Source organism: Hevea brasiliensis, chromosome 3 (assembly GCF_030052815.1).
Source record: "Hevea brasiliensis isolate MT/VB/25A 57/8 chromosome 3, ASM3005281v1, whole genome shotgun sequence".
NCBI lineage: Eukaryota > Viridiplantae > Streptophyta > Magnoliopsida > Malpighiales > Euphorbiaceae > Hevea > Hevea brasiliensis.
This window is the reverse complement of record NC_079495.1, coordinates 2589528-2733706: the sequence shown is the minus strand read 5'-3', so window position 1 is coordinate 2733706 and position 144179 is coordinate 2589528. Positions and strand designations below refer to the sequence as shown.

Below are 144179 nucleotides of genomic sequence, written 5' to 3'. Positions count from 1 at the left end.
TCAAAATAGTGAATTAAAGATGCCAAACAAAAGGGAATGACTCAATGAGCCAATGGCATACCCACACACATTCGCCTCCCTGATCCAAATGGAATGAGCTCAAAATTTTGTCCCTTGTAGTCAATATTTGAATTCAAAAATCTCTCAGTCTTAAAAGCCATGGGATCTTAGGGTCTCTTCCTATGGCCCATGCATTTACAAAAATTTGAGTATTTTTGGGGATGTGGTAACCCATGAAATTTGTATCTTGTACCGTGTTTCTTGAAAGGAGCAGAGGAACTGCAGGATGTAACCTAAATGTTTCTTTCAAGACAGCTTGTAGATACGGCAAATTATCTATGTCACTCTCTTCAACCTTTCTGTTTTGTCCAATAACTATATTGAGTTCTTCTTTGACCTTTTTCATGGTTTCAGGTTTACGGAGTAGCTCTGCCATGGCCCATTCAATTGTTGTGCTTGTAGTCTCTAACCCACCAAAAAACATCTCCTAAAACATTAAAAGTAATCAACAACTAATTAATTTCAATCCAAAATATAGTTATAATATAGATAATTTTAATATCATTAAGTCAAAACTTATAGATTAAGCCTTTCTAAAGAAATTATATAAACATACTCTCACTTACCATTATGATTATAATGATTTTCTCATGTGGGATCTTCCATGCCATTCTTTCCCATCATCTTCAAATTCCAACAGCACGTCTAGAAAATCCATGGCCTTTTCCTTTCCCACTTTATGTTCCTCAATCCTCTCATTCACCAACCTTGCCACAATCTCTATCGTCCGTCCCATATCTCGCAACATGTTCCTTTTCAATCCTTGAGGATCTAACCATTTCAAGAATGGTAGAAAGTCTGCAATATTTGGCTTCCCACCCCACCGGATGAACTTGTCCATAGCTTGAAAGAACTCGGGCCCTTCTCTGCTTTGTGAATCGAAAAGGTCTCGAGATAGCATAAGATTACCAACCAAGTTAAATGACATTAGGAATAAATAATGAGGCAAATTCAGCTTGCCAGATTCTCCCCTTGCCTTTGCAGCTTCCACATGATCTTCAATATTCCTATTAGACATTCACATATAATAATAATAATTATTATTATTATAATAATAAAAACATTTGATTACCTTAACATTTGATGGATGCATTTCCGACGAATGGGAGCACTCTCATTGACTCGCTTGTTGCTGAGGAATTCCATGGAGCAAAGACGCCTGAGCATGCGCCAGTAGGGACCTAGGGGCCGAAGGCAAGTGAAGCCTCTTTATAGTTATGAGACGTGAAAACATCAAGAGAAGAAGGAGATGAAAACTCATAAATCCATATATATATATATATATATATATATATATATATATATTTTGGAAGTGAGGGTAATCTCAAATTAAATTTAGAGTTTAAAAAACTCATATAAAAGAAGGAGATGCAGAGAGAATGACAACGTGCTTCAATTGTTATTCACCCTTAATTAATTCTTTACAAAAAAATATTCAAATTATGGTAAGAAGTTAACTGGATTATCGCAGATGTCCTTTTCACTTGGATAATATATATTGAATTGAGACCTTATTCAAAATTATTGGTAGCAAGTTGAAATACACAATTTAAATAATTATGTTTTATTTGCGGAATTATTTTTTAAATTAATTGTATTAGATGATCTTAAATTGTTTTGTTGAAAAGTCTACGTCCATTAGATTTTATCTGATATTTTCTTATACTTTTTTTGGTTGAAACCATTGTTATGCAACTTGAAATATTTTAATTAGATAAATAATTGCAGGTAAATTATAAATATTTAATATTCTTTCAATTTATTTTTATTTTTTGCATTTTATTTTTATATAATAACTAAAAACATAATTGGATATTTTCATTTTTATAAAAGTATATTAATAATTTATTAATTATTCTCAATATGATAAGTAAAAATAGATAGAGAGAGTAGTTTTTATTTTTTTATTTTTTATATGATAAATTAAAGATAATGATTAATTAATATTTTATAATTAATGCTTGTAAAATTATAAAACGTAATTAAAATTAAACTAAACTGATAAGAAATTATTTAATACATCGGATATATATATATATACACCGTTTTACTAAATATATGAATTTCATCTCTTTAAAATTAAAAGACAACTTATATTTTTTTATCTTTAAAAAATATTATTTTTTAATGCTCTGACGTTTTAGTTAGTGTTTTCAACTTCTCATGCCACATCATTTTCCAATTCCCAGTCTCCCCTCAGTTCAGTTCCTTCACACTGCGAAGACAGATCTACCCCCTCATTCTTCTTCTTCTTCTTCTTCTTCTATTGTGTTCTCAAATCTCATCTGGCAAGTCCATAGCACAAGCAAAAGACGAACTCTAGGTTCCTTTAGCAGCGACTAATCTGAGGATACAAGGTCTTAAACAACACGACTCCAAATTAAAGAGAATATCTGATTTTTCAGTTAGTTGTTGCATTATTTTATTTGTATATAAAATAATTAAATATTAATTTAATTACTTAATTACAATATTAAAATTTTTACACTAATTAATATTATAATTTAATTAGTACAATATAATATATAAATATTTGAAATGTTTTAATATTCATTATTTTATTGTTGTTAGTAAATTTTGTTCACATCTACAATAAAATTGTAAATAAATTTTTTGAAATATAATAATTTATTTTCTTTGACAACTATATGTTGTTTTAGCACTAATTTAAATGTTTATGGCTATTAATAATTTATTTAGTTTAAATACTTAATCATTTATTTAATTAGTGTTCAATTGTTTTAGAATTACTTATCAAATCAAAATAAAAATTATAAATATTTTTTTAAATATTAAAATTCTAATTATAAATAAATTTTATTTTTTAAGTAATTTACTTTGTTTTATTATAAAAGTCGATTTTTTTTAAAACATGAAACATGGGTTTTTTTTTTAATATGAATTTATGATTTTAATTATTTTTTTTTTATAAAATTTTATTTAAATTGCAATAACAAATTTAGTTAATAAATGAAAGTTAAGTACAAGCAGAATTAAAATATTTAAATTTATATAAACTCTAAAATTAATTTAAATAATAAGAGATAATATATTTCTAAATAACATAAAACAATTAAGGATATTTTTATCTTTCAAAAGTTCACCCTTTATATATGTATATATAAATGAATTCAGATAGTCAAAACTAAGCTTCACCACAGTGCCAATGTGAGCATTAACGCTAATTGCAACTATATACCATAGGTGAGTCTCTTCAACGATGAATGGAGATGTAACAACCTTATTCCCTACTGTAGATTTCCTTCTCTTGCTTCCCCAAAATTGAGGAGTCTAGCCAATCGGAGCTCTAAAAACCATCAACCTAATTCTCCTTTCAATTAATATCTGCAAAACTGGTGAGTTAGGTGGGGTGAGTATAGACTACTCAGTGAGTTGGCATTTATAATATACATCATGCATACATCATGCAACAAAGAGAATATACAAAGGAAATAAATTAAATAATGAGAATTTAGGACAAGCTGAATAAATTGAATAATCAAATTCAACATGCTATGCAATTCTAGAATCTCCAAATCACTCAAATTATATTCTTCCTAGTCTCCAATTATTCCTCACATGTGTAAAATTATCGATAATTGGTATTTGACATCCAAAGATGTGCCAGAGTATCAAAATAGATATCTAAATCATATCCATATTGAGTCAAACCTTGCAGTGGCGGCTCCACCCTCTCTATGGGCAGCCTTTTCCTAGTGCAATAAACTAAAATGCTAACATCCTTTTGATGGGAGCAAATATACTAAATATAATTCAATATCTCATAATGATGCAAAGGCAAATCATGGTTGTCAACACCATAGTCCATCAAACTTACAAACTCCAATAACATAGTCTTGCTAAATAAATCATTGCTACCCAAGGTAACCAAACAATTCTATCATAAATGCCCACAATCTCATATTTCTTCTTATAATTCTAAAATATTAAATCACCTCTGTTGAACTTTGCTACTATCATCTATCTCTGTGTACAAGCTATTAATCTAATCATCATTTACCATTTGTAGAAACAGATGATTCTCCTTGATTTCAATTAATCTGTACATGGGTATATATATACAATTGATTCCTATAATTGTATTCTACTAATTAGGAAGAAATTCTAAATAAGAAATCCTAAATAGGAATACAGAATACAGAATACAGAATATACAAAGAAATAATATAGTGATTGACTTTCCATAGCACTCCCCCTCAAGTTGGAGCATAGATGTTAATCATGCCCAACTTGTTACAAATGTAGTCAATCCTAGCTCCATTCAGAGCTTTTATAAAAATATCTCCTAACTGCTCTGCAGTTTTGATGTGTCCTGTTGAGATGATCTGTTGTTGAATCTTTTCACGAACAAAGTGACAATCAATCTCAATATGTTTTGTCCGCTCATGAAACACCGGATTAGAAGCAATATGAAGAGCAGCTTGATTATCAAACCACAATTTCGTAGGCAGGGAGGTCTTAAAACCTGTCTCATCTAATAATTGAAGTATCCACATCACCTCACATACTGATTGTGCCATGGCTCTATATTCGGATTCAGCACTAGATAGAGAAACTACACTCTGCTTCTTGCTTCTCCAAGAAACTAAATTTCCTCCAACAAAAATGCAATATCTAGTTGTTGACCTCCTGTCAACCTTAGATCCAGCCCAGTTGGCATCTGAAAAACATTCAACATTCAAATGCCCATGATTACCATGTAATAAACCTCCTCCTGGAGCGCCCTTCAGATAACACAAGATTTGTCCCAAGGCTTCCCAATGAGCAACAGTTGGGGAAGACATAAATTGACTTACCACACTAATGGCATAAGCAATGTCAGGACGAGTGACTGTAAGGTAGTTCAATTTTCCTACCAATCTCCTGCATCTCTCTGGATCTTCAAACAACTCACTATCCCCTGCTAACAGTAGTAAATTTAGAGTCATTGGTGCACAACAAGGCTTAGCACCTAATTTTCCTGTCTCTGTCAATAAATCGAGGACATATTTTCTTTGAGACAAGAAAATACCCTTCTTATTTCTTATAACTTCAATACCCAAGAAATACTTTAACAATCCCAAGTCTTTGGTATGAAACTGGGTTTGGAGGAAGGTTTTAAGAGATGAAATACCTACAGAGTCACTCCCAGTGATTACAATGTCATCCACATAGACTACCAGGAGAATTAGACCAGCTTTAGATTGCCTATAAAATACTGAGCGATCACACTTACTCTTTTGCATACCAAATTCCTGTACTGCTTCACTGAATCTCCCAAACTAAGCCCTAGGACTTTGTTTCAAGCCGTAAAGAGACTTTCGAAGCCTACAAACTTTACCCAACTCCCCCTGAGCAACAAACCCAGGAGGTTGCTCCATATACACCTCCTCTTGAAGATCACCATGAAGGAAAGTATTCTTGATATCCAATTGGTGCAGGGGCCAATCATATGTAGCTGCTAAAGAGATAAACAAGCGAACAGAAGTAAGTTTAGCTACAGGAGAAAAAGTGTCAGAGTAGTCAACCCCATATGTCTGAGCATATCCTTTTGCTACAAGGCGTGCTTTTAACCTAGCCACAGAACCATCAAGATTTACCTTTACTGTAAATACCCATTTGCAACCAATAGCTTTCTTACCAGTGGGCAAAGGCAACAGTTCCCATGTACCATTAGCATCTAAAGCCTCCATTTCCTCTTTCATAGCAGCACACTAACTAGGATGAGACAGTGCCTCACCAATAGTATTAGGGATAGGAACAGATTCTAAAGAAGTAACAAAACACCGAGAAAAAGAAGACAATTGATTATAAGAAACAAAAGAAGAGATAGGGTAAGTACATGAATGTTTACCTTTGCGAAGAGCAATGGGTAAGTCTAGATCAGAATCATGATCAATATGAGGTACAGGATCTCCCAACGAAGTAGCTGGTGGAGGATCTGAGTCAGGAATCTCCAATCTTCTGGAATAAACATGAACAACGGGAGGTCGAGTAGGTCTAGAGACAGAAGGATCAGGCTGTGGGAGAGGACTAGACATTGGTTGGACAGTATATATTAAGAGATCATCCTCCTCCCCTTGACTCTCATACACAGATGATGGAGGAAAAAATGGAGTGGACTCAAAAAATGTGACATCTGCAGAAACAAGATAATGATTAAGAGTATGAAAGAAACAGCGGTACCCTTTTTGGAGCCAAGAGTACCCAAAGAAGATACATTTGAGAGACTTTGGATCCAATTTAGTAATCTGTGGACGAACATCATGCACAAAACAGGTACAACCAAAAATACGGGGTTCAACAGGGAACAAAGATTTTGTAGGAAACAAAGCAGTATAAGGAACATCCCCATTAAGGACAGAAGACGACATACGATTGATCAAAAAACATTCCATAGAAACTGCATCCGCCCAAAAGTGTTTAGGAACTTTCATCTGAAAAAGAAGAGCACGAGTTACCTCAAAAAGATGCCCATTTTTTCTTTCGGCCACGCCATTTTGGGATGGGGTATCCACACAGGAAGACTAATAAAGAATGCCATTTTGTGTCATATAAGACTGAAATTGTGCTGAAAAGTATTCTTTGGCATTGTCACTTCTTAATATGCGCACAGAAATATTAAATTGAGTTTTGATTTCATTACAAAATGTATAAAAGATAGAAAATAACTCAGAATGATTCTTCATTAAATATAACCAGTTAACAAGAGAGTAATCATCAACAAAAGTAACAAAATAACGAAATCCAGTTTTAGAAGTAATAGAACAAAGACCCCAAACATCAAAATGAACTAACTCAAAAGGGGATGAACCCCGTTTATTGACTCTAGACACAAAAGGCGAATGATGATGTTTTGCAAACTGACACGACTCACATTCTAGTACTGATAAAGACTGAAACTGAGGACACAGCTTCTTCATGGTAGACAAAGAAGGATGGCCCAATCTACAATGAGCTTCAAGAGGTGTTAAGGTACTGGAGCAAACAAGCGACCGCGGTACATGATTTTCCAGAATGTAGAGACCACCTGACTCACGTCCTCTACCAATAATCTGCTTCGTCGTAAGATCCTGAAACAAACACTGATCAGGAAAAAAGGAAACAGAACAATTTAAGGTACGAGTAAGTTTACTAACAGAAAGTAAATTAAAAGAGAATTTTGGTAGACACAAAACAGATGACAAAGAAATTGACGAAGTCGGGTTCGCAGTTCCAGAACCCATGACACAAGAAGTAGAACCATCAGCTAAAGTAACCGTAGAGGAAGTGAGATTAGACTGAAAAGCAGATAAAAGACTAGAATTACCTGTCATGTGATCTGTCGCACCAGAATCAATAACCCATTTGGATGAGGAAGACACAAGGCATGTAGTGGATTTACCTGACTCAGCGATCGCAGTGACAGGGGAACTGGTAGGCTTTAGAGATGCCTGATACTGGGAAAACTGTGCAAAATCCTCTGCAGATACCAAAATAGTTTTCTCAGAGGAAGATACTGTAGAATCCTCTGCTGTCATATTTGCCATCTGTGATCACTGATTTTTCCTCTGAAGTTGCGGACAATTATATTTTGTATGGCCAGGCTCATGGCAATAATAACAAATGACTCCTCTTGAGTCCTGATTAGAACTAGCCTCTCCATTACGCTGATTACTTCTGTTGCCTGTAATTCCTCCTCTACTTCCTCTTCTATTACCCTGTTGTCCATTTGGATTACGGCTAATAAGAGCACTACTGGCAGGTTGTGAAGATTGGGTACTTTCTGTACGAAGGACCCGTGTGAACGTTTCATGCAAAGAGGAAATCTCGAAACTGAAGAGAATATGAGATTTAGCAGTCTCATACTGTGAAGGAAGGCCTGCAAGAAAACTCATAACAGCCAATTGCTCCCGTTGGGCCTGCTGAACTTTCACATCAGGACTAAAAGGCAACAATACATTAAGTTCCTCATATACCCGTTTAAAATTCATAAAATAAGCCGTGAGAGACTTATCCTCTTTCTCAGCACAGTAGAATGCCTTACAAACATCATAAATACGTGAGATATTCCCTTTACCAGAATACAAAAAATCTAAGTAATCCATCAATTCCTTAACAAATTCACAGTGATTAATTAAACTAATTACCTCACTGTGAATCGAGTTCCGAAGCTGCAAAAACAACCGAGCATCCTCTCTTAGCCAAGTTTGTCATGTATCATCAGTAGGTGAATCTTTAGTAAGGTGATCATCCTTATCAATGCTACACAAATAGACCCTAACAGTCTTACTCCACTCCAGATAATTCGAACCATTAAGTTTGTGTTATGTGATCTTAGTCATCAACGGAATCACATCAGAAATAATATTTTTATTGTCTGCCATTTGTTAAGACAAAGAAAACTAACCGAAACGCTAATCCAAAGTGTTTACAGCAGCAAAATAACCCAAAATCACAAATCAAGCAAATACCGAAATAGGATTTGAGAGCCAAACCTAAGAAGTCCTTTAATGGTGTACTGGATCAGGCAACAGCATACAGTGGTGGAATGAGGGGGTTGAGGCGACGCTGGCGATGTTGATCGAAGTCGAAACAGCCGGTCGGCAGCCAAGGTCTCTCCTGAGCTGGTGGTGAGAACAAATAGTTACCCTAGATAGATAACCTGCTCTGATACCATGTAGAAAGAGATGATTCTCCTTGATTTCAATTAATCTGTACTTGGGTATATATATACAATTGATTCATATAATTGTGTTCTACTAATTAGGAAGAAATCCTAAATAAGAAATCCTAAATAGGAATACAGAATACAGAATATACAAAGAAATAATATAGTGATTGACTTTCCATAACACCATTTATCTCAATTTCATAAACTCTAACTCTCTTTCTAGACTTGCTAGTATACATGAAATATTGGAATGGCAATGAGCAACAATAAAATGGAATTAGATTGAACAATAAAGATGAATCAAATAATCAACAATAATGTCGGAAGCAAATCACCATTTTCAATTTTCAAAGGATCAATAATCAATTGAAAAGCAAATTCATGCCATATATTGTAAATACCACTCACTTGGCTGCAAAATACCAACTCCCAGATACCACTTTTCCATTCATTTAATCCATAATCACAAGCTCCTCCTAGAATCATAATCAATCATAACTTCACTTTCCCAAATTAAATATCCAATAAAAATTCATCAGCATTTCCCCTTAAATTGGACTGAGCTCCCCGTCATAAATCTCAAATCCACAAGCCATTAATCATATCAATATTTGCAATTATCCAACTTATAGCTCTATAAAAATTATAATATCAAAAATAATACTCAATTTCATAATTTCCTTAGTCATTAAAATATACTCATACACCAAAAATCCAATTGAAATCCACATATATATTTCTCAAAAATATTTCACAATCACATAATAATTCAACAACTTCATATCCTATCTCAAAATAATATTAGTTCCATCAAAATCACTCATTCAACTTAACTTAACCATTGATACCCAATCTAGCAGCTTGTACATTCAAATTTATATATAATAATCCAACTGTCAGATAAATCCCAAATTTTAACCATATATTCAAGGCATCCCTATACAACATCAGAAAAACTTTTTAGCCTAAAATTATCACTACATCATGAGATATCAACATATTTATCCAACCCTTCAAATTTTGAATTTTTTAGAAATCATTCTTAATCAGACAATTTATACAAAATAATTTATATCTCATAAACCACAGGTCTGAAATTCACCAAATTTTAACACAATAGCCTTAACATCCTAAAGATCATCTTTACCAAATTTCATAATTTTCTAAGTATCCTAACTATTTATTTTTCTCAAATTTCAGTAGCCAAAATTTAGAATTCAACTTTCAGACAGCCTGTGTTCAACAATTTATTTCTCCAAATTCAACTGTTGAAAAATCACCAAATTTTATCCATAACATTTACACATATAGGCCTTCAACATATCCAAAAATTAATGGAAAAAGATACACAAAACTCACCTGGACAGAAATGAAACATGCTGCCCCTGCTGAACCCCTGTTTCTGCTACTGTTCACCTTCTTCTCCATTTCTCTCTTTTTAATTCTAGTATCCTAGACTAAAATCATTCTTTTCCCCTTGTTAGTGTTCTTTCTTACTAGAGAAACTCAGAAAAAATCCAGCACCAACTCCCTGTTCCCTTCTCTTCTTCTCCTTCTTCCTTTCTTTCTTTCTTTTTTTTCCTTTCTCCTCCCTTTCTTCCTCTTTTCCCAATTCTGCTTTCCTCTTCTTTTCTTTTACATATTTATTTATTTATAGAAACTGCAGGAGAAACTAGCTCACGTGTATTGCAACCTTTTGTCCAAATTTTTTTTACCAAATTTCATTTTGGTCCTTCATCTTTCCAAAAATCATATTTTTCACCTCAAAACTTCTATAACTTTTCCTTTAAGTCCAAGTTCAAATTAAATTTTTCTCCCCAAAACTTTATAAATTTTATTTCTATTCAAATAATAACCATATGTAATATTTTTTTTCAAAAATTGGGGTGTTACAGGAGAAGAGGTGCAAACTTCAACTCTTGGCAATCCTGAATGATGTGTCTCCATCTCAAATGCACGAATCGTTTAAGTAGTATAAAAAAAGATATCGTTCTCTCAAAAACTTATGTAATAAATTGAATCTTTGATATAAAATGAACTAAATTAAAATTATAATCCAATCAAACAGTTAAAGGAAATTTGGGAATCTAAAGTTTAAGTATAAAAATGCAAAACTCAATTAAAGCAAAGATTAATTCAATAATTGGCTAAATGAAGAAATTAAGAGATTAAGGACGAAAACTAATGAAAATGGATTAGGCTAAGCTTTCAAAGTAAAATATCAAGCAACAATTGTAAAAATGTGATTCTGAAGTTAAGGGTCCATATTTAAGCTAATTTGGTATTTTGATTAGTTCGCCAAACATATGGAAATTATGTGTTTCAAGGAAATCAATTCTCAAATCCTTTAAAATCTCTTTCAAATGAGACAAAGAGTGTCTTGGTTAATTAAATCCTACTTTTACGGAGTTTAAAATTAACCAAAACCCATTAAACTCTTTAATCAATCTATCAAACCTCTTAACCCTTAGTCTATTTCTAAATCCAAGCTAATTAAGTCCAGTTTCTTGATTATTTATCACTTGGTTTTCTCCTTCCGATGCTTCAAACAAGGATTAAGAGCATAACTTAATGGGATCCTATCCTAAGCATATTATTAAGTACACAAGAAATGGATAAAACCTCATAATAACTATAAAATCTGGGTTAACCAGTTCAAATTCTCAAAATATCTTAAATATTACATACCCAACTCTAGAATCTTAAAGTACTACACACTATCCATGCTTAATATAAGACATTCTAAGTAAAAGAAGAAATAAAACATGAAAATAAACTAAAACTGAAGAAATTCGGTAAAAGAAGTGCAAAAAATAGTGAAGAATGAAGAAGAATCCAAATTTTGGTGAAGAAATGGAATGTGTCGACTCCCTTCCTTCTTTTCCTTTCTTTTTAATTCTTTCTTCTTGATGTAAAAAGTGAGGTAAGAATAATTTTATACCCCCTGACAAAAACCCTAGGATGGCCTAAAAATGGTGTCAGGTGAGGTCACTACATGTGTGAAGATTTTCTTATTCACCCAATTAATGAGGAAGTGCATAGCTAGAACAACGCCTGTGCAACATCTTGTGCAGAGTCAAGTCTAGAGAGAATAAGTGAAAATGGGTTTTTTACATAGCCATGAAGGTCCCTATGCACATTTTAGCAAGCTTCATTGGTTTTTCATGATACTGCACAGGCAAATGCATAGGCTGCATAAGAGACTATGCAGGTTTCAGTGAGTTTTTGCATTTTTCCAGTCAATTGCATTGGAGAGTGCATAGCCTGTGCATGAAGCTGTGCATCTTTCGGTAGGTTCAGGTTGTCTTCCATGAAGGTGCATAAGCTGGTGCATAAGTTGTACGACATCCTATGCAACTCGATAAGATTAGGTTATGTTTCATGAAAGTGCACAGGCTATGCGACATCCTATGCAACTTTCAACAACTCTTAGGTGTTTTCCAGGCTCTCACATAGGCAGGTGCATAGGCTGTGCACCATCCTGTGCAACTTTCGGCGAGTTCAAAATTGCTTTTAATTTCTGTAGACAAGCTACACAGATTGTGCACCATCTTATGCAGATTTTGATAGCCTTTAAAATCTTTAATTTTCAAGCTTCATTTTTAGCACTTTTGGACTTGGAATTTACTCTTCACTTACACAGTTACTTTTTAGTCCCTCAAAAATACCATTTTATCTATAAAACAAAAATAAAATTACAAATTAACCCAAAATTAACAAGTATGAAGGACTAATTAAATAACTAATAAAATTAACTAATAAAAAGAATAAAATTACTATAAAATCAAACCTACATGACTATATGAAATGCACATATCAAATACATTCAAACTCAAATCTTTACTTGTTCTCAAGCAAACTATGAAATTCAATGCAACTTTGGGGTGTCTTATTTAAAGAATAATGAAAATCACCTATTAGAGTAATCTAACTCACCTCTAGCCATACCAAAAATCCATATACCCATCATTCAAGATGCAAAGTTATAATGCTTACCCAAGCTTTCACTGCTTAGCCTCAAGTCCATTAATCATCCAAAAATCCCAAACCAATCAATCAAAAGAGAAAGTCATACTCAAAAAGAACTCTAAAATAATCAATAGCCAAAGTGCCTCTATATAGAATGATATAATTTGACAAATGGATGAATAAATTCTCAATCCCATAAGCAAACTTTTTATCCCTATCTTCACTAATGTAGCAAGTACAATCAAGAAATCAAATCACTTTTAGGGATGTAATGGGGTTATAGGGTTCAAAATGAGGCTAACAAGTAAAGGGGTAAAAAGGATTCAAAGCACGAGATTATTTTCAATCTTGAAAACATAATGTACACTTCTTCTTTTTTTTTTTTCTTTTCTTTCTTCTTTTTTTCATCTTTTAACTTTTTTTTAAAGATGAGAGAAATACACTGTGAGAATTTTCAAGTGCTAGCATATTTTATAAAGTGAAGAGAATCAAGGGACTACTTTGATACTTTAATATTTGCATCTTGTATCTTCCTTTTATGACTGTCCCTAAAAATATCACCCCCAAACTTATTTCTTTTAATACTTGGGTGGATCTCTTTCAATTTGAATAACAACAATGAAGTGCACATGTATCTAGCACTTTTACATAAGATAGACATTTCTTCTCTCTTTTATTTGTCTTTTTATTTTTTTTTTTTAAAGAGTGTACCAAATTCCATGAATAATTATTCTCATGAAAAGGGTGCAAGTGTTTGGTTCATTGGTTAGGTAATAATAAGGGTTTCAATAAAAGTTAGGAATAATATAGGCTCAAAGATGTTTGTAAGGGTAAATTCTTGTGAAAGGAGGGCTAAAAGTTTTAAAATGATAAGGTTTTTAATCAAAGAATGCCTAATAATCTTTCTTTTCAAGCACAAGCTATTATTTCACCTTGAAAGGTTTAGAGAGTTTATTCTAGGATTGGTGAGACATCACTTAACTACTTTTTTGTCCTAAAGCTCTTTCTAAACACTCCAATATCTAATAACTGATTGGGTGGCTCTTTGGCTAAAAAGATATAGGCAAAGGTAAACACTTCAAAACTTTACACCTCTTAGAAAACTTTCGATCCTCAAACTCAACTAGAGGTAGGCTAAATCACTCTACTAAGCAACTCTCATTACTCAAAGGACTTGGCAAAAATTTTATTTTATGAATGCATGATTCCTAAAAATGAGCCATGAATTAACTATATATAAGAAATCTATATGCAAATTTTCTGTATGGCTGTTATATGAAGTATGTATGTATGTATGTGTGTGTGTGTGTAAATATTTACAATATGAATATATGATGTATATATTGTATGCAATGAAATGAAATGCACTTAGATTAAATGAGAAAATAAATTTTGTAAAATTTATATATACACTTCCCAAACTCAGTTTGGACATTGTTCCTTATGTCAATAATGTGCAAAGTAGGGAAAAAATGTATAAAGTATTCAAATTCCAAACAGATGTTGACAATGCAAAGGGCAACTAATTCCAGTCACAAAGAATGAAGTTTAACTAAAGACAAGAAAAATAAAGTGACAAAAAGGTACCTGAAGACTTAGTGGAAGAAGTTAAAGAGCAAAAGAACTTTGCCTTGGCAATACAATTAAAGAAAAAGAATGACTGAGAGAATCTAAATTAATGTTGCATAAGTTGGTGCATAAGTTGTGCAGTAAGGTGTGCAACAGTTCAGATAAAACGATGGAAGTGCACAGCTTATGCAAAACTTAATGCTTCTATAAAAAACCTAAAGGATTTCTCAAAGCAGTAGAAAATGAACAAAATGGACAAGAGAAGTAATTGGCATTCAAAATAAGTTAAGCTAAAAAATTGTATAGACACCAAACTGTTCATCATCTAAAATTTAAATTTAAGCCAAATTGTTCTTAACAATGTAGAATAAGCACCAAAATTAGAAAAATGGAGCTACTGAAAAGAAATCTAAACAATCAATCTAGCTCTATTACTTTTCCTTTGCCGAATAGATTAGTGAGGATAAAAACCTTGGCTGCCACTGAGCTGCTTGCTACTGTGGAGCTGGTGGCTACTGTGGAACTGGTGGAGGCATTCCTAAGAAGTTCAAAATTTGTTTCAAGATAACTTTTAATTTATCCTATTTCTCCCTAGCCTCCAGGATAACATTAAAAAGATGGTCATTGCGATCTTTCAAATTATGAATTCCTTCTTCTAATTTCCCATCCACAGTATAGATATCATCACTCAACCTATCCAAATAGGTGAATAAAGTTATAGCATTGAAAGATTAAGGACCAGCAGAAGAAGGTCTAGTTGCAGACTCTAGCTATATAGCTATTAGTGAAACTAGCTGTGCAAAAAAAGTTTCAAGCTGTACAGATGGTAGTGCAGATTCAGATGTTGTTAAACTAATCCCAATCTTAGGGAGCTAATGAGCATCAGAAACAAGATTATCTTTAATGACTGGAAGTGTATGCTCAGCTAGATCAAAGCCAAAATGTTTGGCTATAATAGTAATGAGAGCACCGATAACATTATTGCCTATAGGTTTGCTAATAGTGTGCAATACATGCTTGCAAAAGAAGTAGCTAAGGGCTACAGTGACATTATAAAATACACACCATAGGATGAAAAGGTCTAATTTACCTATAGTACCAACACTAGTTCCTCTGCCTAGGATAGTGCAATAATTAACCTATGAACAAATGTAAGTGCTGGGTCTATCATTTATGAAGCTTTTAATCTACCAGCATGAAAAGATTGGTATGGGTTAGTGATAGTTTTCCAGTTTTGAAAATCATTCCAAATTCCTTTATCTTGTACTATTGTGCCTTTATAAGGGACCCAAAACAAACCTTCAACATCAAAGCCAAGGAGTTAATGAAATTGATCAAATGTTAACTCCTCATCCTATCCCAAACACGTAAATCTCATTGTGGGTTTGCAATCTCTCTCATGCAATTTCAGGGTAGTACAAAAAGAAGAAATAAATTCTAAAACTAAGGCTAGGTAAACTAATTCTTATTCTTGACAAATTTAGTCCAACCCATTCCCTCAAGAAAAGTAAAAACACTATCAAATAACCCAATAGATTTAAGCATTTTCTCAAAAATATATCTTGTAGCAGCAATTTCTCTATCATGCAAGCATTTAAATTTTGCTTTATGTATCTCATCAACAAGAGGCCAAGGTAGTTTAAGTGTTACCTTTCTAGGTACAAGAGGGGTCAAAGATGATTTCTTCTTACTTGAGGAGGGAGATTTCACATGGAGTGGCAGTGGAAGTGCTGAAGGCTATTGATTTTGAAGTAGCAGTCTTAGGGTTCTTTGGTGGAGGTTCAGAGGGTTGGGTTACAGTTGGTGGGTCCTTTTATTTTTGGGATGGGGGAGAAGAAGAAGTTAAGCTAGTACTTTTTGAGCATCTTTTCCGTTGATAAGTGGATGAGGTAGAGTTTGGTTATGGAAGAGGGGATTCAGGGTCAGGTAGTTGTATAGCAAGAGGGATAATCCATAGCGGAGAACCGTAAGGAGAAGGAGGTGATGGAGATTCCATAGGGTTTGCCAAAAGTATGTAGGTAATGAGAAAGAATAAAAGAAATGAAAAAAAGGAATGGTTTAGGCAAAAAAATAGAAGGAGTAGAAGAAGTTATGAAAAAAAAATATAGGAGATGGGTGTCACGGGTGAGTGGTAGTGTGAAAGAGGGGAAAGAGTGGGTTAAGGTTATTAAAATAAATTGGCATGAAAGTGCACATGATAGGCATGAAAGTGTACAAACTGTGCATTACCTTGTGCATGTTTTGGCAAGAATATACAATGAAGCAAAATAAAGCAGCATGAAGCCGCATAAGGTATGTGCTAAGCTATGTAGATTTCAGCAAGAAAGAAATAAAAAGCTTAAATTGCAGCGTAAAACTGCACAGGTTATGCAACAAACTGTGCACATTTCAGCATGAAACAAAATTCATGTAAAAACAATGCTAACAATATTAAAATGCATGGAAAAGTGATTTTGGGTGCTTAAAACCTAGTTAAAATGAAAACTTTCAACTAAGAAACTTTTGGGTGCTTAAAACCTAGTTAAAATGAAAACTTTTAACTAAGAAACCCATGAATCATTAAGATTAACACTAAAATTACACAAATACAATGCAAATTCATATTAAATGCATAAATAGGCATCATGATCAATAATTTCTGCATAAATAGTCCTATAAACAGTAACATCTTAACCAAAACCTGCAAAATTCAATTTTAACACATCAAATGCTCTCAAGAACCTATACCAATACACTGTAATTGGAAAAATATACCAACCAAGAATAATAGAAATCCACTCAAGCACTATCAAAGAACAATGAACACTCATTCTCAATTTTCAATCAGCTTCAACATAACAAAAATGAGTTGCACACATGATACACTTGTATTATATAAATATTTTTAAGCACATTTGTGCAACATTTCATAGCATTTAGATTGGTAATTTCATGCATAATCATCAAATTCATTAACTTTTATAAATTTCATCACTCTCCACTGAATTCTATGTTTTTTGCATATTTTCAGGTGTTTTGAAGAAGTTCCAAGGTATAGGAGTAAATAAGGAGGCTTGGAAAAACTCAAGAAGCAAAGCATTATTGCTGAAACATAGTACACGAGTCATGTAAACATTCAACAGACTCGTGTAACTTGCTGCCAGGAGAAAACCAAAAAAGTCAAAGAAGAAACACAGTACAAGGGCCATGTAACACGACCTGTGTAACCTACAGAGACCCATGTAAGATTCTGCCGAGCAAAGCTCGAAGAGTTCCCGGAAAAACAACAGAACACGGGCTATATAATTGGACCCATGTAACCAGCCGAGGCCCATGCAACCTTCTTCTCTGGCACAAGATGTAACTTTCTAGCTCCAGTAAATTACATGGCCCTGGGCCGTGTAGTGACACACGAGCCGTGTATCAGCCGACAACCAGTTTCCTTATTAGGTTCCAGCTCCAGTTTCTACAGAGAAAATAGACTCCTAATGCTTTTGGGACTCTAAAAACCTAACCCTAAACATTGAATATAAAAGGGAAGCAGCAGAAAAAAGAGAGGGGAGATCAGCATTAGCATTTCCTCATACATCTTCGTTATTTTCTCTAAGCCATCTCAAAGAATAGCGCATCAGCATCAAGGAGGAGTCTTCAGCCAAAGTTCCACAAGTTTAAAGCTGCAAATTCTCTTCCGTTCTTTTGTTCTATTTCTCTAGGCTGCTTTTATGTTCTTTTGTTTTATTTTTTCTATGTTTACTAAACTCACCATGAGTGAGTAATTTCTTTATTCTGGAATTAGGAGAGTAACGCTTGTAATCATTATTATGGATAAATATTGAGTTTCATTTATTGGATTTCAGTTTTGTTCTTTGATTTAATATTCTGTGTTCTTAATGCATGCTATGTGTCGATACCCACTTAGTTATGATCTAAGATACTGATTGAAGAACTGAAAGGTGAAGATTAGTATTAGAAAATCAGAGCATTGAACCTAAGAAATTTGACCTAGAGATAGGCTGATGACCTTTGTAGAGTTCTATAATTAATTATAGATCTTAAAGGATTTTTATTAGGACTAATCACCAATGAAAGTAGGGTTTAGCTCTAATTGAAATATATCTTAGGTGCCTTGAGAGAGGATCTAAGATATTTTGAGATTAATTTCCATCAAGGCGACAATCTTCAATCTAATGAATGAACAATATTAAATCTATAATAAGGTTAAAGTGTGAAATCTTAATTCTGGAATTGTTTCAAATAGATTGTTTCATTTTAAGTTTGTTATCCTTTTAGTCCTTAACATTCAAAAATAAATCAGATTCACTCCCCATTTTATTCGGTAGCCTAGACAGTCAAAATTATTGTGTAGTTTGGTACTTCCTAATTAAATTTCTCATTGGACGATACTCTACTCACTACTTTATTATTTGTTAGCGATCTGTGCACTTGCGGGGTTGTAAAACCAGCAAACAAATTTTTGGCGCCGTTGCCAGGGAATTTAACTTTAGTAATATTATGCGATAAGCGATTTAACTAATTTAGGCATTTGTAATTACTGTTTAATTTTACTTGATTCGTTTTTATTCTTTCAGGTATTTGGTTTGGTGCATGACCAGAACAAAGTCAGAGGAAGAAGTTTTGGACTTGGATCCTGAAATAGATAGGAGTCTAAGAACCATCAGGAGAGAAAGGAAACGCCAAGAACAAGATCAAGGAAATCTAGAAACTCCAATCATGCCGACAACAACAGCAAGCCAAAACTCTTGAGGGATTACGAAGCTCCATCTATACAAGGATTTCAGCCCAGTGTTACAAGACCCACAGGGGAGGCCAACAATTTTGAACTAAAATCAGCATGGCTCCAGATGATTCAACAGACCTAGTTTGGAGGTTCACCTACAGAAGATTCACATTACCACCTCCAATGCTTTCTTGCCCTATGTGACACATTCAAGATGAATGGAGTCTCTGGTTAAGCTATAAGACTCATAGCATTCCCATTTTTTCTTTGAGATAGAGAAAGGAAGCGGTTACTTTCTCAACCAGCTAGAACATTCACCACTTGGGAAGACCTCTCGCAAGCTTTTCTAGCAAGGTATTTCCCACCTGCAAAGACTGCAAAGTTGAGGGCTGAACTCAACACCTTTAGGCAAAAGGAAGGTGAATCACTCTATGACGCATGAGAGAGATATAAAGACCTACAAAGGGAATGTCCACACCATGGCATAGAAAATTGGCGCCTAGTTCAGAATTTCTACAATGGGTTATTGCCCTCTGCAAGGTGTACAGTAGATTCAGCTGTAGAAGGTGATCTTATAGAGAAAACAATAGAACAAGCACTTAAACTTCCAGAGAGGATCACTTATCATAACTACGAGTGGTCAAATGAAAGGGGAAATACAAGAAGAACAGCAGGGATCTTGGAAATGGATGCCCTAAGCATGATAAATGCTCAATTTGACCAGCTCACCAAAAGGCTTGATAGAATGCAAGCAAATGCTATAGGGATGAACAACTAACACTGCAACAACTGCGAAGGACAGTGTATGACTTCAGAATGCTTCAACTTCAATGACCCCTCTATGGAACAACTGCACTATATTAAAAACGGAGGAAACTTTAACCAGAAGCAGCTTAGCAATCCATACTCAAACACTTTTAACCGTGGATGGAGAAACCACTCTAACTTCTCATGGTCCAACTCGCATAATCAACCCATGAACAAGCAGCAAGGGTACAGACCACCAACACCCCCAGGTTTTCAGAATAAAGGATAAAACCTTGCACAGCCACTGCCACCTCCTCAACCTCAACTACCTGAATCAAAGTTGACTATGGAATCCATGATGGAGGGCTTCCTAGCAGCCCAACAACAGCAAAATGAAATGATAAAGCAGTTAGCTTTTAGAATGGACCAACTAGCCACCCACAACAAGATGCTTGAAAAACAAATTGCTCAGCAGGCAAGTTCTTCAAGCAAGGCTACTGGTAAATTGCCAAGTCAACCAAAGATGAATCCTAAAAAACACTGTAAGGTAGTTACCTTGAGGATTGGCAGGACATTAGAGAAGCAATAATTAAAGGGAAAATCAACTGAATAACCCTCTGATGAATCTGACAGCCAAACAGAGGAAAAAGAAGAAGAAGCTAAAAAGAAGCAGGAAGAGGAAGCAAAGAAGAAAAAGAAACTACCAGAGCCATATCAACCTCCTCTACCTTTTCCCCAGAGATTTCATAAGGCTAAATTGGACAAGTAATTTGGAAAGTTTTTAAAAGTTTTGAAGAAACTCTAAATTAACATTCCCTTCACAGAAGCACTTTCTCAGATGCCATCCTACACTAAGTTCCTTAAAGAGATTCTTTCAAAGAAAAGAAAGTTAAAAGACTATGAGATTGTTGCTCTTATAGAGGAATGCAGTGCCATATTGCAAAATAAGCTGCCACCAAAGCTGAAGGATCCAGGAAGCTTCTCCATACCTTGTGTCGACACCATATTTTGGCCGATCCCCATAATCAATAAATTTCGAAGCCGATCCCCAACACTAAGTCTCTCCTTGCCAAACAACCACATTTCCGATCCCTCTTCAAAAGAACAGAATCCATACTAAGTCCCCATCAGTTAAAGCCTCACGGGTCTCTCAAACCAATTACCGAGTTCTTTGGCCAAGTCAATCACATTTTCGATCTCTTGTTTGACGAAACCAAACCAACGTCAGGTTTTTATGTCACCAGTCTTATTGCCAATCTCCCTTTTAAAAAAGTTTAGGAAATAATTGTTTGATAAAGTTAAAGTTCCAATCCGGTTTAATGATGATCTCGACCTTAAGTGTTCAAGCCAAATTTCCAATTTAAATCAAGTCTCATTTAGCGTTGGTTCCCTACCGATCTCATGCTTATTGTGTTTTCCGATCTCTTACACTTAGTCTAATAATCACTTTTAGTTGTTTTAATATGCTCAGACAATCAAGTACTTAAGCAATTTAGAGATTTTTCGATCACATCCATTCGCTGAACAAAAGGGGAATTTCATTTCATATTAAAATTTGTACAAGTCATTCGGCTGGGGGATCACCCCTAGCCTGATCTATATTTTGCTCACTTCCTCTCTCACCCTCAGCCTCCTCCTCACTTTCTTCTTCGTCTTGGGGACCCAGGTCTACCATCTAAGTGAAGTCCTCCTCGGGATATTGCTTCCTGAGCTCGGCCAAGAGATCCCTATGAGCGGTCACATAAGCACCGGCCTCCCTTGTTACCGCCTCTTCCTCTTTTGCTTTGAGCTCTTCAGTGAGGTGAGCAACTTCGCTAGCCCAGAGCGCCTGAACTTCCTCAAGAACACGATCTCGCTCGGCCAGAACATGAGCTTGCTCGGCCAGCTTGTCCTCATAGAACTTCATTCGCCCCTCAATTTGAGATATGTAGTCCTGAGCAGACGAAATTTAGGATCGGAGAGAAGCCACCTCATGACCCATCTTCTCGACATCCTTACCCAGACTGTGAGCCTTCTCCCGGACAATGTGCTGGTTCACCAAACACTCCACGTTCAGGCTCATAGACCGGGTCAGGATGTCATCAAGATTGTCCGGGGACAGCCTATCCCGATCCTCCCGAAGGCAGATGGAGGACCCTAGAACCTTAGCGAAACCCGAGTTCTCTCGAACCGTGCGGTTCTTCTCCAGCGAATGGATCAAGACTTGGGCACCGCGGGAAAGGGACCTCATAGGAGGTTGGGAAGGACCCCTTTCCGCACTCGAAGCGACTGGAGGAGGTGGAGGCGGCTCTTCTCGGCGAGGAGGAGATCAGACCACTTCTATGACCAGAGGTCCAGAAGGTTGAGACGAGCCTTCTTGTATTTCCCTGGGCTCATGACCGGGCGTTTGAAGCAGCTCGGAACGCTTCATCTCCCGTACCTTCCGGGAGATCTCTCTCTTCCGCTTCCGGCTCTCCTTGGAGGCTTCGCCGCTTGCCATACCTGCACAAAGAAGAGATCAGTGAGATCACTAAGGTCCAAAGATCTGAGATATAGAAAATACCGATGCCGACGTTAGAGAGGTGAAGCCCGCGATCTTGGCCGGTGACTAGGCCAAGATCGGAAAATAACCAATGCAATAATAAATACTTCAGAGATTGGAAAATAACCAATGCAATAATAATAAAATAATAATTGACAAAATAAAATTTTATTTCCAAAAGGTCAGATTACATCATTTGGGCGATCTCTAGAGATCGGATTACATTAAAGGCCTGATTACATCATTTGGGCGATCTCTAGAGATCGGATTACATTAAAGGTCTGATTACATCATTTGGGCGATCTCTAGAGATCGGATTACATCCTAAGGGCGATCTTTAGAGATCGGTGGAACATCCTATCTAAAAGGCCTATGTCAAAGCCTAGTCTCGTGGTTGAGTCAAAAGATGTGTTTGACCAGGAGACCGGCTGTTGACATAGGATAGATATACAGCTTAGATGGGGGGACTATGACTCTCATGAGTTTGAGAGAGGTCGTCATCAAAGTTACCGCTCGAAACCGAGCCGCTGTCGGAACACCCAGTGTGGTGAAGAGCCAGATGAACACCAAGGAGCAATCACCGGTGTTAAGGGGAATATTAACAGTCTTCTCGCCCGAAATCAGTTCGCTATTTGCATCGGTCAAACGATTCAAGATCAATGAGATCGAGGTCTTCGATCCAGGTCGGTAAATTAGTCCGGTTCTCTCACGGTCATCAAATGAAGTTATCATTTCCCTTTCATCAGGATCGTAAATTTTCAGGCAAGGAACAAAGCGGGCAACCGGAAAAAGATCAAAAGCGGTTACCATGTCCGGGAATGTTGCTGGAGCAATTAAAACAGAGAATGTGAGAGGAAAAGAGAAGAAGTTCAAATGCAGGGGCTTCCCGGTTGAAGGTATATATATATAGGAAAAATCCGAGCATTTATTGCGAGCGGAAAACGAAGCGAACGCCTTGGAAATCGAGGGAATAAATGCTTTGACTAAACCAGACCGGATGAAAGAGGAGACAGGAGTAGGAGAGATCGAAAAAGAGGAGCCCGACATGAGAAGATCGGAAAAGAGAAGAGATCGGAAAGCGAAGGGGATAAGACGCCTACCACGATCGTCATGATCAAAGCCAAGGTAGTTAAAGCGTTGCAGATGAAATCTCAACCGCACGCCCCAGAATCGCCCGCATTACTGACATATGCCAGGACATGTCATGACAGTACTGTACATCCTAATCCCCACCATTGATCCGACTTGTAAGGACGAGCCCGGAACCCTTTGATTGAAGAAGAAGACGACAAGACCAGCGCCTTTCACTCCTAGCCCTCGGATCGCCCCGGACAAGACAATTTGGGACCGTCAGATTAGAAGAGGAAAAGGACAAATATTCTGAAGGAAATCTCGGTCGTCCGTTCTGATTCTCTTTAATTCCTGAGCCTCAGATCATGTCCTTTGAAATCCTGACCCTCCATCTCCCTCAAAATAGATCTTGACCCTTCAGGTGAAGCACTCGGATCCTATAAATACCTGCATGAAAACTGTTCAAGGGGACGAAAAAAAAAAAAAAAGGGTGGGAATTATAGTGGAAGAACTCTGAAACTCAATTCAGTTTGTTACTCTGCTATTCTCTTTAGTTTGGATAGATAGAAAAACTTCAGAAACCTGTTTTCTAAAGTATTTTCTTGAAAGTAGTCTTGAATACTGAAACTCTTTATTTTCAGTTTGTTCATTGCTCCGAGACATTCTCACCATCAGGTCAGCCTTTGTTATCTTCATTTTCGACCAGGTTACTGCTTCGGCTTGATTGCATCATAACGAGATATTCATCATCTCAAGGCAAACCTCGGTCCTTAGGATATCAGCCTGTAACTTCACCACGCTTTTGTGACTCCATAGTTAATCCCATAGTTCCGATTCCCTACAGGTGAGTGTGCTTTACCGATGCTTTATTTAGTGCTCGTTTTTATTTTACGTATTTCTTTTGCTTCATGCTAGTAATGTTTGTCAGTTGCATATTGTGTTAAAAGGCCCCCGAAGAAAGCTTTTCTCAAATTTCCTTTTTGTTCATCAGTTCATTCTTTTTGAACTCTCAAACGTAAATGTTTTAGTCCCGAGTAGCGTATGAGTAGTTGGACAAAAATGTAGGTAATCGTATCTTAAGAGTCTCTTTAAAATATTGAAAGGTTTGAATAATAAGTCAGGAAATAGTAAAGTCGAATCACTGGAATAACATAGAAAACGATTGGGAAAGATGTCACAAGGCGGAATAAAACTAAATCTTAGATAAATAAATAGAACAGATCGGGTATCAAAAGGGTACTGGCTAGGCGACCACTCAGGAGGTCGGTAAAATTCAGTTCGGTATCCCCTGTCCAGTCACGAGGTACCAAGGAGTTAAAAGAAGTCTTATTCCGATCCCCGGCACCTGTGAATATCAGAACCCTTAGTCTTAGGCTCTTATAATGTGTAGCTGTAATCAAATTTCAATCGGTCGGAAAAGTCCTTATCCGACCCCCATTAAAATATAAGAGATCGGAGGAGAGTTCTTATCCGATTCTCACCTAAAATTTTAACAAATAATTTAAAAGAGGTCAGAGGAGAGTTCTTATCCGATCCTCAAGCCCAAAATTTTAATTAAAAGAGATCGGAGGAGAGTTCTTATCCGATTCTCACTTAAAAATTTTAATAAATATTAAAAGAGATCGGAGGAGAGTTCTTATCCAATTCTCAATTCAAAATATTTAAAAAGAGATCGGAGGAGAGTTCTTATCCGATTTTCAACCCAAAATTTTAATTAAAAAGAGATCGGATGAGAGTCCTTATCCGATTCTCAATCCAAAATTTTAACGAATATTTAAAAAGTGATCGGAGGAGAGTTCTTATTCGATCCAAAATTCTAATTTTAATCTAAAAGAGATCGGAGGAGAGTTCTTATCCGATTCTCAAATTGAATTCTAATAAATATATAAAATGGCCCCTCAAACAAAACTAATATACAACCGTAACTCACTAAGGTTGTCTCATTTACTTATGTATCTGGGTAATCCGAATTAGTGAAAAATCAAATATTCTTTTTTGTCAAAAGGATTAACATTTCCATTCAAACCATCCTAACTATCAATTCTAATTTATAAAGAACGCGAAGTTAAATCTGCTTACCCTTATTGAGGGACGAGGTGGGGTGCCTAACACCTTCCCTACCCGTTTACGGACCCCGAACCTAGAATCTCTGTTTTTAAAGTGGTTTCATTTTAATTTATTTTCGCAAATGGTTTTCTTTAATTTCCCTCAAAATTAAAGTGGCGACTCCTCACTCTTTCCCACTTCGGTGAGTGTTCGTCCAGGCGACCGCAAAACACCTTGCGACAGCTTGGCGACTCCACTGGGGACTTATCCCCAGTCTAGAGGTCCAAAAGTAGATTTAATTCTGCGATCAAATCATAGTTAGGTGGACTCACTCCGCAAAATTTTATTGTTGTTATTCATGCTAACCGTTTTGCTTGTCTTGCTTGTTTTACTTCCTACAGCGCTCTTCGTTTAAAAGAAAAAAAAAAGGAAAAATAAAAATCCCCCTGAATTGGGAAGAGGTAAAGGTGTCCCTACACACACTGAGCACTCACATAATGTCCTCACACACTTCAGCCCTATACCCGGGCTTTCTTACCCTTTTAGGAAAGTAGGAGGGGGTCATGTAGCGGTACCCGTGGGTTTTTACCCCGTTAGTATCCGTGAAGGCTTCTGCTCAAATTGAAACTCGTTCTATTCACTGTGATACCCGTGGAACTCTCCCGATAGTGTCATAGGGAATAGAATGGGGCTCTACTGTTTACAGTAGGGGCAATTTGGGAACCTGTGGCTTTTAGAAAATTAGACCTTGAGCTAAACTATCACGATAGCTGGAAGCCGTAGCAAGCTATCCTATAAGATAGAACTACCCAATTAGATAGCGCCCAGCCGGTTCTAGGACTCTCCTTACTTTAGGACAAAAGGGGCATACTTACTCTTACCCTATTCTTCTTGTGTTCTATTTAGTTCTTATTTTTGAGGGTAATCTTGGATCATACTGTTAAGTAAACCTACACACTTTCCTACTTGGATAAATGTGTAGGTGTCACTCTGCCAATAGTATAATCCAAGATTACCTGAATCTATCCTGCTAACAAGTTTTTCCCACAGGTATCACCAAATTAAGGTCTGTAAAAGGATAAGCATCATTTTTTTTAATATGGCATCCTCGAGTCAGTCGGCAGAAGAAGTTCTTGAATTAGAACAAAATACTAAACCATGGCCCAAAAATAGTTCAGTACCCCTACAAAATGACACTGGCTCATTACCTCCACTAGACCTGAGAAAGATTGAAGTCAAGATGAACAGTCTCGGGGGTCTGGCCAATGGTTGGAAGTCATTTCCCGATCAGGTCAAAGCACAATTTGAGAAGAAATATGGGAGGATTGCAACCTTGATGCAGGTTAAAGTTCAGGTCCCGGCACTAAAGGCCATGTTGCCAGTTTGGAACCCTAAGTTTGGGGTGTTCTCTTTCAACGACATTGATACTACTCCCACTATGGAAGAATATCAAGCGTTGCTAGAAATCCCTTATGCGGCGCAGAATTGGATTTACCTACACCTCGAACATAGGCAGACCTGGAAACGGTTCACATATATGCTGGGGATTGCACCAGAAGAAGCAAAGGCGAGGGAAACTATCAAAGGAAACACGCATGGATGGTATTGGACTTATCTCAAGAAGGGGTTAGATCAATGCATCCAAAATGAGCAGTGGGACCAAGCTTCATTGATACTCGCCTTAGTAGTCTACGGCCTGATCTTGTTCCCTGGACCTTCCGGAATCATAACCTGCAGTGTTGTAGAAATGTTCTGGGCAGTGGAGAAACAGAAGGTCAATCCAGTATCGGCAATTCTTGCCGAGACTTTCTTAACCCTTACTTACTGCAGACAACAAGGCAAGGGGTCCATTAAGTGTTGTGCTCAATTGTTGCATCTCTGGATTATCAGTCATATGTGTCCTGTGGAGACGAAGGGATTAACTTGGTACCTTGACCAGCCCCTCATCGAGAAAATGACCCGATTAGTAATCAGCCCGAAGGATGAACCGCAGTGGCAAGAACGGATTTTGAGCTTCAATAGCCACGACTACTGTTGGAGGAAATTGTGGACGTCAAGTCAATCCATTTTGATCAGCACGGGAGGTAATCAATCGGTATCCCTAATCGGAGTGACTGGATACACGAGTTACACTCCGGTGTTAGTAATGAGACAGTTTGGCTCAACACAGTTCAGAATCAACATTGAAGAATACCACCAAGGTCATTTCTACCATGAGCTCAAGGAAGAGGAAGGGTTGAAAATAGCTCGCAAATCTTGGGAAAACATCACTCTGATGGAGAGGTTGCCTAAGGGTCCGAGTGCCACGGGCGATTATCTTAAATGGAGGGCTGACAGGAACCAAGAACACTTAATTGCAGATTCAACAAAATTCGAAGACAGCGACCCTCGCCGAAACGTCCTATCAGAAGAAGCTAATAATCATCTGGCTGACTCACTACGGAAGGCAAACACCGAGAACTCGCAACTGCAAGAACAAATAAAACAGTTGGAGGATCAACAGCAGAACCTTAAAAGAAAAGTAAGAAGACTCAGGGAAGAGGCAAAAACCGAAAAGATGGGGTTCGAAGAGCAAGAGGCACGGTGGGAAAAGGAAAAAAGCTCTCTCCAAGCTCTGGTAAAAGAAGTAGAAGTACGGGATAGTAAGCTCCAGGAAAAAATGAAATACCAAGAGATACTCGTAGAAAAGTATAAACAAGAAAACAAAAAGAAGAAGCTCGAATTGAAGGAACAGGCACTACTCATCAACGATATTCTGAAAGAATGTGCTAAGGAAAGAAAGGAAAAGGAAAGACAAGCTGCTCTCTATCAGAAGCTGAAAGAGAATGTTGACCAGCTAGAGAGAATGATAGCACAAGGAAAACAAGAACTCTGACCTGAATCCGAATATGCTCTGAAAGTGTTCAACCCCGCCAGACAGGAAGAAAGGTTATATGAGTATCTCAAAAAATGTAATCTCATTATAAAGAACCTCCCTGAGCCTAGGCTGATGTAAAAAATGCTGAATTATTCAGTTAATAGGATAATTTTTGGGCCATTATTTAGCAAAATTATGAATGAATAGTATGACTCCCGTAGGAACCCCCTCGCCAGGGTCATGCGAAAAATTGGATGTGTCATATGGACAGGTATCATAAATGCGTATTCAATCCAGTCATTCACAGTCAGACTATCGAACGATGCCATGATGAAATTGATGCAATTATCCTTCTGCAGACTTCATTTTAGCTCCCAAATGCCACTGTATCCTTTGTCCGAACCAGGACCTTTAGTTTTTTTTAAAATTCAAAATTTATTAAAAGTTTTTTACTTCCCTACAGAAAATCAACATTGCTTCAAAAAAAGCAAGTCTGACCAAGCACACGGCTCAACCCAAACGAGTGTACTTAACAAGATCACGAACGAGAAGAATAATGGAAGACCAGGAACAAGTGCAGAACCTACAAGGGCAAGTGTCTGAGCTAAAAGATCAGGTCTCAGAACTTATGAGACTAATGAGGGAGATGTCCCAGAATAAACTTGCTTTAGAACCTAACTTACCACTACCTCCTCCACCACCTACAACAAATGATCCGCACCAAGCTTCAACTTCTTTTACCTTTCAATCACCTATCCCGAACCCGACAATCACTGTCAATCTGGCTACCATAAATAATGACCCACCTTTCTCCTACTATCCAGCTGTTTCTAATCCCAGACCATACCCTTCAGTCCTAGTTCCTCCAGTCCACTCCACCCCTCATCTCCCAACTGGGGGAGTATTTCATGCAATGGGAGAAAGTAAGACTAGGGAAAATGAGAAGCTGTCTGCTCTAGAGGAGAGATTGAGAGCAATAGAGGGGCTAAACATGTATGGTTCAGTCGATGTGGCGTCACTGAGATTGGTGCCAGACGTGGTGGTGCCGCCCAAGTTCAAAATCCCGGACTTCGACAAGTATACCGGGAACTCAGACTCCCGTATTCACCTGGCAACCTACATTGCCAAAATATCTGCCTTGACAGAAGATGACAGACTTCTCGTCCATTTCTTTCACGAGAGTCTCTCCGGGGAAGCCCTAAGATGGTGCATACAGTTGGACAAGAGCAAACTGCGCTCCTGGAAGGATTTGGCTGATGCATTCTTAAAGCAGTACAAATTTAACTATGATGTGGCCCCCACAAGGAGGGACCTACAAAACCTGGTGCAGAAAGACAGGGAAAGCTTCAAGGAATATGCCCAGATATGGAGAGAAAAAGCTGCAGAAGTATATCCTCCAGTGATCGATAATGAGTTATGCTCCTTGTTCATCGAGACGTTGAAGGCTCCTTACTTCAATTTGATGATTGGGAATACTTCCAATAGCTTCTCGGATATTATCCAAGCTGGCGAGAGAATAGAAGCTAATTTACGGATGGGACGACTGCAGGAGTTGACTGAGAACCCTGCGAAGAAGACTGCCAGTTTTGGCAAGAAAAAGGAGGGTGATGTGCATTTCATCACCCGGCAGAATAATTACTCCCCACTTCCCCAAAATAACTACCGGCCATACCCTCCCACTCATGGCCAAACCGTTGCAAACATTCCACCTCCTTTCCCAAATTATCCACACCCGCGCCCCCAGTATCCCCCACCTACAAATTACCAACCCAGACCACCTCCTCCTCCTACCCAACCCAGACCACCTCAAAATAACCCGAGACCACCAAGAAATCCTGATCCACCCCTTCCCCTCCCACTCAGCGAAATATACCGATACTTCGTCAGTATAAACCAGATAGTATCGGTTCCCCTAGACCCAATTCAGCCACCATACCCCAGGTGGTATGATGCCACTGCCCGTTGTGAGTATCATGGAGGGGCACAAGGGCATTCAACCGATAACTGCGGGGCACTCAGAGGGAGAGTGCACGCTTTAATCAGAAATGGGTGGTTAAAGATTGAGGGAAATGGTTCCCTCCCCAATGTTACCTCAAACTTGTTGCCCGATCATAATACGGGCAATGGTGTAAATATGATAGAGTCAAACGGAGAGAGGTCGGCACCAGAAGTAGACAAGCTAATTCCTCACTTTGAGGAAATTTTTAAGATGGCAGTAAGGGAAGGTTACCTCCACCCTCAAGCCTCAGAACATGAGGTTGAAACAGGATGCCCTTATCATGGAGGAGCGGCTGGCCATGAGCTGTAGAATTGTGAAGAATTTAAGCAAGAGGTCCAGAACTTATTGTCCCTCAAAGTTCTGAGCTGCCAGGCAAAACCAAAGATGGAGGGTGGAGTAAATACAACCCGACTCGGCCAAAACACCTCCACCCGTAATCACAGAATTACTTTCTCACCCCCAGTATCCTCACCTCCAGTGACAATCATACGAACCCCGCCTCAGCTCCCTGTCACAAATACCCATGCCATACCTTGGAATTATAACTTCCAAGTCTTCACTCAAGGAGCGTCGAGTAGTACATCGGCTCCTAATCTTGCTTCACCTTTGGCACCACCAAAACCGTGCTTCACTCCTCATGAGCATTTTAAGATGACTTATGCCGGACCTACCAGCAGTACTACTCCCCAAACTAATCCTCAGCCCGTCACTGCCACAAGATCCTCCCCACCTGAGCAAGAAGTTGAGTTTATAACTCGAAGTGGGAGATGTTATAGGAACGAAGAGAAAGAAAAGAAGCAAGGGAAAGTAAAAATGGGAGAGTCACAAAAGAGTACAGAGGAGGAGGTTGAGAAAACGAAAGAAGTAGAACCTACCGGACCAAGAGAGGAAGAGGAGCTACTGCTTCAAATAATGAAGCAAAGTGAGTATGATGTGGTGGAACAGTTAAGGAAGACACCTGCCCGAATTTCACTATTGTCACTAATTTTGAGCTCAGAGGTACACCATCAAGCCCTGCAGAAAATTCTAGATCAGGCCTTTGTGAACCCCGACATCACATCGGGGCAGTTCGAGAAGATAGTGGGACAAATCCGGGCATCCAGTTTTGTCACTTTTTTCGAGGAAGAGATAGATCCTGCAGGCTTGGCACACACTAAAGCCCTCCATGTGACAGTGAAATGTAAAGGTTGTATAGTGGCCAAGGTCTTTATTGATAATGGATCGGCACTCAATGTACTGCCTAGTGCCACCTTGGCCAGGCTACCGGTTGACCGATCGGATATACATCAGAGTGCTATGGTGGTAAGAGCCTTTGACGGTACAAGAAGAGAAGTCCTGGGAGACATTGATTTGCCCCTCCAAATTGGCGCATGCACCTTCAACGTCACATTCCAAGTGATGAATATTGAACCAGCCTACACTATGTTGCTGGGGAGGCCTTGGATCCATTCAGCGAATGCTGTTCCTTCAACTTTGCACCAGAAGATAAAGTACATTATGGACGGCAAAATCATCACTGTGAAGGGAGAAGAAGCCATATTGGTCACCAAGCCACAATCACTTCCTTATGTGGAAGCGGCTGACGAGTCGTTGGAAAGCTCCTTCCAGGCCCTCGAACTACAAGAAAACGTCTCAAGAAATGAAGGGGCTATGGCTATGGTAGCCAAGATAATGTCAAAGAATGGGTATGAAGAGGGTAAAGGCCTAGGTGCCGCATTGCAAGAGATTATTGAACCTATACCGGCTATCCAGAAGGTAGGCCGCTGCGGTTTGGGTTATAAGGAAGATGCCCTCATGGATGGGTGATTCTGGATGAGGAACAGACTTCGGGATCAGAGATTCGATCAGAAAATCGGGAGAATGAAGGTAGTCCCGAGAATCACGGAAGTCTTCACTAAACCGGTCATTGAAAATCCGGCAGAGGTAAAAGAATCACCCGATGAACCATCCATCGATGTCATCCACTTGGATTCCTTGTATGGGGCTCTAGTCTCGCCAATGGCTGAGGGGCAAGAACTGGACAACTGGACAGCAGAGGACATCCCTGTACTTAATTTCGAGTAAAGTACTTTTGGTTATCTACACTTGATCATTTTGTCCATGGTGGCAAGTGTAATATTGTAAATGGACCCTTTTTTTTATGTCATAAATGTTAACAGATTAATAGCGCATTTTATATCCAATTCTCTTTTTCTTTTCCTTTTGAATTCCATCCTTATAATATATTTTATTTTCGTTCATTCAGGACCATTCATCAAATAGCACCTAATAATTCAATAGACTCAGAAATTCCTCTGGTTAATTTTGAAATCCCCATAACTGCCATAACTTCAAGTGATCCTGAGGTGGAGCTCGCAGAAGAAAGACATGAAAGAGATGAGCCTTCCCTAGTGCCTTGTGGAGACAAAACGTGCACCATAAACTTAGGCACGGAAGAAGAGAAAAGGGAACTTAAGGTTGTGGAGAGTGAAGAATTAGAAGTTATGATCAGTCTGCTTAGGGAATTCCTAGACGTATTTTCATGGAGTTATGATGATATGATTGGTTTGGACCCTCATATAGTGAAGCACAAAATTCCCCTAATTCTAGGGACCATCCCGGTAAAGCAGAAATTAAGAAGAATGAACCTTGACACACTGCTTAAAGTTAGGGATGAAGTCAAAAAACAATATGATGCTAGGTTCCTGGAAGTGGTCAAATATCCCCAATGGGTAGCTAACGTTGTCCCGGTAATGAAGAAGGACGGGAGAGTCAGGGTGTGCGTTGATTACAGGGATCTTAATAAAGCAAGCTTGAAAGATGATTTCCCTCTCCCTCACATTGATGTGTTAGTAGACAATGCTGCGGGATTGGGTAGGTGTTCGTGTATCGATGGGGCATCAGGGTACAATCAAATCCCAATGGATGAGGAAGACAAGGAGAAAACTGCTTTTATCACTCAGTGGGGGGTATTTTGCTATCGGGTCATGCCTTTCGGGTTAAGGAATGCTGGAGCCACTTACCAACGTGCTATGGTCACATTATTCCATGATATGATGCATAAAGAAGTGGAGGTGTACGTGGATGATATGACCATCAAATCCAGGGGAGAAGAGAGCCATGTGCAGGTAATGAGGAAAGTATTCGAAAGACTCAGGAAATATCAGCTGAAACTGAACCCTGCCAAATGCATATTCGAAGCTAGATCAGGGAAATTGTTGGGATTCATAGTGAGCGAGAAGGGAATAGAAGTTGATCCGGACAAAGTTCGAGCTATTCAAGAGATGCCATCCCCAAGAACAGAAAGAGAGGTGCGCAGTTTCCTGGGGAAGTTGAACTATATATCAAGATTTATTTCCAATCTCACTGCTAAAGCTGAGCCAATTTTTAAACTACTCTGAAAGAACAACACTACTCAATGGGATTCGGTCTGTCAAGAGGCTTTTGAGAAAATCAAGCAGTACCTGTCTAATCCACCAGTATTGGTTCCACCAGTGGCGGGAAGGCCTCTGATTCTGTATATGGCGGTCCAACAAAGATCAATGGGATGTGTTTTGGGGCAACATGATGATACCGGCCGAAAGGAGAGGGCTATCTATTACCTGAGCAAAAAGTTCAATGATTGTGAGTCAAGGTACTCTTTCCTAGAGAAAACTTGCTGCGCGTTAGCCTGGACAGCAAATCGCCTCAAACACTACATGTTGAATCACAAGACATGGCTCATCTCCAGGATGGATCCTATCAAATATGTATTCGAAAGCCCATTCGTGCCAAGAAGGATAGCTAAATGGCAGGTCATACTCTCCTAATATAACATTGTCTATATGACCCGGAAAGCGGTGAAAGGTAGCGTAATCGCTGATCTCCTAGCAAAAAACCCTATCCAGGATTATCAAGCTCAGGATTTTGAGTTCCCCGATGAGCATATTAACGAAGTAGACTGCGGAGAAGAAGACCCAGCTGATGTATGGGAAATGTATTTCGATGGAGCTGTCAATTTGTCCGGTAATGGAATCGGAGCTGTATTGGTATCCCCGGATGGACAACACTTTCCGATAGCTATCAAGTTGAGGTTTGATTGCACCAATAATGTCACGGAATATGAAGCTTGTGTAATGGGTCTACAAGCTGCTATCGAAATGAAAATCAGAAAGTTGGAGGTATATGGAGACTCAGCCCTGATCATTTATCAAGTCAAAGGAGAATGGCAAACCAAGGATCCGAAGCTAATCCCATATCAGAAGTACTTACTGGAGCTGATTAAGAAATTCAAAGAAATCTCTTTCACTCACCTTAGTCGAGACAAGAATCAATTTGCAGATGCCTTAGCCACTCTGGCTGTTATGGCTCAAATGGAAGAAGGGCAGACGACTCAGGTATTGAGGATTAAGGTAAGAAGTGAACCAGCTTACTGCTTCATGATCAAAGAAGAACCTGATGGTAAACCTTGGTACCATAACATCTTGCTTTATAGCAGAACTAGAGAATTCCCCTCAGGGGCGAGTAAAAACGAAAAAAAGATGATTCGGAGATTAGCATTGGGATACTTCCCCAGCGGAGAGACCCTATACAAGAGAAGCTCCAATGGCGAATTGTTGAGATGTGTGGATGCAAAAGAGGCGAAGAGAATCCTCTCCGAGACTCATGAGGGAAACTGTGCAACCCATGCCAATGGGCATATGATGGCTAAGCAAATCATGCGACGGGGATATTTTTGGACTACAATGGAAAAGGATTGCATCGAGCATTTTCGAAAGTGCCATAAGTGTCAGATCTATGCGGATCCGATAAATGTGCCGCCTCACAAATTGTTCAACCTCGTCTCACCATGGCCTTTTGCAATGTGGGGCATCGATGTGATTAGTCCCATCAACCCTAAGGCGTCCAATGGGCACAGATTTATCCTAGTAGCTATCGACTATTTCTCTAAATGGGTCGAAGCGACATCCTATGCTCACATTATACAGAACACATTTCTCAAATTCGTCAGAAATAATATCATTTGCCGGCACGGTCTCCCAATGAAATCGTCACTGACAACGCCAAGAATTTGAATGGTCCGAAGATTCAGAAATTATGTGATCAATACAAGATCCGACATCTCAATTCTTCCCCATACCGTCCCCAGATGAATGGAGCGGTGGAAGTCGCAAACAAAAATCTCAAGAGGATAATCTGGAAAATGACAGTCACATATAGGGATTGGCATAATATGCTTCCCTACGCTTTTCACGCATATCGAACTTCTGTAAGGACCTCAACTGGTGCAACTCCTTACTCGCTGGTTTATGGGATGGAGGCTGTATTAACTATTGAAGTTGAAATTCCTTCCCTGAGGATTCTGAAGGAATCAGGGATTGATGAGTCAGAGTGGATCCAGTCGAGGTTGGATCAATTAAACTTGCTAGACGAGAAAAGGCTAGCAGCAGCATGTCATGGGAAGTTATACCAGAGGAGAATGGCCAGGGCATTTGACAAAAGCGTTCGTCCACGCGAGTTCCAACTCGGGGACCTAGTTCTGAAGAAAGTGCTGCTAAATCAAAACGATCCCCGGGGTAAATGGTCACCAACCTACGAGGGACCCTATGTGATTAAAAAGGCATTTTCTGGTGGGGCCTTGACCTTGACCCACATGGACGGTGAAGAATTTCCAAGACCTGTGAATGCTGACACCGTCAAGAGATAATATGCCTGAAAAAAAAAAAAAAAAAAAGAAAAAAGAAAAAGAGTAGGGGTGAAAACCCGAAAGGGCGCTCCTAGCAAAATGTGTGAAAGAAGGCAAAAACCCTTGAAGGGCGCTTTCTGTAAAATGAGTGAGGAATGAAAACTCGAAAGGGCGTCCTGAAAGAGCGAGCAAAAAAAAAAAAAATCTAGGGGTGAAAACCTGAAAGGGCATCCCAAGAACCAAAAGGGAGAAATAAGGAAAGGAGCATGAAACCGAGAAGGGAAATAAACCGTCATGGCATGAGACTTCAGAGTACTAGAAATAATAGCAGTTAAGGGACTTCAAATCTAATCACAAGGAATATGTGAGATCTATCCTTGTACCCTTTTTCTTTGAAACTCTATCTTTGTTTTTATTAAAACCGTAATAAAGTCATACTTCATTCCCTATGCTTTTATCTTTCCCTTATACTCATTCTTTAACTTTATCCTTCTGCAATCTCGTTATTTAATGCGCTATTAATCAGTTAAAATTTTTGCCATAAGATTAGGATTTGACAATTGATAACCTCACGTACTTTACTATGAGATTTGCAAGGAACGGCCTGAAAAAAAAAAAAAATAGAGGTGAAAACCTGGAAGGGCGCTTCTAGTCAAATGGACAAAAGGAAAGTGAAAACCCGCAAGGGCGCTTTTCGCAAAGTAAGAAGAAAGTCAAGAACTGAAAAGGGGCATCCGAAGAAAAGAGGTCGTAGGTCAAGTCTTGTAACTCGTCCTCCATTAATCATTGGCCTTCGGGATCCTGTTAAGTACACTTCATCGGGGAAGAACTTCTCGTGTCGAGACTAGACCTACTCTGTAAGTTGATTTTAATTTCTTGCATTTTAAATTTCCTGTTATCAACCTCTGGTTCCTTGATCTAAGTTGATTTTAATTTCCTGCACTTTAAATTTCCTGTTATCAACCTCTGGTTCCTTGATCTAAGTTGATTTTAATTTCCTGCACTTTAAATTTCCTGTTATCAACCTCTGGTTCCTTGATCTAAGTTGATTTTAATTTTCAGCATTTAAATTTTCTGTTATCAACCTCTGGTTCCTTGATCTAAGTTGATTTTAATTTCCTGCATTTTAAATTTCTTGTTATCAACCTCTGGTTCCTTGATCTAAGTTGATTTTAATTTCCTGCATTTTAAATTTCCTGTTATCAACCTTTGGTTCCTTGATCTAAGTTGATTTTAATTTTCAGCACTTTAAATTTCCTGTTATCAACCTCTGGCTCCTTGATCTAAGTTGATTTTAATTTCCAGCACTTTAAATTTCCTGTTATCAACCTCTGGTTCCTTGATCTAAGTTGATTTTAATTTCCTGCATTTTAAATTTCCTGTTATCAACCTCTGGTTCCTTGATCTAAGTTGATTTTAATTTTCTGCATTTTAAATTTCCTGTTATCAATCTCTGGTTCCTTGATCTAAGTTGATTTTAATTTCCTGCATTTTAAATTTCCTGTTATCAACCTCTGGTTCCTTGATCTAAGTTGATTTTAATTTTCAGCATTTAAATTTCCTGTTATCAACCTCTGGTTCCTTGATCTAAGTTGATTTTAATTTCCTGCATTTTAAATTTCCTGTTATCAACCTCTGGTTCCTTGATCTAAGTTGATTTTAATTTCCTGCATTTTAAATTTCCTGTTATCAACCTCTGGTTCCTTGATCTAAGTTGATTTTAATTTCCTGCATTTTAAATTTCCTATTACCAACCTCTGGTTCCTTGATCTAAGTTGATTTTAATTTTCTGGCATTTTAACTCCTGTTACCAATCTCTAGGTCACTAACTTAGGTAGGCTTTAGTTCCCTAACTTCGAACACCTAATCGTCCAAAATATGGGTCTGAATCTTTACATAATTCCTACACGGGAAAATTTTTCCCTTTAAAAGAAATTATGTAAAGAGGGGCAGCTGTCGACACCATATTTTGGCCGATCCCCAGAATCAATAAATTTTGAAGCCGATCCCCAACACTAAGTCTCTCCTTGCCAAACAACCACATTTCCAATCCCTCTTCAAAAGAACAGAATCCATACTAAGTCCCCATCAGTTAAAGCCTCACGGGTCTCTCAAACCAATTACCGAGTTCTTTGGCCAAGTCAATCACATTTTCGATCTCTTGTTTGACGAAACCAAACCAACGTCAGGTTTTTATGTCGCCAGTCTTATTGCCGATCTCCCTTTTAAAAAAGTTTGGGAAATAATTGTTTGATAAAGTTAAAGTTCCAATCCGGTTTAATGATGATCTCGACCTTAAGTGTTCAAGCCAAATTTCCAATTTAAATCAAGTCCCGTTTAGCGTTGGTTCCCTACCGATCTCATGCTTATTGTGTTTTCCGATCTCTTACACTTAGACTAATAATCACTTTTAGTTGTTTTAATACGCTCAGACAATCAAGTACTTAAGCAATTTAGAGATTTTCCGATCACATCCATTCGCTGAACAAAAGGGGAATTTCATTTCATATTAAAATTTGTACAAGTCATTCGGCTGGGGGATCACCCCCAGCCTGATCTACATTTTGCTCACTTCCTCTCTCACCCTCAGCCTCCTCCTCGCTTTCTTCTTCGTCTTGAGGAGCCAGGTCTACCATCCAAGTGAAGTCCTCCTCGAGATATCGCTTCCTGAGCTCGGCCAAGAGATCCCTATGAGCAGTCACATAAGCACTGGCCTCCCTTGTTCCCGCCTCTTCCTCTTTTGCTTTGAGCTCTTCAGTGAGGTGAGCAACTTCGCCGGCCCGAAGCGCCTGAACTTCCTCAAAAACACGATCTCGCTCGGCCAGAACATGAGCTTGCTCGGCCAGCTTGTCCTCATAGAACTTCATTCGCCCCTCAATTTGAGATATGTAATCCTGAGCAGACGAAAGTTGGGATCGAAGAGAAGCCACCTCATGACCCATCTTCTCGACCTCCTTACCCAGACGGTGAGCCTTCTCCCGGACAATGTGCTGGTTCACCAAACACTCCACGTTTAGGCTCATAGACCGGGTCAGGATGTCATCAAGATTGTCCGGGGACAGCCTATCCCAATCCTCCCGAAGGCAGATGGAGGACCCTAGAACCTTAGCGAAACCCGGGTTCTCTCGAACCGTGTGGTTCTTCTCCAGCGAGTGGATCAAGACTTGGGCACCGCGGGAAAGGGACCTCACAGGAGGTTGGGAAGGACCCCCTTCCGCACTCGAAGAGACTGGAGGAGGTGGAGGCGGCTCTTCTCGGCGAGGAGGAGATTGGACCACTTCTATGACCGGAGGTCCAGAAGGTTAAGACGAGCCTTCTTGTATTTCCCCGGGCTCATGACCGGGCGTTTGAAGCAACTCGGAACGCTTCATCTCCCATACCTTCCGGGAGATCTCTCTCTTCCGCTTCCGGCTCTCCTTGGAGGCTTCGCCACTTGCCATACCTGCACAAAGAAGAGGTCAGTGAGATCGCTAAGGTCCAAAGATCTGATATATAGAAAATACCGATGCCGAGGTCAGAGAGCTGAAGCCCGCGATCTTGACCGGTGACCAGCTGCATAGTCCAATGATGCAGCTCGGCCGTCATTGCATCCAAACAAGAGAACTTCTCTCTAGATGCCTGCTCCTTCAACTCCATCACCATTGCACCCTCCTCCCTATTTAGGGCGATGTGCTTCGTAAGCAAGGGACCCTAATGCAGCCAGCTACGAGGGAAGCCCTCAAAACCGTTCGGAATTTTGCTCCTCAGAATGAAGAAGCGATTCTTCCAATTCTTCAGGGAGGAGGGCAGATCGGTAAAAAGCCCGCAATGTGGCTTCGCCTGGAAGAACCAATACTCGTCGTCCTTTCGACGAGTTAATCTATTTAGTTCAGCCAATACCTTGGCTGTAGGACGGAGTCCCTTAGCTCGGCAAAGGCCCCTGAAGGCCATTAGGATCCGCCACGAGTTCGGGTGAATTTGGGCGATGCACACTTAGTGATATTTTAAAACTTCTTTGAAAAAGTCGTCAAGAGGAAACCGCAACCCGGCTTTCAACTGTTCTTCGTATACCATGATCATATCATTCTCTTCGAAGAAGTAATCGGCTCGGTGATCACCGTGACACCGGATAAGTTCGTACGAATCGGGCCGGATGTTGTACTCCTGGCTGAATGACTGCAGGTCGGTTTCTTGCAAGATTGATGGCAGCTCGTCCATGGGAAGACTTTCCCTCCCCGAAGAAGGCACATGCCTTGATGGTGCTGCTTGCCCCCGTGCTGGAACGGAGACCCTAGGAGGTTCAGGTCGCACGCTTGGTCCGACCACCTCCAATTCATCAGACGACCACGAGATCTGAATGGGAGGGTTCGTCGCTCCCTGACCCTCGGCGTCGCTCATTTTCAAAGGAAATAAAGAATTTAAACTAAAAGAAGGATCAAAACCCTTACCGGAGCTTGATCGGTGTCGGAAGAACTTGAGAGAACGAGAGAATTTTGAAATTGTCCGCGAGAAGCCAAAAATAACATAAGGGAGCAAATGGCTGGCCCATCCCCTATTTATACCCGTCCGAGCATTTAATGCTCACGGTGTCCCAAGCGGCGCATCCGTTAACGAGATTTGCCAGCCTTTTCTGACACGCCTCGCATATGTCCCAAAGATTCTCTAGGGAGATCGGCTAGTTAGAGATCGGTAGATTGAGATAAATATCTTGAATTACAGATCGAATAAGGGTCATTCAAATTAAGAGTCGGATCGGGTAAATACTTCAGAGATCGGAAAATAACCAATGCAATAATAATAAAATAATAATTGACAAAATAAAATTTTATTTCCAAAAGGTCGGATTACATCATTTGGGCGATCTCTAGAGATCGGATTACATTAAAAGTCTGATTACATCATTTGGGCGATCTCTAAAGATCGGATTACATTAAAGGTCTGATTACATCATTTGGGCGATCTCTAGAGATCGGATTACATTAAAGGTCTGATTACATCCTAAGGGCGATCTTTAGAGATCGGTGGAACATCCTATCTAAAAGGCCTATGTCAAAGCCTAGTCTCGTGGCTGAGTCAAAAGATGTGTTTGACCAGGAGACCGGCTGTTGACATCGGATAGATGTACAGCTTAGATGGGGGGACTATGACTCTCATGAGAATGAGAGAGGTCGTCATCAAAGTTACCTCTTGAAACCGAGCCGCAGTCGAAACACCCAATGTGGTGAGGAGCCAAATGAACGCCAAGGAGCAGTCACCGGTGTTAAGGGGAATATTAACAGTCTTCTAGCCCGAAATCAGTTCACCATTTACATCGGTCGAACGATTCAAGATCAATGAGATCGAGGTCTTCGATCCAAGTCGGTAAATTAGTCCGGTTCTCTCACGGTCATCAAATGAAGTTATCATTTCCCGTTCACCAGGATCGTAAATTTTCAGGCAAGGAACAAAGCGGGCAACCGGAAAAAGATCAAAAGCGGTTACCATGTCCGGGAATGTTGTAGGAGCAATTAAAACAGAGAATGTGAGAGGAAAAGAGAAGAAGTTCAAATGCAGGGGGCTTCCCGGTTGAAGGTATATATATAGGAAAAATTCGAGCATTTATTGCGAGCGGAAAATGAAGCCAACGCCTCGAAAATCGAGGGAATAAATGCTTTGACTAAACCAGACAGGATGAAGGAGGAGACCGGAGTAGGAGAGATCGGAAAAGAGGAGCCCGGCATGAGAAGATCGAAAAAGAGAAGAGATTGGAAAGCGAAGGGGATAAGACGCCTACCACGATCGTCATGATCAAAGCCAAGGTAGTTAAAGCATTGCAGATGAAATCTCAACCGCACGCCCCAAAATTGCCCGCATTACTGACATATGCCAGGACATGTCATGACAGTAATGTACATCCTAATCCCCACAGTTGATCCGACTTGTAAGGACTAGCCCGGAACCCTTTGATCGAAGAAGAAGACGACAAGACCAGCGCCTTTCACTCCTAGCCCTCGGATCGCCCCGGACAAGAGAATTTGGACCGTCAGATTAGAAGAGGAAAAGGACAAATATTCTGAAGGAAATCTCGATCGTCCGTTCTGATTCTCTTTAATTCCTGAGCCTCAGATCATGTCCTTTGAAATCCTGACCCTCCATCTCCCTCAAAATAGATCTTGACCCTTCAGGTGAAGCACCCGGTTCCTATAAATACCTGCATGAAAACTGTTCAAGGGGACGGAAAAAAAAAAAAAAAGGGTGGGAATTATAGTGGAAGAACTCTGAAACTCGATTCAGTTTGTTACTCTGCTATTCTCTTTAGTTTGGATAGATAGAAAAACTTCAGAAACCAGTTTTCTAAAGTATTTTCTTGAACGTGGTCTTGAATACTGAAACTCTTTATTTTCAGTTTGTTCATTGCTCCGTGACATTCTCACCATCAGGTCAGCCTTTGTTATCTGCATTTCCGACCATGTTACTGCTTCGGCTTGATTGCATCATAACGAGATATTCATCATCTCAAGACAAACCTCGATCCTTAGGATATCAGCCTGTAACTTCACCACGCTTTTGTGACTCCATAGTTAATCCCATAGTTCTAATTCCCTACAGGTGAGTGTGCTTTACCGATGCTTTATTTAGTGCTCATTTTTATTTTACGTATTTCTTTTGCTTCATGCTAGTAATGTTCGTCAGTTGCATATTGTGTTAAAAGGCCCCCAAACGAAGCTTTTCTCAAATTTCCTTTTTGTTCATCAGTTCATTCTTTTTGAACTCTCAAACGTAAATGTTCTAGTCGCGAGTAGCGTATGAGTAGTTGGACAAAAATGTAGGTAATCGTATCTTAAGAGTCTCTTTAAAATATTGAAAGGTTTGAATAATAAGTCAGGAAATAGTAAAGTCGAATCACTGGAACAACATAGAAAACGATTGGGAAAGACGTCACAAGGCGGAATAAAACTAAATCTTAGATAAATAAATAAAACAGATCGAGTATCAAAAGGGTACTGGCTAGGCGACCACTCAGGAGGTTGGTAAAATTCAGTTCGGTATCCCCTGTCCAGTCACGAGGTACCAAGGAGTTAAAAGAAGTCTTATTCCGATCCCCGGCACCTGTGAATATCAGAACCCTTAGTCTTAGGCTCTTATAATGTGTAGCTGTAATCAAATTTCAATCGGTCGGAAAAGTCCTTATCCGACCCCCATTAAAATATAAGAGATCGGAGGAGAGTTCTTATCCGATTCTCACCTAAAATTTTAACAAATAATTTAAAAGAGGTCGGATGAGAGTTCTTATCCGATCCTCAAGTCCAAAATTTTAATTAAAAGAGATCGGAGGAGAGTTCTTATCCGATTCTCAATTCAAAATATTTAAAAAGAGATCGGAGGAGAGTTCTTATCCGATTTTCAACCCAAAATTTTAATTAAAAAGAGATCGGAGGAGAGTCCTTATCCGATTCTCAATCTAAAATTTTAACGAATATTTAAAAAGTGATCGGAGGAGAGTTCTTATTCGATCAAAAATTCTAATTTTAATCTAAAAGATATCGGAGGAGAGTTCTTATCCAATTCTCAAATTGAATTCTAATAAATATATAAAATGGCCCCTCAAACAAAACTAATATACAACAGTAACTCACTAAAGTTGTCTCATTTACTTATGTATCTGGGTAATCTGAATTAGTGAAAAATCAAATATTCCTTTTTGTCAAAAGGATTAACATTTCCATTCAAACCATCCTAACTATCAATTCTAATTTATAAAGAAAGCGAAGTTAAATCTGCTTACACTTATTGAGGGACGAGGTGAGGTGCCTAACACCTTCCCCACCCGTTTACGGACCCCAAACCTAGAATCTCTGTTTTTGAAGTGGTTTCGTTTTAATTTATTTTCGCAAATGGTTTTCTTTAATTTCTCTCAAAATTAAAGTGGCGACTCCTCACTATTTTCCACTTCGATGAGTGTTCGTCCAGGCGACCGCAAAACACCTTGCGACACCTTGTCTTATTGGCAATATGAAGATAGACAAGGCACTCTATGATCTAGGGGCAAGTGTAAGCCTGATGCCTTTATCAATATGTCAAAAGCTGGATGTAGGAGAGCTAAAACACACAACAATTTCACTACAACTAGCTGATCGATCTATTAAATACCTGGTGGAGATCCTAGAAAACATCCCCATCAAGGTGGGGAAATTCTTCATCCCAGTTGATTTTGTTGTCTTGGAAATGGAGGAAGATGTTCAAATTCCTATCATCCTGGGAAGGCCTTTCTTGGCAACCACCAGTGCTATCATAGATGTTAAGAATGGGCAGTTAACTCTCAAGGTAGGAGATGAAGAAGTGGAATTCAACCTATTTAAAGCAATGAAGCACAAGCTTGAACCTGATGAATGCTTGAAGGTTGACATAATGGACAAGTTAGTTGAAGAGGAATTTTATAAAGTACATCCCAAAGATCCTCTTGAAGCATGCATTGTGTACAGCCAAACAGCAGATAATGAGAACACAGAAATTGCAGCTTGTGCACAATTTTTAATAGCTAATCCATCCCTACCCTTAGCTCAATCTTTTAAGGTGGAAGAGCTAAAAGAAGAACAGCCTAAGAGCCGGTAGCAGGAAGACACTAAACAGGTAGAAGTATAGAGCGAAACCTCAGGTGCCTTCAAGGTTAATGGGTAGAGATTGAAGCCATATTTGCTAGGGGATAAAATTGAAGATGGATTTACCCAATCCTACAACACCCCTCCACCTCAAAAATGAAGCTGAAAAATAATCCAGCTAATGACTATAAATAAGTGCTCCTTGGGAGGCAACCCAAACACTTTTGTAACCCTTCTTTTGATTTCCATTACTTTACTTTATGTTCTTTAATTTTTGAAGGTACCCCAAAACACAATTCTACAAAGGTAAGAAACTAAAAGCAAGGGAGGAATGGAGACGTCAAGTCAAAACCATGCAAGAGAAGATTGAACAAAACTAGGGAAGTAACTCTATCGCTAATCTTTGCATTCATTTCATTCGTAATGGTAGGAAACCTTTAGCATTAAATTTTCATATAGAGGGAAAAGGAGAGCCAGAAGTTTATACGGGTCGTGTATAAGTTTTACACACCCCGTGTAACATCCTAGAACCTCGGAACTACACTTGCATAAGCACCAGAAACTTACAGGGGTTGACCATGTGTTATGTTACACGCACTCTGTTTCATAAATGGTGAGAAAATTTTTGAGTTTAAGGGAGACAGAAAGTTACACGGGTCCCCAAATAATTTTACACGGGCCATGTAACTTCACTAGTGAAACTACTTTTAGACAGGAAGTTACACGGGTCCCAAACAAATTTACATGGGCCATGTAACCTAGCAAAGAAGGAAACTTTCAGACAGAAAGTTACACGGGTCTGCGAACCGCGACCCGTGTATCATGTCACAGATGAAATTCCCTGGGGTGCAAAAATGCGCGAAACGAAGGGACTTTTTGTCTCTTTAAATACTCCAATCCCCTCTACATTCCCATTCACTTTAAAACTCTGTCTCTCCTAAACTTTCACTCTTCCATACCTCTCCAATCTCCATTCCTTTTCTAAAAACCCTAGCTTTTCTCCCTCTCCAATGGCACCTGCTAAGCACCCTGTAAGGAGAATCAGGTCTTCTCAAGGCAAAGAGGAGATTCCTCACCATCACCTCCCCAGCCATCATCCCAGCGCTCGAGAACGAGACAAGCCACACCTCCACCACCTCAACCATAACCACAACCCGCACCACAATGTCAATAGTAACCTCCACAGCCTGCACAACCTGAGTTCCCTATTGCCTGGCCATTCCTCAATTCCACCCACTGAAATTTATGTGCATGACTTAACAATAGGAGGATTATCTCCACTAAGTACATGGACTTTGGGTTGCTGGAATAACTCAGCCTGCGAGAGGAGATTGATGGGCTACTGGACAGTATTGGATGGATGAGATTCGCCCAACTCCAATTCCTAGCCTATCAAGACCCCACACTTGAGTTCCTTAGGAGTTTCAAGGCCACCTTATGGCCCACAGACAGAGAGGACAGGGGGAGGATCAAATTTTGTCTGCATGGCATTGATCGGGTAATGAACATGGATGAGTTTAAAGCAGTGTTCAGCTTTGACAGCATCGGGTTCTAGGAGATCCCACAAAACAAGATAATCTACAACAGCGTGGACTTCTAGCTCTCCATTACCCCGAACACTGACGTCTATAACTCCAGTAAGTCCAAATCCTCCAGTATTACCAGCCTCGCTCTATGGTATATGCACAGGCTAGCTGTTCATACCATTATGGGTGGTGGCAACAGCTTGGGGGTGGTGAATGCCAATGAGCTATTCTTTTTGTAGTGTATGGTCACAGGCCAACATTGCAGCACCAGATTCTTCCTATGCAACCACCTACACCACAGATGCCACCAGCCTACAGGACACATCATGCTTGGTAGCCTCATCACTGCCATAGCACTCCATTTCGATTTCATCCTTAGGCATCACAAACTGCGCTTCATCGCTGGCACCACCAGGATTGACCAAACCATCTGCATATCCATGGGGATATGTAAGAAGGTTGGGAACACATGCTTCCTTATCGATGCAGAAGGGAATGTCATCCTTAGATAGGAAGAGGCAAGGGAAGAGCTGGGTGAACCCTCACAAGCCTAAGAGGAAGCCCAAGAATCATTCCACCATGAGTCACTAGCTAGAGTTCCTCCCTACACGCCACCACCGACAGACCCCGTTCTCGCATACCTTCAGCGCATGGAGACTACATTCAACAACAGGATGAAAGCGCTTGAAGACAGCCTCCAAGAAGCCCACAACAAGCTCGATACAATAATTAAGAGGCTTGATGAAGAGGGACCATTATCACCATCAGAGACTTTTTAGAATTAGGACTTTAGGATAGGACCATTATCACCATCAGAGACTTTTTAGAATTAGGACTTTAGGATAGATTCTTTCATGTAAAAACTTATATGCCTTAGTCCTAAACTGTGCTTATAGGTCTCTATTACTTGTTTTTTATCCAAACTTTCAATTCTTAATACATAATATGCACTTTCATAACTTTTTGTGCTATATCTTAATTTTGCATATTGTGTTGCCATTGAGGAAAATGTCATATTTGAGTTTGAGGGTACAGATGCATTTCATGCACTGCATTCATTACATTGTATTACATTGCTTAACTATATCCATATTATACTTGTGTATCAAAAATCCAGAAAATTTTGCAAATTTTGAACTTTTTGAAATGTTTTTTTTAACTTAGAATTATAACCACAAATATTAATAAGCTAATAATTGGACTCCATGGAATTGAGGAATGAATGTATCTGAATAGGCAAAAAAAGGGCTTTAATATGTTGTTTGTGAAAAACTTAATCACCTTAGTGGAGCTAGACTAGTTAAATCTCTTCATAGTTATTAATTTTTCACATTGAACTTGCAAAATTAGGAAAAAAATTTTGAAATACAAACAAACCTAAAAATGCCTTACCAGCTCTAGAACATATCTCTTGGACTTATGGAGGCAAAATCCTAGCATATGCTTAATGAAGAGATGATTAAGCCATTCTTAGATATAGCCTCATTAAGCCTTAACTACCCCTGGTTACAATATATCCCTTGTATCCAACTTGAGCCTATATTTTTACCTATATAATTTTCCTTGTTTACCCATAAATATTTACCTAACCCCTGGCCTAAACACTCACCTCACCCTTTTGAGGAAGCCTAGTGTATAAAGGATAGGTATATCAAGTGTAAAAGAAAACATGGGGAGAAGGTGTGAAAAAAAAAACCAAAAAGAGTGCAAGTGTGCAATTAAAATCAAGGAAAAATTTGACTTTCCAACCCAATAAAAGCAATGAGTTTGGGGGAGAGGACAAAAGGGATATATATACATAAAAAAAAGGGTCCCACAAGTATCATGAAAGTACACTTAGCACTATAAAGAACCCTTCTTCCCCACACAAAATCAACAGAATAAACTTGATATACTTAGAACTTTGTGCATAAAAGCTATCATCATATTTGCATTCCCTTAAAACCCTTCATTGGTAACCAAATCATTACCCCTTAACCCCGTTACAACCTCTCTAAAGACCTTTTGATCTTTTAAAAGTGTGTGCTATATTAGTGGAGATAGGGAATTGAGATGTGCCTATGGAGTTGGAATTGAGTACTTCATCACAATTACCCATAATAGAGGCAAATTTGGGAGAGTATGTGTTTCTTAAGTCTATCCTGATAAAACAAGCTATTTGTGACTTATTAATAGTAACTAGTTAAAACACCATGAAAGGGGGTGAGGCTTTAAGCAGGCAGCTATTGAAACCTTTATGCCTTGAAAGAGGATAGTTGGTATGAAGGTTGAAAGAGTTCAATTATATGCATATTGAATTTATAGTTATGTTTCTGAGTTATCCCTCGCAATGTGCTCTAAAAAGGTTTTGATTTGCTTGAAGACAAGCAAAAGTTTGAGTTTGGGGATATTTGATGCATTTTATATAAATGTTTTTAAGCACATTTGTACAACATTTCATAGCATTTAGATAGGTAATTTCATACATAATCATCAAATTCATTAACTTTTATAAATTTCATCACTCTGCACTGAATTCTATATTTTCTGCGTATTTTTAGGTGTTTTGCAGAGGTTTCAAGGCATAGGAGTAAAGAAGGAGGCTTGAAAAAACTCAAGAAGCAAAGTATTTTTGCTGAAACATAGTACACAAGTCGTGTAAACATTCAACAAACCCGTGTAACTTGCTGCCAAGAGAAACCAAAGAAATCAAAGAAGAAACACAGTACACTGGTCGTGTTACCTGCGGAGACCCGTGTAAGATTCTGCCTGGCAAAGCTCGAAGAGTTCCTAGAAAAACAACAAAACACGGGTCGTGTAATTGGACCTGTGTAACCAGTCGAGGCCCGTGTAACCTTCTGCTCTGGCATAAGATGCAACCTTTTAGCTTTAGTAAATTACAAGACCCTAGGCCGTGTTGTGACACACGAGCCGTGTATTAGCCGACAGCCAGTTTCTTGATTAGGTTCTAGCTCTATTTTCTACAGAGAAAATAGACTCCTTATGCTTTTGGGACTCTAAAAACCTAACCCTAGACATTGAATATAAAAGGGAAGCAGTAGAAAACAGAGTCATTTCCACATACATCTTCGTTATTTTCCCCAAGCCGTCTCAAAGAATAGTGCATCAGCATCAAGGAGTAGTCTTCAGCCAAAGTTCCACAAGTTCACAGCTGTAGATTCTCTTCTGTTCTTTTGTTCTATTTCTCTAGGCTGCTTTTATGTTCTTTTGTTTTATTTTTACTATGTTTGCTAAACTCACCATGAGTGAGTAATTTCATTATTCTGGAATTAGGAGAGTAACGCTTGTAATCGTTATTATGGATAAATATTGAGTTTCATTTATTGGATTTGAGTTTTGTTCTTTGATTTAATATCATGTGTTCTTAATGCATGCTATGTGTCGGTGCCCACCTAGCTATGATCTAAGATACATATTAAAGAATTGAAAGGTGAAGATTGGTATTAGAAAATCAGAGTATTGAACCTAGAAAATCTGCCCTAGAGATAGACTGATGACCTTTGTGGAGTTCTATAATTAATCACAGATCTTAAAGGGTTTTTATTAAGACTAATCACCAACGAAAGTAAGGTTTGGCTTTAATTAAAATACACCTTAGGTGCCTTGAGAGATGATCTAAGATATTTTGGGATTAATTTCCATCAAGGCAACGATCTTCAATCCAATGAAAGAACAAGATTAAATCCATAATAAGGTTAAAGTGTGAAATCTTAATTCTGGAATTATTTTAAATAGATTGTTTCATTTTAAGTTCGTTATCCTTCTAGTCCTTAGCATTTAAAAATAGAGCAGATTCACTCCCCATTTTATTCGGTAACCTAGACAGTTAAAATTGTTGTGTAGTTTGGTACTTGCTAATTAAATTTCTCGTGGGACGATACTCTACTCACTACTCTATTACTTGTTAGCGATCTATGCACTTGTGAGTTCGAAAACTAGCAAACAACACTCCAATTGATTTCCAAACCACAAAAATTGACCAATCATCATAAAATCAACATCAAAGACATGAATATGTAAACTTAAAGTACCAAACCTCAATCAGTTAGTAGGAAATAAACAATTGACAGCAAATACCCCAGAATTGTTGCACACAGGTTGAAAAATCTACTGCACAAGATATCAAAAAAAAATCTACATAGAAATAAATTAAGACAAATCAGCCTTGGGAGATTGAATAGTAAAAATAACAAGTAAGAAATACTTCCCAATAGAGCAACATCTTCTTTCCTTTTTCAAAATGCATCTATAAAAGATTTTTAAAAAATGAACAATATCAACAATTTGAGCTAGAGATAAATAAAAACAAAAACAAAATAAAACTAATCAAAATAAAATAAACCAAATTAAAAGAATGGAAATGAGAGCTAAGATAAAGGATTTGGGGTGCCTCCCAAAAGTGCTAGTTTATGGTTATTGGTTCAACCCCTGACTCATTTTTACTAAGAAGAAGGTATGGGATCAGAGAGTTTGTAAAAGCTTGCTCTCTCAATTGGTTCTCCTGTAATGTAATTCTTCAATCTATGCTTATTGACTTTGAAACTCCCAGATTTTTCACTCCAAATTTCAATCGCTGCATGAGAGAAAATTTTAGAAACTCTATAAGGGCTAGCCCATCTCGATCTAAGTTTCCCAAGAATCAATTTCAACCTAGAATTAAACAGTAAAACTAAGTCTCCTTCGTTGAATTCTTTCCTCTTAATGTGCCTATCATGCCATGCTTTAGTTCTTTTTTTTTGTAAATGTGGGCATTTTCATAGGCATCCATTATCATCTCATCAAGTCCATTAAGTTGTAACAACATTTTCTCACTGGCTTATTTGATATCAAAATTCAAAGTATGAATGGCCTAGTAAGCTTTGTGCTCTAGCTCTATAGGTAAATGACAAGAATTACCATAGACCATCCTAAAAGGTGTAGTGCCTATAGGAGTCTCGTAGGCAATTTTATATGTCCATAAAGAATCATCCAATTTAATGGACCAATCCTTCCTAAAATTGTTGACTGTTTTCTCCAGGATATACTTAAGCTTCCTATTGGACATCTCAACCTAACTAGATGTTTAGGGGTGATATAGTGTAGCTATCTTGTATGCCACACCATACTTCTTCATCAAGGACACAAATTGCCTATTGCAAAAATGAGTACCCCCATCACCAATGATAGCCCTAGGAGCTCCAAATCTACTCAAAATAAATTTCTTTAAGAATTTGACTACAACTTTTGCATCATTAGTTAGAGTTGCAATAGCTTCTACCTATTTTGACACATAATCAACTCCAGCTAGTATTTGCCATAGGAAGTTGGAAATTGTTCCATAAAATCGATTCCCCATGCATCAAATAATTTCACCTCAAGGATACCATGTTGGGGCATTTTATCTCTCTTTGATAAATTTCCACTTCTTTGGCATTTATCACACTTCAGCACAAATGTCCTCATCCTTGAATAGATTGGGCTAAAAGAAACCAGCTTATAAAACCTTATTAGCTGTCTTTGAAACTCCAAAATGTCCCTTATAATTAGTTGCATAGCAATGATGTATAACACTTTCAATCTCTTTATCAGGAATGCATCTTCTTATCAGCCCATCACTGCACCTTCTAAAAAATAAGGGGTTCATCACATGTATAGAACTTAACCTTATACCAAAATCTTTTCTTTTGTTGCCAATTCATTTTAGGAGGCAATACTCTACAAGATAGATAATTAACAAAATTAGCATACCATGGCAACTTAGCAATGATATAAAAAAGTTATTCATCCAAGAAAAATTCATCAATGGCAACTTCATCCAACTTGTCATTGTCAACCTTCAATCTATTCAAATTATTCGTAGCCACATTTTCTGCTCCTTTCTTATCTCTAATTTCTAAATCAAATTCTTGCAATAGTAGAACCCATCTAATTAGTCTAGGTTTAGCTTCCTTTTTATGTAGAAAATATCTAATTATTGCATGATCTGAAAACATAATCACTTTTGAATCAATCACATATGATTTAAACTTTTTAAGTGCAAAAACAATTGCTAACCACTCCTTTTCAGTGGTTGCATAGTTTATTTAAGCTTCATCCAATATTTTACTTGCATAGTAGATAGCATAAGCCTTCTTATTTTTTCTTTGACCTAGAACTACTCCAATAGCATAAATACTGGCATAACACAAGATTTCAAAGGGTAAATTTCAGTCAAGTGATTGCATAATTAGTGCACAGGTTAAGGCTTTCTTCAACCTATAGAAAGCATCAAGACACTCTTGGTCAAATATAAATGGCACATTATGACTTAATAAATTTGAAAAAGGCTTAGCTATCTTTGAAAAATCCTTAATGAAGCGCCTGTAGAATCCAACATGTCCCATTCCTTTTTAGACACCAAATGTCCTTGCACAATTCCTTCTTAGATCATAAAGTGAAACTTTTCCCAATTTAAAACTAGGTCAGTATCTGCACAACGCTGTAAAACTTTAGAGAGATTAGCCAAACAAATATCAAATGAAGATTCATAAACTAAAAAATCATCCATAAAAATCTCCATAATATCCTCAATAAAATCAAAGAAGATTGCCATCATGTACCTTTAAAAGCTAACCGGCGCATTGTATAAGCCAAATGGCATTCTTCTGTAAGCAAAGGTTCCATATGGACATGTAAAAGTGGTTTTCTCTTGATTACTTAGATTGATAGGGATTTGAAAAAACCCTGAATATCCTCTAAGTAGCAAAAATATGAATGTCTAACAAGTCTCTCTAATATTTGTTCTATTAAAAGAAATGGAAAATGATAATTTCCTGTGGCATTATTCAATTTTCTATAATCTATGCACATTCTCCAACTAGATACTATTCTAGTGGGAATCAATTCATTTTTCTTATTTTTAACTATTGTTATGCCACCTTTCTTAGGGATTTTCCCTATATACTATGTGAGATGGGATATATAATACCCGCATCTAGCAACTTAAGGATTTCTTTTTAACCACCTCTTTCATGTTTGGATTTTTAACCACCTCTTTCATGTTTGGATTCAATCTCCTTTGGTGTTTAATGGATAGTTTGCAATTTTTCTCTAAAATGATCCTATGCATGAAAAAATTAGGGCTAATTCCCTTGATGCCATTAATTGTATATCCTAACACCTTTTTATATTGTCTCAAAACTCCTAACAACTTTTCAACCTCTAAATTACTCAAATTTGCATTAATAATAACTGGATATCTTTCATTAGGACCAAGAATGCATATTTGAGTTGAGAAGGAAGTTGTTTAAATTCTACCTTAGGTGCATCTTCCTCTTTGAACGATGGTTGCTTAATTTCACTTCTTTCCACTTGTTTAATTTGAAAAACTAATGTTGAAAGACGAGTTGGATTACTCTCCAGGTGTTGAGCAAATGCAACCACTTGTGGATTGTCATTATCTATGCTTCCTCTGTGAACTAAGCAATTTTCAAAGAGATCTTTAAGATATCTCTTCTTAAAATGCTCCTCCATAAGCTCATCAATAATATCAATTCTCAAACAAGAGTCCACATCATAATGATGTTTCTACATGACATTTTCAATGTTGAAAACTAACTGATCTTCCCTAACTCTAAGAGTTAATTTTTCACCCTTAACATTAATTAATGCTCCTGTTGTAGCTAGAAAAGGCCTCCCCAAAATGACTGGAATGTTAGAATCCTCCTCTATGTCCAAAATGACGAAGTTAATTAGAATGTAGAACTTTCCAACCTTCAGTGGTACATTCTCTAAAATCCCTTCTAGATATTTATTTGATCTGTCTGCTAGCTAAAGAGAAATGTGGGTTGGCTTAAGATCTCCCATGTTAAGCTTATCATATATAGAAAGAGGTATAAAGCTAACACTAGCCCTTAAATCACATAAAGCCTTAATAAAATAGGATTCCCCAATGTGGCATGGAATTGAAAAACTCCATGGATCCTTGAGCTTTGGAGGAAGCTTCCTTTAGAGGATGGCACTGCACTCTTCTATCAAAAGCTACAGTTTTATTGTCTTCAATTCTCCTATTGTTTGAGAAAATTTCTTTCAAAAACTTAGCATAAGAGGGCATTTGGGAACGAACATCAATAAAATGCACATTGATGTCTAGCTTCTTTAAGACTTCTAAGAACTTTTCAAATTGTTTGTCCAATCTTACTTTTTGAATCTCTGAGGAAAGGGAAGCTGTGACTTGTAAGGCTCTAAAGGTATGTACTTCTTCTCTTTCTCTTTAACCTCCTCTTTATTTTTTCTTGAATCCTCTTCTTTTTCACTCTCTTGTTTTTCACCTTCCTCAATATCTTTCTCATTTTCTTTCTTCTCACTCTTCTCAAATTTCTCATTGTTTACTACCTTCCCAATCTTTAATGTGGCAGCTTGACAATGTTCCCTTGGGTTTTTCGATTGACTTGGAAGCTTTCCTATAGATTTTGTACCTGATGAGCTTGCTTGTTATGCAATCTAATTTTCTAGCATCTTATTGTGTGTTTGCATCTGTTCTAGCCTTGCCTTCATCTCTTTCATCTTTTCATCATGCTTAATTTGATTAGCAAAAATTTGTTGTAGCAAAGCTTCAATTATAGAACCTTATTCTTATTGTTTCGATAGAGGTGCACGATTTGTATTCCTTTATTGAAAACCATGTGTTGGTTGTCTATTCAGCTAGTATGGATGCCCTTGTTGTTGTGGTGGAAAATTTTGAGTTGAAGCTTGATTTTGTTGATTTCTCCATGAAAAATTGGGATGATTCCTCTAAGCTGGGTTATATGTTTTTAGAATAAGGATTTCCCATTTACTTGTTCCCATAATTTCTACCATAAGCAACTTGCTTTCCATAATCTGCTCCACAATTTATAGTTCCTTATGCATAAGCAATCTATTAAGAACTTCCAGAAGATGATGAAGTGAGTAGCATACTTAAATCCTCCATCTTTTTGGCTAGGACATTAGTGAGTGTGTTGAACTGGGCATTGATCATATTAAATGAATTAAGATCATACATCCCAGCTGCTTGCTTCTTTTGAGTTGAAGTGGCCCTCTTGGACTACTCCAAAGATGAGTATTCTTTACAACTTTCTCCAAAAGCTCATAAGCTTCATCCTCATACTTTATGATGAACTCTCCTCCAATTTGAGCATCAATGATCCCTTTAATTGTAGGAGTAACATTTGTGTAGAAATTCTGATTTATCATGCACTTAGAAATGGCATGATGTGGACATTGTCTCTTTAACTCGTTCCATCTCATCTAAGACTCATAAAGAGTCTCATCCTCTCTAGATCAAAAAGCAGTCATCTGATTTCTTAACTCTTGAGTTTTTCCAGGTAGGAAATGCTAGGCAACAAATACATCAGTGAGCTCCTCCCAATTTGGATTGAATTATAAGGTAGAGAATCAAGCCAATCTAAGGCTCTATCCTTTAAAGAGAATGAAAACAGTTTAAGCCTTACTACATCATTAGACACTCCTAATTACTTTTACACATCATAGATCAAGGTAAACTTCTTAAGATAGGTATGAGGATTCTCTGAAGATGAACTCCAAACTGAGAATTCTAAATCATTTGAAGTACCCTAAAATCCATCTTATAACTATTCGCATCAATTCTTGGTCTTGCAATGCTCTCTCTTAAAACATCAAAATGAGGGAATGCATGAACCATTATAATTCCCCTAGGCACATTAGCATTGACAATTTCTTCCCCACAAGCATCATTCTCATTATTCTGATTATTTTCACCATTACCACTAATTCTAACTCTTTCATTAGTCATTTCTATTTCAAATTCAATTTCAGCAACTCTCAAAGCTTCTTTTCTTTTTCTGGCTTCTTTCTTGTTAACTCTATAGAACTTCTCAATTTCAGGATTGTATAAAAGAGATATGTCACTTGTGTTGCAAACACTTTTCATAAAAGATTAAAAGTATCTAAAAAAATATCAAAACACAAAGTGAAAAGATAACATAAAAATAAAACTATAAACAACTAAAATAATCAAGAATTCAATCTTAAACAAACAACTCCCTGGCAACGGCGCCAAAAAACTTAATGTGGCCCAACCGTAAGTGTGCGGGTTGCTCATGTAGTATAAAAAAATATATCATTCCCTCGAAAAGTTGTATTATAAATTGGATCTTTAATATAAAATGAACTAAAATAAAATTATAATCCAATCAAACAACTAAAAGAAATTTGGGAATCTAAAGTTTAAAGTATGAAAATGTAAACTCAGTTCAAGTAAAGATTAATTCAATAATTGGCTAAATGAAGAAATTAAGAGATTAATGACAAAAACTAATGAAAATGGATTAAACTAAGCTTTGAAAATAAAATATCAAGCAACGATTGTAAAAAGGCGAATCTGAAGTTAAAAGTTCATATTTAAGCTATTTTGGTATTTTGATTGGTTAGCCAAACATATAGAAATTATGTGTTTCAAGGAGATCGATTCTTAAATCCTTTGAAATCTCTTTCGAGTGAAATAAAAAGTGCCTTGATTAATAAATTCTACTTTCGCAGAGTTTAAAATGAACCAAGACCCATTAAGCTCTTTAATTAATTTATTAGCCCTCTTAACTCTTAGTTTATTTATAGATCTAAGCTAATTAAGTCTATTTCTTGATTATCTATCACTTGGTTTTCTCCTTTCGGTGCTTCAATCAAAGATTAAAAGCATAACTTAATGGAATCCTACACTAAGCATGTCATTAAGCATATAAAAAATGGATAAAATCTCGTAATAACCATAAATATCTTAAAGTACTACTCACTATCCATGCTTAATGCAAGAGATTCTAAGCCAAAGAAGAAATAAAATATGAAAATAAACTAAAACTGAAGAAACCCAGTAGAAGAAGTGAAGAAAATAGAGAATAATGAAGAATAATCCAAATTTCGGTCTAGAAATGGAATGCGTCTGGCTTCCTTCCTTCTTTTCCTTTATTTTCGATTCTTTCTTCTTCTTGCAAAAAGTAAGGTAAGAATAATTTTATATCCCTTGACAAAAACCCTAGGATGGCCTAAAAATAGTGTAAGGTGAGGTCACTATACGTGTGAGAAGATTTTCTTCTTCACCCAATTAATGAGGAAGTGGATAACTCGAACAGTGCCTATGCAGCATCTTATGCAGAGTCAAGTCTAGAGAGGATGAGTGAAAACTGGTTTTTGCACAGCCATGTAGGTCACTATGCATATTTTAGTAAGCTTCAGAGGTTTTCCGTGATACTGCACAGGCAAGTGCATAGGCTACATAAGAGGCTATGCAGGTTTCAATGAGTTTTTACAATTTTCCAGTCAACTGTATAGGCGAGTGTATAGCCTGTGCATAAAGCTATACATCTTTCGATAGGTTCAAGTTGTCTTCCGTGAAGGTGCATATGCTAGTACATAGGCTGTGCGACATCCTATGTAGCTCTCGGCAAGGTTAGGTTGTCTTCCATGAAAGTACATAGGCTTGTGACATCCTATGAAACTTTTGACAACTCTCAGCTATTTTCCAGGCTCTCGCATAGGCAGGTGCACAGGCTGTACAATATCCTATGCAATTTTTGGCAAGTTTAAGATTTTTTCTAATTTCTATACACAAGATATAGAGGTTGTGCACTATCCTATGCAAACTTTGGTAGCCTTCAAAATTTTCAATTTTCAGGCTTTATTTTTTACACTTTTAAACTTGGAATTTATTCTTCACTTGCACAATTACTTTTTAATCCCTCAAAAACACCATTTTATCTACAAAATAAAAACAAAATTATAAATTAACCCAAAATTAACAAGTATGAAGGACTAATTAAATAACTAATGAAATTAACTAAAAATTAACTAATAAAAAGAATAAAATGACTATAAAATCTAATCTAAATAACTACATGAAATACATATATCATTGAAATTTAGATTTGTTTGATTGCTAGGTTTATTTAGTCGGTGAGTTTGTTTAAAAACAAATTAGAATTTAATTATTGAAATTTCTTATTTTATTTGTAGAAAATTTGTGATTATTTTGGCACTTGTATTTAATAACTAGATCAAATTTTTAAACTTTGAAAGAAATAAATTGAATTAATTTGTTTCAATTTGATTTGATTGATACTTTTAATTTGATTGGGTTTAATTTCTCAAAATATATATTTTTATTTTGTACATTCAAAACTAAATCGATTAATTGTAGACTTTAATAATTTAAAAAAAAAATTCAATTCACAAACTAAATTCATCTTTTCTTTTTATGAACTAAATCTAATAATAATTAATGTCAAAAAAAAAAAAACTAGGAGTGTGAGTGTCTAACCGCTGTTTCTCATTTTCCCGATTAGCGTCGGTGTCAACTTCCTCGGTGTCGGTGTAATTGGAATACAGAAGGCAAGAGAGCATTGCTGGGGCAATGGAGGTTGTTTTACCGATGGCGTTGTAGGATTTGAGGAGAAAAATCCAGGTCAGGGATGAAAAATATCCCTCAATCTCTCAATTGATTTTGTCAATTCAACTGAAACCTAATATCAAAGATCCCAAGTACGAAGGCAAATCCCCTTTTTGCTAGGTTTAGAATAATGAATAAGGGGGTGATAGGTTCATGATTAGAAGGAGAGGAGGTGCTGTTGTTCTGGGTTTCACACTAGAGGTGGGCTGATTTGCTGGGTTTGTGAGATCATGGAAGAGTGCTGTGTTCCAGGGAGGGGGAGATGGTCAACTTTTTTTTTTTCTCATTTTTATGGCTTAAATTTTAAATAAATATTCTTATTTTATATTTTAACTAATAATAAGTTTGATAATTTTTAATGGATGAATTATATTATTAATGAAATTTAATTGAGAAATTAAATTATTTTAAATTAAAAAAAAGAGATTTATTTAATTTTTTTTTACTCAATCTTAAAAAATTATATTGTAATTTACCCAATTAAAATATTTCTTATTCTGATTTGCGTTGAATCGGTGCAATTTTGATATATAATTGGTAATATTAATTAAATTAAACGTTTAAACAATTACTTGGAATAAAAATAAACGAGTTTATTTTTATTTTTATTTTTATTTTTATTTTTATTTTTATTTTTTTTTTTTGGGATTGAGGTTCATTTTAATGCAAGTTTGACCTTTCAATTGTATTTTCATCCTTTAGAATTTCTATCTCGGGAGTGCTAGAATATAAATATAATTTAAGGAAGAAAAATCCAAATTAAATCTTAGTGTAAAATGTGAAAAAAGAAAAGGCATTTAATGGCAATATACTATCATTCAACAAAGTTTATTGATACAGCTTCATTTCAAGAGAAAAATTTTTATTTAAATTCATTTATTATAAATTCAAGACACAAATATATAAAACTTATTTATTTAATAAATTAATTTTATTTTACTTCTAAAATATGTATCTTAGATTTATGATAGACCATTATCCCAATAACATATTACATTTTTTAGGAACTGCTCGCAATGGCTCCAATTTGCGCATTGTAATGCCTAGCCTATCTCTCATATCAACATCTGCTGGATTGACATTGCTTTCAATTTCCCAATCAAATTGGTGAAGCATAGAACCCAAAACCAGGTGAAGAACTCGATGGGCTAGTGATACTCCTGCACACATTCTTCTTCCAACCCCAAAAGGAATCAACTCATAATGTTGCCCTTTGTAATCAACTTTGGACCCAATGAACCTCTCAGGGTTAAAACACAGGGGGTAATCCCATATATCTGGGTCTCTTCCAATAGCCCAAGCGTTTACAAGAACTTGTGTGTTCTTGGGAATCTCATACCCCATGAATTGGGTGTCTTCAATTGCTCTTCGAGGAACTAGGAATGGAATTGGAGGATGCAAACGAAGTGTTTCCTTTACCACGGCTTGCAAGAATGGAAGATTGTCGATATCACTCTCTTCAACCTTTCTGTTTGCTCCTATTACTGAAGCAAGTTCAGCTTTGGCCTTGGTCATTGATTCAGGGTTGCATAGGAGCTCTGTCAATGCATATTCAATGGTACTGCTCGTGGTTTCTGAACCGGCCATAAAGATTTCCTGGACCACATATAGTATTATCATTAGAATATATAACCAACCCCACATGAGCAATTATTGGTCGTGCTAAAAGTGTATACATATACATACATACATACATAAATACATGTACAGTGACTTACTAGTATGAAAATGTTGACATCTCGGTCGGAAAATTTATCAGGCTCGTCCTTCCCATTACCTTCAAACTCAAGCAATACATCCAGAAAATCCTTCCTCTTGTCTCCCACCATCTTCTTCTTGTTCTCTTCAACTCTTTCTTTAACGAACTTAGAAGCAATATCCATAGCTTTCCCAAGATCCCTCTCCATCTTCCTCTTCAATCCTTGAGGGTCTAGCCACTTCAACCATGGAAAATAATCTGCAACATTTGCATACCCTGAAGTCTCCATTAATCCCATAATTGCTGTGAAAAATTCTGACCCCTCTTTCGATTCTGGATCGACTAAATCATGCGAAAACATGAGATTTCCAAGTAAATTAATTGACATTAAGAACACAAACCTCGCTACATGAATTCCACAAGTCTTATTCTCAACTTTGTGGGATTCCTCTTCAATCCATCGCACCATTTCATTCACACATTTTCTTCTTATGAAGGCTGTTTCATTGATGCGTTTGTTTACGAGCATATCCATTGTGACTAGACGCCTCAAAACACGCCAGTAAGAACCGTAAGGGGCTAGAGCCAAGGAGCCTTGGTCGTAGCCATGGGCTCGCATGGTTTCGGTTATGGTGCGTTCAGCGAACGAGAGATCATGGTTTTTGAACAACTCAGAAGCAGCCTTAGCTGAAAGGATGACCATAGTGTTCACAGCACCTAGCCTTAGACCGATAATGTCACCATATTTTTGTTTCAAGTCGGTTAAGGTCCTGTGTGGCATAGAACCAAGATCCAACAAGTTGCCAAGAATTGGCCATCTTGGTGGTCCTGGAGGAAACCGGCGGTATACGGCGGAGTTTCTGCTGCGGTGGAGGAGGAATAGGGTTGATAATGAAAGGAGGAAGAGGGAAATAAGAAAATTTGAAGTAAACTCCATAACAAAGACTATAATGCTAAATAAGCTTGAACAGCATATGTGTGTGTGTGTATATATATATAGTGATTAATTTCTTTATTGCATTGATGGTTTGGGCTTGATTTATTACTAGTTTTTGACAATTAACTTTGAAAGTTTCAACCACTGGTTAGTCATGACTCGGTTTGTTTGCAAGTGTTTGGATGATTGATTAATGCTCTATTCAAAAGTCAATTTCCTCTAGAAAACAATAGATATTATGTGGAGCCACCATAGTCGATTGATTTGAGAGAGAAAATCAAATGAGAAATGACAAGTAAAATAAAGACATAAAATGTTACATTAAATTGACTTTAAAATATTTATTACAAAAACAAACATTCATGGCACGAAGATGAGCTAACTTTCTTTTTGTTAATTTATTATTTGGCGTTTAGATTTTGTCTAATATTATGATTTGATATCTGTAATTTGAAAAATTAAATGATTTAGACTCTTATTTATATTTTTCATTCAATATTATAAATACATTATTTATTTAATTAAAGAAAATTTATTATTTAATTTTTAAATTTTGACTTATATTAAAATTTAATCTTTATATTTTGAAAATTAAATGATTTAATATCTATATTTGATAATTGCTTTAAAATTTTTTTTTTCTCATAAACTTTATTTTTATTAATTTTTTGTAATTCTTTTTATAAAACAGAAAAAAAAATTATTTGATAATAATTAATTTTAATTAAAAAAATATGAATAAAAAATTAAATGATTTAACTTTTAAAATATAAAGATCAAATCATAATATTAATAAATCATTAAATATTAAATTTTTTTAATCAAATAAAGGTGCATTTATCTTTAATTAACGAAAATTTACTGTTTAATTTTTAAATTTAACTGTTATTAGAATTTAATTATTATATTTTAAAAATTGAATAATTTATTCTATATATATAATAATTACTAAAATTATTAAAATTTATTTTTTCTTATTAACTTTGTTTTTATTAAATTTTATTTTAATTCTCTTTATAGAATAAAAAAATTAATATATTTGATAATAATTAATTTTAAATGAAGAAAAATATAAGTGAAGGGTTAAATTATTTAATTTTTAAAATATAAAAATTAAATTATAATATTAATTAAATAATAATTTTTTTTAATTAAATAATATTATATTTATTTTTTTATTTGAATTAATTATAATAATAGACAGGCATAAATAATAAATTAAATCATTTAATTTTTAAATATAAAAATTAATTATAATATTTATCAAAATTTATGAATGAAATAGTAAAGTTTATTTTTTTTTAATAGGAAAAGGATGAAATAACTTGAAACATAGACGAACAAACATACATAATATAGAAATGAACAAATGAACCAACCTAAAACCGAGATGACCCAACATGAAATTTCAAGAGATTAAAAGGAGAATTCATAAAAATTAAAAGAACAAATACGCAAAGCATAGACCTTTAATTTGAAATTGAAAATAGGAGCTAGGGTTTAGTTTAAGAGGGGAGAAGAATGGAAGATGGAAGCTAGGGTTTGTTCCTGGTGATTGACATGAGAACAGGGAAATGTGAAAGGGTCTCAAGTTTATTGAACGAGGTGAGAGAAAGTTAAGTAATGGAAAGGTAAAAATGGATAAGAAAGGTAAAGATAATGAGAGTTATAATAAAAAAATTATCGTATTTGAGAATAAGTGAATTAATGAAAAGGTAAGTAAAGATAATATATATTTTTTATATTTATAAAAAATAAAAAAAAAGATAAATTTAAAAAATATAAAAATAAAAATATTTATAATTATCCTATTTTTCTCCTTACTCTTCCTTACACCTAATTTGGGATATAAAAATAATTAAAATTTAAGGGATAATGAAAGTAAGACTTACCTTACTTATCATCACCCTCTGTTAACCCACTTATTCTTGAGAGTAAAATTATTACTTACTCTTTCTTACCTACGTCCAAACAGACGCGGCCGACTCTACAATTAATGAAAAGGTAAGTAAAGATAATATATATTTTTTATATTTATAAAAAATAAAAAAAAAAGATAAATTTAAAAAATATAAAAATAAAAATATTTATAATTATCCTATTTTTCTCCTTACTCTTCCTTACACCTAATTTGGGATATAAAAATAATTAAAATTTAAGGGATAATGAAAGTAAGACTTACCTTACTTATCATCACCCTCTGTTAACCCACTTATTCTTTAGAGTAAAATTATTACTTACTCTTTCTTACCTACGTCCAAACAGACTCTACAAAATTTACAGGGCGCTGACCTACGGTTTAACACTGTTATTGCTCCTCCGCATACAGTAGCACCGTCTCCGCATCGAGCACCCGGCCCGTTGGCAGGAGCGGTTGGGCCGGCCCTCACTACCTTGCCCCTCTGGTCCTCTGCTCTGGTTTCACGCTGTCTCCTTGGGTTCCATACTTCTATTTCTCTCTCTTTTTTTTATTTTTCCTTAGAATTTAGCACAAAAAGTTTGAATTTTTATTTTAGAAAGTTTATGATTTGTTCAGGTGTTATTAAACGGTGCGTTCAACGAGGGCCTGATTTAAGCATCTTAATGACAACTACTACCTTCTCTGTACTGTATGATTCAGAATCCAAGTCTTTTCCTTTTTCTTATGAATTAAAATTAATGATTAATTAAAAAAAAAACTTAGCTTTTATATTTTGATGATTGTAATTTGTGGGGACAAATCCTAAAGAAAAAGAAGTTTATTCTCTTTTTCAATTTTATTTAATCAATTGCTAAAATGGTTGTTTCCTCTTTGAGCAGTGAACTTATAGAGAACCAGCTTCGAAGTGTTGTTTTACAACAGGTATTTAACTGGAGATATGATTTTATTTAAACTTTTGTTTTCATTAGCATTTAGCTTATTCAATATCCAGTTGATTTTTTTCTTAGCTTTTTTTTTTTTCATAGTTTGGAAGTTGGTAAAACGTTAGTAGTTTTGGGTTTTCAAATATTCACCCGGCATAATGAGCAGCTGTGGAAGTTACAGTTGTGAACTATGCTCTGCTGCTTGTGCATTCTGGTTCAAAGATCCTTAACGGTGTTAGCAATTTTGAGATTCAATACATTAAACTTTGAACACACATTTTTGTTATGGTTATGTAGCTTATAGAGAAAAATGGATCGGTCTAACTCCACTCAAAAGAGAGCTTAAGGGGGAGGAGATTTGCTTAAATCTTACATTTATCTTGACAATATAGCTGAAATGTTATTTTGTTTGCTTCCGTTGTATTCTAACTTTATAATTGAACCAGTTTTCCCCACTTGATACCTCTGCTGCTGTGGACACTTTCCTTGACTATTGGAAGCCAAATGCAATCATGATTTTAGAGAGTAAAGTATGGCCAAATCTTATCATGGGTTCATCAAGTAAGTGTGTGAATAATCCCTTAATGCGCGCACTATTTTCTGAGGCATTCCAGCGTGGAAAAGGAAGTAATAGTAATAATAGCAAATGATTATTTTATACTCTGCATTTGCTTTTGCTATCAAGTATTATTGTTTCCTGACTGCTGATTGCATATTCGTTCACCTTTCAGTGGTAGAAGATTAATTTAGAAGAGAGTATGATTTCTTGACTGGTTTATGATATCTGTGTTCTCCGCGCTGCGCATGGCAATACTTATTTCAAGTGCCCCATTTTTGCATTTTTTTTTTTGTTGGATATCTTGATACACATACTCTCATGTCTACTTATGTGGTTGTAAGCTGTTAACATACCATAAAAGTAATATTTTTTCATGGTCCACAGATTTCACTGGCACTGTTAAATGCTCAAGTGTCTATGAAATCCTTTAAATTATAGTCACAACCAGTGCATCTTCACTGATTCCACTAATGCTTTCTAAATTTCCCTGATCATCCCACTGGTATGGATGCTATGTTTTTTACATTGCTTTGTTTTCTGTTGCATCGTCACTTATGTTGCTATGTGCCATAGAGTACTATGCAGGCAATTCACTTCCAGGTTCTGCAGGCCCCACCTTTCATCATTAACTTTTCTGGTGACTTGAAATATGGTGTGCTGATTAACTCTACTTGAGAAATTCTCTCCAAGATTTTATGGGTTGTTCATTGTTGAAGGAGATAAGTGTTCAATTACACTAAAAATGGAGCACGATGGAAAGAATTGATTTAATCGGCCAACTGTTTTGCACATTTTCCTGTATCATGGTTTTTCAATTACTCTCAAAACTCATTTTTTACTTTTTACCAGCTAAATTTCTTATTTTGTGTTTCCTCAATATTTCTGAAAAACATTTTAGCAAGTGCCGTAAATAATTATATATCCTAATCTCAAGTTACAGTTCAGCAGGAGAATATGATGCTTTTAATGGAGATACAGGAAGCATAGAAGATCTGAAAGGACAGCTGGCCTCTCGGCATGTTTGGATGGCTTCTTGCATTACTGCTATTCTGCCTTTGTTCCATGTTGTAATTCAATCTTTCATTTTGCTTGTGCATCCTAATTTTATATGAATATCTTACCTTGTTATTAGATCACATTGATGATGTGTTGACTTTTGAAAGATAGTCACAACTCAAAAAGTTTATGGCTTAATGATAATAATATTGAACTACTAGAGTTGGCATGCCTCTTGTAATTTGATGCCATTGAGGATTATTAGTTTTTCATTACCTAAACATTTTTCTTTTTGGCTCCATTTGTGGTTACATGCTACTTCATTAGCCTTTCGATCTCTTTATTCACTTGCTAGCCATGGGTGTGTTATTGATCAGTTCTAGTTTCTTCGCATGTATGAAGATGGTTGAAGTACTTACAATTACCATTTGCAGTTGTGCTCAGAGTTCACAAAGCACTCATACAAGCATATGCTGATCTGGTCACTACAATTGTACCTCAGTATCCACAACATGGACAGGAGATTGCTCAAGTATGATTCTAAATTTTGGATGCAAATTTCTTCCATTGCTAGCATAAGTGTAGTTTTGTGCTTGACATTATTCATGTGAGTTTTTTTTGGTAATTTGCATCTTCACAACTTTCCTCACTGACACACTAAAATATGAAAGAGCACCTAGTCGAATGACACGTGTACAAGATGAATAAGAAGTTAAAAGAACCTGGTATAGGAAAAGGGGGAAGTAGAAGTGCCCGGCTCTTAGCTAAGGGGTTAGAAATCCCAAAAACACACTCAAGGGGGGCATGATGAGGTTGTAGGATTCGAAAAGGTTAGGAAAAAGTCTACTTGAACCTAGTAACCAATTATAACACGGGAGTGCTTTTCAACTATCACATCCACTAAGACTAAAATTAAACCTTAAAGATATAGTAGGGAGCCGGGTGGGACCTAAGCCCTAAGCTTTCAGCCCTTCGACCTGTTTTGGGGAGAATCAACAATATCATCAAGTCGTCGGACATGCCTATTTCACGAATGGGTCGGGCAAGTAAACACACCGATTAGATAGACAGACTAGATACCATCGACCAAGCTTGCCAAGGTTGACAATGTCACAGAGGCACTTGATTTGACGCTTGAGATTCAGACAGGCTACTTGCTAGAACTTTACACGTGCCAAGCAAACATTGGCTCCTTAATTCTATAAATATGGGTTGACCCCCTTTAGGGAAGGCAGATTTGGCTAAGCCCATATCATGTTTAGATCAAACCACCCCACAAAGTCCTCTTAGGTCAACCAATAATTAGGTAACCGAGTTAAGACTGAGCCTAGCCAACCAACCTCATTGACCCAGAACACATGTTTGCATCTCTTAAGCCTACTTGATCAGTGCTATCACTTATTTTTCCTTAACTTGTCATGGTGATGTTTATGTTTAGAATAACCATGGTAATGGCCCAAATAGCACATCTAAACGAGGCTAAGGAGTTGAGATTGATGCAGTGGTTAGGCTTCATGCAAATGTTCAGCAAAAGAAAATAACTTGCTTTTTTGATGGTCAAGAAGTATTGTGATGTGTCCCAACCGCAAGTGCACGGGTCGTTCAAGTAGTATAGAAAAAGATATGGTTCCCACGGAGAGTTGTGTTTTCAATTGAATTTTTGATGTAAAATAAAATATGTTAAAATTGTATTTTAATCAAATTAATAAAATAAATTTAGGAATTTGAAGCATAAGGTATGAAAATGCAAAACTAAATTCAAACAATGACTAATTTAATAATTCGCAAAATAAAGAAATTGGTAATATTAATAATGAAAATTAATAAAATAAGATTAAACTAAACACTTAAAAGTAAAATTCCAAGCAATAATTGATAAAAGACGATTCTGGAGTTAAAGGTTCATATTTAAGTCATTTGGGATTTTCCCTAGCTAGCCCAATCCATGAAATTTATGGGTTTAAAGGAGATTAATTCTAAAATCCTTTGAAAACTCTTTCGAGTGAGACAAAGAGTGCCTTAATTAACTTAATCCAACTTTTGTGGAGTTAAAATTAACCAAGACCCATTAGGTTCTTTAATTAATCTATTAAAACCCTCTTAACCCTTAGTCTATTTCTAGATCTAAGTTAATTAAGTCCAATTTCTTGATTAACTATCACTTGGTTTTCTCCTTTCGGTGCTTCAACCAAGGATTAAGAACATAACTTAATAGGGGCCTTCATTAAGCATGTGAATAAGCACACAAGAAATGGATTAAACCTCATAAATTTCATTAAATTGGGACTAACCCAGTTCAAATCCACAAAAATAACTAGAATATTACATCCCTTACTTCAGAATCAAAGGAAACTACTCACAATCCATGTTTAACACAAGAAATTCTAAGTAAAAGAGGAAATAGATCATGAAAATAAACTAAAACTAAAAAAACCCAATACAAGAAAGGTAGGAAATATGCAAGAAAAGAAAGAAAACTCCAAATCTGTCTGGAAACGGAGGGGGTGACGTTTTAGCTCCCCTTTTTGACTCTTCAGCTGCTGCTCCTTTTCTTTTCTTTTTCCTCTCCTTTCTAAAATGGGATAAGGGCCTATTTATATCTTTTTCTCTGACAAGGAGCCCTAAAATGGTGTGTTTGAGGTGTGTTTTTATGAGAGAATCTTCTGCCAGCTCATTATGAAGACTTTATGGAACTGCATAAGTGGACTGCATAAGTTATGCAGTTTCGGCTAGTTCCTGGGCTCTCTGTGCGAAGCTGCATGAGCAGGGTGCAGACTGCATAAGTTATGCAGTTTTCCGTGAGGTCGCATAAGCAAGGCACGAATCTGCATAAGTTATGCGGCAACTTATGCAGATTTCGGCAGGTTTGGGACATTGGTTCTTCTCCTTGTGCAGAACTGCACAACTTATGCGGCAAGTTATGCGCAATTTGGCCAATGCATACTTCAACTTTGAAACTTGTTTTTGACATCTTTGGCTATAGAAATCACTTCTCAATGGCAAAATTTCTTTTTTAGTCCCTCAAAAACACCATTTTTCCTACAAAACAATGTAAAATTATAAATTAATCCAAAATTGGCAATTATAAAAAACTATCTAAATAACTAATGAAATTAGCTAAAAGTGACTAATAATCAAATAAAATGGCTATGAAATAAAAGTAAGGTCAGAAGAAATAGTATAGCTCGAACAAAGTGGTGGGAGTTCAAAAGAGTAAAGCAAGTGAAGTTCAAAAATGAGCTTCTCGAGTCTGAAGCATGGAAGCTGAATATGGAGGCCAATGATATGTGGATACAGATGGCATAAAAAATTAGAGAAGTAGCTAGAAAAGTACTTGGAGAGTCTAAAGGACATGGACCACCCTTAAAAGAGAGATGGTGGTGGAATGAGGAAGTACAAAAGCCAGTGAAGAGAAAAAGAGAATGGTATAAGAAATTACCTAAATGTGATAATAATGAGGCATATGAACAGTACAAGATAGCAAAGAAAGAGGCAAAAAAGGCAGTTAGTCAAGCAAGAGCACAGGCCTTTGAAAAGTTATATGAGAAACTTGGAACTAAAGAAGGGGAGAAAGATATTTATAGATTAGCAAGGAGGAGAGAAAGGAAATGTCAAGATCTCAATCAAATTAGGTGCATTAAGGATAAAGAAGGAAAAGTATTGGTGAAAGATGAGGACATTAAAGAAAGATGGAGAAATTATTTTAATGATCTCTTTAATAATAGTCAAAATGGTAATAGCGTGAATATAAACTATAGAACGATAGAAAAGAATGTGAATTATACTAGAAGGATTAGATCTTTAGAAGTGAAGGAAGCATTTAAGAGAATGAAAGTGGGTAAAGCCTGTGGACCCGATGGAATACCAATTGAAGTGTGGAAGTGTTTGGGAGATATAGGAGTGGCATGGTTAACTAAATTATTTAATAAGATTCTAAACTCAAAGAAAATGCCTGATGAATGGAGGAGTATTTTAGTACCTATTTTTAAAAATAAGGGAGACATACAGAGTTGCTCGAACTATAGGGAAATTAAACTCATGAGCCATACTATGAAGTTGTGGGAGAGAGTTGTGGAGCATCGACTACGTCGTGATACTTCTATCTCTCTCAATCAATTTGGCTTCATGCCCGGTCGTTCAACTATGAAAGCTATCTTTCTCATTAGAAGCTTGATGGAGAAATATAGAGATATGAAGAAAGATCTACACATGGTTTTTATTGATTTGGAGAAGGCTTATGATAGTGTTCCAAGAGATGTCCTATGGAGTGTGTTAGAACAAAAGAGGGTATCTATTAGGTACATACAAGTGTTGAAAGATATGTATGAAGGAGCAAGTACTATTGTGCACACAGTGGGAGGGGACACAAAAGATTTTTCGATCTCAATTGGATTACACCAAGGATCAGCTATAAGCCCTTACCTTTTTACATTAGTTTTAGATGAATTGACAAAACATATACAAGAGAGTATTCCTTGGTGCATGATGTTTGCGGATGATATTGTTATGATAGATGAGACGCGAGGAGTCAATAGAAAGCTAGAGCTTTGGAGAAGTACTCTAGAGTCAAAGGGCTTTAAGTTAAGTAGAACGAAGACAGAATACATGCATTGCAAGTTCAGTGAAGGCCAAACTGGCGATAGGAAGGAGTTAGTTTGGATGGAGTGGTACTGTCCCAAAGTAATCACTTTAAATATCTCGGTTCAGTCCTTCAAGTAGATGGGAGATATGAGGAGGATGTTAGTCATAGGATTAAAGCCGGATGGTTGAAGTGGAGACGTGCCACGGGAGTTTTATGTGATCGCAAGATTCCCAATAAAGTAAAAGGAAAATTTTACCGTACAGCCATACGACCGGCTATGTTATATGGTAGTGAGTGTTGGGCATTGAAGGAGTCGTATGCGTCTAAGATAAGAGTTGCAGAGATGAGAATGTTAAGGTGGATGAGTGGCCATACTAGACTAGATAAAGTCCGTAATGAGAGTATTAGAGAAAAGGTAAGAGTGGTACTAATTGAGGATAAGTTGAGGGAAGGGAGATTGAGGTGGTTTGGTCATGTGAAGCGTAGACATACGGAGGCTCCAGTTAGACAAGTAGAGCACATTAGGTTAGAGGATAGAAAGAAAAAAAGGGGTAGACCTAAATTGACTTGGAGGAGAGTAGTACAACATGACCTAGAAGTATTACAAATTTCTGAGGATTTAACCCAAAATCGTTTAGAGTGGAGAAAGCGAATCCATATAGCCGACCCCAAATTTTTGGGATAAAAGCTTAGTTGAGTTGAGTTGAGTTGAGTTGAGTTGAAATAAAACCTAAATGACTATGCAAAATGTATGTATCAAATACCCCCAAACTCAAGTTTTTGCTTGTCCTCAAGCAAACTTTAAAATATAATGCAATTTTTAGGGGTGCCTTGTCCAAAGAACTATGAAAATCACTTATTAAAGTAACTTAACATACCTTTAGCCATACCAACAATCCATATACCCATCCTTCAAAAATGCAAAGAATTTAATGCTTCTCCAAACTTTCACCGCTTAGCCATCAAGTCAAATATCATCCAAAATTCCCAAACCAACCAATCAAAAGAGAGAGTCATGCTCAAAAGGAATTCTAGAACAATCAATAGTCAAAGTGTCTCTATATAGAATGATGGAATTGAATGAATGAATGAATAATTTTCCAATCCCATAGGCAAATTCTCTACTCCTATCTCCACTAATGTAGCAAGTACTATCAAGAGATCAAAGGTCTTTTTAGGGATGTAATGTGGCCATGGGGTTCAAAATGAGGCTAAGAAGAAAAGGGGAAAAAAAAAAGATTCAAAGCATGAGAATATTTTCAATCTTGAAAACATAAGGTACACTTCTTATTTTATTATTATTTTCTTTTTTCTTTCTTTTATATATATATATATATAAATGGAGGAGAGAAATACACAATGAGGATTGTCAAGTGCTAGCATATTTTACAAAATACATAAAAATGGAGGGACACTTTGATACTTTAAACTTGTATCTTGTATTTTCTCTTGATGATTGTCCCTAAAATTGCCACCCCCAAACTCATTTCCTTTAATTACTTTGGGTGGATTTCTTTCAATTTGAATGACAATGGTGAAAAGCACATATACTAGCACTTTTACAAGATGACAAGCATTTCTTCTCCCTTTCATTAATATATATATATATATATATATATTGGATTTTTTTTTTTTATTATCAGAGTATAAAGTGTACCTAATATTCAATTATCCTCATGAAAAGGGTTGGAGTGTTTGGTTCATTGGCTAGGTAGCAATAAGGGTTTCAAGAAAAATTAGGAATAAAAAGGCTCAAAGGGGTTTGCAAGGGTTAATTTTAATTAGGAAAAAGGCCAAAGGTTTAAATCAAAGAATGCCTAATCATCTCTCTTTTCAAGTACAAGCTGGTATTTCGCCTCGAAAGGTTTAGAAAATTTGTTCTAGGACTGGTGAGACACTACTTGACTACTTTTTATCCTATAGCTCTCTCCAAACACTTCCATCTCCAAATGACTAGTTGGGTGGCTTTTTGGCTAAGAAGATATAGGCAAACGACAAACACTTCAAAACTTTGCACCTCTTAGGAAACTTTCAATCCACAAACCCAACTAAAGGTAAGTCAAATCACTCTCATAAGCAACTTCCTATAACTCAAAGGACTTGGCAAAAATTTTATTTTATAAATGCATGATTCCTAAAAAAAAAAAAAAATTGAGCAATGCATTAACTAAATAAAACAAATCTATTTGTAATATCTATATGGTATAATTCCTAGATAATGTGTAATGTATGTATATATGTACAATATAACGTATGCAATCTAATTACAATGTATGTGTATGCTAATGAAATGGAATGAAATGTTTTTTTTTTTTTTTTGTACTATTTCCTATATTAAAATGTGAAAACTTTTTGCAAAAATCAAAAAAATCAAAATTAAAACATTAATGCATACCCCCAATCTCAAAATTGGACATTGTCCTCAATATCTAAGGTAGTGCATAGTGAAATTCAAGTTAAAAATGAATAACCAGGTGTTAGTGAAATGAAAAGCAAATGTGAAAGGTTACCTGGCATAGGACAGTGATTTAGCAGCTAAAATGTGAATTTAAAAAATGATGGTGATGCATAAGAAAGCTGCACAAGTTATGCAGAATAAATGCTGTACAGAACAGGTGCATAAGGAGAGTGCATAAGCTGTGCAGTATGGCATGAGTTGCATAAGGGACTGCACAGGCTATGCAGAACATTTGCAGAAGGAGTTTCACAGCCTGTGCAGTATATTGAAAAGCTGCAGCATAATGATATATCAAGGAAAAATGTGCAAACACCAGCAGAGGTATGTAAATATATACAGTGTATAAGCAGGCTGCACAAGTTATGCAGCATACAAAACCTTGAAATGAGTTGCATAAATAACTGCACAAGTTGTGCAGTGGACTAAAAACTGCAGCAGAATTATATAATAGAAAAAATGAAAAGAATTGTGGGTCAAGAAGGAATGTACACTAGTATGCAAAATTGGAGCTCACAATCGTAAAGCAACAGTGAAAAGCCAAAGCTACCATCCATTCAATTTGTTGAGCAAACTAAATCAAAGCAAGTTAAATTTGTTCCAGCAACTATAAAAATGTAAACATTGTATATAAAGGGAAACTACTAGAAGCTAAACAAAAATAGATCAAGAATCAATCTATTTTTATGGCTTTGCCCTTGTCTAAAGGGTCTGCTGCTGAACTGGATGGGGGTGCTGCTGTTGAGGTGGTGGCTGGGATGGAGGTGATGGTGCACAAGTTATGTTGGTCCTTATACAAGTTTCGGCAAAAATGAAATAACATGAAGTTAAGTGATGCGAAACTGCATAAGTTATGCACTAAGTTGTGCAGGTTTCGGCAGAAATGTGAAACAGGACAAAAATGAAGTATAAAAACTGCACAAGTTGTGCAGTTTGCCTATGCACAATTCAGCAGGAACAAAAGTTGATAAAATCACTTTGCAAATTTGGAAATTGCAAGGGAAAATGACTTTTAATATTTAAACTTCATTAAAAATGAGAATTTTTAGCCAAAAAATTGCATGAATCATTAAAAGTTAACATAAAAATTCATCAACATATGCAAATCCAAATTAGTTGCACATTCAAGTTCATGATAGCAAAAATTTCTACTTGTGAGCAATATCATTTCAACTCAAAACCTGCAGCTTGACATTAATTACATTTTAAGCTTAGCAAGAACCAATACCACTGCACTACAATCAGAAAGTTGCATTTATCCATAAAAACAAATCATGCATGCTCAATTTTTCCAATCCAGCACCATAAAATTGAATAACACAGCCCAATTGAGCTCACAACCACAAAAATGAACCACTCACCATAATACCAACATTAAAGACATAGATATATGAAGATAATACACCCAACCTCAGCCAATAAGAAATAGTTGACAGCATATGCTGTAGAATTAGCTCACAAAAACTTCTTTGCACAAGCCAAAAGAATCTGCAACAAAGGCAACTAAAACAAATCAATTTTGGGGAAGTAAACAATTAAAACATCAAGTAAGAATAACTTTCCAACAGTGCAATAGCCTCTAGTCCTTCAAAATGCATCTACAAAAGGAAAAATTCAACAATGTCAAAATTGAATTTGAGGGATATTTAAAACAAAAATAATGCAAACAGAATAAACTTAATAAAAATAGAATAAAGAAACTTGGGGTGCCTCCCAAGAGCGCTAATTTATGGTCCTTAGCTTGACCCTTGTCATGCTTCATGGTGGCTGGAATTGGAATTTATTGCCTTTATTTCCAATAGGTGCTTCAATGAATCTATACTTCATTTTCTTTCCATCACATAAGAAGATCCTTGTTGCTTTGTCTAAAAATCCAACCATTTCTTTCTTGACGACCTTTGGTGCATCTTTTTCTTTGAGAGATGGTTGCTTGACCTCACTTTTCTCCACTTGCTCAAGTTGAAAGATTGGTGCCATATGACAAGGTGGATTACTCTTCAAATATTGTGCAAATGCAGCCTCTTTTGGATTTTCATCATTGATAGTCCCTTCATGGACAAGACAACTTTCAAGAGAAGCCTTTGGATAGCTCTTTCTAAAGTGCTCTTTTGCTAACTCATCAACTATATCAATTCTCAAACAAGAGTCTACATCTTCATGTTGCTTCTTCTTGTCATTGCCAATATTGAAGACTAACTGATCCTCTCCGACTCTAAAAGTAAGCTTTTTACCTTTCACGTTAATCAAAGCACCAGCTGTAGCCAGGAAAGGCCTCCCCAAAATGATTGGCATATGAGAATCCTCTTCCATGTCCAAAATGACAAAGTCAACTGGGATGTAAAATTTTCCAACCTTCAGTGGTATATTTTCCAAGATCCCTTCTGGATACTTAATTGATCTGTCTGCCAACTGAAGAGAAATGTGGGTTGGCTTAAGATCTCCCATGTTAAGCTTCTCATAGATGGAGAGGGGCATAAGGCTTACACTAGCCCCTAAATCACATAAAGCTTTTACAGAACATGATTCCCCAATGTGGCATGGAATTGAAAAACTCCCTGGATCCTTGAGCTTTGGAGGAAGTTTCCTTTGGAGGATAGCACTGCATTCCTCAGTTAGTTAAGGCTACAGTCTCATAATCTTCAAGTCTCCTCTTATTTGAGAGAATTTCTTTTAGAAACTTAGCATAAGAAGGCATTTGGGAAAGAGCATCGATAAAAGGCATATTTATATATAGCTTCTTCAAAACCTCTAAGAACTTCCCAAATTGCTTATCAAGCTTGGCTTTTTGAAATATCTGTGGAAAGGGAAGCTGTGGCTTGTAAAGCTTTGGAGATATATATTTCTCTTCTTTCTCTCCAACCTCCTCTTTACCTTTTCTTGCACTCCCTTTTTCACTCTTTTGTTTTTCATCTCTTTCAACATCTTTCTCATTTTCTCTCTTCTCAACTTTTTCACTCTTCTCAGTATGCACTATTTTACCACTCCTCAGTGTGATGGCATGACATTGCTCCCTTGGATTTTCTGTTTGACTTGGAAGTTTCCCCATAGATTTGGTACTTGATGAGCATGCTTGTTGTGCGATTTGATTTTCCAGCATCCTATTGTGTGTATGCATTTGTTCCAGCCTTGCTTTCATCTCTCTCATCTCTTCATCATGCTTAGTTTGGTTAGCAAGAATTTGTTGTAATAAAGCTTCTATGGTAGAACTTTGTTCTTGCTGTTTTGGTAGAGGTGCAGGAATTGCATTCTTTTGCTGAAAACTAGGTGGTGGTCGCCTAGGTTGTTGGTATTGATGCCCTTGTTGTTGTAGTGGAAAGTTCTGAGTTGAAGCTTGATTTTGCTGATTCCCCCATGAAAAATTAGGATGATTCCTCCAAGCATATGAAGGATAATCTACTCCACAGCTCATTGTTCCTTCTGCATAAGTAACTTGTTGAGAACTTCCAAAGCATGATGATGAACTGACTAGCATACTTAAATCCTCCATTTTCTTAGCAAGGACATTAGTGAGTGCATCAAATTTGGCATTGATCATGTTGAATGGATCAAGCTCATACATTCCAGCAACTTGCCTTTTTTGAGTTGGAGTTGACCCTCTTGGACTACTCCATAAATGACTGTTCTTTGCTATTTTCTCTAACAACTCATAAGCTTCATCTTCATGCTTAATGATGAATTCCCCTCCAGTTTGAGCATCAATGATTCCTCTGATAGCAGGAGTGACATTTGTATAAAAATTCTAGTTTATCATCCATTTAGGAATGGCATGATGTGACATTGTCTCTCCAACTCCTTCCATCTCATCCATGACTCATAAAGAGTCTCATCTTTTCTTGGTCTAAAAGCAATTATTTGATTCCTCAACTCTTGAGTTTTTCCAGGTGGAAAGTATTGGGCAAGAAATGCATCAGTGAGCTGCTCCCAATTTGTAATTGAGTTGTGAGGTAAAGAATCAAGCCAATCCAATGCTCTATCTTTCAAAGAGAATGGAAACAATTTTAGGCTTGCTTCATCATCAGACACTCCTGGTTGTTTTTGCATGTCGCAGATCATAACAAACTTCTTGAGATGAGTATGAGGATTTTCTGAAGGATGACCTCCGAATTGAGAATTCTGAATCATTTGTAGTACTCCAAAATCCATCTTATAACTATTTGTATCAATTCTTGGTCTTGTTATACTCTCTCTTAAGTCATCAAAATGAGGAAATGCATGATCCATCATACTTCCCCTAGGCACATTAGCATTTACAACTTCTTCACCATGAGCTGCATTTTCATTGTTTCGATCATTTTCAGCATTATCACCACCGATTCCGACTCTTTCTTCAGCCATTTCTTGTTCAATTTCAGCTGCTCTCAATGCTTCTTTTCTTCTTCCGGTTTCTTTCTTGTTAGCTTTACAAAATTTCTCAATTTCAGGATTAAACAATAAGGATGTGTCACTAGTGCTTCTAGCTCTTCTCATAAAAGATCAAGAGTACCTAAAAAAAAACAAACAAACACAAAATGAAAAGATAATAGAGATAAAACTATAAACAACTAAAATAATTAAGAATTCAATCTTAAACAAATAACTCCTCGGCAACGGCGCCAAAAACTTGATGTGTCCCAACCGCAAGTGCATGGGTCGTTCAAGTAGTATAGAAAAATATATCGTTCCCACGGAGAGTTGTGTTTTCAATTGAATTTTTGATGTAAAATAAAATATGTTAAAATTGTATTTTAATCAAATTAATAAAAGAAATTTAGGAATTTGAAGGATAAGGTATGAAAATGCAAAACTAAATTCAAACAATGACTAATTTAATAATTCTCAAAATAAAGAAATTGGTAATATTAATAATGAAAATTAATAAAATGAGATTAAACTAAACACTCAAAAGTAAAATTCCAAGCAATAATTGATAAAAGACGATTCTGGAGTTAAGGGTTCATATTTAAGTCATTTGGGATTTTCCCTAGCTAGCCCAATCCATGAAATTTATGGGTTTAAAGGAGATTAATTCTAAAATCCTTTGAAAACTCTTTCGAGTGAGACAAAGAGTGCCTTAATTAACTTAATCCTACTTTCGTGGAGTTAAAATTAACCAAGACCCATTAGGTTCTTTAATTAATCTATTAAAACCCTCTTAAACCTTAGTCTATTTCTATATCTAAGTTAATTAAGTCCAATTTCTTGATTAACTATCACTTGGTTTTCTCCTTTCGGTGCTTCAACCAAGGATTAAGAACATAACTTAATGGGGCCCTTCATTAAGCATGTGAATAAGCACACAAGAAATGAATTAAACCTCATAAATTTCATTAAATTGGGACTAACCCAGTTCAAATCCACAAAAATAACTAGAATATTACATCCCTTACTTCAGAATCAAAGGAAACTACTCACAATCCATGTTTAACACAAGAAATTCTAAGTAAAAGAGGAAATAGATCATGAAAATAAACTAAAACTAAAAAAACCCAATACAAGAAAGGTAGAAAATATGCAAGAAAAGAAAGAAAATTCCAAATCTGTCTGGAAATGGAGGGGGTGACGTTTTAGCTCCCCTTTTTGACTCTTCAGCTGCTGCTCCTTTTCTTTTCTTTTTCCTCTCTTTTCTAAAATGGGATAAGGGCCTATTTATATCTTTTTCTCTGACAAGGAGCCCTAAAATGGTGTGTTTGAGGTGTGTTTTTATGAGGGAATCTTCTGCCAGCTCATTATGAAGACTTTATGGAACTGCATAAGTGGACTGCATAAGTTATGCAGTCCCTTATGCAGTTTTCGGCTGGTTCCTGGGCTCTCTGTGCGAAGCTGCATGAGCAGGGTGCAAGACTGCATAAGTTATGCAGTTTTCCGTGAGGTCGCATAAGCAAGGCACGAATCTGCATAAGTTATGCGGCAACTTATGCAGATTTCGGCAGGTTTGGGACATTGTTTCTTCTCCTTGTGCAGAACTGCACAACTTATGCGGCAAGTTATGCGCAATTTGGCCAATGCATACTTCAACTTTGAAACTTGTTTTTGACATCTTTGGCTGTAGAAATCACTCCTCAATGGCAAAATTTCTTTTTAGTCCCTCAAAAACACCATTTTTCCTACAAAACAAAGTAAAATTACAAATTAATCCAAAATTGGCAATTATGAAAAACTATCTAAATAACTAATGAAATTAGCTAAAAGTGACTAATAATCAAATAAAATGGCTATGAAATAAAACCTAAATGACTATGCAAAATGTATGTATCATATTGTAATTATCCAATGGGCTTCATCAAATTCACTGATTTACAATTTATCCTTAAATCAATTGCAGGAATTGCAGAAAGAGGGAAATGTAGCCTTGAGGTCTCAACATCGAAGTATTATGCCAGGAACACAAATTTATGTGGTGGACTGTGGACACGTTAGGTCTGAAATTTTCAATTTTGTTTTTCTTTTTCCACGAATTGTCTTTTACTTTGCTATATGACTATTGATGTCCTCATGTCTTTTCTCAACTAATTAGGTGAACTGAGACATTTGTACACAACATCTTCAGTAGCTGTAATTGGAGGTTCCTTCTTGCCTGGTTTAGCTGGTCATAATATACCAGAAGCTGCAGCAGCTGGCTGTGCAGTTTTGACTGGTGAATGTTTACTCTTAGGTCATATTTGCTTCATGACATAATATTATTAGAGGCTTGCTGTTTGGATACTTTCAGGTCATCATGTTGGTCATTTCTCACACATGGTAAAGGAAATGCAATGCTTAAATCCCTTATCAGTTATTCAGGTTTTAAGAATCCCTTTGTGTTTATTCTTACCTTTCAAATGAAACATTTTAATTGGAAAAAGGCTCCTTTTCAATTCTATTTGCTAAAATAATATAGAAACGTGTACACAACGTGATGTGATATTTATGCCTTGGGAGTATGAAAAATAGAAGATGGATTAAAAAACCTGGAATCTTTTGTCAATTTTAATTTTATATGGTTAATTATGAATACATAATTATAAGCAGTTCAGTATTATGCTGTTTTATCCCAGGTGTGTCAAGAGATATGTTCTTGGATAGAAATTTAGTTTATTATTTATCGTAGGCATTTAATTTATTAGGCAAATATTGAGAGGGAAGAATAGGAAAAAGTTTTTTAGCTCTGTAGGAAATAACAGTTTTTCCCCCTGGGTGGCAGGAAGGACTAATTCAAATCCTTAATTTTTACTGCTCATGCAGGTGTCCAGTACCTTAGAGCTTGAAGAAGCTATTATGGAGCCACTTAATGATGCCAATGTACTAGATGGAAGGCATATGGCTGCAAAACAAGCATTTCATGCTTTGTCCAGTGGCATTGTAGTTAATGTCTGGAACCTGCTAAATTTTCATGTTCTGAGAGTATCTTTGTTAAAAAAAAAAAGCAGATGAAGACTGGCACACAGCAAATCAATTTTGAGTCTTTGCCTCCAGCCTGAAGCTTTTAATGAAAAGTAGCATCAAATATTCTTGAAACCAATTAGCTGAACACTTTATATTCATGCATGTATATGGCAGCTCAAATTCTAGGCCACACAAACATTAGTACTATTCCATTCCTTGAACACCTTTCCTCCATTTGATTAAGAAAACTTTTGGCTGTGGGAAATGGTGAAACAAAGGTTTTCTTGGAAGTTGCAAAATCAAAGGTTTCTTTCTAATTATATTTTGCATGTTGTTTTTCTTTCCTTTTTCCTGGAAAACCATGTAATGTACTGCCATGTTTTTTCCTTCACGTGTCCTGTAGTTTTGAAGATGATATTTTTGAACTAAAATTCACAGACAGTTTCATTTGTTTCCATTGTTCTTCTGTTCTCTCTCCAAATATTGTGTATACGTATTTGTGGTGCCTTATTTGTTGTAGGATCCTTTAGCCAGTGATGCGGTTTCATTTATATCCATTGGATTGTGCTAATCTCCCAACGCAGTACCTAATTCAATCTTTCATTAACTGTGCTACAGAACCACCAGCTTAGGAGGTAAAAGCTTATGTTTAGTTTTTTGAAACTCAAACCCTTGAAGTAGTAGCATTGAATCCTTCAATAAGCAACAGAACTGGCTTGCATCTGCATCACCTCCATGCAAATGGATTATATCTTGGAACATAAACTCAGCACACAGTATAGCTTGAGGACCATTTTTATGTCCATACTCTTCATATGCTTTGCCTAGCAGCTGCCTGAAAATTGGGTGGGTCAAGTAAACCGCTCTTATAACAAAACTTTTACCAGCTTCCCTACCATGACGGCTAAGTGGCCAGAAGGGACATCCTGGGGCAGTTTCTTCTCACCTCCTCCAGCTATCTTTTACGACAAATTAGCGATTCTATTCCACTTCACAATGTCGCTGATTTCACTTCTGTAGCTCTGTAGGATAAGCCATGAAGTGATGCCTCAAGTGGTCTTCTCAAAGATTTGGGTATCAAAGACTTAAGAGTGACATTTATTTATCACTTGGGGGCTGAGACTTCTCCAGTTATGTTTTACACAACTAAAGACTTTGAACATCAGTCACCCACCTTGTATTGCAACTTTCATCCCTTTCAGTTAATGACCATGAATTCAACATTGTTGTTAAAAGTTGTGAAACGTATATCATATATTTTCTGCCAAATTATTTACGATTTCTTGTGACTTGCTCATTGATTTTACTAGTTATGGTTCATCCTTGAACAAAATGAACCAAGGTAGTTTAGTCACATGCATGTTTGTTTATTAAATTTTCTAACATGGCACTCATGGTATACTGGAGATGTTAGCAGGTCTGCAGTAGATGAAATTATTCATAGGAATATATTGAATGGTAACGTTTTCTTAGTATTGGGAAGAGGGATTGTACTTGGGAGATTCAAATCCTGGTGCTTTCTCCTAGATAGCCTCACCTTTACCATTTAGTAATGTTAATAGCAGCAGAGATGCATAACCAAAAAATGACCCATTTGACACTCGTTGGTTGGGTGTACATAGCCATCTTCTCTTAATGTGTTTGAAACTTTGAGGATGTATTCTCTCAATCGATTAAGCACATTACACTCCTGTGAGTTCTCTGCAAAAACCAGAAGGGGATACCTGGAGGTAAGGAAGAGGGACCATTTTTAGAAGAGCGACCATTTTTAAGCAATCATTTCCTTTGCTTTTCTTCACAAACGAATAATGGGATATAGGCACGTAGCAAGTAAATAAGGTAGAGAAGAGAGTTAATGGAAGGTGTGTGTCTGTGTGATGATGACTTTTCTTAATCAGAGGATGATTTTCCATTGAAGAAATTGGGGTTGGGGCCTAATTATTAATTAGTTATGCATTTTTGTCCATTAAAAATCTTCTCCTATTATGAGAGGCTGTGGAGTCTTTTTTTTTTTTTTTAATATTTTTAGAGTTAGTATATAGAAAATTCAATGAGATGCAGTATGCTCTTTTCTTTCCTTTAACTGCAATAAATAATTGCATTAGATTAGTTTACCCAACAAGAAACAGGTAATAGGCTCAAACAAAACTATGACCAAACCCATGTTAAGCAAATACAAAAGCCTTGAGTTTGGAGAGATTGCGGCGTGAATTGTAATCGCATATTCACTAATTCAAGTAGCAATGAAATTAATCCAAGGCATATTACTGTAGAAAAGGCAAATTTCCAAGGCATTCATATCTGCCAATTCAAGAAAAGATTTTCCAAGGATGAAGCCAAGTCAAGAGAAGAAGACAAAACCCAAACTCATGCATTGTCTTGAGAAACTTCTTGTTAATATTTCATCCTGAACTTTGCTTCATTTCCAATGACAGCCCCCCTGAGCTATAGAGGGTTAAATAAACAACTTTCTTTTTGTCTAATTGCCCACCAAAACAAAACAAGAGAGAGAGAGTTGGGTGTAAGAAGAAAATTTTAGAACGCCAATCCCGCCACCAATCTGTCCTTTTCCCTGTTTGCATGTCAATGTGTAAGTGGGTATTGAAAAGCAACCAAACAATTTTAAGTCAAATTCTGTTTTAACCTAAAAAGCTGTGGCATTTCCTTCACTTTGAGAGACAACTTCAGGCTCTGAATTGGATCATTTACGTACCATTCCAATCATGCCCCACCATGTGATTTTCCCACCGCCACCCCTTCTCAATTTGCTCATTTCAACCTCTTAATCCTTCTTTTTAGCTACTGAAAATGTTGGGATTAATTGGAGATTTGATACTGTTTAAGAAGGGCCCATAGGTTGATTGAAAAGTCTGTTGGAATAGGTTGATTGAAAAGTCTGTTGGAGTCTCACATCTGCCATAAACAAGAAATTAAATGGGAATATATTTTTCAAGGGAAAGCCAAATCAAATGGGGTTAAAATTTCACGATATCATAGTAGATCATAATTCGGTACCTGAAAAAGCATAGAAGATAGTGCTGCAACGAGCCAGACTTGAGTCCAATCTCACATTCATCAAAAACAAGAAATTGAAAGTGACTTGCATATAACTCACTACATTAGTCAAAAGCAAGAAATAGAAAATGAATATACAACAAGAAAGAGTCAAGCTGAATTAGTTTAAGTCATTTTGAGTGTAATAACTCTAAATTCAATAACTGAACATTGCCTATAATTTTCAGTATTCTCCGAATTAAAGTAGATATTATAAAATTCATATTTCGAGTCTTATTTAGTAATTTAAAGTTAATGTTAATGACGTTTATATTTTATAATTGTATTTATAAAAATATCATATATGATTTTAGAATGGTTGAAGTGTAGCATGTAAATGTAATTAATGGGGACAAATAACAATTGATGTAGAAGTGATCATGGGTATTGTTAATGATTCACAATCGCACCTTTGCTTCCTTATGACTTAAAGTTGGAAGCTTTTTCCTTCCACGAGAATGGAAAGGAAAAAGGGACCAGTAAGGGCCAAATCAAATTATATATGTCTCTCTCTGTGAAAAAAGCTTCATAAAGATGTCTCATCAGAATAATTACATTTTCTGAATTAATATTTACAGGTAAGATATGCTTTTTATGGTCAGAGTCATTTAGTCAATGCATGCATGGATTTCTTATTGCCTGCTTTCATCAGACACATGTTGCATATTATTCTTTTAATATATATATATATATGTGTGTGTGTAAAGCAACAAAAGATAGGGATATGGCCAAAATAAAATGATTTAATTTACACGCATGGGATGATTTCTAGTGTTGGAAAAAGTTATTTCAACAGCATGCATTAGCTAGCTGCATTGTCTTGTAATGCTCATGGTTAATCGTCTCATTCTATTTGAAGGTTGTTTTCTTGTAAACACTCGATTCACTGTGAATTTAAAATATAAAATATATAATGAAATTCACTTATTAAATATATAAGTCTCACGTAATTATATTTTAAATGATCTAATTTAGATAAGAATTTCTTCTATTTGAATTAGTAGTTATAGTAAATAATAACATTTAATACTTAGGATGTGTTTGGTATAAGGTTAATAAAAGTAATTGTTACGCTTATAATCTTTAACCCACTTCTTAATATTGTTTGGATACTTAAGAAAACTATATTAATTTTTCACCTTATTAATATTTATACTTTTTTAAGAGATTAAATGTTAGCTCGGGGGCCTAGTTTAACAATTACCCTCTTTAAAGGTCAAAACTTACAAGAGTAATATATAGCCTTTAATTTTTTAACTTTCTACCAAACACACCCTTAGTACATTTAGTGGAGATTAACAATGAGTGATTATTATCCTTATAACTTTTATCCTTTCATTAATATTTATTTGAATACTTAAAAAAAAATATCAACTTTCAATTTCATTAATATTTATACCCAAGTTAAATGTTAAGGGTATTAACTTAATAATTATCTTTTTTTAAAGGGTAAAACTTAAATAATTAAAACATTCAACCCTTAATTTTTTAATTCTCTACCAAACACATCATTAATAGAAGGGTTGATGCATATTCTAGTTTTATAAAAAGATTATTTTCATAACTTAAACTTGTAATATCTGAATCACAAATAAATTTCATTTTTAATAATTAACGGTTAATAATTAAATATATTTATATAAATTAATAATATTAAACATTTGAATATCTACAATTCAAATTCAAATATAAGTTACACTTAATGTTTCAGCACTCCTCCTTCCAGGCTTCCACAGTTTCTTGGTAATTTATATAAATATATAGCTGCAGGCACAAGAAAAGGCAGTGTTTGGATTAGGGTTTCAATTTATTTTGAAAACAGGAATGGGAAATAACTAAAGTGAATATATTGTAACAGATAATGTGTTGGGCTATGATTTTTCAGGTCTAGAATTTCATTCTTATTCTTGAAACAAATGATCTGCATTATCTGTAAAGCACTTTCCTTTTAATGCATACTGTGGTTACAGTTCCTGCAACTCTTAGTGCTCTTTGCCTGTCTCCTCTCCTGGGAAAATGTGGTCAATTTTGTGAAACATAATATAAAAAACAACTTAAGCCATGTATATATAGAGAGAGAGTCTCAATATGGATATTCCATCTTTAATTAAATAAAAAATAAATTTAATATAATATTTTAAGTTATTTGTTGGGTTTTAAGTATGACTATTGAGAAGTGGTGTAAGTTCAAAAAATTTGGCTTGCATTATGGGTTAGATATTTTCAATAATATTTTTGGCCAACCAATTCAAAATGGAATGCCTCCAAAACCTATGAAAAAGAAAGCAAATTGGTCAACAGCAAGCGACAGAGAGTATCAAAATACACTTCTAATGATGATGCTCTCAAACAAAAATCAACATTTTTTCTACCGAGAGTTAATTGTTTTTTAATACGAAATTAAGAGAATGAGACTTAAATCTGAGTCAGTCATGTAAGTGATATATATTTAGCCATTAAATCAAATTAAATTAAATAGTTAATACAATTAATATTAAAAATGAGAATTTTTTTTTAATCTATACTCAATTTAAATTCAAGACACAAGATATAAGGTATGATTCACCTATTAAATATATAGATCTCATAATTTTTTTTTTTTTACTTATATTCAATTTATGATAGACCCAAATATAAGATATATGATATAATTTACTTATTAAATATATAATTTTATATATTTATATTTTAAATTTATAATAAATTAAATCTAAATAAAATTTTCCCTTAAAGGAGAGGTAAGCATGCAAACAATTAAGAAGCTCCATAATATAAAATAATAATCACCCATAAGCAAAGTAATTAAAAGAGATTACAAAAAGTAAAAGGATTCACTCATTTCTAAATGGAAGGGGTGAAAAACAGCAATCATTGAAGCAACCAATCATCTATTATTTCACCTTTAATCATATTCTCCTTCTCATATCTATACATGAAAGGGAAAAAAATATAATAATTTAATCTCCCCCACCTCCCATCCTTTAATCATAACCCATCATCAACACTTTCAAAATTTTAAAAAAAAAATTAAAAATTAAAAAAAAAAAATCTCCCTCTCTCAATATTTAAACTTTTCTAATATTTTCTCTCTCCATCTATGTGATGACATGAAGAGGGACAAAATAGAAGGAGAGAAAGAATCCATCTTTCCTTCTTCTTCTTTCTTGTATATTTTTAAAACACATTCTCTACCCTTTCTCTTCCCGCCCAAGATCCAGAAAATTTACCTAACATGAAGGGAAAGTTTTCTCTCCTCTTTCCCTTCCTCTTCTCTTTCACACTCCCTCTGCTTCTTCTTCTTCTTCTTCCTTCTCTTGCTGCTGCCCACAATGATACAGAAGCTCTTACTCTCTTCCGCCTCAACACCGACACCCACGGCAACCTTCTCACCAACTGGACTGGACCAAATGCTTGTGCTTCCTCCCCTTCTTCTTGGGTTGGCGTCAAGTGCTCCACCACTGGCCGTGTTGTTTCCCTTTCTCTCCCTTCTTTCTCCCTCCGTGGACCCATTACTTCCCTTTCTCTTCTTGATCAGCTTCGCTTCATCGACCTCCATGAAAACCGCCTCAACGGCTCAGTTTTGCCGCTCACCAACTGCACCAAACTCAAGCTTGTTTATCTTGCTGGCAATGACTTCTCCGGTGAAATCCCACAAGAGATTTCCTCTCTCAAGCGGCTCCTCCGCTTGGACTTATCGGACAACAACATCCGCGGTGAGATTCCCGAAGGATTGTCCAACTTGACCAAGCTCTTAACTCTCCGTTTAGAAAACAATGAACTTTCCGGCCAAATCCCGGATCTCTCCAAGTCACTTCCCTATCTAAAAGAACTCAATTTGTCCAACAACGAACTATATGGACGGTTACCAGATAACCTGTCGAAGAAATTCAGTGAACGGAGCTTTTTTGGCAATGAAGGGTTATGTGGGTCGAGCCCATTACCAGCGTGTTCCTTCACAGGAACTGTACCGGCTGATGCTTCAGCTCAAACGGTGCCATCAAACCCGAGCTCAATGCCCCAAACACCTCTCCTCAACAAAGACAAGCCTCAGACACATAAAGGGCTAAGCCCTGGAGTTATAGTGGCAATTGTGATTGCCAATTGCGTGGCTCTCTTGGTGGTGGTTTCATTTTTAGTTGCTTACTATTGCGGTAGGGACAGAAGTGGAAGCTCTAAAGTGGGCAGTGAGAGCGGAAAAAGAAGGAAGAGTGGAAGCAGCTATGGAAGCGAAAAGAGAGTGTATGCAAATGGGGGTGGAGATAGCGATGGGACTAATGCCACTGATAGAAGTAGGCTAGTTTTCTTTGATAGGAGGCAGCAGTTTGAGCTGGAGGACTTGTTGCGTGCCTCGGCGGAGATGCTTGGTAAAGGAAGCTTAGGAACGGTCTACAAGGCGGTGCTCGACGACGGATGTACGGTGGCGGTTAAGAGGTTGAAGGACGCCAACCCTTGTGCTAGGAAGGAGTTTGAACAGTATATGGATTTGATTGGGAAGCTTAAGCATCCAAATATTGTGAGATTTAGAGCTTACTATTATGCCAAGGAAGAGAAACTTCTTGTTTATGACTATCTTCCCAATGGGAGTCTGCATTCACTTCTTCATGGTTAGTGTTGCTTTAATGGGATTCTAATGATTTTGATTATTAGTGTTCATTTTTTTATTAATTGTGTTATATATGTTCATGTGATTAGGAAATAGAGGTCCTGGGAGGATTCCTTTGGATTGGACTACGAGGATCAGCTTGGTATTAGGAGCTGCTCGAGGATTGGCTAAGATTCATGAGGAGTACAGTGCATCAAAAATCCCCCATGGAAATGTGAAATCTTCTAATGTGCTTCTTGACAAGAATGGTGTTGCTTGCATTTCTGATTTCGGGTTATCTCTCCTTCTAAACCCAGTTCATGCCATAGCAAGAATGGGAGGATATAAGGCACCAGAGCAAGCAGAAATCAAAAGGCTCTCACAAAAGGCCGATGCGTACAGTTTTGGAGTCTTGTTGTTGGAAGTTCTTACTGGAAGAGCTCCTTCACAGTACCCTTCACCGACACGTCCACGGATCGAGGAAGAGGAACAGGAGGTGGATCTTCCTAAGTGGGTGAGATCAGTAGTCAAGGAAGAATGGACGGCAGAAGTGTTTGATCAAGAACTTCTGAGGTACAAAAACATTGAAGAAGAACTTGTGTCAATGCTTCATGTGGGGTTGGCTTGTGTGGTTCCGCAGCCAGAGAAGAGGCCTACAATGGCAGAAGTGGTGAAGATGATTGAGGACATAAGGGTGGAGCAGTCACCACTTGGAGAGGACTACAATGAATCTCGAAATTCGCTGTCGCCGTCCCTCGCCACCACCGAAGATGGGTTGGCTGGGTATTGAAGTTAGTGCTGATTTGGTTGTTCTATCCTTTTCTTCATTTTCATTATCTCGTTGCTTTTCTTCGTAAGATTTTTTAAGCCTTAAATCCTTGCATCTACCGTTGCAGGTGTGAAGATCTGATGATCTATTTATAGATCCTCTAGTCTTTGTGTATTGTAGTTTGGTATTTGAATTATTTATTCAGTTCGTTCAGAGAAAAAGTTAATAGCATTCTCAGCAGCATCCAGTAGTCTACTACCTCATTACTTTCGAAATGCAATTGAGTTGGATTGTTAAATTCCCTTCCATTGACTTCAATTCTCTCAAAACAACAGACTGAGGCTCGAATCTGCGCGTACGACAATCTTATTTCAACCGTTAATCATAATGAGTCCCACGTGTGTCTTAGCTATTATCAACAATCAGAATGCATTCATTACCATCATCAACAATGAGAATGCATTCTTTATATATACAAAAGTTGCACCAAATAATTATTCCAAATCCTCGTCCAAGGAAATAGAAGTAATGTCCATTGAGAAAATAAAATCTTATGTGACGTGAAAATTTTAACAAAGTCCAAGCAAACAATCATTTGCGGCTTCCTCCAAGCTTACTACTCATTCTACCCTGTCAAATCATAAAAATTCATGATAATGCATGCCATAATGTATATTTGCGGTTGACACAATTATATGACCTCCACTTGCATATTCTTTATAAAACAGTCTTACAATTTGCAATGAATCTCCACTCTACATCAAACTGCTAATCCACCAACATTGATCGTTCTTCACCATTGATCACTCTCAAACTAGTCAATACAATTTACAAATTTCAAATTACAAGAGTTTGGCACCAGGAGAATGAAATTTCATCAATGAATAAATCAAGTTATTAACAACAGTTTGGCAAGTCAGACGATCTGTGCAGCCTTCTCAAGTAATATACTGAGCAAATGCCATTTTAGTCATGAGAAAGACTATCCCAGCCATAGGATTTAGATGCCTAACAATCATTCCTGGAAGGGTATTTTGAAATACAATGCCTGGGAATGCTTCAATCAGTTAGTGGATATTAGCTGATAGATCCTGTTTGATCAATCAGTGTACCAACTTGCTCTCCACATAAAGCTTTTGAAATGTTTCCAGGTTCAAGAAGATTAAAGACCACAACTGTAGAAAATCAAATAATCAGGATAGTTTAGAATTCAACACTGCACCAATAGAGCAATACTATGGCATTGCAATAAAAAGTTCTTCAATCATGAAAATGGGCTAGCAGATTACTGGCAACATTGCAAGAAACCAAATCCTGTATTGTGACAGAAACCATAAACTAGGCATGAGAAAATATGCAATAAAATATACCAACCAGGAATACCATTCTCTTCACAGCAGGTCAGTGCCATCATATCCATTGATGTCACACCTCTGGAGACCAAGTCCCTAAAGCAAACATGCTCGAAAGTAACATTGTTGTCTCGGGAATGACAGTCATAGACACCATCAACATTAGTGCCTTTCAGGACAGCCTCAGCATGAACTGAAGGAGAAAAAAGAGTTGAGGGTGAAATTCAAAATCACCCCAATAATGGAGTAAGTGAATGAACCATGTAAATGTATGCGTGTGCCCCTCTATCCATGCGTGCAAGTGTGCGTGCGTGCGTGCATGCATGCGTGTGTGTGTGTGTGTGTGTGAGAGAGAGAGAGAGAGAGAGAGAGAGAGAATATAAAACATTGGCCAGTGAGTTACAAACGTTATGCAAGAAAAGTAGATGGGTAAGAAGTTGAAACATACTCTCTGAAGCTTGAAGAGCTGCAGCAGTGTCTGTGGAAAAGAGTGGATTTCCAGTGCCAGCACCAATGCCACCAAAAATCACAACTCGGCCTTTCTCAAGATGGCGAATGGCACGTTGCCTATTGTATGGTTCAGCAAACTCCTGCATTGCAAATGCAGTCTGTACACGTGTTTGAACACCCACCTTCTCCAATGCTGACTGGAGTAATATAGAATTCATCACACTTGCCATCATACTGATACAGATTACAAAGCAAATATTTAGTCAAGATAAACCACAAATCTAGAAAATCATGAATATTTTCCTAAGCCAATAACCAAAAATATGAGAATCATAAATACATCTTCCTGGTAGAATCATGATCAGCATAAAGCAATGGAAGAAATTATATATTAATACTAATCCATGAAAGAGGGAAGGGAAGCGAAATTTTTAGTGTAATGAGATTCACTATCAACTGTTTTTTTATACAAACATTCCTATGGGTACTAGCAAAATATCAGTAGATGCAATGATTTTCACCAAAAAAAAATGGTGTGAAAGGGTTTGGCTTGACGAAAGGACAAACTCTCCCCATTTTCACCTCATTCCCATACAAGTGAACGGGGGAGTATTCTCTCATTTGCTCCTCCCTCTCTTTCTATACTCCCATTTTCACCTCTTCCCCAACAAAGTGTAAAGACTTACAGCATAAAGTTGCCAACTTAATTATAAAATAACAAGGTAGCAATAAATACACACCCTATTTGGTAGGCAGTACGTCTATCAGAACCTGTTGCACTCACCCATGTGTCTCCACAAAAGAAATTACGACCTCCAACAACAATTGCAACCTGAAAAATAAAATAAGGAGCTGCATTTTACTTGTCAAATTCAGATAGATGGCAAAGATGCCTAATGCAATGGACAGTCATTTGAACAGGGATACCTCTACACCAAGGCGGCAAGCAATTGCAACTTCTCTTGCAATCAGCACCATCACCTAACAATGATAGTTATTAACTTCAATTAAAAAAGGGACTGGGGTAATGAAACCAACTATTTACTGCACTTGCTTGAATAACGGGGGAGTCATTATCAAGTTTCTACAAAAATCCACAACTAACCTTCGGGTCAATATTGTTAGGACCAGTGCCAGCAAGAGCAACACCACTGATTTTCAATACTACTCTCCGCCATCTAATGTTACACATGGATTTGGACTTTATGTTATTTGTCTGACCTACGTGACTTGCCATTGTGGTTGCACATCTGCCAAAAAAATTGTAAAAAGCATGTATTATAAGATTCCAACAGCACCAATGGACTTGAGTCAACAACTAATTTTCAAACTAAAGAGTCCATAATGAAACACACGCATACACATCAAGAGAATTGGACAAAGAAAACATTTCCTTAACTCATCTTAACTGATGATATAATGACCCAGAAACAACAGAGCACTTATCTGAACTCACCTCCAACATGCCAATTACAGTCGAAGCTGGTTTCTCTTTCAATCTATTGAAATTCCAATTCAATAAATTTTATGAGTTAACATAGTCAATGAGGCAGCATCTTAGCAGTTCATCTAAGATTTGATAATATCTTACATGTACCACACAAAATCATTATATCCATACATGCCTAAATAGTGCTCCTTATTTCTAATGTTTTGGCCAATGTATTTCAACAGCATGTAAAGTAATAATCTTGTGAAAGTATAAAAACATTACACATTATGACAGAACAACTCATATCACAATAGCATTGAGTACAAGTGCAAATATACTTTGAATACAAATACAGAAGCACCACAGGGTGTATAATGAGTAATAATGTGGCTACATAATAACCAAAACAACAAGAATAAACATGATAGCCAACACAAGAGCTGCAAAGGACCAGTTATATAACAATCCATTTGATAGGAAGCCAGTTGGCTACCAAGTGCCTTCCAAAAAAGCACAGTTCTTACAAAAGCCATCCAAAGTCTCTCTTACTCTACAACAAGAATTTATATCAGAGGTGTTGGTTTTAGTCGTTTAGATCCTTGATCGAAGAACACCATATCCTACAGACGAACTGAACATCAAGGATGGGAACTACCATGCCAGTAACTAAGGATGGGTGACACTCTCTCCTACTAGAGATGGCAAGAACAGGGAAACTACCTCAACCACGCAATTATCCAACTCATCAAAACCTTCTAGGAGAAAGATTTTTGAAAGAAAACCCTATGAGTAGTGAGAGGACAGCTCCAGAAAAAGTAAATTTTCTCTCCAAAGAATATATCAAAACTCTGTTGAAATTACCTTTGAAATCTAACTTTCTGTCGAAGTAGGCTCACCGTAACCCATTCTAGCCTATTCTTATTTGTTTCTTGTGAGTGTTGTGCATGGATTTTGGGGAATAAGATTATAGTGACATCATCACTGATAGCATTAATTATGAAATTCTGTTATCAATTTACCAATCAAGTCCCAACTAACTCCTAAGCTATGAAAGTATGTATGTTAATTGCTAAAGCACTTTCCATAGATGCCTCATCTCATCATCCCTTAACCTCCCCATCACCAAACCAACCAATATACTGACTGAATAACCAGAAGAGTCCAATTATAACCGACACTAAATAATTTGAACTAATTAGAAGTATCCAAACTAAAACACTAAAAGTTAAAGCTAAACTAAATTTCATCCCAAACCCAAGTTTGCAACATAATTGAGTTGCATTCTTACAAGCTAATGCATTTCCTCACCTTCTCAATCAAACAAGTGCAAGTGTGCAACATTCAACCACCTTCCAGGCAGCGAAACTATCTTAACTATTTCAATGGAGGTAGCACCCGATAATCGAGGCGTTTGACACGGTTTTACTTTAATTCGTACCTAACAAACAGAATAGCATAGCTAAAGAATCAACAGAACTGAAAAATCTACCTCTTGGATTGCCTAGCTGAAGTCCCGGAAGAGCCACCGCTTTTATCCTCATCTGTAGTGACCTTCGTAGGCAGCGAATTCCCCACAATTTCTTCCATCTTCTTAAACCAAGGCCAATGGCTCACCGAGATACCACCATTACTCATTCTATGCCTCTCCAACTTATACCTCTTCTTTAAATTATCCACTTTGTTCTTGCACTGCTCCACAGTCTTGGTCTGCTTCTGGCATCGCTCGCTTACTATCGCCGCCACCTCCTCCCAGTCCCTCCCTCTCAGATTCCCTCTGTTGAGCTGCGTAAACTTCTCAGTGTACGCATCCAACAAGCATTCAATCGCCGTATCGCTCCACTCTTCTCGATCCTTCCTGTACTCTCCACTAGAATTCCCTGCGCTACCGGACGGCCTTGGTTTTTTGTAAATGTAGGGATTGCTGTTGGCTCCATCGCTGTGATCTTCTCCTTCTCTTCTCTTATCAGGCCGTACATTTGTCTCGTTATTGAAAGGATTTGAATTGTCACTGAAAGGATTCACCTCAGGGAAAGCTGAATCGGTGTCATTGTCTTCTTCTTCTTCTTCTTCTTCTACTACTTGTTCTTCCGCTTCTTCTATGCCGCTTCCAAGATTCTTGGCGCCGGTACCAGATCCGGCGACGGGAGAAGGTAATATCGGCTGAGGTGGGGCGTGGATCGGAGCTGATTTTACAGGGAATCGATGAGTCGCATAGGTCTGGTGGAGGATGTGGTGGTGGTGATGGTGGTTAGGGTTGGTTTGGTGGGGGTTATCGTCCCCGAGGAGAGAGAAATCGTCGTTACAGGAAGCCATTGAAATGACGTTACAGTTAGGGGTTGCAGAACGACGACGTTAGGGAAGACGGGAGGTACGTTGACGAGAAGGGAAGAGGGAGTGATTTAACGGAAGGCAAGAGTCGGGAAGCGGGGTGGGATAGGCCGTTACGGACTGTGACGGACCCGTTAAGTAATAGAAGATAAAGTGTGTGGCACGTGAGTGGGACCCTGGTAAGAGTTGGTGGTCCGAAAGGACGTCCTTGCTGTTTTGGTAATGGGATCCATCGTTGCATTAGTTTCTCCATTGGCGGGTCGCGTTGGTGAGAATTGAGCTTTTATATCCATTTGATTTCGAACGATCGATTTGACTCGAACCCATAAAACAACCTATAAGCAATCTAGAATTGATCTTTCTACAATCTTAATTGGCTTCTTCTTTCTTTCTTTCTCTCTCCAAACGAGAAATTCATATCTTTTCCATTTCCTCCTTGCCATTTTTAGTGAGAGGATTTATGAAGATTGTGCGATGCTTGAAAAGCTTCTTGAGGTGTCGTCAATGACAGAAGGAGAGAATGAACAAAACTATTAAGTACAAAATATAATAAAGATACAGAATTTCTAGAATTTTAGTGAAAAAAAAAATTAAAACGTAAAATTACTAAATAAAACTATAAATATTTAATAAAAAGGATAAATTATCATTTAGTAATTTTGTTAACACTTTTATCCTTTTATTTAAATAATATATTAAACATTCATAATATTTAATTTCATCAAATACTTTAGTCATTTTATTTATGTTTTAAATATATTTTAGTATATTTTATTTGTCAAATAAATTAACGAAAGATAAAATTTTAGATAAATTATTATTTTATTTATAAATTTTATCATTATTAACATTTTTATCTATTTATTTATAAAATAAATAAAAAAATTCTTAAAAGTACTGATTTTAATGAAAATATCTTATTTTTTTACTGAAATTTTAAAGACTATATAAGTCTATATCTATATTTATCTAATTATCTATCGATATTAAAGTAAAGAGAAAGTAACATTCTCTTTATTTAGTATTTTAATTTTTTATTTTTTCTCTTGTTTTTTATTTTTTTATTTTGCTTAGAATAATTGAAATTTTTAAATTTAAAAATTAATATTTATATATAATTAATTATGACAATTGAGATATAACTATATTAATTATTATATTAATTGTAATTATTACTTATTATTTTATAATTTTAATATTGATATATATATATAACTGAAACAAAGAGAAACTCTTACATTTGTGCATGAGCCACTATTTAAAATCTTTTCAATTTTTATTTTCTTAAAGATTTTTTTCGAGCCTTTTAATAAATTTTAAATAGTCAAAAATAAAAATTTTTATTATTAATGTAAATACACATGATATTAATAAATAATGTACTCCATTTATTGCCATGTATCCTATTTTTTTTAAATTGGAATGCAAAACTTCATTAATAGTTGAGAGAATGCAATAGGAGGATTCAGTTTAAGTGTCTGTTTAGTATTATTATTAAAATTATTATTAAAAAAATTATATTTTTAAATATATTAGTCAATGTATTAAAAAATAATTTAAAATTAAATTTAATAAAATTTAAATACAAAAATATTAAAATAATTTTTTTAATAATATTTAAAATGATATTTTTATTAAAAAAATAATTTTAATCCTCTAAATGTAATAGCAAATAGGCTACATCTGATAATTACAAATCAAAACCAAAGCAACTCAATTGAAGGACTCAATCCACAAAATACCACCTAAATTTCACTGCAACTAACGACAGTAAGCAAAACGAATGCCTGTAGGGCACTATCTCACCACCACCACATTAATATCCTATTCATTGCATCTGTTTTGGTTAATTAACCTATCTCTTCAGCACGCCCTGTATAAATCAATGTACATAGAAGAAATAATCCAATTCTCCTACTTTCACCTTTGGACTAGAATTTTCTTTTATATTTTCAGATAAAAAACAATTATAAGTGGTGATTAGGGTTTTCAAAAGTTTCATCATGAAGTTGAACTTGACATCTGCAGATGTCCTCTACTGCGGCCTTTGTACAGTTTTGTTGTCCCATAAGCCAAAGATTAATTGTTGAGGTCACAATGCAAGCAATGGCACGGCGTTGTGTGTTTTGCCCCAAAAATTATATGTCTCTGAATTATAAAAAAGACTATAAAAAAAATTATTTTTTAATACGCGAATCTGATAATTAGCCACCAACGAAAGGCTAAAACATCTTACCCTTTCATTCCTTGTGCGGGCACACTTTCCACTATGGCATTCCAACTTCAACGTGCACGGGCTCACCTGCGAGAAATGTCACTTACGCGACGAAGCACGTGTAATCCTCCTAACCAAAAACGCTCCTCCCTCTCCTCTCAATGCTTCTCTAACACGCGCTTCCTCATTTCCAATCCACTCCACTCCCGCCTTGCACGCGCACTTTTAAACACTGCGATTCGCTTTTCCCCTTCCCCACCAGCGACAGTATGTTTTCCTACATCAGCCCCACATGAAAGTCCATGTATCTTCACTCACTGTTGTTTCCGAATACTTGCCGTGCCAAATCTGACCCTTCATTTACTGGTACGTGTAAAGTGGAGATCTAAAGGAGTTGATTTGAAAGGCTTTCGTGCTTCCAGTAAAACCATCGGCTCCGTGCCAAAATGATAAATAAAAGAAGCATACGCGAGAGCATATTCTAAGGTCAGAACTATAAACAAATCGAACACCTAAAGCTTACGCTTCCGTCGATTCACGCTAAAGACTAAAATCTCAGTTGAATTTTGCTCTTAGTTTGATTTGTTTTTGTATTTTTGTTAGTTATTTGTGTTGTTAATCGGCGAAGATGCATTCGAGTCACTTGCTTCTCGAGGAGCCGATAAGGATGGCTTCAATCTTGGAGCCGTCAAAGGCTGTAAGTATCAATCTATTAATCTGGTTTTTAATTTTAGTTACATTGTAGATCTGTAATTTCATTGAGTTTTTGTTTTGTTTTTCAACGGTAAGTTTTGGTTTTGATTTTGTTTGGTTATTTTTTGCAGAGTTTTTTTCCAGCAATGACGAAGATTGTGGGAACCCTAGGTCCTAAGTCTCGATCTGTTGAGGTTATTTCTGGCTGCCTCAAGGCTGGAATGTCTGGTGAGCTTCGATATTTTGGTTTGTTATGCATCTAGATAAGGAAATAGATGAGGTAAATGTTGGATTTTTATATGCGTTTTGTTGGGCAGTGGCTCGGTTTGATTTTTCTTGGGGTGACCCGGAGTATCACCAGGAGACGCTGGAGAACTTGAAGGCGGCTGTTAAAAACACTAAGAAGCTCTGTGCTGTAAGTTTCTTATCCCCTCTCTCTTTCCTTTTTTTTTCTGTTTTCTTTTTTGTGTTAATGGGAGTAGAGACAGTGAGTAGTGATACTGGCATAATCTCCCAAATGAACAATAAACTTAACCTTACCAACTTAAATCAGTTTTTTACGCTGAAAGCAGAATGCTTGTTCATAGTCGTTGGTAAATTTTGCCTTTTTTTTCCCTTCTTGCTGTTATTATAATAACTATTGTGGCAAAATTTCTGAATGTGATTTAATTGCTGTTGAAAAACCTTTGTTTAAACAAGTTACTGTTGCAATGGTAGCCAAAGGATTTGTTTATGTTTGCTGCTGTAATACTCCTGTTATATTAAATGAAGCTGGAAAAGGATAACATTTGTCGCCTTAAGATATTGAATGAGCGGATACCATTTGTCTTCTTCAGGTAATGCTGGATACAGTGGGCCCTGAATTGCAGGTTATTAACAAAAGTGAGAAATCCATTTCACTCCAGGCTGATGCTCTTGTTGTTCTAACACCAAATCAAGAAAAAGAAGCCTCGTCAGAAGTATTGCCCATCAATTTTTATGGGCTATCCAAGGTTCAATCTCCATGAACTAATCATTTTGTTTAACCATTTTCTGTTGGAAAAACATTTGTTGTATTAGACATCCAGGTATATTCCTCTAGTTTCTATTAGCTCTGGCCCCAAATGTTTTAATTCCATAATTTTGGTATCGGAAGTACTTCCTAACATATTGGGGTGCTTATTGGAAAGACATAAAGTATTTGCACTTCTGTAGTCATTGAAACTCTTACTTGCTCTTATCTTCTTTTGGGATGCTACTTCATCATTTGGCCCCCGCAACCAACCCCACCACCCCCACCCCCCCCCTCCTTGCCCCCTGCCACCCCATCTCCTTTCGTTTCAAGATTTTATTGGAGCATAGAGAAACTATCAAATCTATGTATTGAAGTTCAAAAATATATAGAAATAGTCTGCACAACAGTGCCAAAGACACTTAAGTGAGGTTTAGATAATGGTTGGTAAGCTACAAAAAACAGATTTAACTTTGAATGGATATTTGGCATTAGCTTAACATGAAATTGCAATTTGTGGCCATTTTTTAAACTTATGCAGAACTAGTGTTATTTTTCAAATCAAAGGAATTTTATATTTTATGAATTATCTCAAAAAACTAAACCATTTTCTTGCTCTTTGCAGGCAGTGAAGCCAGGAGACACCATTTTTATTGGTCAATACCTATTCACTGGAAGTGAGACTACATCTGTGTGGCTGGAGGTAATATAGAGCTTTTTTTTTAGTTCTTTTATTGTCTTTACACCTTCTATTTTTAAATGATTTGCCTGGAAGGGGAGAGGTATACTTGTTTACTTGATTATTAATTGCATTTAGTTGTCTTAACTATACTATGCTTTGACTTTGGTGGTAAAGGGGTAAGGTGAACTATTGCACTTGGATTTGTGTTTGGACTAAGTCTTTGTTCTGATATTAGTGACAAAATCAAAGCTGTTTTAGGTTAAAAAGTCGTATGGAACCTTTTAGCCAGCTTGAAGAAAAGTGCATTTAAAGGAACCAAGTCACTTGCACACATTAAGTGACTTTGGGAAGAAAACCCCATTACATTAGCATGTCTGGCAACTATATTAAACTTGTGCATGATTGCGGAGTTCTTGCTGGAACTGGGCAGGTTTCTGAGGTGAAGGGCGATGATGTGGTCTGTGTGATAAAGAACTCTGCAACTTTGGCAGGGTCATTGTTCACTCTGCATGCCTCTCAAATTCGTATCGACCTGCCTACCCTTTCTGATGAAGATAAGGAGGTCAGTCATGCTTCTAACTTGTTCACTTTAGCAATTGATATAATCCAATAGTTTTCATTCTTTAAGTTCTTATGTGTGTTCTCTTATTGTGTGCTTTTTGGGGATTTTTCAATTTCAGGTTATAAGTACCTGGGGAGTACAAAACAAAATTGACTTCCTCTCATTATCTTATACTCGACATGCAGAAGATGTGCGCCGGGTAATTCTGTTCATCAACCAATGTGCTTCTGTAGCATTTTAGCTTTCAGAATCTGTGATGTTACTGTATTGTTTAATTAAACTGTTTGTCAGTATATCTTCATAGACAGTCTTCTTTGTATACAGGCCCGTGATTACCTCTCTAAGCTGGGTGATCTCTATCAGACTCAAATTTTTGCGAAGATTGAAAATGTTGAGGTCTGTTGCATATGATAATCCTTTATCGATCAACTTATACTATTTTATAATAGTTATACTATTTTATAATAGACTTCTAAGTTCCAATTAAGAATGGTGTAATTTTTTGAATGATTTTAAAATTATCTTTTCAGGGATTAACCCATTTTGATGAGATATTACAAGAAGCTGATGGCATTATCCTTTCCCGTGGGAATTTGGGGATAGACCTGCCGCCTGAGAAGGTCAGTTTTTATACATTAGTAAAAATGTTAGTTTATAGAATATATTTGTTGTGCATCTGAGCAAGTTGCTATTTAAGATGCGTTGATCTTTATATGCTTGATTCTGCTGATGCATAAAGTTCTGAACTTTTCTCCTATGTATTAACATCCTGAAAATGTTATCAAATTTTTGGCATTATGCTTTTTACTCTGTGAGTCTGTTTTTTGGTTGAGTGGGGGGCAAGGGATATGCCAAAACTGTATTAGAATTTTACTTGCAGATTGCAAGATTATGATATTTTACCTCTTTTGCTATCTCTCTTCAACTGCTGTAAGTAATCTCTTTTGCATTTGCAGGTGTTCTTGTTCCAGAAAGCAGCCCTTTACAAATGCAATGTGGTTGGCAAGCCTGCAGTGGTTACCCGTGTTGTGGACAGTATGACTGGCAACCTGAGGCCAACTCGTGCAGAAGCAACTGATGTTGCCAATGCTGTGTTGGATGGTGTGTTTTTATTTTTGTGCAATGCTAGTTGCTTTAAGGCTAGCTGCTGTTGCGCAAAATATGTAGTTACTGGAGTAGGATGTCATTTTTCATGTGCTTGTCGCATTGTGTCCTTGTGTTATGATTACTTTGTGTTCTTTAAGTGTTTGGATAATTTTTCTTTGCATTGTTTAGTGTAACATGCAAATTCTGCTCCTTGTTCATATTCCCTAATTGGACAGGAAGTGATGCAATTCTTCTTGGTGCTGAGACTCTTCGTGGACTGTACCCTGTTGAAACCATTTCTACTGTTGGTAAAATTTGTGCTGAGGTAAACTTCTCTTTCCTCCTTTCATATTTTGTTGATGCCATGCTATCTTCATGGATTAAATTATATAGTTTCTAAATTAGAACTGACTAATTTAGAAGTTGGATATTTGAAATTTTGTGCCTCTTAATGAATTGAATTCTGAACTTTTGGTGTCTGGGAAACTCATAACTATCTTTTTTAAGTTTCATTGTGTATTGGATGCTCTTTTTTACACAGTTCTTTTAGAAATAAAGTATTGGTTAATTTATTCTTTAAAACTGGTTCCCCTTCTTATATGGGGGATAACTTGACACTTCACATCATTTAGAACTTGGATAATAGCTGCAATGAAAGGTGTGTGCATGCATGTGTATGTGCATGCATACTTTGTGAGGATTAATTAATTTTAGACCAGTTATGTACTTTTGTGCGGATTAATTATTTGTATTTACCGTGCATGTTACACTTAGCACAATTTCATTTCACCCCTTTTTAGATAATCTTTATGGATGTTTTAGTTCTAGTGAATAATTTATTACTGCTTGAAATGACCTAATTTTAGACTATTTTGTACCTGACTCTGTGATTTTATAGGATGTGAGATAGTTGCACGTGATGTTTAGGAAATTGAGTTGATTCTTGCAATTATCTATCGTTTCTTGGTAACATGGTGAACATACCAAAAGTTTATGTTTATGTTACATGTGAAATCTATATGTTGTACTTTATGATTAAGACAACTTTCTTTGACTTGTTCCATATATGCTCACATAATTAAGCCATTTGGTTTAATAATAAGCTTAAAAGATTGCCAAGTGTCATATTTTCTAAGCCACATGGGTTAATAACTTGTTAAATAATATCCACATGGCATTTAGATATTGATTACTTAAAATTCAGTTTATTATTTTAAATTTTTAAAATTTAAATCTTCATTTTCCTTCTGCTTTTTTTTTTAATCCATTTTTCTTCTTTCAAAGGTTGTAAAATTTTTATTTTTGCTTTTTTTTTTCAACTTTTTTATCCTTTGATTGGTATATATGAACTAATTTAAAAAATAATACAAATAGTTTAGTAATAATTGAATTTTAAATTTTAAAATTGAATGGTAGTTATATCCATTACTATTAAATAATTTATTTATTAATACTTGAAAATTAATTCATTTCTCACTTTTGTTGAATATTGAGTATATATAGGGTTTATTAAAATCTCTCTCTTTTGCACCTACTTGTCATCATTAATTTAATCATTCTCTATTTTAAAAAGTTTGCACAATTATTTTTTTAATTATTTATTAAATTCTGCCAAATCCATTATGTTTATCTTCATAATGAAATTGTTTTTCAAATCATTTTTGTTTATGTGCAAAATTATAGACCATATTTCAAAAAATAAATGTTTCTATAAAGTTTGAAAATTTTACCAGAACAAAGGGGTATTCAATTAATTGTTAACTTTTTAGTGATTTTTATAATTAAATGAATGTTGTTATAAAGATCTGTAATTACTGAGAAGTATAAAAGATTCAATTTTAGAAGAATAACCTTGAAAAAAAAAAAAAGCAACATGAGAAGGAAAAAAATGAATATCACAAATTAGGAAACTATTTTGACTTTTAATTTTATTATTATTATTTCTTGAATATTAGCATAATATTTAAGATTTTATTTTGAGCATATTTATTATTATATTTGCTATTGCTATTATAGACAAATTCTTTCTAATAATTTATGGTCTTTTTTAAATGCAATTTTAATGTAAAAATATTACATTGTTACATTCTTATTAAGAAATATTTAAAGGAAAATAATTAATAATCACCTAAGAAATAAAAATTAAAAATTTGGTTTTAATAGGCATATAATTAGTGAAAATGTTAATACAAATTTAAGCCGTATTTAACATAATTAATTAAGAATTTTATCATTGACAAAATTTCATAGTATGATTTTGAACTATAAAATTTTGAAAAAATAAATATTAAATTATATTGTTAAAATAAAAAATTAAGTGGGCAAAATGACTAGTTATTTATTAAAACTTGGAATATCTCATAGATTATGTTTAGCCTTATGTTATTGTGCTTTCTTTTATTATTTATTTTATCCAGTGAAAAAGGAAACATGTTCTCTATTATCATGATGGTGTTGTATTGGTGTTTCTTATGGTGTGCTAGGTTTGATGTCAGATTGTGAGCATCTCTCTTCCCATGCATTTTTATATGGGTGAAACATCATATATTAGTGTCCTTGCATGTATTCTTAGGCAATCAAGGCAATTAACTGCAGGGCTGTGATCAAATGAATAAAGTAAATTTCATTGTTTTTAAAGAAGAGAACAAAATTTAATTTGCTGGATCATTTCCACTTCATACATGTATCTTTTTGATCTTTGTCATTTTTACGTGTAGGCAGAAAAGGTTTTTAATCAAGACATGTATTTCAAGAAAACTGTCAAATTTGTTGGAGAGCCAATGACCCACTTGGAATCAATTGCTTCCTCTGCGGTATTGTTACTTTTTCATGAATTTTCTTTAATAATCGTTCATATGTTTTATTGAATTAATCCAACAAGTCCATCAGATTAAAAAAAAAAAAATCAATGTTTTCAAATTTGGTATTCTCATGAGCATTATTAATTCCTGCCCAGGTAAGAGCAGCAATTAAAGTCAAGGCATCTGTCATTATTTGCTTCACTTCATCAGGAAGGGCTGCAAGGTATCCTTCTGTTTACCTGTTTATCTTGTTCATGTGAAAGTGAACTTAGAAGGCACCGGTTTCTATACTAGTTATAATTATTATTATTGTAATTATGGTTAATGTCAAATGCAACATCCATTGACTGTCTGCGAAACTTGTTAATGCACAGATTGATTGCCAAGTATAGGCCAACAATGCCAGTTCTGTCTGTTGTCATCCCTCGGCTCAAGACAAATCAACTGAGATGGAGCTTCAGTGGGGCCTTTGAAGTATGTTCTTGATTCAATTTTTATGCTTACAGGATGAAGTCCTGTGTTTGTTGTTTTATGTTTATTGATTTATGGTGCATGCAAATTGATTAACCATGTTGAATTCTTGTGTTCTGGAGATTCATCTGGTAATATAACATGATGACTCCCTTCCAAATTACTCTATTCTATTAATGAAATTAGCAGAATATACTTAGGATATACAAGGATTATTGTTTGACTGTATCATGCTTTTATCATTGAGAAATGTCTATTTTGCCTGCCTGTTTCCTGTTAATGTTCCTTGTGGCTTTACTATTTTTTGACTTTTCTGCGTCACACCACCTTCTTGATATTAAAGCTAATGGAATGGTCATGTCAATGTTCAGGCAAGGCAATCACTCATTGTTAGAGGTCTCTTCCCTATGCTTGCTGATCCACGACATCCTGTAAGTGTTTATTTTATTTTCATGCAGTTCGGTGCTTTCTTGGAAGATGAGCGAGGTTTCTATCTTTATGTGATGGCTATTTTTGTTTATTATTATAGTATTTATAGAACTTATGGCCTTCTTTTCTTGGTTAAACAAATTATGGCGTGGCTTGGGTTGGTCATGGTGGTTTTATTTGATTGTCAGAGTTAAAACTAAAATGGAATCTAATTATTTTTATGTTACAATAGAGAGTCTAGGCTAGACTTGTGATTAGTGAGTCTAGGCTAGACTTGTGATTAGTGAGTCTAGGCTAGACTTGTGATTAGTGACCTTGACTTGCCAGGGTGAGATTTGTACTCCCATTTCCTTGTAGGAATAGTTTTTGCTCTTATTGAATGCAATGATCATGAGCCTCTAGCAACTGAATAACTCATTCTTGTCTTCATTGTAAGTAAAACCGTTGTGTGAAGTTTTGTGGCCATCCTGATCTGGGCGCAACCTTAGTTCTGCATTTTTCCTGCCTAGAGAACCTGGTTTCCAAACTGATTTCTGTACGTTGTGGCATTCATTGAATACAATTATGAAATCTGATATCCTATATGGCTTTATAGGCGGAATCTACAAATGCAACAAATGAGTCGGTCTTAAAGGTAGCTCTCGATCATGGAAAGGTCTCTGGAGTTATAAAGTCACGAGACAGAGTAGTTGTTTGCCAGAAAGTTGGAGATGCATCCGTGGTTAAAATTATTGAGCTTGAAGATTAAAATTACATTTTTCCTACTTGTTTGACAGCAGATGGTGGATTCTACTGCTGTAACATGTATCTCCAGGGTTTGGAGACTAACTTATGTTTTGGAATGTATTAAGAATGTATACTGGCAATTATTTTTGTCCGCAATGATAAGGGAGGAAACTGGAAAGTATAACGTGATTCCCATATTTTCGGTCGGAAGCTTTGGAGTTGATTGGCTTCTTGTCACAAAATGATTCTGCAAAATTGTCATTAAAATTAATGTTGAGCATCGAGTCCAAGTAGTAAAGTTGATTTCACTTCTCAGGAGATATTTGGAGTTAGTTTACTTGCTTTATTTTAATTTATGTTTAGTTAATTTAACCCTTGCTTCTTGGTTGATATCTATCAAAGATCGAAGTTCCCAGGTATTATTAAATTTAAGTTTTCTGTTTACTTATTTTCGGTTAGTTAATCTATCATGTAGGCTAGAAGATAGAGATTATATAATTTTATTTTTTTTTTCTAATAAAATGATGAATAAACAAAATAAGAATGAAGATTAATTAATGTATTTTTTTAAAATAAAAAAAATTAAATAATTAATTTTATTAAAATAAAAAATTAAGTAATAATAATAATAATTTTCCTTTGAATGTAATTGAATTTCTTTTACCTCCTAATTTCTTATATCCTCTGTTGAGAAAAGTCTCTGGGTGAACGCGTGCGCCCATCTGTGCCCTGCAGCTCAGAGGGAGGAGGCGACGTCGTCTTGGGACTCTGACCTCTGGGTGAGGAATGTCTCGACGGCACTCGAAGTGTCTAACATACCATTTATCTTTATTTTAGTGCTCAACACAACATCTGAAAACGCTTTTGGCCTAACGGATAAGGCGCCTGACTTCTAATCAGACGACTTGTGGGTTCGAGTCTCACCAGGCGTGCAGAATGTCACTCACTCACTGGCCATATAGCATATAAAGTTAACAGATCAACTAGTTCTTCTCAATTTCACCCTTGTCATCATTGAAGATGTATATAAGACTAAGAGAAGAAAAACAATACAAGTATTTGCATCTAATGAACTACAAACCAAAAGCCACAAAAACCATTTTCATCTACGAACCCATCTAATTTAACCTAATTACATGACAATTCATGAATTCATCCGGTTGTGGAAGATGGCTCACTCCTCTTGTTTGAAGAAAGTTGTTGTTGCTGTTGATGAAGATCAAGAAATTCAAGCTCTTTCTGGCGTATCAGAAGTACCATTCTTTCACTTTCAAGTCTTCTCCTTTCATTCTCAAGTTTTGCTCTCTCCATTTCCCTCTCTTTCTTGCTGCTAAATTTCACCCACTTCAACCTTTGCTTTTCAAGTTCCAATGCTTGGCATTGGTAACTCACTCGCTGCTCTTCTAATTGCATCAATCTCAGCTTCATCCAATGCTTCTTTTCCCATGTACTCTTTGATCCATCTTGGATAACACTCGCTAATTCACTATTCAGTTGCTGCATCAAAGATGATGATAAAGAGAACACTTCTGTTCTTCTTCTTTTCCTTGAACCTTTCTCCTCATGCTCATCTTCATCATCATGTCCATGATGACTATTTTGACCCCTTGAATTGCCTTCTATTGCCTCATCCACCTCCTCATCATAATCATCCTCATCCTCCTCGCTCTCATCATCATCATCATCGTCCTCTTCATCATCTTCTTCATTACTTACCCTTTTTGCCAATTTTGACCCTTCTGTTTCAGTCCTTGAATTGGTCACAAATTGAGCATTTTCAGTTGAATGAGAACACCTTTGTTGCTGAGCATGAGATGATTGTGGATGCTGAGCATGAGATTGATCTGTACCTACTTCTGGTGAGTGAATATTACCAGAAGCAACCCCACTTGAGCCATGACCACAACTGTTATGATAAGCACACATTTCTCTAAAAAACAAGTGCTTAGAATTCAGCAATTTTTTAACTTCTTCCTTCATTTTTGTTGACAAATCCATTGTCTCAAGCAAGCTTTGATTCTCCACAACCTTGCAAGCAGTTCCTTTGCCAAGTATATCATTAACCCTCTTATACCTCTTGTTCAAGTCATTAAATTTATCCTCACACTGCTGTGGAGATACGTAAAATCCTTTCTCCATCATGGCCCTTGAAACGGACTTCCATTTCCCTTTCTTCTGCGACAACCCACCTGCCTTTTTCTTGCCTGTGGGATCATTTCCTTCAGATCCAGCTTCATCACCAATGTAGAAGACTGCCATGATAAGAAGCCTAACCATACTATCAGTCCACTTCATTCTTTGCCATGGAGATACCTTTTTTTTTCCATCAGCGGTGCTGTCATCTCCAGTGAAACCAGGCTCATCTTCGTCACTAGCTGTTGATTGTGGCTTTTGTCTTGTAGTTGAGGAGGCATATGGGTAGGCATGTTTCATAGTTTGTTGTGGGTGATGATCAGACTCACGGTGAGCATAAGCTACCATTTGTGGGTGATGCAAGTTGGGTGAATTTTGTGGGTTTTGAGTGTTCTGTTGTTGTAGTGACATTTCTAGTCCTAACATTCCTGATCCCATGTCTGAAAACATCCCACCAGGTAAACCATTGGGTTCCATCAACCCAAAAGCCTTTTTATTCACCTACAACAAACGACCAAGAATAAAAAGTGTCATTAACTACAGTTCTTGAACTCCCCTATTGGATTCAAGATAATTGGAGATGACAGAAACTCTATAAAACCCAGTTCAGGAAATGCAAATGAATCTAAGTTTTGCACTATTTTATATGATGATAAAATATTAATTAGAAGTTGCTATAATGGTGGCAGTAGAGATGTTAAGGGGAACAAAAGGAAGCATACCCAGTAAATGAGCTGAAATATAGAAGAAAACCCAGAGAAGATGATTGCTCAAAGCACCAAGAACTGAAAGATTGACCTCGAAACGTACCATCAACAAGGTCATAAAAGGCAACTACATGAAAACCCAGAAAAAGTTTCGAGTAGCTAATAAGAGATTACTGAAGAAAGATACAAAAAGGGCAAGAAGAGAGAGAAATACAATGGGTAGGCAATGGTATAGGAAGTGGCGCCATTAGAATGAGAGTTACAGAAGGAGAGAGAGAGAGTATATGATAGAGAGATAGCAAGCAGTTTTTCTTCTGTTTTTGCATTCGACAGGAAACTGCCCATGGTTTTGGTTTGTGTACCGCCTTTGTTATGGAAATTTAACCCACAGGATTTTCAAATCGGGGAAGTGCACTTCTAACCAACGCCACATGTCCATAGGATATATACAAATAGTCTGATTTTTTTTCCTTTTTTTTTTTAAATTATTCTGAGATTTTTTTCCATTAAAACTCAGACAAAATAAAAAGAAAAAAAAGAAAGAAAAGAAAGTTGCCCTCACCTGACTTTTTTTAAGTCCTTATTGACGTTGACTCAGAGTTTGATATTATTTTTTTAAATAAAAATATTATTTTAAATATTATTAATAAAAATAATTTAAAATTTTTATTTTATTATTTTTATAATTAAAATTAATTAAATTTAATTTTAATTATTTTTTAACCACCTCTTATTAATGTATTTTAAAAAATAATTTTTTTAATAATAATATTAACAATAATATCAAATAAATCATTAATAGTAATATTAAACAGACCCTTAATCTAATTAAAGTCAATGAATATATTTAATATAATATAATAATAAAATATTTAAATTTTATACAAAAAATTTAAAATTAATTAAAAAAAAGACTAAAATCATAAATTTATTTATTTTTATAAGTATCTAAAATATATTTTCATTGTTACCGTTACATTTATAATTTTTAATTTGAGAAACAGATCAAATAAGTCTCATATTTTTAGTTAAAAAAATAAATAAATTCAAAATTAAATTTTTTGTTAAATAAATTCTAGTACTTTAATTACTGCCAAACAAGTTCACCTAATAAAATATATTTTTTAATTTTTAAAGATTAGAAATTATTTATTATTTTTAATTAAAATAAAATTAAAAAATAAAAACATAATGAATAAAGTTATTTTATTTTTAATATTTTATTTGTAGAAAATAGAAAACTTATATTTTATTATTAAAAAATAATGTGTTTTAAAAGATGATTTATTTAACCTTAATTAGTTAGAAAGTATATATAATTATTTGATCCAAAATTTAATTTTAAATTAATTTAACCCTTTACTAAAATTACATTGGACTTATTTAATCTTTTCTCTGTTTTAATTTTACTGATTAAATTTTTTATTTATTCACTTTTATTAATTATATAGTCTATTAATTAAAAATATTTTCTTCATGAGAAAATATAAAACTAATTTTTTTTACTATATAGTCTATTCCTTATTACTTAAATATTTATTGAGTTTTCTTGAGAGAAAAATAGCAATTAACTAATAAGCTCTAAAACTATTTTAAAATCAAATTTTATCTAAAATAAGATAAATAAAAGAAATCAATAAATAATATTAACTAATGAATTAAAATTTATTAATGTTGAAATTATCTTTGAAAATCATGAGATTAAAATGAAATAAAAAAAATTAAAATTAAAATCTAAAGTCATAATTTTTTTTCTTTTTTTAAAAAAAGTAATAGACTTTGGAGCATTAAAATTTTGACTATAATTCTGAAGTCAATGGTTGGGTTGTGGATGGTTATTATTTGCCCTGTTGGGGCCTTGTGCTGTTTGGCATTGAGATGAAAATATCAATTTTGATATGATTATAAAATCTATTTGAAAAAAATTATTTTATTTATTTTAATTTTTTTATTAAATTTAATTTTAAATTATTTTTATATTTTTAAATTAATATATTTAAAAAAATAATTTTCTTAATCACAATTTTAATAATAATATCAAATAGGCTATAAAATTAAATATTTATATATAGAGGTGAAATTATCATTTCCTCTGAGGCTCCAATATTATGTTAAGAAAAAAAAATAAGGGGAGAAAAATAAGAAAAATAATGAAAATAAATAAAAATTTATTTTTCTTCATTATATATATATTAAAAAGAAAAATAAGAGAGAAAAGCAACTTTTAAAATAATAAAATATTTATTTATCCTTTTTATGTATAAATAAAATAAATTATTATTAAAATAAAAATGTAATTTCACTTATTTACTATTAATTTCCTCTCCAATTTGGAGATAAAGTTACTCATGGGTCCCACATAATATTTTTAAAACCTATTTTTCCTCTCCCCATATTTTCTAACAATCCAAACAAGTGAAGGGTGGAAAACTATTTTATTTTTCACTTTTATTTTTTTAATTTTCTTATTTTTCCATCAATCCAAATAGAGTGTTAGTTTCTTATTAAATTAATATAGAGAATCTAATTAGTACTTCTCCACCTTTAAAAGGAAGGCAGCGAGAAAGTTTTATGTTTGAGTCTCTCTATTTATTTATTTTAAAATTTATTCACCATTATAATAAAAAAAAATTTACTGCAATCCATTATGTCAAATCTTAAGAAAATGTTATTGAAAATGTAATTTAAAATAATTGTTATAATATTTAAAATTATTATAATTAAAATATGTCATATTTAAATTAATATTAAATTTTAAAAATTTTACTAAATATTTTTGAAAAACTATTTTTTGAATAATAATCCAATAAAATTGAGTGAAAATTAAAGGGCCTGTTGCATTGGCTTTGTGTCATGTATGAACAAAGCTAAATTCATAGGAGCTGGCTATGGGCCACTGCCAGAAGGTTGAAGACTTCTATATATAATAAAAACTCCATATCTAGGCCCAATTAAAAAAGAGATTGTTTTTGGTACAATAACCCTGGTTGAGATTAGAACTCAAAACAACACAATTCAAAATAGGATAAGTACTATTTAGTTTAGAACGAATAAATTGAATCAAATCACTCTAATTTAATAGTTCAGTTTGATTTTTAAAGTCATTCAGTTTGGTTCAATTCGATTTTTAATTTTAAGAATTTCAGTTATTTTAATTCGATTTTGAAGAAAAAAATCAATTGAGTCGAATCAAACCAAATTAGTTTATTAATTTTCAAATTATTTTATTTTTTTGGAAAATTTATGCATTATATATATATATTAATTTTATTGATTAATGATTATTAGTTTCAAATCAATATCAAAATTAGATCAAACAATTTGAAAATCAAATTTTGATAAATAAAAAATCAAAATCCAAAAACTGATCGGTTATAATTGAATCGAACCAAATCAAAGCGGTTTGATTTGTTTTCCATGCATTTTGATTCGATTCTTTCTAAAATACGTTAATTCAGTTTTAACGGTTGAATTCGATTTAAATTGAATGCTCAGCCCTAATTTAAAATATTCATTAATTATAGCCAACAAATAGTTGGATAAGTGACGTGGAGTTTATCCTAAAAGAATTTATGTATAAAGTCAGGAATTCGAATTCTAAAACCTTTATTATTGAGAATGTTTTACCTAAACATCATTATTTATCTGAAATTAGTTAAAAAAAAAAAAAAATCTTGGCACCTTTCAGCTGTATAGGTCAAAAGCAAAGCATAGAAATGTAATATGTCATGTGTTGTTGTGTGGATTACCAAATGATTAAAAGCTATATTTCTGTCTTCTAATTATTTTCCTTTTGGATCTCTTTCCCTTCCCCTTCCCCTTCCCCTTCCCCTTCACATCCCCCCCTCCCCATTTGCTCTACTACACCCACCTTAATTGCTTTTTTTTTTTTTCTTTTTTAAATATAATAAAATATATTTTTAAAACAAACAATGAAATATAGTTTATAGCAATTTTACATTGTTTTTTTTTTAATTTTAAATGAGTAATTTATAATTTATAAAAATTAATTTAACATTTTAAAAATAATGATTCAATATTAATATAAAAAAAATACACAATTAAACAACAAATGAAAAAATTCAATAAAAAAATAAAAATTTACAAAATATAGAGAAAATAAATGACTGTCTCAAACAATTTTGAAATGTGGGATTTTTGTTATTCATAATTAAAATATAATTTGTTGGTGTATATAAGATTTTTATGTTAAATATATTATATTGATATAAAAAAATATATCTTTAAAATCAATTGAATTTTTTTTAACTAACTAGATAATATCTTAATGTAAATTAAAAAAAAAAAATCTTAGCTTGAATCAATCAACTAATTCTCCATAGCCATCAACATTGATATTTCTAGAAGAACCATAGGTCTAAGAAGTAAGAAGCCAACCAACCTTCACTAGAAACATCCTATCCCTCATATACCCATCACAAATATATAGGTGCTCACAAGTCCAAATTAGTCACTTATTATTATTATTATTATTATTATTATTTTTTATAAGAATTTAATTTATTTTTTTATTAATTTTTATGTTTGAAAATCTAATAAATGATAAAATTTAATTTTTTAATTTTAAAAATTTTATTTTTAAAAAATAAAAAATTATATATAAAAAATAATATGATTATATGAGAATTAAATTAAATTTTATTTCTTATAAATGGTTTTTTCTAAACAAAGTTTTACTTTTGAAAAGATGCATGTAGATTATTTAATTTAATTTATATTATAAATTAGGTATTTACCATTCAACATATATGTAGCAACTACCATTCTTGACTTTGTAATGTGGAGGGAAGGTGGGTATGACAAGGAGGTTGAGATTATATATGCAAATTTAGTAATTGAGTAGTACTATGCAATGTCATTATCATATGAGATAGGAAATGAGTTAATTGGAATGTACATGACACTTGATTGGCTCAAGCATGAAAATAAATTTGGTTCATTGACATTGACATGCATAGTATACCATGCCCTCCAAATCATTTTGTTGGCTCTTTTGTTGTCAAAGGTGTCCCTCTAATTGTCCCACTGATAAAAATGAGAATTTAATTAATAATTTAATATATCTGTATAATATATAAATTAAAAGTACCAATAAATTTTAATTAATAATACCAAAATCATGTACCTATAAAAATATATGAAATTAATCAATTAAAAAGACTATATAAGTTAAAGGTTTTGTTTGTACCACAATTTAATTTTAATATTTTTGTGCTTCAATTAATTAATAGGTCAGTCACTTATTTTTCTGCTAATTATTCTTATTAGAAGTTAGACCGATGCAAATACATTTACAAATGTATCATACGTGTCCCTGACACGCCCACATGCAAAAAAAATTATAATTATTTTTTATATATATAAATTGAGTAAAATCAATTTCACGTGGAAATAAGTTTAGATTTTTTTTTATTGATAAATTCATATGTAAAGAAAATATGATAATACTATTTTGTTTTTCATTCATTATATGGATAAGAGATAATCAAATTATAGTAATTGAAAGCATGTTTTATAATATAAAAAATTTAAGATTTAATTTTAACAATTTCATAATTATCACAACAAAAATGCCAATAAAGAGGTAGTAAAGTCTTCTTAGTAAAGTCTTCTTCCATTTTTTAATGTATAGGCTCATGAAATTTATAATTTTTCTAATATATATTCCACTAATTATTACTAATTATCAATTAATTAAACTTCATTGAACTAAAAAATTATCATAATTATTTAGATCAATTAAAATGCAAATCAATACATTACTATTTACTTTACAATTTTTTAAATTAAATTTAAGTATGATTTTAGCCTCATTCATTTTTTGAAAAATATTTTTATAAAAAATAAGAGAAAACTATTCTTAAGAAAAATTACTCTCTCTTATACATATACAATATAAACACATATTAATAATTTAATATTATAAATAAATAATAAAAATATTTTTTTAAGAAATCATTTAAATAATAAATATTTTTATATAAATTATTTTATGCGAAACAAATAAAGCTTTAACGGATGTCCTAATTAGAGTTGGAAGCAACTCCAATATTTTTGGATGGCTAAAATTGTTTTTCCACCAGTCATAATGTGTGCCCTAATCCATACACATGTTACCTGTGAACAAGGCTTTTGCATTAGTGCTTACTATTATTAATAGACACATTCTTAGAAATTAAGGTTTGAATATTTTAGTTGTCAACAAACTTCAAATGTTGTCCAAAAATTAACCAATGGTCATACCACAACTATGAAAATGTTGCCTCCTCTCTCAATAGCCCCATACCCACAACTTTATTATGTTTTCTTCAAATACTATAATTAGAAAAGTTTAGTAATTTTTTTTTTTAAAAAAAAGAAAAATTTACTAATTTTGCAATAATAATTTAAAATATAATATATTATAATCAACTATTAAAAATATAAAAATAAAGTCTTAATCTAAAATTAATTGAGCCAATTATATAAATACTTTTTGCCATTCAACTACGTTAAATATTATGTTTATATCAATAAATCAATGCTTGTAAATTTTTCAATATTACTTATTCTCTTTTCATTTTAACTATTTTCCTTTTTAATTTGATATTTGACTATCTTAAATGATATTCTCTCTTTTTATTTTTAATATGTACTACATATATTATATTTAAAAAATATTTTTAGTATTTAATTAAAATATTAAATTAATAATATATATTTATATCATACAAATATAAATGTTAATATTATTATTAAAGTTTAAAAAATATAAAATAATTTAAAAAAAAATAATTTTTTTTTTAAATTACTTAATTTTTTCTTTAAATAAAAATATTTTTTATTAATTATTTTTTTTAAACATTTTAAACACTGAAAAATATTTTCTGTAAAATAATTACAGCCTTAATGAAAATAAAATCATTATACATGTGGGGCCAAGTATAGATAAAAAAACAACTTTGAATAACCAATAATCGGAAGACAACTAGATTTTGCAATTCCTTTCCTGAAAGGAATCAAATTTTAGACTTCCCTGAACCGTCCCTTAAGTTTCACATGTTAGCCAAAAATGACATCTGATCAATGTCCCATCCCACTTGACTTGACAGACGACTCAAAAAATAAATAAATAAATAAATACTATTAAATAATTTATTTATTTATATTCATATTAATTCTTTAAAAAAATTGTTCCATTCACACATAAAATTTAAAATTTTACAATTTTAAACTAATTTTAATTTCATTAAATTAAAATTTATTGATTATATTAAGTAAATTAATTATATGGAATTTATATTTATTGGTAGATAATATTATATATATTTAGAGTAAAATAAAAATTACTTTATGTTGTATCAAGAAAAGTAAAAAGGATAAATTATATATACTATTAAATTATATATTTATTTATATTTATATTCCATTCACACGCAAAGTAGCAAATCGCATTTGCATGCATGTTAAGCAATCTAATTTTAATCAAATCACTTTATATTTGTTATTAATTTTTTAAAAAAGAAAATCAATATTAAAATTAAAAATTTTAACTTTTCTACGTTACAAAAATAATATAAAAAATTTAAAGTGTATTTAATTTGACTTATAAATCAATTAAATTTATTTATAAATATAAAATTATAAGTAAATTAATATTTAGTTTGGCTTATAAATTAAAAAATTTTCTTAAAATAATTCATAATTATAAGTAAGGATGCTTTACTTATCACTTATTTAGTTATTTTAAAATTACTATTTGACAAAGTAAAAAAAATTATATTATCATAATAATTTATAAAAATATTAATTTTATCTTCATTTTAATAATTATAATACTTAATTACCTATTATTTTTAGTAATTTTAATAAATTTAAACCAACACAATCCAACACAATCTAATCTCAACCATCACAATTTCAATCAATCTCAATATCATTTAATTCAGTTCAATTCATATATAAATTTTTCAATTCAAGAAAAAGAGAATAAAATAATATTATTACAAATTTTATTGTACAATTACTCATTTAATTCTATAGATACATATGAATAGAAAATTTACATCAAAAACAAATTTAAAAGGGTATAAATGTTATACTCGAAAAAGATCCCAAAATTTCTTCAACTGCAGCTATAAGCAGCTCATTTTGCTACTTTATCTTTCTTCCTATCTGCGACAGCAAGAAAATGCTATCGCTGAGTAATTTACTCAGTGGTACACAATAATAATTTTTAAAAGTTACTAAAAATATAATTATTCATTGGTAAGTAAAAAATTTAAAAATTTTCACAATCATAATTCATAAAGCTGATGCCAATATTTTTAATAACAATTTATCAAAATAAATTGTAAACAATAGTGTTGCCAACAATTAACATAACTTAGGTCATGTCACAAAATTTTACGATCAATGCCGTATTATACACCACGACAAAGCAATATATAACCTCACTAATTGAAATTAATGAGGGAGGGAGGTAGCTAGCTATATGAGTACTCATTCGAACTCAACCTCAAATTGGCGAGCCAGAGAGGGAGGAACATAATCAAACTTCACTCCATAGATGGAGGAGGAACACAATAAAATTGTCATGCCAAGTGTGATTTCAAAATCCAATTCAAAATCATATCATTCAATTATTTTATACAAATCACTAATCGTATTTCATTCCAAATTTTCATTTATAAAGTAGGCAACACACTATTTCTTAAATAAAGTTCTCAAGGCTATAACCATAAAAAATCATTCACAACATTTATTTAAATAAATTTCCAAATGAAATACAAAGAATTAAAATTTGTTGTGCAAAAACCTTTTTTACTTGTCTTGATTTAATCCAATTTTTTCTCCTTCATTGGAAGGCTTCTTTCCAACTGAAATACATAGTTAAAGTATCTCAATACTCATCTAAAATATTTCCAATAACTAATCCAACAATTACATTATACATACTTAAGTTACTTATGAAGTTTCATAAGATTTGAATTCTGGATAGTTTTACTATTTGACTTTTGAACTCAATCTCAACCTAGTTTTAACCATAATCTAGTGATGTGTTCTTCATAAAATTTGTCCCTCTATGTCTTAATTTCATTTTCCAATCTGAATCACTCCATTTGGAGTTCTAGTTTTCAAGTTATAGTTAACTTATCATGTGTTGGTTCAATGACTCTTTATAGTTCCAGAACCAGGCAGATTCTGAAACCTTACTTTGCCCAGCCAATTGAACTAGCTAAAATCTTATTTTGGCCTAATATTCTTCATATGAGTTGTTCCCCTGTGTGTCCTGGTCATACAGATTTAAAATCATAATTTTTAAAGTTATGTATGGTGAGTTATAGCAATTTAATTGATCTGGACTCATAAACTCTGTGCATCAAGATTCTAGGTTCAAGTCAGTGTTTTGTATCTCACATTTGAGGTCCTTATCGTCAAATTTTGGGTAAGGTTGCTAAAGCAAAGTTGTAGCCCTATTTCTTAGATTTTCAGAACAGCTTGGATCATCCCAATTGGAGTCTCTTAGTGGGAGATATGACTTAAATAGCATTCTGAGGTCAATGGCTATCTAGCTTATTTTTAGGATTTGAATTGCTAACTTGTTCTAGTAAATTGCTCAAGTTCCATTAGGTTTTGAATTTTAGTCAAAATACTAAAATTATAGTTCTAGGTCTTATAAAAATTTTTCCTTTGGTTTCACTACATTTACAGTTTTGTAAATCAAGTTATGGTATTTTTGCCAAAACTGGTCGGATGGCCATTTGTCCAGGATTTTAGGTTAGTTTTGGTTTTGGTCAGTTTTGTTAACCTAATTTTTTCTAGCAATTTGGTTGGGTTAGAGTCAGAATTTGAGCTCATGATCTTCATAAAAAATGTGCTCCCATGTCTAACATTTCCAATGGTTCAAAAATCAGGTTATTCTGACTTTCCTATAGTGAGTTATGGCCATTTGAACATGTACTATTCATTTGGTCATTTTTCTAGGTCCAACAGTAGGTCACCCAGATTCAAGCCAATCTTAGACCAACTTATGGTCAATTTTTGAGCAATATTTCTCCATGAAAAATATGGCATTATGGCCCTAGTTTTATCTCCAATTGACCTTATTCCAATTGGAGCAACACAACTCTACTTATGGCCATTTAACCTTGCTGGACTCATTAGTCCAGAATTCAGCAATTCAATAACTATCACTTCTCTCAATTCCATTCATCAATTCATGTTAATTCTCAACTCAAAATACACCAAATTACCACAATTAGACATAATAACACCAATTGGTTAACATTTCATCAAAATCCTAATTTTCATAAACCCTAATTCTTCCACCTTACAAATTTTCATGCAATTCAAGCAAGCTTAACTCAATAATCATATGCACATCCCAAATCAAGCTAGAATCCATGTTTAATTAGATTAAAGCACATCAAAACCTCACTAAACCATGGCTGGCCGAAATTTCCCTTTTCCCCAACCAACAATATTTCTTTCATTTTCCACCTCATTTTCACTTATTTAACATCATTCTTATGGGTATATGCCAATTTAAATGAAGAGAAAGACTTACCTCTATTAAGCTCCTTTCAACTCTTCAAATCTTTCACTTTTCCTTTAAATTCTTCCTCTCAATCTTCTTATCAAGGCTAATTTTAAGGGTTTTGGTGAAATAACTACTAAAATTAGGGGTTAATTTTAGGGTTTGAGGTGTTTGAATTGCACATCAATGCAAGAATTTGAGAGGAAGAGAGCGAGAGAGAAAGTCGGCAACCATGGGTGGAAGATGATGAATAATTTTGATTTTTATCTACCTATTATCTTATTTATTTTTACTCAAAAATGATTTAATTTAATTATAAATTTTAATTGTGTCATGCTTACATATTGATGATGTCATAAAACACTTTAAATTTGAATTTTTCTTTTCTTTTTCTTTTCTTTCACTATACCTCTTCACTTTTAATCTATTTTTTAATATTTTAATGTTACTCATTTTAATAGACATTTAGGTTAAAAGTCACATTTAATAGTGAATTGACCAAAATGCCCTTCGTCGGTTCAATCTATTTTTCCAGTAGTACTTGGTAACTCTTTAAATACTGATTCAATTATTTGAACTTATTCTCTTTTTATTTCCATGGTTTTCTAGTTCCCAATGGTTGCACAATTATCCCTAGGCCTGGGGTGTCATAGGGTCCCACACAAATTTAGGGTAGCAGCTGAGCTCGTAGTCGTTTTCTGGGTCATCACTATCACCGGGACCTTGGCTCATTTAACCGATTATGCTTTGTTTTTCTTATTTCCATTTCACCTTCATATAATTTATATTAATTTTTATTTATAACTTTTCTAGATGATTTAAATACGGTTCTAAATATCCTGACTGTCTGGACAGACACTAGTAATCGAAACAGTAGAATGTATAGACTATTTAATATGGGAGTGTTACAATAATTAATTATTTATTTTTAATTTGATTTATAAGTTAAAAAATATATTTTAAGTAAAAAATTAAAAATAAGTAGCCAAATCAAACACTCTTACTAGTAACATATTAAATTCTTCTAATACAAGTATACAAAAAATAAATTTTTATATAATTTTTTAAAACTATGTTTGTAAGTACATTTAAATATAAAATAATCTCCCACATGATTCATGGACAATAAAATAAAAATATTTAGTGTTTCGTGTTATTTTTTTTATCTATAATTTAAATTTTATTAAATTAGTATTTTATAACTCCGCCTAAGTAGTTTATGCTTTAGCATCCCCCAAGAGATATGAGGAGGTGACAACCAAAATAAAAATTTAAATCACACCTATGATATGGATTTAAATGATAAAGGCTTAGTTGAGTTGAGTATTTTATAATTATATTTATTATTAAAATTTTAATTATTTTAATATTAAGAAGATAATATTATATTAATTATTATTAATGACATTAGAATATTTGTGTTTTTTTTTATTGAAATTATTGAGTAGAATAATGACATTAGAATATTAAGATTTCTTTTTAGGGAAATTTTTACTTAGACATAATTTATTATAGACTTAAAATATAAATATATATAGTTTATATATTTATAGATAAATCTCATTATATATTTTATGTTGATAAGGTTTTTGTTTTTTTGTTTACACAAATTTATGTGGGAGAATATATTATACAAGAAAAAAAAAACCAATTCAAAATTAAAAATTCCAATTTTTAGTAAAAAAATTTAATTATTAACGATTTTATTGTTTAGAAATTGATTTGAATTTTTTTATATAAAAATTAGAATTGAGACAACGAAATTAAGAAATTCTATACATATTAAATATTCACAAAAAAATTATAAATTTAATTAAATAAATTGCAGAAATTTAAAATATTTTTAATTTAATAAATAATATTAACAATTAAATATTTTGATTTAATATTATTTTAAAATGAGTTCATTATGATGTATTTAAAAAGTTTTTAATGTCATTGTGTTTTTTTTATGTTTGTTATTATATATTCTTAGATTTTTTTTTTTAAATTTAGATATATTTAATATAAATTTAATTTATATATTCAATATATAAATATTGATATAAATTATTAAATTTGTTAATAATAATAATAATAATAATAATAATAATAATAATAATACTTTAAAAAAACTAAAATTTTTAAGTAATTTTTTTAAATAATACAGTAATTGAAAAAAAAAATATTTTCAAGTTTCATGAGAGTACGAGAGAGGCTGATTCTCTGGCATTGGACCCCACCACCCACACTCGTCAGTCATTCCCCCTCCCGGTCTCGTTAAAACCTCCATTTTCCCACCGATTTTTCTTCACTTTCCGGCGGAATATAAAATGAAACACGCAAAAACATGCTTCTCTCTTCTTCTACTTCTCCACTTTCTCGTCTGCCAAACACTCCTCAGATGACCTTAACACACACTGACAACACAGGCATTCACGCAATTTCCTAGATTTAACTAATACGACTATACTATTATATTCAGTGAAGCCGCAGGAAAGGGGGAGCCGACCATGGGTGCGTCGCTATCTAACCTAACGGAGGGAGCCACCATGGGTCCGGGTCTCGGAGATATACCGGAAAGTTGTGTGGCTTGCGTGTTTACCTACTTGACGCCACCAGAGATTTGTAATCTTGCTCGACTGAACCGTGCTTTTAGAGGCGCCGCATCATCTGATTCCGTTTGGGAGAAGAAGTTGCCGCCTAATTATCAAGATCTGCTCGATTTGTTCCCTGCCGAACGGTACCAGAGCTTGTCCAAGAAGGATATCTTCGCCCAACTCTCGCGTTCCGTTCCATTTGACGATGGCAATAAGGTCAGTTGCTTTCATTTCTTGATAATTTTCAAGTTTGCTTGTTGTTTAGTTTGTAAGGGTAATTTTAGGAAATAGCGTTTTTGGTTTTGGTTTCTATACTTTTGTTGTTTGTTTCTTTTTGGGCAGGAGGTATGGTTGGATAGAACGACGGGAAGGGTTTGTATGTCGATATCGGCCAAAGGAATGGCGATAACGGGGATTGAGGACCGGAGATATTGGAATTGGGTTCCCACTGAAGAATCTAGGTTGGTTTAAACTTAATTATGATTATTGATGTTTATTTTACTGGATGTGACATTGGTCGCTTAATTAGGGAGTTAGATAGTCGTGGAGAGGTGATTTAATTTTTTTTAGTTATATTGGAATCTGGATTTTGTTAAGCAATAAGATGGCATTCATTGTTTCTTCGTTTGATTTCTATGAAATGGTTATAGTTATCATGAACGGGGAAGATCATTCTTTTGTGGACTGAGCAGTATGTTATGAATTGAAATAGTCTTATTGTTGGAATGATGCCAGATGATGATAGGATTTGTTTCATTTGATAAAAACTTGGTGTCAGGGTTTTGGGAATTTTGAAGAAAGAGGTGACTAAATAGATGTTGTTGGGATATGGAAAAACTGGTAACTTTTGTCTCTCGATAGTGGTCAACGTGTGTGTATTTATTTTGTTTTTGCTGTGTCTTGCAAAATGATTTTTTTTTTTTCTGTCATTTTGAAAATTTCTCATGTGGAAAGTGATTGTTGCTGCTGTTTAGAGTGCTTAATAACAATCATTGATTTTAATTCTGTGTAGTTTCTTTTAGGATAATGTGGATATGAGAAGATCCATTATGGGTGTATTTTTTTTTTTTTAATCATGGCATGTTAAAGTGTTATGACTAAACTATTTTATTGCAACTACGGAAGCCCTAAATCCAATTAGAAATAAAGCAAACAACAAAATATCAATATTTATATGATTCATCCTCTCAGCATAGGACATTCACAAATATGTTATCTTTCACTATCATCAAATAATAATTACAACAATAAGCTCAAAGTATCACTTTACCCATCTACTTCCAAGAGATATCATATTACTAGTTGTTTATAGTAAATATATTAGTTTCTTCGCCTTATTCTCCTTTAGACATAAGTAATATGTTTTACTTCTTGAAACCACAATCACCACACTACATCATAGTAAATAGAACGCTTTGTTCATCCCATTCTCCTCTATACATTACTAAACTATCTAATATTGCAACTTCACATTATGGGCAATGGCCCTCTTCCTCCCTTGGGGCAATGGACAAGAGTCCCTTCTTCTTAGACTTTTTGTCATTTCTTTATATATGGGTTAAGGCCAAATAATCTCTCCTACGATTCTCATATAGTGTTAGTCTTTTCAATTCTAATCACCATAGATAGCCCATTCAATTTAGGAATAATATTATAATAGGAGTCCTACCCTACATGGGAAATAATTCTCCATCTACTTGAGGAATATTTCTCTCACTATAATTAGGAAAAGATCTTTTTCAAATCCCACTAATATTTTGAGTCTTACCCTAACTTAAAGCAATTAGCAATAATATTAATATCTCTAGATGTATGTGTAGAGAGAGAGAGAGAGAGAGAGAGAGAGAGAGAGTAACAAAGAGGCTTGGAAAAACATACTTCAATTTCTCCACTTTAATATATTCTTTTAAACAATCTTTTAAAATTTTTTTGTAGGATTATCTACAATCCCCTTGTTGTCCATCAAGTAGGATTAGTGGTGTTGAAATCTTCATCAGTTCCGGATGAGTTTGGTTTAGCAAAATTTTGTAGATATAATACTTTGGGTCCTAGCCTTTATGATTTCATAAGTCTCCAGACTTGGGTCATGTCATCATGATGGACCCTTGTGCGCTTTTTTTATGATAAACAAATTTTATTGTGCTTGGGTGGGAAATTTTTACATCTTAAATTGTAGTTGGGTTTGACCCATTCCTCCATAAATAGAAGCTGTCAGTTATGTTGAGTTTAGAAATGTTTGAATTTCTTGTTAACTTACCAATTGTAGAATTCTACCATTTTATGCTTTACTAGAGAAACTTCGTCAGGTCTTGCTTAGATTTTGACTAATAACGGATGCAATGCATGTAGCAGATAAAATTGAAAGAATTTTTGCAAATGAACTCCTTGAGGTGAAAGAGGTGGAAATTGGAAAAGAAAAGGTAAATAGGATTCATTTTTGGTTGGAAGTGTTGAAAAGTGATGAGAAGAGTGCAGATAGTGGGTGGTTATTGAGGTATTAGATATTGTCCGTTGCATAATGTATCAACTGTTATGTAGTGGATTATAGGCTGCGGATATGATGATAAGTTCATTACTGCTAATTTGAAGTCACACTTGTATAGGTTGTACAAACAAATAAGGATTTGTATAACGGCTGACATGGCCTAGACAAAGGCCCCAAAAAAAAAATGTAGAAGAAGAATGGCACGGGGTGGGGGCTTGCCTCGCCGCTGGAACCTAGAATCTTTCTCTATTCCCACTCCCTTTATGACCCTAGTGTCTAATAGGTTTTTTTTTCTTCCTTTAAACTTTAAACCTAGCATCTTGTTGGCTTTCTTTTCAACTTTTAGTTGTTTCAACACTAACAACCCACTTGCAGAAAAATTGATGCTGCTAACACGTGTATAAGCATAATTTCTAAAAGGTATTTGGTGGCATTTTAGTAGGCACTTTTGTTTTATTTATATAGTTTTCAACTTTTTATTGCTTACTCTTAGTCTTAAGTTTAAATTCCTAAAATAATGCTATCTAGCAGGAGGTGACAAGCCATTTAGTTCTTGACATTTCTAGAAACTGCCGCCTTTGAACCCATTTTTGTTTATTATTGCCTAGTACTTCATATAGAAGCAAGATTGAACATTTGACACTCCCTAGAATTCTATTATTATTTCTTTGCATAATAATAATAATAGTAGCAATCCTGTTTTTCTCATGCAACTTGTTTCTTTTAGTATAGATCATGGTTTAAAATAACAGCCGTTTAATACAAGTTTTTGAGAGGACGTTACTATTATCCATGTTAAATAATGACAAAAAAGGCCATTACGTCAATTATGTAATGATAACTGCTGTTATTGGCAAGTAAGTAATGGGTAACAGTTGTTACTCACGTGGGCATAGAGTCCTTTTTTACTTTGGAGCAAAGAGGCAGAGAGCTTGTTTTATTTGTGGTTTCTACAGTTCCTCTTTTTTTTTTTTCCTCAAATTTTCCTTCTTTTTCAAATTTTCATTTCTTGAACTAAGATCATTAATCAGTGAAGGTTTATTTGAATTGAAAGGGAGCAATTAATCAAACTTCTACATCCATATTTTGTAGAGGATGAGTTATTTGTCTTTGTTATTGGTGTTTTTGCTCATTTTTTTAATAAAATTATGGTTTATGCTAGGTTGTTAATGAAATTTATAGTATGAGGTATTAACTTGCTCAATCTATAGGTTATTTTCCCCCCTACCATTTAGCTTTTTTCAGAATTAGTAAAATACATAAGTAATTGGAAAATAACATCAAAGAAACTAGTCCATAGGACAGATAGTAGAACAGATAGTGGAATAAAACACAAGATAGAAATAGAGAACAATAGAAGATATCATAGAAGGAGATCAATTAGGAAGGAACAAAATAGGAGGAGAATCAGGGTTGGTACTTGGAATGTTGGATCACTTACAGGAAAATTAATGGAGCTTGTGGATACCTTCGAAAGGAGAAGGGTGAATATTGCTTGTATCCAGGAGACTAAATGGGTAGGAGAGAAAAACAAGAAAGTGGTTAATTCATAGTGCAAACTGTGGTTCACCGGAAAGGAAAGGAATAAGAACGGGGTGGGCATAATCATAGACAGGATATTGAAAGATGCTGTAATAGCTGTGAAAAGAGTAGGAGATAGAATTATACTAGTAAAGCTAGTACTAGAAAGAGAAACAATAAATGTATTTAGTGCTTATGCCCCACAAATAGGACTAGATAGTGAGAGTAAACAAAAGTTTTGGGAAGATATGGATGATCTAATGCAAAGCATACCGAATGAAGATAATGTTTTCATCGGTGGAGATTTGAATGGACATGTAGGAAGTGATAGGCAAGGTTATGAGAATGTTCATGGAGGTTTTGGTTTTGGCAGCTGAAATGAAGAGTGAAAAAGTATCCTGGATTTTGTTATGGCATACGACTTAATGCTAGCAAATACCTACTTTATAAAAAGAGAATCACATTTAGTGACTTTTAAAAGTGGGCAACATAGAAGCCAAATTGATTTCCTCTTAACCAGGAAGACAAATAGAGCTCTATGCAAGGATTGCAAGGTCATTCCAGGAGAGGCTTTAACAAGTGAACATCGGTTAGTGGTCTTAGATGTCAAGTTGAGGAACAATTCAAGTAAGGGTAGAAGAAATAGTGTAGCTCGAACAAAGTGGTGGCAGTTCAAGGGAGTAAAGCAAGTGACGTTCAAAAATGAGCTTCTTGAGTCCGAAGCATGGAAGCTGGATGTGGAGGCCAATGATATGTGGATACATATGGCATAAAAGATTAGATAGGTAGCTAGAAAAGTACTTGGAGAGTCTAGAGGACATGGACCACCCTCAAAAAATAGATGGTGGTGGAATGAGGAAGTACAAAAGGCAGTGAAGAGAAAGAGGGAATGGTATAAGAAATTACCTAAGTGTGATAATAATGAGGCATAGGAACAGTACAAGATAGCAAAGAAAGAGGCAAAAAATATAGTTAGTCAAGCAAAAGCGCAGACCTTTGAAAGTTATATGAGAAACTTGGAACTAAAGAAGGGGAAAAAGATATTTATAGATTAGCAAGGAGGAGAAAAAAGAAATATCAAGATCTCAATCAAGTTAGGTGCATTAAGGATAAAGAAGGAAAAGTATTGGTGAAAGATGAGGACATTAAAGAAAGATGGAGAAATTATTTTGATGATCTTTTTAACAATAGTCAAAGTGGTAATAGCGTGAATGTAGACTACAGAGCAATAAAAAAGAATGTGAATTATACTAGAAAGATTAGATATTTAGAAGTAAAGGAAGCACTTAAGAGAATGAAAGTGGGTAAAGCCTGTGGACCCGATGGAATACCAATTGAAGTGTGGAAGTGTTTGGGAGATATAGGAGTGACATGGTTAACTAAATTATTTAATAAGATTCTAAACTCAAAGAAAATGCCTGATGAATGGAGGAGGAGTATTTTAGTACCCTATTGTTAAAAATAAGGAAGACATACAGAGTTGTTCAAACTATAGGAAAATTAAACTCATGAGCCATACTATGAAGTTGTGGGAGAGAGTTGTGGAACATCGACTACTTCATGACACTTCTATCTCTCCTAATCAATTTAGCTTCATGCCCGGTCGTTTAATTATAGAAGCGATCTTTCTCATTAGAAGCTTGATGGAGAAATATAGAGATGTGAAGAAAGATCTACACATGGTTTTTATTGATTTGGAGAAGGCTTATGATAGTGTTTCATGAGATGTCTGATGGAGAGTGTTAGAACAAAAGATGGTATCTATCAGGTACATACAAGTGTTGAAAGATATGTATGAAGGAGCAACTACTATTGTGCGCACAATTGGAGGGGACACAAGAGATTTTCCTATCTCAATTGGATTACACCAAGATTCAGCTGTAAGCTCTTATATTTTTATATTAGTTTTAGATGAATTGACGAAACATATATAAGAGAGTATCTTTTGGTGCATGATATTTGCAGATGATATAGTTCTAATAGATGAGACGCGAGAAAGAGTCAATAGAAAGCTAGAGCTTTGGAGAAGTACTCTAGAGTCAAAGAGTTTTAAGTTAAGTAGAACGAAAACAGAATACATGTATTGCAAGTTCAGTAAAGGCCGAACTGGTGATAGGAATGTAGTTAGTTTGGATGGAGTGGTATTGCTCCAGAGTAATCAATTTAAATATCTCGGCTCAATCCTTCAAGTAGGTGGGGGATGTGAGGAGGATGCTAGTCATAGGATTAAAGCCGGATGGTTGAAGTGGAGAAGTGCCACGAGAGTTTTATGTGATCGCAAGATTCCCAATAAGTTGAAAGGAAAATTTTACCGTATAGTCATACGACCGGCCATGTTATATGGTAGTGAGTGTTGGACACTGAAGGAGTCGTATGTGTCTAAGATAAGAGTTGCGGAGATAAGAACATTAAAGTGGATGAGTGGTCATACTAGACTAGATAAAATCCGTAATGAGAGTATTAGAGAAAAGGTACGAGTGGTACCAATTGAGGATAAGTTGAGAGGAGGGAGATTGAGGTGGTTTGGTCATGTGAAGCATAGATATACGGAGGCTCCAGTTAGACAAGTAGAGCACATTAGGTTAGAGGATAGAAAGAAAAGAAGGGGTAGACCTAAATTGACTTGGAGGAGAGCAGTACAACATGACCTAGAAGCATTACACATTTATGAGGATTTAACCCAAAATCGTTTAGAATGAAGAAAGAGAATCCATGTAGCCGATCCCAAATTCTTGGGATAAAGGCTAAGTTGAGTTGAGTATATATCTATTCATTTTATGATTTTTTCAATTTTTTCAAAAAAATTGCATAGCAATAGGTTGTTCTAGTTATGTTACGGCTGTTACAAGCTTGTTCCGTTACCTATGACTGCAAATGTGACTGCAACTGCTATTTAAATCCGTATTCTAGATGCCATCTGACCTGAACTCCATTGCCTGGTTTGTAGTGATGTAGTCTAATTTTGTGTTAGGGTTTTGGAAACCCTAACAGGGAAATGGAGAAGAAATAGAGATGAGAGAGAGAAACAGAATAGGTAGAAGAGAAATAGAGTTGAGAGAAGAGAGAGAGATTGTATTTCTTGATAATTCTTGGAATGCAATTACAAGAAGAACACTACTGAGTTATATAGGCTCATAACAGAAACTGTTCCTGCCAAATTACAACTATAGCTCATAACAAAAACTGGTCCTGCCAAATTACAACTGCTCTATAATTCTTTACAACACTATCTACGCGTTATTCCTATACTTCTACCTATAATATGTAACAATACCCCCATCTTGAGAACTTGTCTCCAAGAAAGTAGAGAAGCAGGAAATTGGGCTGTAATAAAACTCTTGTCCCCCTAAGTTGCATCTTCAATAATGAAATTAACCCACTTTATAAGTCCTTGCACCACCTGCTGATTCCCTCTGCAAATCACTCTAGTTTCCAGGATCTTCTCAAGAGCTACTACAATCTGCTCATCCTGCATCTGAGGTAACTCAATAATAAGGGTAACATCTTTGCCAATCTTCCCTTTAAGCATAGAGACATGGAAAACTGGATGGATTGAAGGAGGAGGCAACTCCAACTTGTAAGCTATTTTTCCCACCCTGTCAATAATTCTGAAGGCCCAAAATACTTGGCAGACTATTTAAGCACCTGTCTTAATGCCACTGAAGCTTGTCTACATGGTTGCAGCCACAAATATACTCAATCTGCCACTTCGAATTCCCTTTCACTCCTATGCTTATCAACCTGCTGCTTCATCCTATTCTAAGCCAATTGCAAATTTTCTTTAAAGAGATCATTGAGATGTTGCCTGTCCTGCAAGAATTTGCCCACAACCTCTACTGAGCACTCTGCAGATGCTACTACTAGTAAAATAGGTGGAGGATATCCATACAAGGCTTTAAATGGGGACATTTTAATAGTTGTATGGTATGAAGAATTATACAACCATTCTGCCATTGGTAACCATCGACACCAATTGGAAGGCTTCAAATGCACCATGCACCTCAAGTAGGACTCCATGCATTGATTAACCCTCTTAGTCTGCCTGTCAGACTGAGGATGATAGGCAGAACTAAGTGCAAGCGTAACCCCGAACTCTTAAACAACTGCTGCCAAAAGAGACTAGTGAAAACTTTGTCCCTATCAGAAACAATCACTTGGGGTACACCATGCAATCTAGAAACATTATCTAAAAACAAATCGGTTACTGAAGTGGCTATAAAAGGATGTGATATGAACCTGCCTAACTCCACCTCAAAAGCTAGCTCACAAGGGGAGGTTTGCAAACCCATATATATAACAACCAAGACCTCCCTGCAGAATCGATGTGGGACGCATCATTCCCGACCCTTTTAGACTGAACGTCCTCGTGAAGCAACCGGGGTCATGACTTGTTCACCCCGACTTTTCCGGAAGAACGTCAGGGAACCTTTGTACATAGCCCACCGACCCATACAGAGTGAGGCTCTAATACCAAATGATATGAACCTGCCTAACTCCACCTCAAAAGCTAGCTCAGAAGGGGAGGTTTGCAAACCCATATATATAACACCCAAGACTTCCCTGCAGAACCGATGTGGGACGCATCATTAATAATATGAACCTGCCTAACTCCGCCTCAAAAGCTAGCTCACAAGGAGAGGTTTGCAAACCCATGTATATAACACCCAAGACCTCCCTGCAGAACCGATATGGGACGCATCATTCCCGACCTTTTTTAGACTGAACGTCCTCGTGAAGCAACCGGAGTCATGACTCGTTCACCCCGACTTTTCCGGAAGAACGTCAGGGAACCTTTGTACATGGCCCACCGACCCATACAGAGTGAGGCTCTGATACCAAATGATATGAACCTGCCTAACTCCACCTCAAAAGCTAGCTCACAAGAGGAGGTTTGCAAACCCATATATATAACACCTAAGACCTCCCTGCAGAACAGATGTGAGACGCATCAGGATGTGCCAAAGATAAGAAGTAAGCAAACTTAGTGAACCTGTAAACCACCACTAAGATGACATCTTTCCCTTTTGACCTAGGCAATCCTTCAATAAAATCTATTAACAATTGCTGCCATGCTTGAGTATGGACAGCAAGAGGTTGCAACAGCCCTAGAAAAGGACAATGCTCACCTTTACACCTTGCACAAGTGTCACAACTTCTGACCCACTGCAAAACATCTTTTCCCATTCCAGGCCCAAAAAAAATTTTTCTTCAATCTAACATGAGTAGCATATATACCAGAATGGCCTCCCATTTGGGGAATTATGATAAGACTCTAATAAAGTCTTCCTTTAAGAAGTAGAACTACCCATATACATCTTATCTTTATAAAACAAAATTCTATTCTTCAATTGATAACCAGAAACAGATTGAGCATCGAATGATGTTTGCTGAATATGAAAAGCAACCTTTTCATCCCCAACATAACTATTCAGTAAATTCTGCATCCAAGTAGGCACCACTACTGACTGCATAGAATAAGAATGAGAAGAAAAAGTTGCTGGCCTCCTAGACAAAGCATCAGCCACTACATTCTTACTTCCCTTCCTATATAAAATCTTGTAATCTAACCCCAAGAGCTTAGAAATTCCCCTCTGCTGCAGATTGGTATGTAACCTCTGTTCCGATAAATATTTAATACTCTCATGGTCAGTTTTGATAAAAAATGTCCTAGCTACAATTAGTGCCTCCACTTGCCCACTCAAAAAGTGATTGCCAACCATTCCCTTTCATATACAGACATAGCTTGGTTTCTAAGCCCAAATGCCTTATATATAAAAGCTAAAGGATGCCCCTGCTGCTGCAAAACAGCTCCCATACCCACATTGCTGGCATCAGTCTCCACTATAAAGGGCTTATTGAAATCTAGTAATGCTAAAACAGGGGCTTCAGACATCAATTTCTTTAAGGTAGCAAAAGCTTGTTGAGATGCCTCAATCCACAGAAAAGAATCCTTCTTCAAGAGCTCATGTAAAGGCTTGCAAAGAAGTCCATATCCCTTAATAAATTTCCTATAATATCCTGTTAACGGAAGAAAGCTCCTAAGCTCCTTAACAGAAGTAGGGAGAGGCCAATTCACCATGGCAGCAACTTTCTTTGGGTCAGTGGCTACACCCTGCCTTGATATAATATGCCCCAAGTATTCAACTTCAGGCTACCTAAAGAAACACTTAGACAATTTGGCAAAAAGTTGCTGAGTTTGCAGAATTTTAAAAACCTGCTCTAAATGCTGCAAACGACTTTCCATAACCTGCTATACACCAAAATATCATCAAAAAATATTTGGACGAACTTCCTTAGAAAAGGTTGAAAGATATGATTCATGAGAGCCTGAAAAGTAGCTGGGGCATTTGTCAATCCAAAGGGCATTACCCTGAACTAAAAGTGACCATGGTGAGTTCTAAAAGCTGTCTTGGGAATATCCTGAGCCAACATCCTTATTTGGTGATACCCAGCCCTGAGATCCAACTTGGAGAACACTCTAGCCCCATTCAATATATCCAATAAGTCCTCTATAATTGGGATGGGGAACTTATCTTTGATTGTCTGATCATTAAGTTTTCTATAATCAATGCAAAACCTCCAGGTTCTATCTTTTTTCTTCACCAAAAGAACTGGAGAAGCATAAGAACTTTTACTTGGTTGTATAACTCCTGAATTTAACATATCATCAACCAATTTCTCAATTTCTGCTTTCTGATAGTAGGGATACCTATAAGGCCTCACATTTACTGGTGATGCATTTGGTAACAAGGAATTGCATGATTGTGACTCCTAAAAGGAGGAAGACCTTGAGGTTCGACAAAAATGCTATTATACTTATCAAGTAGCTGTTGTAATTTCACATTTTTCAGCTCAGTGATAGCTCTACATTCTATCTCACCAGAAAATCCCAAAACACAGAATAGAGGGGTCTGAAAATCCATCCCCTTCCTGCTAAACACATTTTCAGATTCCCATAATCCAGAAAATAACACCTCATCTCCCATACCTTTCAAGGAAACTACCTTCCCTTCTACTGTAAGAGTAATCATGGATGCCTCAAAATAAAAAAGAACTAGATTATGAGCTTTTAACTAGTCTACACCCAAAATCATATCAAAACCACCCAACTCCAGAATTCTAAAATCCCCATTAAATTCGTAATTCTGCATCTTCCACTGAAAAGACTGACATATATGTTGACAGTTAAGCTTTATTCCATCAGCTACTGTCACAGCAGTACAAAAAACTGGTAGTACTACCACTATCAATCACCAAATCCAATTTTAATTACTTAGCAACCCTTTTGTCCAAAAAACTGGTAGTACTACCACTATCAATCAAAACTACCAACTGTCTATTCTTATGAATTCCCAATATCCTAATAGTATCAGCCCCATGACTTTCATCCAAAGCATGAATGGATAAAGTATTGTCCTCAAGTTCCCCCAAATCCTCCATCTCATTCCTCACCTCATCCCATTCCTTCTCACCCCCATCATCTTCCTTACCTTCCACATATATTGCATTTACTGTCTTAGGTTTGCATTGGTGGCCAGGAAAACATTTGTCTCCGCATCTGAAACAGGGTTTAGGCCAATTTCTGGTTGGTTGGGAATTATTGATACTAATTTTGGGTGCTGAGGAAAGGTTAGTATTGGAAGAAGTTTGATTAACAAACCCACTACTTGCTGCAGGTTGAGATTTTGCAGTAGTAAAGGGGGATTTTGATGGCTGGTCAGTATTAGGAGGTCTAGATGAATACTTGTATGCTTGATAAGGTTTGGAAAACTGGAATGAAAAAGTTGAAGAATTATTAATGTTTGAAGAAGTATTGATTGAGGAGGTTTGATTCTTGTAGAGGGTTTCAAGGAAGAATTGGTGAATGGTCTTGGTTTCTTGGTAGTATCTAGTAATTGTTCTTGTATTCTAGCCACTTCCACTGCTTGGGAAAGGGATGTAGGTTTCATCATCCTCACCATTAACCTAATTTCATCCTTTAATCCACCCACAAATCCTGAAAGAAAGTATGCTTCTTCAAGATCTGGCATAAGCCTTTCCATTCTAATCCTTAGATCCTCAAACACATCTTGATAGTCTTCCACAGTCCCTTCTTGTCTAAGTTTCATAAACTCTTCTATTATATCTGCCAACCCCTCATCACCAAATCTACTGCATAACCCTTTCTCAAATTCTTCCCAAGACTTTCCTGCCCCATTGTTCCAATTGTGGAACCAAGCATCCGCCTTATCTAAAAGAAATAAGCTAGTAATTTGCGCTCTTTGTTCGCTTGGCACCCTATAAACCTCAAAATACTTGACACACTTCCTCAACCAAGCCCTAAGCTCCTTCTCATCAAAGGTTATTAACTCAATTTTAGGAAGAAGAAATTGAGTCATCCCTACAATACCCAAAGAATTCCCAAGATTAGGGTTAGGAAGCAAACCTCTATTTTCTCCAGCAATTATTTGAATGCCAGGAACAGGAATTGATTGAGCCATAGAAACAGATTGCATTCCCCTGTTTTCACCTCTGTTTTCCCCATTCTCAGAAGTGGTACTTCCCTTGTTCTGATCCTTCTGATGCAACATTATCAACTGCTCTAAGATTGCATTTGTCTTCTCATATTAAGCTGATACTTCTCTGAATTCTTCCTAACTTCCTTCGATTCCTCAGCATTTCTCTGAGTCAATTCTTGCAAATTCTTGAATTGCTCCTCAAGAATTGCAATTCTGACATCATCTTGTCCCACTAAACCTTATTGCGACACCCCTGGAGTGAAAAGAAATCAAGGCCCAGATGCGCAAAGCTCTAATACCAATTGTTAGGGTTTTGGAAACCCTAACAGGGAAATGGAGAAGAAATAGAGATGAGAGAGAGAAGCAGAATAGGTAGAAGAGAAATAGAGTTGAGAGAAGAGAGAGAGATTGCATTGCTTGATAATTCTTGGAATTCAATTACAAGAACACTACTGAGCTATATAGGCTCATAACAGAAACTGTTCCCTCCAAATAATAACTATAGCTCATAACAGAAACTGTTCCAGCCAAATTACAACTGCTCTATAATTCTCTACGACACTATCTACACCTTATTCCTATACTTCTTCCTATAATATGTAACATTTTGCTCATGCCTCATGCTGCTGGCTGGAAGGGGCAGTTTCAGATGTTATTCCCCAGTGTTGTTTTGCTTATTTAGTTCTATATTTGGTAATGCCTCGATGATAGTGTCTAAACATGGACTCTGATCCTGATGAATGTTTTTGGTTTAGAGTATTGCTAGAATTTTTTTTTTTTTCAGATCTTGGCAAATCTGGTCTGTCTGCGACCAAGTTGCCATGACAAGGAACAACCGGCCCGAAGTAAAATATTGAACACCCCATTGAATTTCCAATATCCATTGAGAAGAAATCTCTCACTATCTTCTGTCCACTAGCTTTCATCACAGTCCCTTTTCAAAGTCCTATTCTCGCAATGCATAGATTTCTTTGTAATCATAGCATCTTTGGCATAAAGGACTAACCAATAGGAAACTCTCGACTCTTTGAGGGCCATGCCACGTTTTGATTGACAAGTGGGCTTTTTGTTTCTATCAACTTCTGTTTTGTTGGTGGAATAGAGAATAAAATTTATTACTAAAGAAACTTCAAATTAGGCTTCCTTTTTTTTTTTTTTTTTTTGGGGTGTGTGGGTGGGGATGGGGTTTGTTTTGATATGCAATTCTAACTATTTCTCACTGGAATCTCAACATTGTTTGTGAAACCATTTACATTCTGTTACCAGAAAGGTAGTTACATGTAGTTTTTCAAGGATTGCCATATCTTTTTATCAATTTTCTCCTGGAAAAAAAAATAAAAATTTACTTAACTTGATCAGTTATTGGAGCAATTACTGTATCTGCATCAGTGCTTCCTATCTAGAGTACCTTGAAGACTTTTTTCCCCTAGTTGTCAATTCTAAATTTTCATAGCATTTTTTCTTTTTCATTAAGAGTGATGCTCTTAAGATTTTAACAGTGAATATTTTGTGTTGTTTTGTAGATTCCATGTTGTGGCCTATTTGCAGCAAATATGGTGGTTTGAAGTTGATGGGGTTTTAAAGTTTCCTTTTCCAGCTGATATTTATACTCTGTCCTTCAGGCTTCACCTTGGAAGATTTGCCAAAAGGTTGGGACGACGTGTGTGCAATTTTGAGCACACTCATGGTTGGGATATAAAGCCAGTACGGTTTGAGTTGTCTACTTCTGATGGTCAGCAAGCATCATCTGAAAGTTGTATAGATGAGACTGAACAAGAAGAAGCATATGGCAATCATAAACGTGGATTGTGGATAGAGTACAAGGTAGGTGAATTTGTTGTCACTGACTCAGAACCTGCCACTGAGGTGCGATTTTCCATGAAACAGATTGATTGCACACATTCCAAAGGTGGGCTTTGTGTAGATTCAGTTTTTATCATCCCCAGTGATCTCAAGGAGGGTAAAAGAAGAGGGTTTTTGAAGTAGCCAGAATACAAAGGCCATGTTTTAGCGTTGCCAATGATCCCAGAAGCTTCTAGTTGGGTTTTATTATACAGCTTATACTTCTGTAGGTATCGCATGTTTTAGAAGATGTCATCATATTTTGTTTTTGTAGTAGGTATACGTCCTCTATGGTAATGTAATCTTGCTGCTGTATTTGATCCATTTTTTTCCCTTTTCATTTTATACCTTTGCAGAGGGTTAACAGAAAATGCTTTGATTTGTGTCTTTGCTCTTGCTGGTGCTTTCTGTTAAGCATTTCATTAGTTAGTTTGATTCAAATGAGGTACAATTCTTCCTTGAGTTAAATCAAAAATACCATTATCACATTCGTTTGTTATACATGACTTAAGCAAAACTTCAATGGTTACTGCACCCGCTGCGTGTATCTGTGATTTGTTTTGTTTTGCACCATCAATTGCAATTATGATAATATTTTGTAAAATTTAGTATTCGAAGATTACCTTTTATATGGGATGGGATAGTTTTGTTAACAGTGTGGTGATCCTGTAAAATATTATGTATTTTATGGACACAAGTTCATCTCTTCTGGATGATACTCTTAACCAATTGTACTCCAATTTAGCAGAATTACTCTGGCTGGTTCTCAATGCTTACTGTGATTTGGGTAAGGCTTAAGTTGTGTTATGCTGAGCAGTATTGTGAACCCTTAAATTGAAAATTTTTAGACTGTTGCAGAGTTGGATATGTTTGATGTATATCACACATGAAAATTTACGTTTAGCCTTCTTTATATTATTTACTATTGCATCACGCTAGTAACAATTGTAAAGGAAACTTCTTGTTGGCTATCATTAAAACCCTGCAAGGTTCATCGTTCGTGTTGTCCAGAGCTGTTTAAGAAGCAGGCAAAGCACAGTTTGCACTGCCTTTGTCAAAAATACTTTAGTTTCCCTGTATATTGTTTTTTTTTTTTTTTTACCTGTATTTTCTTTTTGATAACTTGTACTAACTTGGGGATCTTTTGGATTAATTTCTGTTTCAGAGAGTTCCATTAAATTCTCTGCTTATGATTACTTGTGTGTTTGAAAAAGGGTCGAGAACTAGTAACCAAATTGGCCTTGTAATGTTTTTGGTTGCGTTGGTCAATCCAGTAGGTGCATTGTTCTGTTTCTTCTCTGAAAATTGCAACAATCATTGTGGTTCAGCTTTAAGATGCTGCCAGCTTGAATTGAGTTGCATCCTCTAGCTATAAAATTGACTTGATGAACTATTTTCCATGCAAAATTGACACGTCCTATAGCTAGGTTCATGGACTGATTCGTTACCACACTAGTTTGTGCGAAGCTGGTATGGACCACAAGTAGGGAGTTTTGGCTTAAATTCTGTGATCTTTACTTAAATTTTTTATTTTCATGATCTTCCAGCCCTGAGTAATTGATTGAGCAACTACTGTTGGATTTTTATGGCTGGAAGTTTTTGCATTATTATCAGAAAAAAGAACTGACTAGCTATTCTTTCTCACTTTATTTATGAGGCATCCATGATCCGGCAACTGTTCATGAATGCAACAGACTTCCAGCAATTAAAGAACCAGTCGTCATCTTCTTTGATTGCATCTGGATTAATTTTTCTAGACAGTTACCTTTGTTTATTATCTGAAAGATTTGCTTTGCTCATTGTAGACATGTAGGCTGTAGCATCTAGAGCGGGCTTGATTGGTGTGCCATATCTGCCCACAAACACAATACATTTTCTTGGTAAGGGTGGTTTGAGAATTTGATTTGTTTAAGCACTTCTAAAGTAAGTTTGTTAGACTAAGAAAAACAACTTTAGCAAAGCTAACCAATGAAACCTAAACAATTTTTCACACTTGATTTTGCAGGCTTCTTACCCTTTACCTTCTCCATTTGTTTTGAAGTTCAACCCATAAATGTACTTGCATCTGTGTCCATTACTGTTTTGATCACTATTTGGTTTATGTTATGAGATTATACTTTGAATTCCAGAAAAATAAGTGGCTTGATGGATTGTACAAATGGCTAAAATTGTAGACCTTGGTCTACCGTATACGGCGCGGCGCCACCCGTGTACAATTAAAGAGTGCAGGAATCTTTGGTGAAAATGGGTTCTGTTTAGACTGAAAGTAGCGTATGCAAGTCTCCTTATTAAATTAGTCTCTAATTGTTTTTCTCAGCAGGTCCAAGCCTCATTTTGGACCACCATTGAAAGTTGAAGCTCATTTTAATAGGATGCCCCTTCTCTATGTTTTGTTATGACCTAACAGGTTTTAATTTAAAGTTTCTCCTGCTTAGCAAGGACCACTTATTCCTTGACATGTTCTATGACCTAGACCTTGTCTTTTAGGTCTGCCCTTCATTTCCTCTCCCCCTTTCATTGGCCTTTCTTTAGGCTGTGAAATTCTTGTTGCTTAATGCCTGCTTTAGTTGCTCCCATTCTGTTTGAGAAATCAATGCATGAGATTTTATTGCTTAATTTGTATCCCAAAAATTGATTGTATACTGGAAACCCTTCAATGAATACTCAAGAAATGAACAGGGAAAGAAGAACAAAAGATTTGAACCCTTAACCAAGGCAAATTTTGATTCTTGATTGACAGCATCTTCCAAGGTTTAAAAGTCAAGATCTTCTCTTTGTTTTTCTATTGGGTAATCGTCAACAAGTTGAAAAGAGTGGACTCTGTCTCTCTATGTTTTCTTTTGGGATGCATATAGCTCTATATTTTCTCAACTTAGACTTTAAACTATACTTTGATAAGTTAGATTTTGAAATTATAATAGGATCAGTTCAATTTACAATCGAAATCAATTAAAATTATATATTTTAAGAAAATAATTTTAAAAATTTAATCATTAAATTTAATTAATTTTAGGCTTTATTTGGTAATATTAGCTATTTCAGTAGTTTTTAATTATTTTATTGATTATTAAATATTAATGGTTAGTGGTTAGCTGTTTATATAGCTATTAAAGCAGAAATATTCGGTAAAAATAATTATTGGATTAATTGTTAAATATAAAAATAATGATATAATCTTGTTAACCCTAATGAAAATGCTCTCGCAACCTAAATTAAGATGGGTAATTTTTTATGAACTATTTTCTTAACCTTTAAATGCTAATATAAACATTATGCTACTGAATAGTATAAATAAGAGAGATAGTGTATTAATATAAATATTATGTTATCGAACAGTATGAATAAGGGAGATGTGTTTTGACGCTGGTCAAAACACTAAATGCTACCTGAAAAACTAGTTGAGAGAGAATTTTGACTAAGGTCAATAAGATATACCGTTATTTTTATATTTAATAACTAATCTAATAATTATTTTTATCGAACACTTATTGCTTTAAATCATTATATAAACAACTAACCACTGATAACTACCAACTAATAAACAGTAAGAAGCTATTAAAATAATTAACAACTAATATTGTTGAACAGAGTCTTAGATTTTTGTTTTTGCGGAATTCCAATTCTTATGCATTTTAGCAAATGTCTTTATCTTCACCATCACAATCATCAATGGTGATGGTAACCGTAGCAGCAAAAGTTGCTGAAGCTGTTCCCATGGCATAGATTCACCAAACACCCATTCATCAACCCCCCAGCAGACTTCAGGATATGAGACCTCTCACTGGATTGTTATGATTTGTTTGGTTTTGTATAACACGGTTTTGAGCTTTTCTATTGGATTATAAAAATATAAATATAATTTCAATTCATAAAATTCATAAAATATCTATAAAATTATATTAAATATAATATATTCAACAAAATTAGAGTAAAAATAATAAAAATGTAAATCATATTAATGTAGTTTGATAATGATTTGGTTTACTGTTTACAATGAATAATAAACCTCCCTATTTTTGAAGATTATTTATTATTATTATTATTATTATTATTATTATTATTATTTAACCGTAATATTAAAAAAATATTCATGATAATCAGATCGATTTAATTGAAAATAAAATTAATTTTAAATTAAATTATTTTTTTAATTAGGATAAAATCAATTAATTTGATTCAGTGCTATTTAAGGTTAAAATCAGTTTTTTTAAATTTTTTAACCGTTATATTAAATTACAATCAAATCAAATAAAATTGAGATTAAATCAAAACTGAACTTTTTTTATAATGAAGGGATTTTTTTTTATTTTCATAATTATTTAAGATTTAAAATTTATCAAACTTTATAAAATTGCTTCACTTTTATCATATCAATAAATTAATTAATTGTAAAATTAATTACATATTGAATTACATAAAGAGTAGGCAGAATCTCAACCTCACAAATATCTCAGATTGGCCATACCAAACCTTGCCTCCACTAGCCAATTGCATACTGATTTTTCATTAACTAAAGCAGTAAACACTACTGACCTCTCTACAAGTGTGGCAGTGGCAGAGGGTAAATGGTTAATCCCAAGAATACAGCTTTATTTCTGGAATTTTTTTTTTTAACTGTTTGGATACCATATATCATAGGCTTCTAAACGTTCAAATCTTGACAAAAATTGTCAAATTTTTAAAAATAGTTAAAATTTTATCCAATTTTAATTTCAACTCTAATTTTTTCCTTATTTATAACCACTATTGAAAGTTTAACATTATTATATTTGTCAATTCAACTCTGTAATTTCATTTTGATATCTATTAAGCACCAAACAAATAATGATAATATTTAGTAGTAGTGAGAAGGGGAGCGTATAACTAAAACCATCCAACTTAATTAAATGACTAAGTTTTATTCGGCAATAATTTTTAAAATAGCGTTTAGTATTTTGAAAATACTAGCTCTCTTATTTTTAAATAACATGGTCTTTATGTTAGTGTTTAGAGGTTGAAAGAGTGGTTCGTGAAAAATTACCTTAGAGATTGAGGAAGTGTTTTAACTAGAGTCATAATATGATACAACTATTTTTACATTTAGCAATTAATTCAATAGCTATTTTTATTGAATACTTCTGCTTTAAATTATTATATAAACAGTTAACCAATATCAGCTTATATTTAATAGCTAATAAAATAACTGACAGCCACTAGAAACAATAAATATTGTCGAATAAGGCCTAAGAATTTTGATGTACTATGAATATCAAAATGAAATTTGAAAGTAGTTAATGTTATTGATAAGATTTAAGAGGATATGTTTAAACAAATAATAAAATTACAAATGAATTTTCAAAACTTTAAAAATTTTTGTGAATTTTAAAATTTTAGTTGATTCTGCCAATAATGAAAGAATCGGATAAAATTATCAAAATGCGAAATTTTTTAGTCAATAGGCTTATTTTTTTTTTAATTGATTACACGGCTTTTGAATGTTTCTTGGTCTCCATGGAAAGGTAAAATCTGCTACTGTTTTTACCAGTTGAAGTAAACCATGACAAATCTCAAATAACATCCATGCAATGTAATATTGCTTCCTTTTGAATCTATCTCAGAGGATTAGGTATTAAATATGAAGAGTTGTTATCAAGAATTCAGAAATTAATCACCATTAATTAATGCAGAAGATAGAAGAACTATCAATTTCAAAGAGGAGAAAATATGGGAGAGAGAGGGAGCCCATGCAGCCATCTTTCTCAGCTGTGACCTCTGTCTGTCTCATCTCTTTCACTCTTTTAGAGCCCATCACCCTCTTCTCTTCATTACCAATATATCTTCCAGGCTTTCAAGTTTCTGCTATATGGAAAAAAATAAAAACAAAAAAGGTGTTCTTCTTCCATTAATTAATTAATTGCAGACTTTCTCTAGTCTCTTTGCAGTGAAGATTCTCTTAGACCTGACCCCACATCAGCAAGTAACCAGCAATTCAACAAGCAGATACGCACTAAGCAGCTGCAAGTTAATTCAGTTGATTATATATAAAGTGATAAATAATATATATATATATATATATATATATATATATATATATATATATAATCATGTATAATGATACTGTAAATTAGTGTGAAAGTATTGTTAAAAACTTTAAGTTATGGAATTTATACTTATTGATAATTCTTATTAACAATATATTTAAAATTTTTAACGGTACATAAGACACGCCGCTAACATTTAAATATATTACAGTGTTAGATTAATAATAATATTAATAGGGATCATCTTCAATATAATAATTTTTTTTTTTTTTTTTTTTTTACAATTGACTCATTATAATTCAAATATGAAATATCAGAGTCTTGCTGAATTAAAGTAAATATAAAATGAATTTTGAGTATGTATATATAAACACACTGAATAATAATTATCCAAGGAGGGGGAGAGAGGAATCAAAGGTCTCCATCGATATGGTCCCAAGCAATGGAGCTGCTTAGCTTGCTGCATCTACAAAACTGACATTACAACTTTCCTTTCTGGCGCCTCGTTCTACTTCTACACATATATCAAACTACTACTCTGCTCTTCTCTCTCCCTCGACCGACAAACTCTCTTCTCCTCTACACGAAACAACCTTTGTTGCTCCCAAAAGTGAAGTATACACTACCTTATTGCAGAGTTTTCTTTAAATCTCTCTCACCCATTTCACTTTCTTGCACCCTAAAAGACAAGTTTTGACAAAAACCATTACTCTCTCTTCTCTCCACGCCTCTCCCTGCTTAAATTCCTCTCTCTTTGTGGTCCAACTTCCATATATATTACAGATCTTTTGTTTTTTTTGTTTCATTTGAGGGACAAGAGAAGAGACAAAGAAATTAAGATCAAGACTCCAAGACATGGATTGGCATGGCAACTTAAGAACCTTTGTTTCTCGACCAGAAAATTCCTTTAACTTCCTCTACAACTATAGCTTTGATCAGTATAATAATCAAGGTAAATCTCTTCTCTCCTTTCTCTCCATTTACCACTCTTCACTTTTCACCTTACTTTTGTATGCAAAGCCAAGGAATAAGCTCTAGGGAATCACTATATATATGGAACTCTGATTGGAGGATCTGTAGCCGTAGAGACAAGGAAAAACTTGTTGGTGAGGTCTTAGTTCGAATTTAGTCCGAGCCAAATATACAGAAAAAAAAAAAAGAATAAAAAAAAACTTGTTGGTTCACTAGCTATAAATTTGTTCCTACGCTTATGTATTTGTTCTGGCCTAGTTGAATAAGCATTCGATCCTTTTACTTCTTTGCTTTATTAGCTAAGCTATAGGGAAAGTGGGAAACCAAACCTGTTTATGTTAATTTCTTCGATTCAGGAATGGATGTGAAGCACCCGGCAGCAATGGCAAAGACACCACGCGGGATTGTCCCAGCTATGGAGAAGCTCAGCTATGGCAATATTCACGAGAAGAAGAAGAGATTGACAAATGATCAGTCAGAGTCACTGGAGAGAAGCTTTCAAGAGGAGATTAAGTTGGACCCTGACAGGAAAATGAAGCTGTCTCGTGAGCTAGGGCTGCAGCCTAGGCAGATTGCAGTTTGGTTCCAGAATAGACGTGCTAGATGGAAAGCTAAGCAGCTTGAACGCTTATATGATGAACTTAAGCAGGAGTTTGACGTTGTCTCTGTAGAAAAACAGAAGCTTCAAGAAGAGGTTGGTGCAAGTCAAAACCCTCTTACCATTTGATTTTCTATTGAACCTGAGTACTAATGTCCGATTTATCATTCAAGTGGGTTATTATTGTTGTGCTTGTAGGTTATGAAACTGAAAGGTATCCTCCAGGAACAAGCCACCAAGAAGCAAGTGTCAAAAGGCTACACGGACATCTCCGGCGAAGAGACGGTGGAAAGCACATGGGTTGGAATTCGCAGCTCTAGTGAGAAGCCACGAGGAACAAGTCATCAGCACCAGATTGCAGAATGCAACTATCATCTGAATGTTGATGAATATAACCCAGTAACATCACCTTACTGGGCTGTTCTTCCATCTTATCCTTAATTACTAGCCTCTTACTAGTTGTTGCTTATACTTCTTAATTAATATTATTAGAGTAATTAATTAGTTTAGCCTAGCAAGTATCTACGTTTATTATAATATATAAATGCTTAAGAAAATGTTAGTATTATTAGCCCTAGTGATGAGGAAATGAAGATGCATTGCTCTTGCTATTTAGCTAAATGTATTAGCATAAAATAATTGGATTATCCCTTCTAATATGTGTGGAGGACATTTTGAAATCTTAGATTATCCGCATGAATGTTATCACCTTAACTATTATGCATGATGCTAGGGCATTTTGAAATCATAAATTCAGTCTGCATTATTTTTTTTTTTTATTATTTGATTATGATTGTCTTTTTTCACTATAAATGTAATTAATATCATATAGTGGCCAATCTAGAAAAGAATTTTTCCTGGGTCAATATTTAAGTAAATTATATAATATATTTAATACACTGAAAAATAATGCATTTAATACTCATATAAAAGCAAATGAGTTTTAAATATAGGAAGATAAAATTCATACCTTTTGTAAGTGAATATATACTTGTATCATAAATATACAATAATTTGCTCAATATATAAGGTCAACTGACATTTTCAATTGAAAGAACAAGATTCAATATTTAAATTTATGAGGAATCAATTTATACAAATATATAAATATATGAGTAATTTATGAAAAAAGAGGAGTCAACTGACTACTCTTTTATTGTAGTGAATTTGTCATTGATCTTGAATGTAATAGGTCAATGAAAATCCTCAAACTTGACACTTTTTTATTACCTACCTCTTAAGGTAGAGGAAGACGAATCAAACTATCTCTATTAACATATATGATACTATTTAATTTATTTGGTTTAAAGTAAATTAATGACAAAAAAATGATTAAACTAGATTTATTATAAATCTAAGATACAAATATGTGAATTTTATTTATTTTATATATGAATTTCATATTACACACACAAATATATATATATATACACCTTAAATTCATTTTAACTATTAGATCTAGGTAACATTTTCTTTTATGGTGCTGCTACACTATATTTCACCCAAAGCCTAAAAAAATGGCAAGCTATGCTAATTATTTTGGGGTTTTTGAGCATAGTTATTATACTTAAATCGAACGGAACGATTGGATTGAAGAACGTGTTGAATCTCAAATTGATTTTGATTTCTAATTAAATTAGATAAGGAAGTGACCCAATTAATTTGATAGTCGAATTCATGAATTGGTATGACTCCATTGATTGAACCAGTCAATATGAGTTTTTTTTTTTTTCATTTTAGTGTTGACAAGAAAATTAAACTCAAAATATCTTAAAAATTAAAATTAAAACCAATTGAATTAGCTTATTATTTCAAATAATAATATTTTTATTTATTTTCAACATATTAATATTTTATAAATATTTTATTTACTCAAATACTTTTATATAAAAT

The 144179-nt window shown here is 34.9% G+C and overlaps 8 protein-coding genes, 1 non-coding gene and 2 pseudogenes across 15 annotated transcripts; 7 read left to right on the top strand and 4 right to left on the bottom strand.

Annotated features, from left to right (window-relative positions):
* The window catches only part of LOC110672305 (iridoid oxidase-like), a 1832-nt pseudogene extending 133 nt beyond the window's left edge, over nucleotides 1-1699 (bottom strand).
* Nucleotides 1700-20553: 18854 nt separating this feature from the next.
* LOC131178802 (uncharacterized) lies at nucleotides 20554-44424 on the top strand (annotated as a pseudogene).
* Nucleotides 44425-55139: 10715 nt separating this feature from the next.
* On the top strand, nucleotides 55140-55247 carry LOC131178982 (small nucleolar RNA R71). Its single transcript, XR_009147989.1, has one exon. It is a non-coding gene; the product is annotated as a small nucleolar RNA R71 (small nucleolar RNA).
* Nucleotides 55248-59330: 4083 nt separating this feature from the next.
* On the bottom strand, nucleotides 59331-61000 carry LOC110636336 (cytochrome P450 76A1). The gene is made up of 2 exons (XM_021785995.2): nucleotides 60074-61000; nucleotides 59331-59951 (listed from the first exon to the last, which is right to left on the bottom strand). The coding sequence occupies exons 1-2, from the start codon at nucleotides 60989-60991 to the stop codon at nucleotides 59331-59333; spliced, it is 1539 nt and encodes a 512-aa protein (XP_021641687.2). The 5' UTR covers nucleotides 60992-61000.
* A 2270-nt stretch (nucleotides 61001-63270) lies between these two features.
* On the top strand, nucleotides 63271-80088 carry LOC110636322 (probable 3-deoxy-D-manno-octulosonic acid transferase, mitochondrial). 5 transcript variants are annotated; one of them, XM_058143597.1, is made up of 7 exons: nucleotides 63271-63833; nucleotides 64282-64396; nucleotides 65335-65922; nucleotides 78729-78823; nucleotides 78921-79040; nucleotides 79116-79186; nucleotides 79628-80088. In XM_058143597.1, the coding sequence occupies exons 4-7, from the start codon at nucleotides 78799-78801 to the stop codon at nucleotides 79814-79816; spliced, it is 405 nt and encodes a 134-aa protein (XP_057999580.1). In that variant the 5' UTR covers nucleotides 63271-63833; nucleotides 64282-64396; nucleotides 65335-65922; nucleotides 78729-78798; the 3' UTR covers nucleotides 79817-80088. The 5 variants fall into 5 exon arrangements, 2 of the variants coding, with proteins under 2 accessions (XP_057999580.1, XP_057999579.1); XR_009147514.1 differs by having other exon boundaries at nucleotides 64282-65922; nucleotides 78729-78818; XM_058143596.1 differs by having other exon boundaries at nucleotides 64282-65922.
* Nucleotides 80089-85904: 5816 nt separating this feature from the next.
* On the top strand, nucleotides 85905-88394 carry LOC110636323 (leucine-rich repeat receptor-like protein kinase PXC1). Its single transcript, XM_021785977.2, has 2 exons — nucleotides 85905-87426; nucleotides 87515-88394. The coding sequence occupies exons 1-2, from the start codon at nucleotides 86055-86057 to the stop codon at nucleotides 88192-88194; spliced, it is 2052 nt and encodes a 683-aa protein (XP_021641669.2). The 5' UTR covers nucleotides 85905-86054; the 3' UTR covers nucleotides 88195-88394.
* A 461-nt stretch (nucleotides 88395-88855) lies between these two features.
* LOC110636324 (uncharacterized) lies at nucleotides 88856-94000 on the bottom strand. Of its 2 annotated transcripts, none has more exons than XM_021785979.2 (7): nucleotides 92897-94000; nucleotides 91081-91225; nucleotides 90903-90956; nucleotides 90716-90807; nucleotides 89974-90209; nucleotides 89557-89718; nucleotides 88856-89348 (listed from the first exon to the last, which is right to left on the bottom strand). In XM_021785979.2, exons 1-7 carry the CDS (start codon nucleotides 93718-93720, stop codon nucleotides 89251-89253), a joined length of 1611 nt encoding a protein of 536 aa, XP_021641671.2. In that variant the 5' UTR covers nucleotides 93721-94000; the 3' UTR covers nucleotides 88856-89250. The 2 variants fall into 2 exon arrangements, with proteins under 2 accessions (XP_021641671.2, XP_021641670.2); XM_021785978.2 differs by having other exon boundaries at nucleotides 89548-89718; nucleotides 92897-93998.
* Nucleotides 94001-96028: 2028 nt separating this feature from the next.
* Nucleotides 96029-104711, top strand: LOC110636327 (pyruvate kinase 1, cytosolic). Its single transcript, XM_021785980.2, has 17 exons — nucleotides 96029-96436; nucleotides 96554-96647; nucleotides 96775-96871; nucleotides 96961-97058; nucleotides 97480-97635; nucleotides 98260-98337; nucleotides 98747-98878; nucleotides 98997-99077; nucleotides 99203-99274; nucleotides 99409-99498; nucleotides 99835-99979; nucleotides 100201-100289; nucleotides 102682-102777; nucleotides 102921-102988; nucleotides 103140-103239; nucleotides 103608-103667; nucleotides 104261-104711. The coding sequence occupies exons 2-17, from the start codon at nucleotides 96579-96581 to the stop codon at nucleotides 104411-104413; spliced, it is 1584 nt and encodes a 527-aa protein (XP_021641672.2). The 5' UTR covers nucleotides 96029-96436; nucleotides 96554-96578; the 3' UTR covers nucleotides 104414-104711.
* Nucleotides 104712-105424: 713 nt separating this feature from the next.
* On the bottom strand, nucleotides 105425-107580 carry LOC110636312 (uncharacterized). The gene is made up of 2 exons (XM_021785968.2): nucleotides 107247-107580; nucleotides 105425-107025 (listed from the first exon to the last, which is right to left on the bottom strand). Exon 2 carries the CDS (start codon nucleotides 106999-107001, stop codon nucleotides 105544-105546), a length of 1458 nt encoding a protein of 485 aa, XP_021641660.2. The 5' UTR covers nucleotides 107002-107025; nucleotides 107247-107580; the 3' UTR covers nucleotides 105425-105543.
* A 12380-nt stretch (nucleotides 107581-119960) lies between these two features.
* LOC110636329 (F-box protein PP2-A15) lies at nucleotides 119961-135182 on the top strand. The gene is made up of 3 exons (XM_021785983.2): nucleotides 119961-120566; nucleotides 120693-120811; nucleotides 134378-135182. The coding sequence occupies exons 1-3, from the start codon at nucleotides 120264-120266 to the stop codon at nucleotides 134838-134840; spliced, it is 885 nt and encodes a 294-aa protein (XP_021641675.2). The 5' UTR covers nucleotides 119961-120263; the 3' UTR covers nucleotides 134841-135182.
* A 5945-nt stretch (nucleotides 135183-141127) lies between these two features.
* On the top strand, nucleotides 141128-142958 carry LOC110636331 (putative homeobox-leucine zipper protein ATHB-51). Of its 2 annotated transcripts, none has more exons than XM_021785984.2 (3): nucleotides 141128-141668; nucleotides 142045-142382; nucleotides 142485-142958. In XM_021785984.2, the coding sequence occupies exons 1-3, from the start codon at nucleotides 141572-141574 to the stop codon at nucleotides 142725-142727; spliced, it is 678 nt and encodes a 225-aa protein (XP_021641676.2). In that variant the 5' UTR covers nucleotides 141128-141571; the 3' UTR covers nucleotides 142728-142958. The 2 variants fall into 2 exon arrangements, with proteins under 2 accessions (XP_021641676.2, XP_057999427.1); XM_058143444.1 differs by lacking the exon at nucleotides 141128-141668 and adding an exon at nucleotides 141707-141822.
* The last annotated feature ends 1221 nt before the right edge of the window (nucleotides 142959-144179 follow it).

Coding starts and splice junctions, on each gene's coding strand:
- LOC110636336 (XM_021785995.2), bottom strand. CDS start 60,991: ATGGAGTTTACTTCAAATTTTCTTATTTCCCTCTTCCTCCTTTCATTA. Junction 59,952..60,073: donor ATGTCAACATTTTCATACTA/GTAAGTCACTGT, acceptor TATGTGGTCCAG/GAAATCTTTATGGCCGGTTC.
- LOC110636322 (XM_058143597.1), top strand. CDS start 78,799: ATGTGGTGGACTGTGGACACGTTAG. Junction 78,824..78,920: donor GTGGACTGTGGACACGTTAG/GTCTGAAATTTT, acceptor TCAACTAATTAG/GTGAACTGAGACATTTGTAC. Junction 79,041..79,115: donor TGGCTGTGCAGTTTTGACTG/GTGAATGTTTAC, acceptor GGATACTTTCAG/GTCATCATGTTGGTCATTTC.
- LOC110636323 (XM_021785977.2), top strand. CDS start 86,055: ATGAAGGGAAAGTTTTCTCTCCTCTTTCCCTTCCTCTTCTCTTTCACA. Junction 87,427..87,514: donor TCTGCATTCACTTCTTCATG/GTTAGTGTTGCT, acceptor TCATGTGATTAG/GAAATAGAGGTCCTGGGAGG.
- LOC110636324 (XM_021785978.2), bottom strand. CDS start 93,720: ATGGCTTCCTGTAACGACGATTTCTCTCTCCTCGGGGACGATAACCCC. Junction 90,210..90,715: donor CGTACTGCCTACCAAATAGG/GTGTGTATTTAT, acceptor AATCTGTATCAG/TATGATGGCAAGTGTGATGA. Junction 89,349..89,547: donor TGAAGAGAATGGTATTCCTG/GTTGGTATATTT, acceptor GATTTTCTACAG/TTGTGGTCTTTAATCTTCTT.
- LOC110636327 (XM_021785980.2), top strand. CDS start 96,579: ATGCATTCGAGTCACTTGCTTCTCGAGGAGCCGATAAGGATGGCTTCA. Junction 102,989..103,139: donor TCATCAGGAAGGGCTGCAAG/GTATCCTTCTGT, acceptor GTTAATGCACAG/ATTGATTGCCAAGTATAGGC. Junction 103,240..103,607: donor GCTTCAGTGGGGCCTTTGAA/GTATGTTCTTGA, acceptor GTCAATGTTCAG/GCAAGGCAATCACTCATTGT.
- LOC110636312 (XM_021785968.2), bottom strand. CDS start 107,001: ATGGAACCCAATGGTTTACCTGGTGGGATGTTTTCAGACATGGGATCA.
- LOC110636329 (XM_021785983.2), top strand. CDS start 120,264: ATGGGTGCGTCGCTATCTAACCTAACGGAGGGAGCCACCATGGGTCCG. Junction 120,567..120,692: donor CATTTGACGATGGCAATAAG/GTCAGTTGCTTT, acceptor CTTTTTGGGCAG/GAGGTATGGTTGGATAGAAC. Junction 120,812..134,377: donor GTTCCCACTGAAGAATCTAG/GTTGGTTTAAAC, acceptor GTTGTTTTGTAG/ATTCCATGTTGTGGCCTATT.
- LOC110636331 (XM_021785984.2), top strand. CDS start 141,572: ATGGATTGGCATGGCAACTTAAGAACCTTTGTTTCTCGACCAGAAAAT. Junction 141,669..142,044: donor TGATCAGTATAATAATCAAG/GTAAATCTCTTC, acceptor TCTTCGATTCAG/GAATGGATGTGAAGCACCCG. Junction 142,383..142,484: donor AACAGAAGCTTCAAGAAGAG/GTTGGTGCAAGT, acceptor TTGTGCTTGTAG/GTTATGAAACTGAAAGGTAT.